This window comes from Pleurodeles waltl, chromosome 12 (assembly GCF_031143425.1).
Source record: "Pleurodeles waltl isolate 20211129_DDA chromosome 12, aPleWal1.hap1.20221129, whole genome shotgun sequence".
Classification (NCBI taxonomy): domain Eukaryota; kingdom Metazoa; phylum Chordata; class Amphibia; order Caudata; family Salamandridae; genus Pleurodeles; species Pleurodeles waltl.
The window spans coordinates 608,869,261-609,013,439 of record NC_090451.1 but is presented as its reverse complement, the minus strand read 5'-3'; the positions used below and the strand labels follow the sequence as shown (position 1 = coordinate 609,013,439).

The 144,179-nt window shown below is 45.8% G+C and overlaps 1 protein-coding gene across 9 annotated transcripts; it reads left to right on the top strand.

Annotated features, from left to right (window-relative positions):
- Positions 1–48,018: 48,018 nt before the first annotated feature.
- Positions 48,019–126,327, top strand: ETV3 (ETS variant transcription factor 3). 9 transcript variants are annotated; one of them, XM_069217884.1, is made up of 6 exons: positions 48,052–48,134; positions 54,595–54,698; positions 77,362–77,424; positions 77,924–78,146; positions 85,407–85,522; positions 119,011–126,327. In XM_069217884.1, the coding sequence occupies exons 3-6, from the start codon at positions 77,379–77,381 to the stop codon at positions 120,351–120,353; spliced, it is 1,728 nt and encodes a 575-aa protein (XP_069073985.1). In that variant the 5' UTR covers positions 48,052–48,134; positions 54,595–54,698; positions 77,362–77,378; the 3' UTR covers positions 120,354–126,327. The 9 variants fall into 9 exon arrangements, with proteins under 9 accessions (XP_069073984.1, XP_069073978.1, XP_069073985.1 ...); XM_069217878.1 differs by having other exon boundaries at positions 77,909–78,146; XM_069217881.1 differs by lacking the exon at positions 54,595–54,698 and adding an exon at positions 68,883–68,965 and having other exon boundaries at positions 48,065–48,134; positions 77,909–78,146.
- Positions 126,328–144,179: the final 17,852 nt, after the last annotated feature.

The window sequence follows — 144,179 nt, the reverse complement described above, 5'->3', positions numbered from 1 at the left end:
TCAAGTCTATACAGTGGGTGGGTTGCCCACTGCTTCATCCTGGGGAGTGCAAAGCCACAGTCTCGCAAGTCTATACAGTGGGTGGGTTGCCCACTGTTCAATCCTGGGGAGTGCAAAGCCACAGTCTCTCAAGTCTATACAATGGGTGGTTTGCCCACTGTTCAATCCTGGGGAGTGCAGAGCCACAGTCTCTCAGGTAGATGCCTTTCTCCACTGGTTCTGGAGGGGGACTGGTGCCCAGAGTGCTTCATCCTGTGAAGGACAGAGGGAGTGGATGCATGTCTCCACTGGTTCTGGAGGGGGACTGGTGCCCAGAGTGCTTCATCCTGCCAAGGACAGAGGTAGTGGATGCATGTCTCCACTGGTTCTGGAGGGGGACTGGTGCCCAGAGTGCATCACGCACCCCGTGACGGTCCCAGTTGCGTCGGTGCCCCTGCCGCTCATGGGCTAGGGGTGCATGAGTTGGCGGTGCCCTGTTCAGCGGTGTTTGAGTTGGCGGTGGCCTGTTCAGCGGTGCCTGAGTTGGCGGTGGCCTGTTCAGCGGTGCTTGAGTTGGCGGTGCCCTGTTCAGTGGTGTTTGAGTTGGCGGTGCCCTGTTCAGTGGTACTTGAGTTGGCGGTGCCCTGTTCAGCAGTGCTTGAGTTGGCGGTGCCCTGTTCAGCGGTGCTTGAGTTGGCGGTGCACTGTTCAGCGGTGCTTGAGTTGGCGGTGGCCTGTTCAGCGGTGCCTGAGTTGGCGGTCCTTCATTGCCCAGCTGGGCTGGGGCTGGCGGTCCTTCATTGGGCAGCTGGGCTGTGGCTTGATGGGCCCTCCTGGGCAGCTGGGCTGTGGCTGGCGGGGCCCTCCTGGGCAGCTGGGCTGTGGCTTGCGGGGCTCTCCTCGGCAGCTGGGCTGTGGCTGGCGGGGTCCTCCTGGGCAGCGAGGATGGGGCTGGCGGTGGCCTCCTCTGCAGCGAGGATGGGGCTGGCGGGGGCCACCTGTGCAGCGAGGATGGGGCTGGCGGTGGCCTCCTGTGCAGCGAGGATGGGGCTGGCGGTGGTCTCCTGGGCAGCTGGCCTGTGGCTGGCGGGGCCCTCCTGGGCAGCAAGGATGGGGCTGGCGGTGGCCTCCTTTGAAGCGAGGATTAGGCTGGTGGTGGCCTCCTGTGCAGGGAGGATGGGGCTGGCGGGGCCCTCCTGGGCAGCGGGGATGATGGCAGTCTTCTCCGCCGTGCTGCTCCTCCCAGACTTGCTGGGTTTCTTGGGGCCCTTCCCCACCTTGGGAGGAGTCACAGCTGAGTCCACACTCCCACCGGGACCCCTGGGAGCGGCTTGGGTGGCTGAAGTCTTCCCCCTCTCCCGCCGGGCACTGGCAAACTTCTGGTGCTTCACGGGGGGGACTGGCTGTGCTGTGGCTCCGTGCCACACTGGCTGTCCTGGTGGCCGGTGCACTCCACATACCTGTGACCACAGGCATCACTGGTCCCGGAGATGTTGTGGCTGAGGTGCAAGTTCAGGACCTATGAGTTGGACGGGGGCGGGGGTGGTGGGAAATACATTAAGGCTGGATAGGAAAAGTTGTTTGGACACACTGGGACGGGTAGCTGGAGGGAGTTTGGGAGTGGAGGAAGAGGTGGTGGTTGTAGGTGTACGTTTTGCGGCTTTGGGTGCAGGTGCATGCGCTGGAGGCTGTCGTGAGGTGGATGGCTCTTGGGTGGGTGTGTGCCTGCGTTTGTGTATCTTCGGAGGGGGCGTCACAGACACACTGGGAGAGGACACAGAGGACGTGTGTATCGTAGTGGGGGTGGTGACTGCACATGAGCGGGGTGTGCTGGGGGGTGTGCTGGTGCGAGACGTAGTGGCTGTAGAGGTAGTGCATGCAGGTGTGAGTGTAGATGAGACTGGGAGGGAGGAGGGAGACGAGGAGGAGGGGGACACAGTGGAGGCAGTGGATGTTGGTGTGTCTGTATGTGTGTGATGCTTGCGTGAGTGCCTGTGGGATGTGTGGTGCTTATATTTGCCTGAGCTTCCCTTGTGTGGTGAGGTGTGTGCAGGCTGGTCTGATGGTGTGCTTGGGATAGGCAGAGGTACAGGGGATTGGGTCTGGGTGGAGGAAGTTGGAGGGGAGGCTTGACACAGGGACAATGGCTGCCATCAGTGCTGAGGCCAGAGTTTGAAAGGCTTGGTGAAGGGCCACCTGACCAGCATGAATGCCCTCCAGGAATGCATTGGTTTGTTGCAACTGCCTTTCTACACCCTGGATGGCATTCAAAATGGTAGACTGCCCAACAGGGAAGGACCTGAGGAGGTCAATGGCCTCCTCACTGAGGGCAGATGGGGTGATTGGGGCAGGGGCTGAGGTGCCTGGGGCGAAGGTGATGCCCACCCTCATGGGTGAGCAGGCACTGTGCGAAGGCTGAGGGGCTGCTGGGAGGGCAGTGCTGGTAGGGGGGGTGGCGGCTGCACCTGTAGATGTGGGGGGCATAGATGTTGCCGCCACCACAAGGGAGCTCCCATCGGAGGACGAGTCCGTGTCGCTGGTTTCAGCTCCTGTCCCCGCCGTGGTGCTCCCCTCGCCCTCCGTCCCACTGGTGTATTCTGAGTCCGTAGTGTGGCCCTCCATGGCCATGTGGGATGTAGCTCCCTCGTGCTCTGGTGCCACTGCTCCTCCGCCTGATGATGCCAATGAACACAAGAACAGGGAGACCACAAAAAAAGGGGGGGGAACAGAAGAAAGACATATTGAGTGCATGGATTACCGCTACCGTTGGCGGACAAGACAGACACCGAAGCCCCTGCACTACGTTGCGCTGTTGGGCTCTACAGTGCAATTCATGGGAAATGGCCTAGAATGCTACCCTGTTTTTTTACCGCGGCATTACCGCCGCGGTCAGAATGGGCACTGAAGCACCGCCAGCCTGTTGGCGGTGCTTCCGTTATTCGCGGTAATGACCCCCCCTAGTCTCAGAGAGAAGTACCAACGTAATTACAAGTTGCTTTTTGATGCCAAGCATGGTGTTGCTGGAGTGAGGTGGAAGGTAGGTGACCTGGTGCTGGTAAAGAACCCGTGTTTTAAAACCAAAGGTAGATCATCCTTCAAGGGCCCTTTCCACATCAGAGAAGTAAGGAAAAACATTGTGATCCTGGACAATGGGGATGCGTGGAGCATGTCCACAATTGTGAAATGGACAGGTGTGGAAGACTCCCCAAATTTGAAAGATCAAAGAAGAAATAATTTCACGGAAACATCCAAGGAGTTACCACGCACCAATGTTTTATCCAGGTTACGTCCCCAACCATTCTGGATGAAAGACTATTTATCTTTCATCCAGCGTCATCTTTCGTCCAGATCTTTTGGTGCTTTAGGTGTGTTTATTTAAATACAAAATATTGGAGAGGGAAGTTAAACAGTGAGGGGTGATGGCGGAGGAGTGTCTATGGCAGAGTCCAGTCTATTAGTCTCACAGGTGCATTGCCCATATGGGCACAGGAAGTGGAGCTGGGGCAGTTCCAATATGGACAGGGTGACAAAGTGGGACAGTGGGTTGACAATCAGGGTGGTCTCATTTCTTGGCGGGGGTCTTAGCATCATGCTCTATCTTGTTCCTGGATCTCAGGGACCGTTTGCGGGTGGTTCTCCGTCTGCAGGTGGTGGGGTGCTGGTGTGGTGGTTCTGTGGCGGTGCCTCCTGTCCACTAGCGCCGGCGGAGGTGGTGGGCAGTCCATGCTAGTGTCAGGGGCCCCTTGTAGTGCCACAGTGTCCCTGCTGGTGTTGAGTACTTCCTTCAGCACCCCTACGATGGTGCCCAGGGCGGAGCTAATGGTTCTGAGTTCCTCCCTGAACCCCAAATACTGTTCCTCCTGCATCCGCTGGGTCTCCTGAAACTTGGCCAGTACAGTTGCCATCATCTCCTGGGAGTGGTGGTAGGCTCCCATGATGGAGGAGAGGGCCTCGTGGAGAGTGGGTTCCCTTGGCTGTCTGGCCCCTGTCGCACAGCAGCCCTCCCAGTTCCCCTGTGTTTCTGGGTCTCCGTCCCCTGGACCGTGTGCCCACTGCCACTGCCCCCAGGTCCCTGTTGTTGTTGGGGTGGTGGGTTATCCTGGGTTCCCTGTAGTGGTGGACACACAGCTGATTGACGTGTCCTGGGGACGGAGGTATGGGCCCGCTGGGTGGGTGCTGTGCTGGTGTTACCAGAGGGTGGAAGCTCTGTGGTGGCCTGTGACTGGGTGTGGGGAACTGACTGTCCCGAGGCCCACGATGGTCCGGGCTGGTCATCTGGATCCAGTTGGACAGAGCTGCTGTCATCACTGTGGGCCACTTTTGTTGGTGGGGTGGAGATGTCTGGACCCTCCTGTCTGTTGATGTTGGGTAGGGGTCCTGCAGGGGGGTAAAAGCATGATTATTGCATCTGTGTGTGTCATGGGTTGCAATGGGTGGGTGACCGTGTACCGCAGTGCTAGCATTCCTGTGTGGGGGCTTGTGTGATGATGGTTGAGGGGGGTGTTATGGGTATGTGCAGTGGGCATGCTTTAGTGATGGGTGTCCATGCTTTGTTGTGTTATGCAGGGCTTGGTGTTGGGATGTGTGGTTTGTGTTATTAGTACATTTGTGAGGAGTTGGAGTGATAAGGTAGGGAGCGAGGGTGGGGGTCTGTGATAGCATGCAGGTAGGGTGGGGGATATGATAGTTAAGATTTGACTTACCAGAGTCCATTCCTTCACCTACTCCTGCGATGCCCTCAGGATGCAGAATCGCCAAGACCTGCTCCTCCCATGTTGTTAGTTGTGGGGGAGGAGGTGGGGGCCCGCCGCCAGTCCGCTGTACCACGATGTGGTGTCTTGAGACCACGAAACACACCTTCCCCCGTAGGTCGTTCCACCTCTTCCTGATGTCGTCCCGATTTCTTGGGTGCTGTCCCACTGCATTGACCCTGTCGACTATTCTTAGCCATAGCTCAATCTTCCTTGCAATTGAGGTGTGCTGCACCTGTGCTCCAAATAGCTGTGGCTCTACCCGGACAATTTCCTCCACTGTGCCCCTGAGCTCCTCCTCCGAGAACCTGGGGTGTCTTTGCCGTGCCATGGGGTGGTGTAGGTGATGGGAGGGTGGTGTATGTGGTGATTAAGTGTGGTGATATGTAGTGGTGTGTGGTGTTTTGTACGTGGAAGTAGTGTGGGTGATGGTCTGGTGTGCCTGTGGATGCTTGGTAGTATTGTAGTGTCTCTCTCTGGCCTTCTTTCTGTGTTTTTGTCGTAGGGGTTTGTGGGTGATGTGGGTGTGTGTTTTATATTGTATTGGGTGTGTGGGAGTGGTGTGTGTATGTGTACCAGGTGTGTGTATTTGAAATTGTCCAATGTGGTTGTGTTTTGTAAATGTGTGTGTATTTTGAGCGCGGCAGTGTGTACCGCCAATGGAATACCGCGGTTGAAAGACCGCTGCGTGGATTCGTGTGTCATGATAGTGTGGGCATATTTCTGTTGGCGTGATGGTGGAGGTTTTTTTTCGCCAGTTTATCACTGACCTTTGGTGTGGCGGACTTGTGTGGGTGTCTGGATTTTGTCGGATTTCGAGATGTGGGTCGCAATAGCTGTGGCGGAATTCCGCGGCGGTGTGTTGGCGGTCTTCTGCACACCGGTAAGCGGCTTTTACCGCCAATGTTGTAATGACCCCCTTAGAGCCATTTATTGGTGGCCAGGGTTGGATAGTGAAGCTGAGGCGGTTGTGAAGGACTGTTTGAGTTGTGCACGTAGTGACAAAAGCAAGGGGCCACTCTCTCTTGTTGAGATTCCGGAAAAACCCTGGGTGAAACTAGGTCTAGATTTTATGGGTCCTTTCCATCTTTACCTGGAAGTAGTGAGGGACACGCATTACTCATGTACAGTACCACAGAGTACAACTTCAGGTGGCATATAGTAATATACATTGGGTGAAACCTCAAGCTCACCTATGAGCCACTCTCTCTCTCTCTGTAGTCATGCCATCACCTGTGGGACACTGCTATTCCTCAATACATAGGCATCATGCACAGATCAAGGAAACTTGGCAGTAACATGGGAGATGTATTGATCTGCAAAGCACACCATCTGGACATTTATTGAATGGTAACTCTTCCTATTTCTAATGACCTGCTATTTTGTCCTGGGAGGCACCAAGGCAATATGGGTCCAGTCAATGGCCCCAGTCACATGTGGTATGTGTCCCATGGTGTAGAATGCAGCCTTCACAGTGTGCAAATCATCACTGTGGGGGAATGAGATATAGCTGCTCATGTGTTTCAGCAAGACAGCCAAAACTCTCCTCAGCACATGTGAAAACATTGGCTGTGACATTCCTGCAGCCAAACCCACAGTCACCTGGAAGGAACCACTGGCTTGGAAGTGGATCACTGACAGTACCTGTACTGCAGGGGATATTGTTGTAGCGCTACAAATAGCAGAAATCAAATCTGGCCCCAATTGATGACACAGTTCAGTAATTGTGGCCCTGTCCAGATGATAGGTCATTTTAATGTGCCATTCCTCCAGTGTAGCTAAGTCGACTAGGGGGTCTGTACATGGGTGCTTGCCTCGTCCTCTGCAGTGGTTGGTATCTAAGTAAACCAAACATCAGAATTGTGTGTCTGCAGGAAGGATGGACACACAATATCACAGTACCCAGGGCAGTCACATCCAATGTACGCAATGATTGGAATTTGCACTGGTATCCTCTACATGCAAACAGACTTCCTCAAAAATACCTATAGTTTTTATTAGCGATTGTGTCTCACAGATATAGTCGGAGTCGTGTGTCGTGATTAGTAGCATCCCAGTTTATCTGTAAGCAGTGCACTAGTGTGTGATTTAATTTGAGTGCCAGAGTCTACAACTGAACCAAAGTATGTGGCGGACTGGAAGTGCCTTGGTGTCTACCATCGGTACCGATGACACAGTTAAAATAGACTGCCATGAGTACAAGTACCAGGAAATGACAACTGCCTGTCCTTTATGCAGGGACAGGTCGAAGTGACCTCACTCCACCAGCATTTGGCATCATGGCGGTAGGCGGTCTTCACCAATGTGCAACTCCTCATTGGTTAACATGGAAGTCTATGGAGCACAGTGGCCAATAATGATCACCGCCTGTGGTGACGGTGTTGTCCGCCGCAGACGTGACCACCATTTCCTCTATCCCACTTCACTTGATTCCTGATTTTCAACACATCCACACCTCCACTGCGTTTGCTGCTGTGTCCTGTGTCTGGAACCCGCGATGGCCCATGCTACAGGGGATAGGGCCCCAGCCTTCACATCTGAGGAGCTCACTGCAGCCACAAGGGGGGGTGAGTACACACTGTGTGGAATTCTTTCCTGATGCCTGCCATGTTGTATGGGTGCAGGTTCTAGTCAGTGTATGGCCCAATATGCCAGTTTAGCTAATCTTGTAGAGTCCTGCTTTACAATGTAGGTTGGTATGTACATTTGGTATTGACAAGAAGCTGGCATACCATGGCAGACTTGGCTTAGTGAGTCCCAGTAGGTGTGCAGAGGGTAGTGTTTGAGTTCATTTATGCTGTTGTTCCCAGGCAACGGTTTTGTATTGTGGTTCATACTGCACAGTGTTAGTCCCAGTGAGTCATTGTGATGTGTATGCCATATGTGCTGTTGTTGCTGTAATTGACCCTGTGCTCTCTTTCTTTCTCCCCACCCTCTCTCCTTTTCTCATCCTGTCCTTGTGTGCATCAGCATCATCTGGCGAAGGAGCCAGGGGCACTGGCAAGCGGGGGAGCTGCAGCCCATGGGACCCAGGAGGAAGAGTCCACCAATGCCGAGGGGACAAGTGGGTTGGAGGGCGAGGGGAGCACCATGGGTGAGACAGGAGCTGATACTACTGACTCTGGTTCCTCCTCCAATGGAAGCTCTCTGGTGGTGGCGGACCCCTCTGGGACCACCCCAGCTACATCATCGTCTGCCACCCCGGTACCAGCCCCGCCATCCCAGTAGCCCCTCACCCAATTGTCCGTGCCCGCTCACCCAGGAGAGTGGGCGTCTCCTTCGCCCCAGGCACCTCAGGCCCTGCCCCAGTCAGCCCCGCTGCCCTCACTGAGGAGGCTATTGATCTCCTGAGGTCCATCTCTGTGGGGCAGACAACTATCGTGAATGCCATCCAGGGACTGGCATCCCAGATGCAACAGAGCAACGCGTTCCTGGAAGGCATTCACTGTACCTTGTCTGGCCTACAGAGATCGTTTCAGGCTCTGACCTCCTCTTTGACGGTAGCCAGTGTCCCTTCTTCTTCCGTTCCCCCTCCAGCTACCTGTTCCCAAACCCACATCCCTCTGCTGCACATCCACCCTACCTGCAGATACCACCCCTACGTACATACACATCCCCCCTGCCATCTCCCTGCATCTCCTCACCACCTCCTCCCAGTACATCTAAACGTCCGCACTCACCCACCCAACAGTCCCCTAGCACACACATTTCATCCGCCCACGCACCTGCAACCAAGGCACCTCCACGTACACACCTCACAACCCTACTCACTACCTCCACTCCCAAAAGTCCTTACCCTGATCTCCCTTGTGTTCCCAAAAATATTTCCTCAGAGAGTTTTCCCTCTTCCCCACCACTGCCCCAGTTCCCGTTCCTCCCAGTGCCCTGCTACCCTACCGAGGCCTCTGCTTCCACCTTTCAGTCCACCACTGCCCCTCGACATGCCACTCCACCACCTGCCACTTCCACCCCTGTCAGGTCCACTGACCCTCCTGCCAAACCCAAGCCCATGCCCGCTCCCTCCACTTCCTAGGCCAAGCCTACTCCCTCCACTTCCAAGGCCAAGCCCCCACTTCCAGGGCCAAGCCCATCCCCCGACTAAACTCACCCTGACACCTCAGATCCAATCATCCTGTTGCCATGAGCTGGCAAGCACATCCAGCTAGTAGGTGGCCACACAGTTTCAACATTGGAGGAAGCTGCCCTGCTACTATTGACTGCATGGCATTACCCACACCTGTGATGCCAATCCTGCCCAGATGGACACTACCCATAGTGGACATTGTTGTACCAAGCACCCACGCCACAGCTACCCAATGGTACCTGTAAGGAAATGCCTCCTTGGCATGGTTACCCCCTAACTTTTTTGCCTTTGCTGATGCTAAGTTTTGATTGAAAGTGTGTGGGACCCTGCTAACCAGGCCCCAACACCAGTGTTCTTTCCCTAAACTGTACCTTTGCTTCCACAATTGGCATAGCCCTGGCACTCAGATAAGTACCTTGTAACTGGTACCCATGGTACCAAGGGCCCTGATGCCAGGGAAGGTCTCTATGGGCTGCAGCATGTCTTATGCCACCATGGGGACCCCTCACTCAGCACATGCACACTGCCTCACGGCTTGTGTGTGCTGGTGGGGAGAAAATGACTAAGTCGACATGGCACTCCCCTCAGAGTGCCATGCCAACCTCACACTGCCTGTGGCATAGGTAAGTCACCCCTCTAGCAGGCCTTACAGCCCTAAGGCGGGGTGCACTATAACACAGGTGAGGGCATATGTGCATAAGCACTGTGCCCCTACAGTGTCTAAGCAAAACCTTAGATATTGTAAGTGCAGGGTAGCCATAAGAGTATATGGTCTGGGAGTTTTTCAAACACAAACTCCACAGTTCCATAATGGCTACAATGAAAACTGGGACGTTTGGTATCAAACTTCTCAGCACAATAATTGCACACTGATGCCAGTGTGCAATTTACTGTAACATACACCCAGGGGGCATCTTAGAGATGCCTGCTGAATACCAACCCGACTTCTAGTGTGGACTGACCAGTTTCTGCCAGCCTCTCTCACACCAGACATGTTGCTGGCCACATGGGAAGAGTGCCTTTGTCACTCTGTGCCAGGAACAAAGCCTGTACTGGGTGGAGGTGCTTCTCACCTCCCCCTGCAGGAACTGTAACACCTGGCGGTGAGCCTCAAAGGATGACCCCTTTTGTTACAACGCCCCAGGGCATCCCAGCTAGTGGAGATGCCACGCCTCCGGCCACTGCCCCTACTTTTGGTGGCAAGGCTGGAGAAGATAAGGAGAAAAACAAGGAGGAGTCACCCACCAGTCAGGACAGCCCCTAAAGTGTCCTGAGCTGAGGTTACCCCTGCCTTTAGAAATCTTGAGTTTCGAGGATTCCCCCAATAGGATTAGGGATGTGCCCCCCTCCCCACAGGGAGGAGGCACAAAGAGGGTGTAGCCACCCTCAAGGACAGAAGCCATTGGCTACTGCCCTCCCAGACCTAAACACACCCCTAAATTCAGTATTTAGGGGCACCCCAGAACCTAGGAAACTAGATTCCTGCAACCTGAAGAAACAAGAAGGGCTGCTGACCTACAAGCCTGCAGAGAAGATGGAAGACAACAACTGCTTTGGCCCCAGCCCTACCGGCAAGGCTCCTGACTCAAAAACCTGCAACCAGTGACGCATCCGACAGGGACCAGCGACCTCTGAGGCCTCAGAGGACTGCCCTGGCCTAAAGGACCAAGAAACTCCCATGAGCAGCGGCTCTGCTCAACAACAGCAATTTCTGTGCAACAAAGAAGCTACTTTAAAAGACTTCATGTTTCCCGCCGGAAGCGTGAGACTTCCCACTCTGCACCCGATGCCCCCGGCTCGAGATCCATAGATCAAACACTACAGGGAGGACTCCCCGGCGACTGCGAGCCCGTGAGTAGCCTGAGACGACTCCCCTGAGCCCCCACAGCAACACCTGCAGAGAGAATCCAGGGGCTCCCCCGACCGCGACTACCTGTAACAAGGGACCTGACGCCTGGAACCAGCACTGCAGCCGCAGCCCCCAGGACCTGAAGGACCCGAACCTCAGCGCAGGAGTGACCCCCAGGTGACTGCTTTGCACACTGCACCCGGTCACCCCTGTGTCGCTGAGGGTGTGTTTTGTGTGCCTACTTGTGTCCCCCCCAGTGCTCTACAAAACCCCCCTGGTCTGCCCCAGAGGACGCGGGTACTTACCTGCTGGCAGACTGGAATCGGAGCACCCCTGTTCTCCATAGGCTCCTATGTGTTTTGGGCACCTCTTTGACCTCTACACCTGACCGGCCCTGAGCTGCTGGTGTGGTAACTTTGGGGTTGCCTTGAACCCCCAACGGTGGGCTGCCTATGCCCAGGAACTGAGACTTGTAAGTGTCTTACTTACCTCACAATCTAACCAATACTTACCTCCCCCAGGAACTGTTGATTTTAGCAGTGACCACTTTTAGAATAGCTTATTACCATTTTAATCACAACTGTATATGATAGTGCGTTTATTCAAAGTTCCTAACTTACCTGTGTGGAGTACCTTGCATTTTATATATTTACTTCAAATCTTGAACCTGTGGTTCTTAAAATAAACTAAGAAAATATATTTTTCTATATAAAAACCTATTGGCCTGGAGTAAGTCTTTGAGTGTATGTTCCCCATTTATTGCCTGTGTGTGTACAACACATGCTTAACACTACCCTCTGATAAGCCAACTGCTCTACCACACTACCACACTACCACAAAATAGAGCATTAGAACTATCTACTTTTGCCACTATCTTATCTCTAAAGGGAACCCTTGGACTCTGTGCACATTAATTCTTACTTTGAAATAGCATATACAGAGCCAACTTCCTACAGTACCCACCCAGAGCCACTATGGCAACACATGTAGCAAGTGAAAGTGGGTAATTACCCCCATGTGGCTGCTGTGCTGCCCTCAAGCGCCCATCCACCTCAGGGTAGGCCACTGCCAATATGCAGGCCATTGGGGGGGGTCAGGTTCCGATGGGCAACCCTCCCTCTTTGGGAGGACGTCCCCAGCTGTGCCTACGAAGTCTTCCGAGCCCAGCGTCACAGATCCTCTCACCGCTCTCTGCAGTGGGTGCTCTGTCCCCAGGGTCCGCACTTGCTTGGCGATGCACACCAAATCCCCTTCTTCTGATAGGCGCTGACCTGCATGGGAGACACGGACAGAAGGACACAGTCAAGTAGAGTGGCATCCCTGGGACAACAGTGGACAGCACACATCACACTTCCACACCCACACGGCGTCACCCAAGGTAGCCTTAGGCCCCTCACCCATGTCCATGCTCCAGACACACTGCCACCCTCCAAGGCCCCCATCCCCATGCACACAACTCACATATAGGACAATGACATTGGGCTCACCTGATGCTCTGGTGCCCCATACAATTGTCCATACAGGAGCAGGACCCCCTCCACGAGCCGCTCCAACTTTTTCTGGGTGAAGGCTGGGGCCCTGTCTCCTGCAGGACGTGGAATATTGGCTACCAGAGTAAGAACAGCAGCACATGCAGGGGGGTCTTCAGTGCACGAGGTTCAGGAGTCAAGTGAGCATGAGCACATGAAATGGCAGTCATGGCCGCCGTGGACATCACCCTCACCACCGGCGGAGATCACCATTGGCTCCTGCCTCCCCTAGGCAACAGTGTTAACCAATAGTGAGTTGCGCGGCGGTCGTGACCGCCTACTGTCATGGCGTGTTACGCCGGTGTGATGAGCTCACTTCCACCTGTCCCATGCATGCAGGACAGGCGGCTGCCATTTTACATGTCCAGTGTGTGTTGTGGGTGAATTGTTAGTGCCTCATGGGTGTCTTTTGGTGGCCTGTCGCCACATCAACACAGTCTACACAGTCTATGGTGCACGACTTAAAACCCACTCTCTCCTGTTCCCAGGTACGATGTAAGGTTGAGGACGAGGAATGCACTGGTGTACAGGCCCCTAGTCGACCTTGCCACCCTGAAGTATCGTCACGTCATCCAGAACTATCGCCTGAACGTGCGACCATTGTGGAACTGGTGGCCCAGTTGGAGCCAGGATCTGTTACCTGCCATGCGCCATCCCTCCCACAGTGCAGATGTTGTCAGTCCTCTACTACCTTGCCTCAGGCTCCTTCCAGGTCACAGTGGGCCTTGCATCAGGGATGTCGTAGCCCATGTTTAGCGACGTCCTGATGGATTTACTATGTGCCCTGCTCAAACATCTGGGCAGCTACATCCGGTTGCCCCAACGTACAGAATTTCCCACTGATTAAGGCTGCATTCTATGGAGTGGCACACGTCCCTCATATCATTGGGGCCATTGATGGTACCCACATTGGCCTGGTGCCACCCAGGGGGAGTGAACAGGTCTATAGGAACCGAAAAAACTTTCATTCAGTTAACCTGTAGGTGGTGTGTCTTGCGGACCAATACATCTCCCAGGTGACAGCCAGGTTCCCAGGCTCTGTGCGTGATTCCTTCTTCCTGCGGAACAGCAGTGTTTCAGACAGGATGGCACCACTTACCTCTGGCTCATCGGTATGTACCCCTCTATATGTGAGCCCCTCTGCTCTCTGTACTCTTGTGTCCCTGCCATATCGCTCTCCCGGTTTTGACATGCCTCTTACCTCTGTGCACACATGTGACTCTGGCTACCAAAACCTGCCCTGGCTCCTGACACCCATGAGGCATCCAACTACAGATGCAGAGAACCGTGACAATGAGGTTCACAGTCGTACCAGACAGGTCATTGAGAGGTGCTTCGGCCCGCTGAAGGCCAGATTGCGGTGTCTGCACATCTCCGGGGGTGCCCTGCTCTACAACCCTCAGAAGGTGTGCCAGATCATTGGCCTGCTGCATGCTGCACAATCTGGCCCTGAGGCGTCACATCCCATTGCTGGATGCAGAGGAGGGGTTAGCTGTACCAGTGGCTGATGAAGGGGACATGGGGAGGGATGAAGAGGAAGATAATGAGGATGCAGGTGAGATGCAGGTATGTGTCAACTGTCTGGTATGTTGCCTCTTCAACTGTCTGCCTTGTCCCTGTTACCACCTGTTGTCTGTGACCACTGACGGTATTGGTTTAAGCTCTGCCCTGTCTGGGTTGGGGGGGTTTCACATGTGCCTCTGACCTAGGTAATTACAGTGTACAGGTCAGACCTATAATGAGGCACCTGTTGTGCTGGTGCACTAGTGCCATCAACGTGTATGCACAATGTTCCCTGAGCTGTCAGTTCAAGTGCTATGTGGGTGGCAGTGCTACATTGTTGTTGGTGGCAGTGGGTATGGGGTCAGGTCTGGTGCTGGGTGATGTGAGGGTGGTACCATAGGGTTGGTATGTGTTGATTTTTGTGTGTTGGTACTGGCCATATTGTTGTGGATTTGACTGCCATATCTGCCTTGGATACCTGTTCCTACAGTGCATTTGTGTTGAGTTGGCATCTTTGACTCTTACAGTGATTGATGTCCCTGTCTTGTTCTACTTTCAGGACTATGTAGTGGTGTACTCTGGTCCCTGCCTGTTGCCTTCATTGACACATATCTCCAGCCACTGGCTGCTCCACGATTGACCTCCCTGCATTTTTCTACCCCTCTGTCACTCTCCTATGCATGTGCTGGGCGATGGGTTGCCTGTTGCACATGTATAGGCAGTTCCATTCGTACTCATTACAGATAAAGACGTAGGCAGTAACTGTGCTCAATGGTGTTTATTTGGGAGGGACAAGTGCAAGGGGTTATGAGTTGGGTTATGGCAGCTGAGATCATCAGAGTGGTGAGGCCAGCTGTGGGTAGTCCAGGTCCAGTGTGCTGGCCATGGGAAAACGGAGACATGAGAGTTCACAGTGTGCAGGGTGTCTTTGTTACACACAAGGGAGAATGTTCAGGAGAGGGTCACTTCCTGGCGGTGGTCATGGTCTTGGCATCATGTCCGGCTGGATGTCTGGTTGGACGTCCTCGCTTGCGTGGGGGTTCCTCAGCTACAGGGGTAGAGGTGCTAGAGTCCTGCGGGTCCTGTGGCGGTCCTCCATACCACTGGCTGCCGCTGACGTGGAGGGCACGGATGGGATGTGGCCAGTGGAAGGGGCCTGCTGGTGGGTGGTGGACTCACAAATGATGGTGGTCAGGTCCTTGAACACCCCTGCTATGGTGACCATGGTGGCATTGTGGGCCTGCCACTGTTGAATGGCCTCCTTCTGGTATTTCCCCTGCAGCCTCTGGGTCTCCTGCACGGGACAGAGGATCTGGACGACTGTGTCCTGGGTCTGCTGGTATACACCCTGGACTTGGTTGAGGGCCTCCTGGGCAGTCAGTTGGTGTGGATGCCCCGAACCTTGAACCACTGTTCCCCTGCCACTACCCCTGGCTCCCTGTGCCTGGGCCCCTGGCACAGTGTGCCTACTCCCACTAACAGTCATGCCTTCATTGTCTGGGGTGTGTGCCCTTGACTCTGGCCCCTGTACTATGGGGCACACCTCTAATTGTAAGGTCCCTAGGGCACAGGTTTGGGGTTCAGAGGCTGGCTGTGGTATTGTTGCCACATGGGTGGGGGCGTCCGGTGTGTCCAGGGTGGGTCTGCTGTTGGTGGACTGCCCAGTGGCCCAAGATTGCCCCGGCAAGTCATCCCCATGCAGACATCCAGTGGGGCCTTCATCCTGGGGAGGGCTGACGGAGCCTGGAATCCTCTGCAGGTGGCAGTGGCAGGGCTACCTGTGGATGGAAATGGTAGATATTAGTTGTGTAACTGTAGTTATGTCCCTGTTGTGATGCATGCAGTGGCTCGACTTACTTCCCAGTGATGGCAATGACAGCTGCTGCACTGCAGACATTGGTTTGGTGTAGGGGTTTGTAGGATTGTTTCCATGTGGCATGGGGGGTTGTAGATGGTGGTTGTCATTGCTGTCATTGCCATGTGTTGGGACAAAGTCATGGCAGCCAATTGGTGTGGACTGTGGTATGGTTGTCCATGCAGATGTTCCACTGTGCAGTGGGAATGTTGCAGTGTGGGTTGTGCTGGATTGTGGGAGCTGTGGTTCTCCACATTGTGGTTGTCATCTGTACATTAGGAGTGAGTGAGTGGGGGTGGTTTGGTGTGGCATGCAGAGGAGGGGCGTGGGGTGATTGGGACAGGTGCAGTGGGGTGGGATGAAGTAGGTTGGAGGGTGGTGGGTGGTGAGGAGGCATGCAGGGCAGGAGTGGTTGATGCTTGGGGGTATTGTTGACTTACCAGAGTCAAGCCCTCCGCTGATGCCAGTCAGGCCCTTGGGTTGCATGATGTCCAGGACCTTCTCCTCCCTGGATGTCAAGTCAAGGGGAGGAGGAGGGGGCACACCGCCAGTCTTGTTGCTGGCTATCTGATGCCTGGACACAATAGAACGGGCCTTCCCCCTGAGGTCGTTCCACCTCTTTCTAATGTCTTCCCTTGTGCGTGGGTAGGTGTCAACTGCGTTGACCCTGTCAACATTCCTCTGCCATGACTCTGTTTTCCTGCATAACGATGTTTGCTGTGGACTCCCATGAGCTGTGGCTCTACTCTGATGATCTCGTCCTCCATGAACGGCGACTCATTGTCGGTGAACCGTGGATGCTTCTGGCATGACATGTTGTGGTGTGAGTGTTGGGTGCAGTGTGGGTGTATGGCGATGTGGGTGTGTTTGGCTGTGGGTGCTGGTGGGCTGTGTTGATAATTTCTGCAATGTGTGCAGTGTGACTGTCTTTGTTGTGTTTGGGGTGTGCTTCGTGTTGAGTATGTCTGCTCGTATTTGTCGCTATGGATTGTGGGTGTGCGTGGGGGTGTTATATGGTGGTGTGTGCAGGTGTGCCTAGTGTGTGTGAGTTTCAGGTGTGGGACATTCAAACTGGCCAATGTGGTGTTGGCTACTTTCAGCGGTGCCTTTTCGTACCGCTACAATGCGAACCGCCAATGGTTTACTGCCATGCATGTACCGCTGTGCTGGAGTTTGCCTCTAAATAAGGGGGTCAAAATGGTGTCAGCGTGGCGGCGCCGGCGGTTGTTCAGTCAGTCTTTCACCGTGGGTCAGCCTGGGGTGTTGGTTTTGTGTCTGTTTTTGGGTGGTTTATGTTTTGTGACTCGTGATCCGGTGGTCGCTATACCACCACCACTGGCGGTATTGTGGTGTCATTCCACATGGCGGTCTTGCCCGAAAACCGCCAAACTCGTAATAAGGGCCTAAGTGTGTTTCTTTATGACGATTTGAATGCATTGTATTTTTTGTGTTAGCATAACTAGGCCTGAAGTCTTCATATTTGCAGCAACATAAATGTGAAGCATTTCTTCCTCTCTAACATTAATTTTTCTGTTAGGTTGTTTCAATTGATTAATAAAGAGTTCTATTGATTTGTGTGTAAGTTGTACACTGCAGTGTCCTTGAGTATTTCAACACTGGAACATGATTACTGAGAGGGGAGTAATACTATTGTTTAAAGGAACTGTTCTTATGAGAAAAGAGAAAATTATCTTGTGCCATGGGTAGGAACGTGGGTTGCAACAAGTGATATACAAATTGTTAAATTTACTGGAGTCACACTGAAACAGGAGATGACACCAGACTTAGGCCCTCATTCTGACCTTGGCGGGCGGCGGAGGCCGCCCGCCAAAGTCCCGCCGTCAGATTACCGTTCCGCGGTCGAAAGACCGCGGCGGTAATTCTGACTTTCCCGCTGGGCTGGCGGGCGGTCGCCTTCAGACCGCCCGCCAGCCCAGCGGGAAAGAGGCTTCCACGATGAAGCCGGCTCGGAATCGAGCCGGCGGAGTGGAAGCTGTGCGACGGGTGCAGTTGCACCCGTCGCGTATTTCACTGTCTGCGCAGCAGACAGTGAAATACATGTAGGGGCCCTCTTACGGGGGCCCCTGCAATGCCCATGCCAGTGGCATGGGCACTGCAGGGGCTCCCAGGGGCCCCGCGACCCCCCCTACCGCCATCCGGATCCCGGCGGTCCGACCGCCGGGATCTGGATGGCGGTAGGGGGGGTCGGAATCCCCGCGGCGGTGCAGCAAGCTGCGCCGCCGCGGAGGATTCAATGGGGCGGCGGTACACTGGCGGGACCCCGCCAGTGGTGCCGGTCCGACCGCGGCTTTACCGCCGCGGTCGGAATCCCCATTGGAGCACCGCCGGCCTGTCGGCGGTGCTCCCGCGGTCCTCCGCCCTGGCGGTCAAAGACCGCCAGGGTCAGAATGACCACCTAAATGTGTAAAACTGCTTTGATGTTGCTAACTTGATTTTTGTCAAGGGACTGGTTGGATAATTCCCTTTTTGTGTAATGTGGACTCATCAAGTGGACCACTCAAACTATTCTGAGTATTTCTAATTAGGGAAGGACTTGTAAGTTTCAGTGGCAGTCCCCTCTTGAATCCTGTTCTGTTAACTTGTCCTCTTGGATGTTCCTGATTCCCATGTGCAGCCTGTGTTCTGTATTTTGCCCCTGATGGTGCCTGTTCCAGACTTTGCTGAAGATCTACATGCATTGCTGACAAAACAGAATTAAATGCTGAACCGAGGAAATGTATTTTTTAATACAAATGTTATTTTCCCTTAACCTGCTTTTTTGAGTAGAGTTAGCATGCTAACACCTGTCTTTTATTTTATTTTTTTCATTCGTTTAATTACCCGAGATAGATGTTTTCAAATTGTTTTTGTCTTTTCTTTTTTACTTTTACCCACATGTGTAGCCTGCTCCCACACATGCTTGTACTGATTTGGTTAGTTGTAGGGAGAATCTATGCCCAAGTCTCTGAATTCTAAATCTCTGTGTTGGAAAATGGGTTAAAGGTAAGGGCAGGTAGGTACCTACAATTAGCAATAGGCCACTAACCTTCACTTATGTCCAGTTAGGTCTCAGTAAATTAAACCCAGCTCAACCCGTGGTAGATTGGCAACGAGCGTCAAGGCTTAACATAGGAGACAGAGTGTAAAGCATTCAAATATCACAAAACAGTAATCAAATAAAACACAGGAAACAGTTTAAAAATCCAAAACCAATTTTTAAAAATAGATTATATTTTTATCTCAAAAATGACATAAAAACGAATAACATTGGATAAGGGGAACCGGAGATAAGAATTTTTAAAGAATTATTGTTTTTTTAGCGCCTAGAAACAAAAAGTGCCAATTGGATCATCTGGTTGCACCTCGACCGAGGCAAAGTCAAAGTTTAAGGCTGACCTGCTCGGCTCCAGTTCACGGGAGGCCTCGGTCAAAAGTTTACCTGCGGACTTAGGGGGTCATTACCACCCTGGCGGACGGTGTAAAAGCGGCGGAAAGACCGCCAACAGTCCGGCGGTAAAAAAATTGAAATTACGACTGTGGCGGAAACCGCCAACAAAGACAGCCACTTTAACACTCCGACTGCCAGGGCGGTACAAACAAACAGCTTGGCGGTCACCGCCAACAGACAGACGGGAGACAATGTACCGCCCACACTGTTATGACAGGCCAATCCGCCACCTTTTTCAGGGCGGATTCCCCGCGGATAAAAACACGGCGGAAACAGGAATTCCGAAGGGAGAACGCTCACCTCTACACACCCCACGAGGACACTATGGAACCGGAACTCCAAATTCTACCTGCAATAGTCTTCCTGCTCCTCTACCAGGAGCACGAACGGCGGCGGCGAAGACCACGGTGAGTACTGCACCTACGACACAGGGGAGGAGGGAGGCAAAAAACAGGGACACACACACGCAACACCCCCACCCCCACCCTCACCCACTACAACACACACACTAATACATGTTGATACATTACAGTTACCCCCCACCCAAGCCCCCCAGAAGAATGCAAAGACAAAACGAAATGATTGTAACAATTGTAATCCATTAAAATCCAGTACTCCAAAATATATATACACTATAAACAAATATATACACCAATAATACAAGTCCAGGTATTGCACCATTTATAGTCCGTGGACCTCTGGGCCCAAAATGCATGGGCGAAGCCCACACTCAATACCCGATCAAAACTGAGAGAACACTGCAGGGGCATCAGATAGAAATACAACAGGCACCTCAGGGGGAAGGGAAGGGGGGGCACCTCAGCCGTATGAGTGCACGACGCCAGATCCACGATGGGGCTCAATGCCCACTGTTCAATCCTGGGGAGTGCAAAGCCACAGTCTCTCAAGTCTCTACAGTGTGTGGTTTGCCCACTGCCATATCCTGGGGAGTGCAAAGCCACAGTCTCTCAAGTCTCTCCAGTGGGTGGGTTGCCCACGGCTTATCCTGGGGAGTGCAAAGCCACAGTCTCTCAAGTCTCTACAGTGGGTGGGTTGCCCACTGTTCCATCCTGGGGAGTGCAAAGCCACAGTCTCACAAGTCTCTACAGTGGGTGATTTGTCCACTGTTCCATCCTGGGGAGTGCAAAGCCACAGGGCCTGATTACAACTTTGGAGGAGGTGTTAATCCGTCCCAAATGTGACGGATATACCACCAGCCGTATTACGAGTTCCATAGGATATAATTAACTCGTAATACGGCTGGTGGTATATCCGTCACTTTACTGTCACTTTTGGGATGGATTAACACCTCCTCCAAAGTTGTAATCAGGCCCACAGTCTCACAAGTCTCTACAGTGGGTGATTTGCCCACCGTTGCATCCTGGGGAGTGCAAAGCCACAGTCTCACAAGTCTCTACAGTGGGTGATTTGCCCACTGTTCCATACTGGGGAGTGCAAAGCCACAGTCTCACAAGTCTCTACAGTGGGTGATTTGCCCGCTGTTCCATCCTGGGGAGTGCAAAGCCACAGTCTCTCGAGTCTCTACAGTGGGTGGTTTGTCCACTGCCATATCCTGGGGAGTGCAAAGCCACAGTCTCTCAAGTGGATAACAGTCTCCACTGGTTCTGTAGGGGGACTGGTGCCTAGAGTGCTTCATCCTGTGAAGGACAGAGGTAGTGGATGGATCTCTCCACTGGTTCTGGAGGGGGAACTGGTGCCCAGAGTGCTTCATCCTGTGAAGGACAGAGGTAGTGGATGACAGTCTCTACTGGTTCTGGAGGGGAACTGGTGCCCAGAGTTCTTCATCCTGTGAAGGACAGAGGTAGTGGATGACAGTCTCCACTGGTCCTGGAGGGGGACTGGTGCCCAGAGTGCATCACTCACCCCGTGACGGACCCAGTTGCGTCAGTGCCCCTGCCGCTCATGGGCTAGCGGTGCTTCAGATGGCGGTGCCCTGTTCATCGGTGCTTGTGATGGCGGTGCCCTGTTCAGCGGTGCTTCACATGGCGGTGTCCTGTTCAGCGGTGCTTGTGATGGCGGTGCCCTGTTCAGCGGTGCTTGAGTTGGCGGTGCCCTGTTCAGCGGTGCTTGAGTTGGCGGTGCCTGGCCCGGCGGTGCTTGAGTTGGCGGTGCCCTGTTCAGCGGTGCTTGATTTGGCGGTGCCCTGTTCAGCGGTGCTTGATTTGGCGGTGCCCTGTTCAGCGGTGCTTGATTTGGCAGTGCCCGGCCCAGCGGTGCCTGTGCTGGCGGTCCTTCATGGCCCAGCGGGGCTTGTGCTGGCAGTCCTTCATGGCCCAGCGGGGCTTGTGCTGGCGGTCCTTCATGGCCCAGCGGTGCTTGTGCTGGCGGTCCTTCATGGCCCAGCGGGGCTTGTGCTGGCGGTGGCCTCCTGGGCAGCTGGGCTGGGGCTGGCGGGCCCTCCTGCGCAGCTGGGATGGGGCTGGCGGGACCCTCCTGGGCAGCTGGGATGGGGCTGGCGGGGACCTCCTGGGTGGCTGGGGCTGGCAGTGGCCTCCTGGGCAGCTGGGCTGGGGCTGGCGGGGCCCTCCTGGGCAGCTGGGCTGGGGCTGGCGGTGGCCTCCTGGACAGCTGGGCTGGGGCTGGCGGTGGCCTCCTGGACAGCTGGGCTGGGGCTGGCGGTGGCCTCCTGGGCAGCTGGGCTGGGGCTGGCGGGCCCTCCTGGGCAGCTGGGACGATGGCGGTCTTCTCCGCTGTGCAGCTCTTCCCCGACTTGCTGGGTTTCTTGTGGCCCTTCCCCACCTTGGGAGGTGTAACAGCTGACTCCACACTCCCACCGGGACCCCAGGGAGCGGCTTTGGTGGCTGGAGTCTTCCCCCTCTCCCGCCGGGCACTGGCCAACTTCTGATGCTTCACAGGGTGGGGACTGGCTGTGCTGTGGCTCCGTGCCACACTGGATATCCTGGTGGCCGGTGCACTCCACATACCTGTGACAACAGGCACCACTGGTCCCGTAGATGTTGTGGCTGAGGTGCTACTTCGGGACCTATGAGATGGACGGGGTAGGGAAGGTGTGGGAAAAAGGTCAAGGCTGGACAGGAAAATTCTTTTGAACACACTGGGATGGGTAGCTGGAAGGGGTTTTGGAGTGGAGGAAGAGGTGGTGGTAGTAGGAGGTGTACGTTTGGTGACTTTGGGTGCAGGTACATGCGCTGGAGGCTGTCGTGAGGTGGATGGCCGTTGGGTGGGTGTGTGCCTGCGTTTGTGTATCTTCAGAGGGGGGGTGGGAGAGGACACAGGGGACGTGTGAATGGTAGTGGGGGTGGTGACTGCACGTGAGCGGGGTGTGCTGGTGTGTGTGCTGGTGAGGGACGTAGTGGCTGTAGAGGTAGTGCATGCAGGTGTGAGTGTAGACGAGACTGGGAGGGAGGAGGGAGATGAGGAGGAGGGGGACACAGTGGAGGCAGTGGATGTTGGTGTGTCTGCATGTGTGTGATGCTTGCGTGAGTGCCTGTGGGATGTGTGGTGCTTATCTTTCCCTGAGCTTCCCTTGAGTGGTGAGGTGTGTGCAGGCTGGTCCAATGGTGTTGTTGGGATAGGCAGAGGTACAGGGAATCGGGTCTGGGTGGAGGAAGTTGGAGGGGGGAGGCTAGAGACGGGGACAATGGCTGCCATCAGTGCTGAGGCCAAAGTTTGAAAAGCTTGGTGAAGGGCCACCTGACCAGAATGAATGCCCTCCAGGAATGCATTAGTTTGTTCCAACTGCCTTTCTACACCCTGGATGGCATTCAAACTGGTAGACTGCCCAACAGTGAGTGACCTGAGGAGGTCAATGGCCTCCTCACTGAGGGCAGCAGGGGTGACTGGGGCAGGGCCTGAGGTGCCTGGGGCGAAGGTGATGCCCACCCTCCTGGGAGAGCGGGCACGGGGCGAAGGCTGAGGGGCTTCTGGGAGGGCGGTGCTGGTAGGGGGGTGGCAGTTGTACCTGTAGATGAGGGGGACACAGATGTTGCAGCCACCACAAGGGAGCTCCCATCAGAGGACGAGTCCGTGTCGCTGGTGTCAGCTCCTGTCCCCGCCGTGGAGCTCCCCTCGCCCTCTGTCCCACTGGTGAATTCCGAGTCCATAGTCTCGCCCTCCACGGCCATGTGGGATGCAGCTCCCTCGTGCTCCGGTGCCACTGCTCCTCCGCCTGATGATTCTAATGCACACAAGAACAGGAAGACCACAAAAATGGGGGGAGTCAGAAGAAAGACATGTTCAGTGCATGGATTACCGCTACGGTTGGCAGACAAGACAGACACAGAGGCCCCCTGCACTACGCCACGCTCTTGGGCTCCACAGTGCAATTCCTGGGAAATGGTCTACAAGGCTATGGATGACATCTGCACACATAGATGACACAGGGGCATGAATAGCTGTACTTGGCACTCTACAGAGGTTGGGTGGGGGTCCACAGGGCCATGCCTTACGGAGGGGCCTAGCCTACGAAACTCGCCCTGGCCTAGGGAAACCCACAGCCCTCCTCCCCCACCCAGACAACTCCACTGCGCGCAAAGTCAGCAGAATGAGAGTGTACTCACCCCCTTGTATCTGCTGTGATGCCCTCAAGCTCCCATCCAACTCCGGGTAGGCCACCGCCAGGATCCTAAACATCAGGGGGGTCATGGTTCGACGGGCACCCCTCCCACGTTGGGAGGCCACCCCCAGCTGAGCCTCCGCTGTCTTCTTGCTCCAGCAGCGAATGTCCTCCCATCTCTTCCGGCAGTGGGTGCTCCGTCTGTGGTGGACCCCCAGGGTCCGGACGTCCTTGGCGATGGCATGCCAAATATCTTTCTTCTGGTGGGCTCTGACCTACATGAAATGTACAGGGGAAGAAGAGAAGTCATTACCAACTGCACCGTCAAAGTGAGTGGCCCCCATCCCTACCCTTGCCATGTGGCACATGCACTCACCGTCCTACATGCACGCAGCACTCTGCCCTCTTTCTTCTTACATCCAGCCCTCTCCACACAGGCATAGCCCATACAACATGCTCCCTGTGTACTTACCTGTTTGTCTGGAGTACCGTAGAGTAGCGTGTACTGGGGAAGGACCCCATCAACGAGCTTCTCCAACTCCTCCGATGTGAAGGCAGGGGCCCTTTCCCCAGACACTCGAGCCATTGTCTCTTCCAGACTGAGGTCACAGCAGCACTTGCAGTGTAGGTCCTCTCCTGTCGAAGATCAGGTATCGAATGATTGAAGTGATAGAAAATGGCAGTCACGTCCGCAGCGGTGCGTACCATCACCGCCGGCGTACATCGTCATTGGCTCCTGGGACCCATAGGGTCCAATGTTAACCAATGCAACATTGCGCTGCGGTCTCCGACCGCCTACCGCGATGGTGTACAACGCCAGCGCAGTTACCTCACATCCCATTGTCCCACTTTAGAGGTCAGACAGCCGCCATTTCAGGGGCCCACATGGCCTCATTTTCAACTGCGTCACACATACCTAGGCCTAGTCTCAACACACATACAGGCCACCTTTTGTGTATGATTGGTGTTCTGTGTAAACTGTGGGTACGTACCTCTCAGTTGTTTGACTCTGTGGTCGCTGTTGTCCTTCATAGGCACCGTCCGCTGGGACATGTGAGGAGATGGCGGCATCCTCCGGTGTACCGACCGTTGGTGGACCTGTCGACAATGGAGGAGTGACATTTGATAATCACCTACAGGTTTGACTGTGCCACAATCCAGGAACTGTGTACCCAGTTGGAGCCAGACCTGATGTCAGCAATCACCATCCCACAGGAATCCCCCCTCAAGTGCAGGTGCTGTCAGTGCTCCATTTCCTTGCAAGTGGGTCTTTTCAAACAACTGTGGCCATGGCATCAGGGATGTCCCAGCCTATGTTTTCCAACGTATTGTCCAGAGTGTTGTCTGCCCTTCTGAAACACATGCGGAGCTACATCGTTTTCCCTCAGGTGGAGGATTTGCATACAGTGAAAGGTGATTTCTATGCCCTGGGACATCTCCCCAACATCATAGGTTCCATTGATGGGACCCATGTGGCTTTGGTCCCCCCCCCCCACAGGAGTGAACAGGTGTACAGAAACCGGAAGAGTTATCATTCTATGAATGCACAGATGGTATGTTTGGCCGACCAGTACATCTTCCATGTGAATGCAATGTTGCCTGGCTCAGTGCATGACGCCTACATCCTGTGTAATAGCAGCATCCTTTATGTGATGGGTCGACTCCAGAGGCACCGTATGTGGCTATTAGGTGAGCCCCTGGAAGCAAGACAGTGGGAATGGTTGTCTGGGGTTATCCCTACAGGTTAGTGTGTATCTAACAGTTGTCCCTCGCCATTTGCAGGTGATTCTGGTTACCCCAACCTGTCATGGCTACTGACCCCAGTGAGGAATCCCAGGACAAGGGCATAGGAACGCTACAATGAGGCCCTTGGGCGTACTAGGAGGGTGATCGAGCAGACCTTCGGCCTCCTGAAGGCCAGGTTCAGGTGCTTCCACATGACAGGTGGATCCCTATTCTACTCACCAAAGAAGGTGTGCCAGATCATCGTGGCCTGCTGTATGCTTCACAACTTGGCTTTGCGACGGCAGGTGCCTTTTCTGCAGGAGGATGGTCCAGATGGCGGTATTGTGGCAGTTGTGGAGCCTGTGGACAGTGATGAGGAAGAAGCAGAGGAAGAAGACTTGCAGAACAGGGACTCAGTGATCCAGCAATATTTCCAGTGAAACACAGGTGAGAATACAATCCTGCCTACTACATTTACTTTTACACTACTACCTCTATCCGGTCTGTCGTTTTTACCCAGTGTATGGTCACTGAGTTGTCACTTTCCCTTACGGTTTCACAGATGTGGGTCCCACTGTGTGTCATCTGCTTAGATTCCTCATGGACTAGAGCTGTGTGACATAGGTATGTTGACATTACTATTTCAAAAACATTTTGTCACTGTAATTGCAAATACACTATTTCGAAATCACAGACAGACTCCAGATCATTTTGTGCTTTAGGTGTGTTTATTTAAATGCAAAATATTGGAGGGGGAAGTTAAATGGTGAGGGGTGATGGCGGAGGAGTGTCCATGGAAGAGTCCAGTCTATTAGTCTCACAGGTGCATTGCCCATATGGGCATAGGAAGTGGAGCTGGGGCAGTTTAATTATGGACAGGGTGACAAAGTGGGACAGTAGGATGACAATCAGGGTGGTCTCATTTCTTGGCTGGGGTCTTGGCATCGTTCTCTGTCTTGTTCCTGGATCTCAGGGACTGTTTGCGGGGTGGTTCTCCGTCTGCAGGGGATGGGGTGCTGGTGTGGTGGTCCTGTGGCGGGGCGTCCTGTCCACTAGCGCCGGCGGAGGTGGTGGGCAGTTCATCGTCGATGCTAGTGTCAGGGGCCCCTTGTAGTGCCACAGTGTCCCTCCTGGTGTTGAGTACTTCCTTCAGCACCCCTACGATGGTGCCCAGGGTGGAGCTGATGGTTCTGAGTTCCTCCCTGAAGCCCAAATACTGTTCCTCCTGCATGCGCTGGGTCTCCTGAAACTTGGCCAGTACCGTTGCCTTCGTCTCCTGGGAGCGGTGGTATGCTCCCATGATGGAGGAGAGGGCCTCGTGGAGAGTGGGTTCCCTTGGCCTGTCCGCCCCCTGTTGCACGGCCGCCCTCCCAGTTCCCCTGTGTTCCTGGGCCTCCGTCCCCTGGACCGTGTGCCCACTGCCACTGCCCCCAGGTCCCTGTTGTTGTTGGGGTGGTGGGTTATCCTGGGTTCCCTCTAGTGGTGGACACAAAGCTGATTGACGTGTCCTGGGGACAGAGGTATGGGCCCACTGGGTGGGTGCTGTGCTGATGTTTCCAGAGGGGGGAAGGTCTGTGGTGGCCTGTGCCTGTGTGAGGGGAACCGACTGTCCAGAGGTCCCTGATGGTCCGGGCTGGTCATCTAGATCCAGTTGGACAGAGTTGCTGTAATCACTGTGGGCATCTTCTGTGGGTGGAGTGGACGTGTCTGGACCCTCCTGTCTGGTGACGTTGGGTAGGGGTCCTGCAGGGGTGGAAAGGCATGATTATTGCATCTGTGTGTGCCATGTTGTGCAATGGGTGGGTGACCGTGTACCCCGGTGCTGGCATTCCTGTGTGGGAGCTTGTGTGATGATGGTTTAGGGGGGTGTATGGCTATGTGCAGTGCACATGCTTTGGTGATGGGTGTCCATGCTTTGGTGTTGCATGCAGGGCTTGGTGTTATGGGTGGTTTGTGATATTGGTTCATTTGTGAGGAGTTGGTGTGATGGGGTGAGGGCGAGGGTGGGGGTATGTGAAGGCATGCCGGTAGGGTGGGGGATGTAATAGTAAAGCTTTGACTTACCAGAGTCCATTCGTCCAGCTACTCATGCGAGGCCCTCAGGATGCAGAATCGTCAAGACCTGCTCCTCCCATGTTGTTAGTTGTGGGGGAGGAGGTGGGGGTCCGCCGCCAGTCCACTGAACCACCAGGTGGTGTCTTGAGACCATGGAACGCACCTTCCCCCGTAGGTCGTTCCACCTTTTCCTGATGTCCTCCCGATTTCTTGGGTGTTGTCCCACGGCGTTGACCCTGTCCACTATTCTTCGCCATAGCTCCATCTTCCTTGCAATTGAGGTGTGCTGCACCTGTGCTCCGAATAGCTGTGGCTCTACACAGACGATTTCCTCCACCATGACCCTGAGCTCCTCCTCCGAGAACCTGGGGTGTCTTTGCCGTGCCATGGTGTGGTGTAGGTGATGTGTGGGGTGGAGTGTGTGGTGATAAGTGTGGTGATATGTAGTGGTGTGTTGTGTGAGGTGCGTGGCAGTTGTGTGGGTGATGGTGTTATGTGCCTGTGGATGCTGTTGTACTTGCTGGTGGTGTCTCTCTCTGGCCTTCTTTCTGTATTTTTTGTCGTGGGAGTTTGTGGGTGATGTGGGTGTGTGTTTTATATTGTAATGGGTGTGTGGGAGTGGTGTGTGTATGTGTGTCGGGTGTGTGTATTTTGAATTGTCCAATGTGGGGATGTTTTGTAAGAGTGTGTGTATTTTGAGCGCAGCGGTGTGTACCGCCAATGGAATACCGCGGTTGAAAGACCGCCGCGTGGATTCGTGTGTCGTGATAGTATGGGCGTATTTCTGTTGCCGTGACAGTGGAGGTTTTGTTTTCGCCAGTTTATCACTGACCTTTGGTGTGGCGGACTTGTGTGGGTGTCTGAATTTTGGCGGATTCCGAGATGTGGGTCATAATAGCTGTGGCGGAATACCGCGGCTGCGACTTTGTGTTTGCGGTCTTCTGCGCAGCGGTAAGCGGCTTTTACCGCCAATGTTGTAATGAGGGCCTTAGTCTCTTTTCTGAGGATTTTCTTCAGTGGGACAAACCTACCAGTCCAATCCGACCTCCTGGAGCCCTTCTCCAGATATGCGTCGCGGGAATCCTCTGTGGAGATTTTTACCTTTGGACTTAGTCGTTTTTTCGAGGTGAAAATCCTTCGACCGGGGTAAACCTGGATCTTGATCCGACGTCCCTGGAGCCCTCCTTGGTTACACTGGCTGGGAGGTCCCGGTCAACTTTTTACCTTCGGACTTAGTCTCTTTTTTGGAGATTTTATTTGCCGGGACGAACCTGCAAATCAGGCCGGGTCGCAGTTGAGGCAAGCCGGCTAGAGTTGCCGTGGTGGGTCGGCCCCTCTATGGAGCTTTTTTTCAACAGTTCTTCAAACTTCTCCAAACTTCTGGAGCTTCTCCCAGATGTTATTTGAAGGTTCTTTTGGGGTCCACAGCTCACCCCAAGGGTCCAGTAGCTCTGAGATTATCCTTGAGTCATTCCCCCTGTGATGACCACTTCCTGGGAAGTGTGGCAAAAACCAATCCCAGGAGGCAACATTCCTCAAAAATCCATCATGGCTGAATCTGATTTTTGGAGGTTACATCTGGCTGAGCCCACTCACGGGTGTGGCTAAAAATCATAAACACACCCCTCTCCTCCCCTCTCCTAATATAATCAAGGGGGCACCTAGTTGTCTGGGGTTGCAGGATGTGGGGGTGTTGCTGGGTTGCTCCAAATGTCCTTCTCTGCCTTTGAAGACCAGTTTGGCAGCCCTCCCCCTTCCTGCCTCACCATCTACTGACAGGAGATTCCCTCCCACAGGCACATCTCTTTGTGTGAAGCAAGGCCACTTCACACCTCATCAAGGCAGCCTGGCCAGGCTGCCAGAGGCTGGCCAATCAGAGCACAGCAGCAAAAACAATGCATGGCTGAAATTGGCAACTTTTCAGGTAAAGTTTAAAACTCTTTACCTGAACAAGTTATATTAAATCCCACAACTGGAAGTTGTGGGATTTATTATAACAATTAATTTGATACCAAACCCTTGGTATCCATTACTTAAGGGGACTTTTAAAATTAAAATAAAGTCTCCCCATTCTAGCCTATGGAGACCATTCACTACAATGAGGGAAAAACGAATTTGGGTGTTTTTACCTCACCAGGGCTTATAAAACGTAGCCAATTATAATTAGCCTAATTTGCATATTGATTTTACACAGAGCACATGCCCTGGGACTGGTTAGCAGTACCCAGGGCACCATCAGAGTCAGGACAACACCAGCAAAAAGTGGAAAATGGGGACAAAATGTTAGGGGGCCTCTGCAATCAGCCCCATTTTCTCACTCTCTGCAAATTGTCTTGGCTAATGAATTAACTGTTTGAGCTGAAATATGTCTCTGTCTCACAAGTAATTGTTTTATTGAAATCCATTATTCGTCTTGAATGTCTAATGGTGTTGATATTGAGTAGATTAAATTTGTTTTATAAATTTGGTCAGCCTATGGTGTTCATTTATTTTTATAATTTGATTCTGCGCACAATTTATGTGACTTTGGCTTTGTGGTTATAAAATAAGGCTTCAAAACTTTCATTAATTGGAGTATTTTTTCATTGCCACGTGGTTTCTGGTGTTTAAATTGTTGTTTGGGTAGAATTGATTGTAAATGGTTGCCACACTCTTCACTGAGCAAAAAGATCCATCAACCTGAGGGAATGGAAGTGTTTTTCGAACCCTGAGAAGGGTGAGGGAAAACACGCTAGCAAAGCGAAGGCAATTTCAGGCGGAGATAGCTAAAATTAAGCCATTTTTGCCTTTAAAAATCAGGAGTCTCCTGTCTGAATCGGGTGTGTTGGCATGTTTAGAAGAGCAAGAAAGGAGGGCAGGGAAATAGGATTGCCACCTGGATGGTTTTATACTGGCATGAGCAATATTTTAGTGTCCCTGCTGATTGCAAAGTCAAGAAAATCACTTAAGGCCAGTATTTTTCCTGTCTTATTAGTATATATGTTAAACAGTAAATGTAAAAAGAAAAAACTTGCAAATTATTAATTTTACAGCTACCTTAATGACCCATGACTAATGACTGAATTAAACAAAGTTAGAAAGATACAAATTAATACAAATGATTTCATATAAAGTTCTACTTAAGAATCATTTATAGACCTTTGCAGAATCATAAAATGAGAACCAATGGCTGGTATTTTTCCCTGAGAAGGGAGGTAACTCTAGGGAGGAATGAAGAGAAGTATAAAAATTGCACACTGAAAGGAGTGCAAGAAAGGCGAAAAGAGGGAACTGCAAAAAAAAAAGAGATTGCCCGTGAGAGAATGAAAATTAGAAAAAGCAGAGAGAAAGGTAGGGAGAACTACCCTGATTGCAGTGCAACATATATTTTATTAACCACAATGGTTCATGTCTCTGGTATTTCCATACAAAATTTGAAATAGGTGCTGAACAATGAAAAATGTCCTAGCTAACGAGAAGGAAAGTTTCAATTCTATTAAAGACACGAAGATGAGGATTATGTATTATCTTCTTCAATTTTATTGTGACAGCAGTTTAAAAGAACACAATGTAAAACACAGAAATACATTAACACTACATGTCCCAAGAACCAAGTGATGGGAGTCCCCATAGCAAGCATTGTCCAATTAGAGTATATATATTGTCCGTTGTATATATGAGTCACGTCCCTTCCTCTTCCACTGTAATCCCACTACTGGTCATTGTGTGAAACATACAAGAGAACTTCTAAATTCATACATTTGCAACAGCAATCATCCTCCTCACGCAATACCATGTACAACAGGAATCTGGTCATAGTAAACTAACAATCAAAAGACAACAATATAAAGCAATAACAATTATGCATTGTATCAATGCATCGTTGTATGAAATTGCACCTTCATCTTCATTTCATAATCATGAAAACATTTGTAAATTCTTTAGAGAAAAAAACGTGAATGAAGTTGCATACTTACTATAGCGTAGTTGTAGGGGGTAAAGAGATATTCCCCAGCATCTTGGGAGGGATATTTCTAACCTACATGTCCTTAATAGAACTGAACATTTCCTTCTTGTTAGCTAGGAAATTTTTCATGCTATGTCAGGACTGGAGGCAAGGATTATGCATGTTCAAAATTTACTAACCCCAAAGGTTGTAGCGTCATAAATAGGTTTGAAATAGATTTTCTTGAAAGTCAATTTCAATGACCAATCTGCCACATTCATTATGTATTCAAACCTTCCACCTACCTGAATGGCTTTAGATGCCATAGCGCCCCTAGCCAAATGAGCACCAAACCTCTCCATATCAATTCCTGCCTCTGCCATCACCCACCATACCCACTTTGGGATGGAGGGTGAATAAACTGCTTTATTAGGCTTTTTAATCACTATTAGCAATTATCTCTTATCTGCAGGTCTGTACTCACTGGTCAATTCCTCATACACCTTAATGCAATGCACCACACACAACTTAGGAGTATCTGTAAACGCAGGATAGTATACTGACCTGGTATTGGTATTTTTTCCCCAGGAGATTGTAACTGTTACCCCCTCCAGGTTGAAGATCCTGGTGGATATATCCAATTCCCACACATCCAAAACCCTCTTGCACTAGATGAGAGAAAAGAGTGCAGCTAACTTTGCAGCTAATTATTTTCTCAACAGGTACTTATTATCATGCCAACTCATCAAAAGCTGTAATACCAAGTTAACATGCCACTAGTCTGAGTACCAAGAATCTTGTGGTCTGCTGAGCCTAATCCTCTTCATAGGTCTGCAAGCTCATGGATGTTCCCCATCTGGTGTATTGTCAATGGTACTGTGACCTGCTGAGATGGCGGACCTAAAGGTGTTGACTGTACTGAACGCCAAACCTGTTTAGGCCATCTCTGCTAAATAAAATAGTTATGTGTGTAATTTCTCTCCCCATGGGATCCAGTTGTCTCTCCAAGCACCAACAATGCCATCGTCTCCAGGCTGAATGGTATCTCTTGGATGTGCCCACGGCCCATGCCTGATGGATGAATTTTGAAGCCTCCTATGAAAGGCGCCCATCTTTCCATTGTCACCTGAAATCCTCCATTCCGTGAGGGTTAGATGCCCCTGATAGACTAATGGATGAAGTTGTCCCATGAGATCCCTGAGTATAGACAGGAATGAGGGCAGAGTGATCAGGAGATCCCAAGAGAGTTCTATCAACAACAGAAACCATGCCTGAGACCGCCAGATCAGAGTAATCAGGATCAATTACGCTTTCTGTCTCCGAGCCTGGGCTGAAATTCGGGGAATCATCACGAACGGCAGAAAGGCATATGGATTTTCCTTGGACCAGTCCTGCAGGAAAGCATCCACTGCCTCAGCTTCTGGGTCTGGTTGCCAGCTCACAAACCTTGGGAGTTGTTGGTTCAATCTGGACACAAAGAGATCCAAGTCCCATGGGCCCCAACTGTCCATGAGGGCCAGGAAGATGCTGCAGTCCAATTGCCAGTCGCTGCTGTGCACAAAGTTCCTGGAGTTCCAGTCCATGATCATGTTGCTGATGCCCGGGAGATACTCTGCCGTCACCTAAATCTGTCTCTTGAGGCAGTAGTGCCAGAAGTCCTTTGCGAAATCGGACAGGGCTTTTGACCGAGTCCCTCTCAAATGGTTGAAATATTGTTCCTCTTTAGAAGAATACAACATGACACCTTTTCCTTGGTGAGGGATTTGATCGTGAAGGACCCCACCAGTAGTTCTAGGCAATTGATTTGGAGAGTCAGTTTCTCCTCCAACCATTTGCCTCCCATGGAGATCTCTCCACATCTGGCTCTCTGCCCTTGCAGCTGACAGCTCGCATCCGTTTCTATAATCAGGTCCGTAGCTGTTCCAAATATCACTTGCCCATTCCAGGTCTCCATGTTGTTGAACCACCATTGAAGCTCCAATCTGGCTTCAGTAGATAGGGACAGCAGTTCTGAGTAGGCTAGGCCACTCCTAAGGTGACCCACTTTCAGTCTCTGCAAAGCTCTGTAATGTAGAGGTCCCGGGAATATGGACTGGTGATTGGAGGCCTTGTCGAGGGCTGAGAAAGTGGAGACTAACTTCCCCAGTTCCTTACCAAAGGGCTCGCCAAAAAGGTGTCCTTCTGCCACTGCACCGGCCTCAGATGTCATGAGTTCTCCCAGCTTGGGGGCACTATTTATGAGCAGTGACCTCCTCTCCGGTGCCAGGGTACAGTTAGCGTTACCCAAATAACAGACTGCCCTCTGGGCCCAGCCAGCCACTATCTTGGTAGACAAAGGCATTCCCGATTGTTTGGCTTACTCTGCCATCTCTATGATTTTTGTGAGGGGCCCCAGCATATCCAGGAGTTTGTCCTGGCAAGCCCTCCAGGAATGATCTATGACCTTCTTCGGGTCACTCATATATTTGCTGAAGCAGGTGCATGTATTTGGATCTCTATCTGGCGTGGCCACCACTTTCCTAGCCAACGTGGGCCCGGCGTATTCTGCTCATAGGCGCACCTGGACCTCCTTCTCTAGGGATTGGTGAATCTTGCTCCCCACGTACACTGCCACCTTCATGTCCGGAGTCCTTTCAAAGGATCTGCGGTGGTAGATCCCCTCCTGTTAGAAATGTGGTTTCTTTTTGGCTAGATTAGGCACCTCAGCCAAGCAGGACCCACCACTCTATCAGGACGAGTAAGTTAAACACCAAAGATAGCCTGTGCTCACCCCCGGTAGCTTGTAACAGAGCAGCCAGGCTTATCCTCAGAGAACATGTGTAAAGCGTTTGCGCAAAACACTCACACCAGTGACACAATAAATACACCACAAAAGAGACTCCTTACAAAATTATATGTATGGCCAGTTGAAGGCTTTCGCCAAAACACGTCTGTTGTAGGCTGACCCTCTATGCAGTGTACAACATCAAATACACTATGTAGAGGGTTCAGGCAACCACACGTTGGTTTCCAGAGGTACAAATCAGACCACCTAATGCTCTCATTTGTAAGGTAGCTGGTGGAGCATTTAGGCTAATCCAGGAGAAGTGCTAAGTATTTCCTGTACTTACAAATCCAATCATGCACCACACACACTCAATGAATAACTTCAGACCAGAATTTATAAAAATACTTCAGACTTTTATACAAATTTTAAGACCAAGATCTTTAGAATACGTTAAGTACTTTTCAAGTTATGACTTTTTAAAGTTTTAGCAAAGTTAGTCTTACTGTGCGTAATTACGCACCATTGGAATCAATAGGCAGTCACTTTTAAAAATGCATTAAAAATCACACGGTTGAGTTACAAGTCTCTTCTTTTGCAGGGTAGTCTCTAAAGTCGGTGGGAACCCTGTGCCAGCTGGAGAGTCTCAGACAGCTCCCAGTTCCAACGGGAGCAATGTTGGAGAGGTTCTTGGCAAAGGCACAGGGCCACGTGGAGGGGCCACTTGGAGAAAGACATGGTTTGCAGATTTGAAGATGATGCCTTGGGGTCCTCTTGGGCTTCAGAGGTCACAAGGGGTTGGAGACCCAGGGCACACAGCAGATCCCGTGATGCGAGGCCCAGGGCAGCCGGTGTAGGGTGTTTTGGAGGTCTTGGATGCTGCACGCAACGGAGTCTACTGGAGCTGGAGGTGAGTCTCTTTGTGGGCGACTTACAGGACAACTGGGGCACTCTGGTTGAAGGTCTGGGGTGTTCCTGGAGTCCCTTGACTGGGGCTTCCTCTTGATCCTTTTTCAGCTCTGGGGGATCTGGTTCTCCACTGGTCTGATGTCAGCTGACTAGTACCAAGGGTATTGCTGTATCTCAGCCACTTGGGGGCGCAGTGCCACCAAATATGGCACAGTTGTGGGCCACTTCCGGGTGGCCGTTGGTGTGTTGTCGGGCCCATCTGTGACTTCCGGTCACGGAGATAACAGTGATTCAGTGAAGTGACCCTCACTGGTTTGTTGGTCCTTTGCAGGCTTCTTGCTTTTCTTGAGTGGTGCCTCCATTCAGGCATGAGATCTGGGGTGATACTTGAAGCCTGGAGGTCCCCTGGGTTTCTTGGGGTCGGTCCAGTGTTCAGCTCCTCCGCAGTCACGATTGTCGGGACTCTGGTGCAGCAAGCAGGGGTCTTGGTGCCTCTTCTGGTGCAGCAGGTCCTCTGTTCTCGTCCTGGCGGGTTCTTTGGTGCTGGACTTCCTTTCTTCTTTGGATCCTTTTCAAAACTAATCTCTTGGTCTAGGGGAGCGCACTAAATACTGAATTTAGTGGCGTTTTAGGGGGAACCTGGTAGTGTCCAATGGGACGCTTACTCTTGGGTGGCTACACCCACTACGGTGACCACTTTCTGTGGGAAGAGTCATTTTCCTATAGCTCACTGGCTGTTTTCCCCCATTCCAAGATGGAGAAAACTGAATCAGAGGGTCTACTTTGCATGCAAGCCCTGAGGGGTGGTGCATGCTCAGTGAGGCCACACCTCGTACGCTTTTCTGGTTTCCCGCCCCAAATGAGGGTTTATAAGGGGGGAAACCCTCTGCTGCTAGCAGCAGGCCTGTGGACTCGAGTTTTAGGGGCTGTAGCTCTTTGAAGCTCACCGCCAGGGTGTTTCACATTTCTGAGGGAGGGGGTGTTAGCTTCTCCACCCGGAAAGGGCATTGTCTTACAAACCAGAGAGCCATGGCTCTCCCCTAGGTTTGTAGATTGGCTGTCTGGAGTGGCAGACTGGATGGAACCAGTCAGCAACAATGCCAGTGGGGTTATATTTTGCAGGGGCACCTCTAAGGTGACCACTGGGTACATTTAGAGATAAATCCAATACTGGCACCAGTTTGGGTTTATCATTCTGAGGTATTTGATACCAAACTACCCAGGGTGCAGAGTAGCCATCATGTAGCTGGGAAACTCGTGTTTTGACCAGTGTCCAGTACATGCATTTAAAATGGCTGCTCTGTTCACTCACTATGTCATAGGTTTGGCAAGGACACTATGGGGGCATATTGCTCTTGCAGCTATGACCGCACATACAGTATAGTGCATCCTGCCTTAGGGCTGGAAGGCCTACCAGAGAGGTGTCTTACCCATAATATATGCAGTGTAGGGTGAACAGGGCACACAGAGAGGGGGCCATGTTGAGTTTGTCCCAGTACACTCCGCCTGCAATGGCAATGCTGGGTGCATCTGGGTCTAGGGCCTTTGGGGGTGGCATAATCAGTGCTGCTGCACCCAGGGGCCTACTCTCAATATCTCTTGCCCTGGGTACTGGGGTACCCATTTATTAGGGACGTATAGGGGTATTTAAGAGTGTATCTAATTGTGCCAAGCATCACAACAGATTTAGGGATAGAGCTCCGGCCCAGGGAACCTGTTTAGCAGGGGCCCTGGGCACCACCAACTTCTAGAACACATCAACATGAGGCAAAAAGTGGGGGTTAACCATGCAAAAAGAGGCCTCCTCTCACAGCGTCACCATTATTTATGTTAGCACCAAGCACTTTGTTAACAATTCAATAAATTAAGGATTTTTTGGGAATCCAGATCTGTTGGTGCCACCTTATTTCTCTTTTTTTCTTGGGCCCTGCAATTAAGCTTGGAAGGAGAAAGGCCCCTGGAGGGAGAAAACATGCTTTTATATATATATATATATATATATATATATATATATATATATATATATATATATACACATACATATATATATATTTATTTATATATATTTATATATATATTTATATATATATATCTCTCTCTCTCTATATATATATATATATATATATATATATATATATATATATAGAGAGAGAGAGAGAGAGAGAGAGATATAGATATATAGATATAGATATATGACATTGGCAGTAAATCCTGCTTACTCCCACGGTGACGGCTGCCAACATACCGCTGCGGTGGTGGATATCCGTCAGGTACATAAACTAATTTTACAACACCTAAGGGCTATAGTTAATAGAGATGAGACTTATCCGGTTGCCAGACATATGCATGAGTTTCATGGAGGTCGTGTAGAAGATGTCAAGTATAGTGTAATAGATGGCATCAGAAAGGACATCCGTGGAGGAGATAGGGAAAAACATCTGAGGAAATTAGAGTCCAGATATATATTGGCATTAGATACTAGAGAGCCAGGAGGATTGAACTCCAGTGAAGAGTTATATATTCATTTAGGCTGATGTGGTTGATTAATGTATAGTAATACAGCAACTAAAACATACACATTACATAGATACAGTCATTGTACGATTTTGCTAGTATATATGAGATTTAACTTATTCATGATTGTTCATAGCAATAATGTCTAATGTAACATCTATGCTTTTTGATTGGACCTGGTTGGCCTCTCCAAGGAGATTTATTTTAAGATTTATACGTAATTAGTTTCCTTGTCATCAATTCTAATTTACTCAGATTTATAAAGATTTAGTTAGATTGGTAAATAACATTTTGTGTTTTAGCACTATACACTGGCTTATTTCGTTACATTAATTTATTTTGCTATATGTATCATATATATTTTTTCACATGTATGACATTACAGAAGTCAGTATGTTTGAAAAGGCAGTGTATTACTTTAAATGCATGGTAACACAAGGGATATATAAAGGGTGCCAAAATGGCGGCCCGCAGGTTGAAGAAGGCGGTTACGCCGAAACGCGTTCCTGTTTTGTTTATAATAAATCCTTGAAACCTTCGTGGAGTGCTGGAGCCTTAATGATTGGTTAAGGAATTCTGTATATTAGAAAGACGAGGTGGCGTGCGTCCCACTCCAGCACCATTGACGATTAGGTGCAGAGAGTAACGCTGACCGGAGTGTTAATATATATATATATATATATATATATATACACATACATATATATATATTTATTTATATATATTTATATATATATTTATATATATATATATATCTCTATATATATATATATATATATATATATATATATATAGAGAGAGAGAGAGAGATATATAGATATATAGATATATGACATTGGCAGTAAATCCTGCTTACTCCCACGGTGACGGCTGCCAACATACCGCTGCGGTGGTGGATATCCGTTCACCATATTATGACACACACCAAACCGAGAGAGTACAGCCACATACATAAATCCGCCAGCCCAAAGGTCAGTGGTAAACTGTCGATTCCAACACCCATACCGTTATGTCAACAAAACAACGTCCCACACATTATGACCCACGTGTCACCACTGCAGGCATTCAACGGCGGTAAATCATTGACGGTACACACCGCCACGCTCAGAATGGACACCCAAATACTAAACTACACAACATTGAACAATTAAAAAAACACACACCCGACACCCATACACACACCACACCGACCACCCACACCACTATAAAACATACACCCACATTAACCACAACACCCGCCGAATACAAATCATTGCCACCAGACAGACATCAAGACCACTGCAACAATAACACACACACCCATACATCCCTCATGCACTCCACTACGTACACTCAACCACAGTACCCAACACCCACACATTTACACACACCACACAACACCCATGACCCCACAAATTCACCTGTTTCACAGATGAGGAGTTGTGGGTCATGGTGGGGGAAATAGTCAGGGTAGAGTCCAGCAGATATCCATTGCAAGGAAGATGGAGCTATGCCTGAGAATTGTAGAGAGGGTGAACGCCGTGGGACAGCATCCAAGAAAAAGGGATGACATCCGAAAGTAGTGGAACGACCTACAGGGGAAGGTACGTTCCGTGGCAGCAAGGCACCAGCTCGCCATACAGAGGACTGGCAGTGGACCCCCACCTCCTTCCCCCAGCTCACAGCATGGGAGGAGCAAGTCTTGGCATTACTGCATCCTGGGGGACTTGCTGGAGTAGCAAGAGGACTCTGCACTGGTAAATCTACATTTACCACTTATCACCCCCCATACCTGCATGCCACCTCACACCCTCATCCTCACTCCCATCACTCCACTCCTTCCCACACACTGCACCAACACAGATGACTAACCCCAGTGCCAAGCTATGCACGCCATACAAATGCATGGACAGCATAGGGGAACTAACAATCCCACAGTACAACACCATACACATTCAAAGGTGGAAGGGCAACAGCAACGATAGAGGGGAAGCTAGGGATGTACAATAGGTCACATGCATGAAGCATGATACATCACTTACATCCCCACAGGTGCCCCAGCCAATCTCAGGGGAGAGGAGGTCCCACGACTATCTAGATCCCCAACAGAAGATGCCCCCCAGTGATGACATTAACCCTGGACTTCTGGATCTGGATAAACTACCTGGCCCGTCAGGGGCCACTGGACAGTCGGTCACCCCAGCCCACTCACAGTCCACCACAGAGCCTCCCCATCAGTATCCAACACCACAGAACCCACCCAGCGTCTCCACACCTCTGTCCCCAGGACACATCAATCAGCAGTGTGCCCACCTGTACAGGGACCCCAGTCCACACCTCGCCCCCATGACAATCAGGGACCTGGGGTCAGTGGCAGTGGGCACACCATTGAGGGGACAGGGGCACAGGGCAACAGGGACACTGAGAGGATCGCTGTGTGCCAAGGGAAGGATAGGCCCAAGGAACCGACTCTCCAGGAGGCACTGACTAATGTCCTGGGGGCTGACCAACAATCCCAGGACACGATGGGACAGATCCTGAACAACATGCAGGAGAACAAGTGGCTGCAGGAGGAACACCATCAGGGGATCAGGGAGGACTTGCAGGCCTCAACACCACCATGATCTCCATAGCAGGGATGCTGGCAGACATGGCCAACATCATGAGGGAATGGACAGCACAGCAGCGGGCCCCTACCACTAGGAAGTCTATTGACCAGCCCACCACTTCCGCTGCAGCAAGTGGACAGGATGCCTCGCCACAGGACCCACAGGCCACCAGCACCCCTCCCCCTGCCGAAGGTAAACTACCCCGCTATCGTTCCCTGCGACCCAGATAGAAGCCAGAGACACTTGCCAAGACCAAGGCCACCACCAGTAAATGATTGTCCCCCTTATGTCCCACCCTGTCACCTTGTCCACTTTGAACTGCCTTTGCTTCCCTTCCTATGGCCCCTTGTACACTGGACCTGTGCTACAAATAGACTGGAGCAATACCCTGGACTTTCCTCCACCATTACCCCATTCCATTGCACTTTTCAGTCAATTATTTACATTACAATAGACACCCTTGAACACAATTTGAGTGACACTTTTTTATATGCTGAAAGTGTGCATTTTTTGGGAACAGACACATCTAGTGCAAATGATCTGAACACGGTGATAGCATTCAATTAATTACCTGTAACGTTCTGTAGTGATCACATCAGGACATTGTTGTCATATCACCAACATCTGGAAAATGAGAAGCCATAGGTGACAGTAAATTGAAATGCAAAGGAAGTGAATGCCATCATGCTACAGTCACACAGATGAAATCAATATTCAAAGCAATGATCAGTTCCACTGTCTCACCTGTGTATCATTGGATGTATTGACGTATAACTGATGTTCTGTTGTCCACATCCTCATCCTCTGCCTCCTCCTCCTCACTGTCCTCATTGTCCACTGCTGCCACAGGGGCCTCTCGAGGCTCCTCCTCCTGCAGAAAAGGCACATGTTGTCTGAGGGCCAGGTTGTGCAACATGCAGCGTGCCACTACTATCTGGCAGACCTTTCCGGATGAGTAGCACACGGATCCACCTGTCCGATGGAGGTACCTGAACCTGGCCTTCTGAAGCCGAAGGTCCTCTCGATTATTCTTCTGGTTCGCCCATGTGCCTCATTATAGCGGTCCTTTGACCCTGTCCTGGCATTCCTCACAGGGGGTCAGGAGCCACAATAGGTTTGGGTAGCCAGAGATACCTGCAAGTATTGAGGGACAACATTTAGCCTTACACAATGCTTGTGGGGATAACACCTGAAGGCATACACTGACATACAGTGGGTGGGGACTCTGGCTCACCTATTAGCCACACCCTGTGCCTCTGTAATTGGGCCATCACATTTGGGATGCTGCTATTCCTCAGGACAAAGGCGTCATCCACTGACCCAGGATACTTGGCAGTGATGTGGGAGATGTACTGGTCCGCCAGGCACACCATTTGCACATTAAGTGAGGGGAAACTCTTACGATTCCTGAACACCTGTTCATTCTGGCAGGGGGAAAAAAACACAATATGTGTACCGTCAATCACCCCAATTATATTGGGGATATGCCCCATTGCATAGAATTCTGCCTTCACAGTGGCCAAATCTTTAACCTGGGGAAAGCAATGTAGCTGCACATGTGTTTCACCAAGCCAGACAAAACCCTTGCCAGCATGATTGAGAACATTGGCTGTGACATTCCTGCTTCCAAGCCCACTGTCATTTGGAAAGAACCAGTTGCCAGGAAAAGGAGCACTGATAGCACTTGCACAAGAGGGGGGATCCCAGTGGGATGGCATATAGCTGATATACGGTCAGGCTCCAATGGGGCACACAGCTCTGTGATTGTGCTCCTGTCCAGTCTTTAAATCGGTATAATGTGCCTGTACTCAAAAGTAGCCAAGTCCACAAGAGGTCTGTGTCAGGGAGACCAGATCCTCGGGGTCTGCGCACGTTCCCAACACGTCCACCACTAGACAGCTCCAAGACTCTGATAGATAAAATCACAGAGACTGAGAGAGTCGAAGAGGGGGAAAAGGGGATTAGGAAGGGAGCAGCTGGGAAGGAGACCTGTAGGAAGCAAAGGATTAAACAACACAATATCAAGATATAGGCCCTCATTACAACATTGGTGGTAAATCCCTGTTACCGCCATGCAGAAGACCGCCAACACACCGCTGTAGCGGCGGAATTCCGCTACAGCTATTACAACCCAAAGCTCAGAATCCACCATAATCCAGACACCCACACAAGTCTGCCACACCAAAGGTCAGTGATAAACTGGCGATAACAAAACCGACACCGTCACGCCAACAGGAATACGCCCACACTATCACAACCCACTAATCCACGCAGCGGTCTTTAAACTGCGGTATTCAATTGGCGGTACATACCGCCGCACTCAAAATACACACACATTTACAAAACGCAACCACATTGGACAATTGGAATTACACACACCTGATACACATACACACACCACTCCCACACACCCAATCGAATATGAAACACACACCCACATCACCCACAAGCCCTTACTATAAAAATTTCGAAAGAAGGCCAGAGAGAGACACCACCAGAAACAACACTAGCATCCACAGACACACAACATCATCACTCACACAACATCCACGCACCTCAAGCAACACACAACACATCCCCTCACACATCACAACACACACCACCTCACACATTACCCACACCACATCATGGCAGCTAAACGACATCCCAGTTTCTCTAAGGAGGAGCTCAGGGTCATGGTGGAGGAAATCCGTCCAGGTAGAGCCACAGTTATTCGGATCACAGGTGCAGCACACCTCCATTGCTAGGAAGATGGAGCTATGGCGCAGAATCGTCGACAGGTTCAACGCAGTGGGACAGCATCCAAGAACACGGGATGACATCAGGAAGAGGTAGAACGACCTACGGGGGAAGGTGCGTTCCGTGGTCTCCAGACACCAGATTGAAGTACAGAGGACTGGCGGTGGACTTCCACCTCCTCCCCCACAACTAACAACATGGGAGGAGCAAGTCTTGGCAATACTGCATCCTGAGGGCCTCGCAGGAGTAACAGGAGGAATGGACTCTGGTATGTCAACTCTTAACTATTATATCCCCCACCCTACCTGCATGCCATCACATACCCCCACCCTCACCCCCATCGCTCCAATACCTCACATATGTCCCACTATCACAACCCACCCATCCCAACACCAAGCCCTGCATGCAACACCAAAGCATGGACACCCATCACCAAAGCATGTCCACTACAGATACCCACACAGACCACAAACCAAATATCACACAAGGATCTAGACAAGAATAGAAGCACTGGTGTACAGGGTCACTCACCCATTGCACACAATGGCACACACAGATGCAATAATCATGCCTTTACACCCCTGTAGGACCCCTACCCAACGTCACCGGACAGGAGGTTCCAGACATATCCAGTCCCCCCACAGAAGAGGCCCAGAGTGATGACAGCAGCTCTGTACAACTGGATCAAGATGACAAGCCCGGCCCATCTGGGAACTCGGGACAGTCGGTTCCCCTGACACTGGCACAAGCCACCACAGAGCCTCCCCCCCTCAGGAAACACCACCACAGCACCCACCTAGCGGGCCCATCCCTCCGTCCCCAGGAAACATCAAGCAGCAGTGTGTCCACCACGACAGGGAACCCAGGCAAACCCACCACCCCAAGAAAATCAGGGACCTGGGGGCAGTGGCAGTGGGCACACGGTTCAGGGGACAGAGGAACAGGAAAACAGGGGAACTGGGAGGACTGCTGTGCGACAGGGGGAGGACAGGCCCAGGGAACCCCCTCTCCATGAGGCACTCTCCAACACCATGGGAGCGTACCATCATTCCCAGGAGACGATGGCAACAGTACTGGCCAACTTTCAGGAGACCCAGCGGCTGCAGGAGGAACACTATCTGGGGATCAGGGAGGAACTGAAGTCCATTAACACCATCCTGGTCACCATTGTAGGGGTGCTGCAGGACCTTGTCAACACCAGAAGGGACATTGTGGCACAACAAGGGGCCCCTGACACTAGCCTGGATGATGAACAGCCCTCCACCTCCGCCGGCGCTAGTAGACAAGAGGCACCGCCACAGGACCACGACACTAGCACTCCACCCCATGCAGATGGAGAGCCACCCCGCAAACGGTGCCTGAGATCCAGGAACAGACAGAGAAAATTGTCAAGACCACCGCCAGGAAATGAGACCCCCCTGAATGTCACCATTCTGTCCCACTTTGTCACCCTGTCCATCCTTCAACTGCCATTGCTCCACTTCCTATGCCCCCTTTGGACAATGCACCTGTGAAACAAATAGACTGGACTCTGCCATGGACATTCCTCCACCATCACCCCTGCCCATTTTACAACCCCCTCCACTTATTTGCACAGAAATAAACACACATCAATCACAAAACAATCTAGAGTCAGTCTGTGCTTTCACAAATGTGTAATTGCAATAACTATGGAATATAGCAATGTCAATTTAATTGTCCACATACCGATGAAACACAGCTGTAGGGCTGGAGGAAATATAGCAGAGGTCACAAAGTGGGACCCACATCTGATAAATGTAAAGGCAAAGTGACAAGTCAGGGTCCATACACTGAGTGAAAATGACAGACTTATGATAGCTCAAACAATAGTATGAGATGTGTGAGGGAGTGACATCTTCTTACCTGTGTTTCACTCGAAGTATTGCTGAACAACGTTGTTTCTGTTGTCGATATCCTCTTCTTCTGCCTCCTCTTCTTCACTGTCCACAGGCACCAGAGCTGCCACAAGACCTACAGCTGGACCATCCTCCTGCAGAAAAGGCACCTGTCGTCGCAAAGCCAGGTTGGCGAAGGGGATATGAGGTAACTGCGCTGGTGTTCTACACTGTCGTGGTAGACGGTCGAAGACTGCGGCGCAATCCAGCATTGGTTAACATTGGACCCTATGGGTCCCAGGAGCCAATGATGATGAACGCCAGCGGTGACGGTACGCACCGCCATGGACGTGACCGCCATTTTCTGTCTGTTCACTCAATTGATACCTGACCTTCAACAGGAGAGGACCTACACTGCAAGTGCTGCTGTGACCTGTCTGGAAGCGACGATGGTTCATGTGTCTGGGGAAAGGGCCCCTGCCTTCACTTCGGAGGAGTTGGAAAAGCTAGTGGATGGGGTCCTCCCCCGGTACACACAACTGTACGGTCCTCCAGACAAACAGGTGAGTACACTGTGAGCATGCTGCATGGGAAATGCCTGTTTGGAGTGGTGTGGATAGAAGATACATGGGGGGGGGCTGAGACCTGCATGAGCGGACAGTGAGTGTATGTGCGTCAGGGCAAGGGTGGGAACGTGGAACAAAGAGTATGACGGTCCGAACGGGTAAAGATTTTCCTTTTCCCCTGTACTATTCCTCTAGGTCAGCGCCCACCAGAAGAAGGATATTTGGCGTGCCATCGCCAAGGACATCCGGACCCTGGGGGTCCACAACAGACGGAGCACCCACTACCAGAAAAGATGGGAGGACCTTCGCCGCTGGAGCAAGAAGATGTTGGAGGCCCAGCTGGGGATGGCCTCCCAACGTGGGAGGGGTGCCCGTCGCACCATGACCCCTCTGATGTTCCAGATCCTGGTGGTGGCATATCCGGAGTTGGATGGGCGCTTGAGGGCATCACAGCAGCCACAAGGGGGTGAGTACAGTCACATTCATCTGACTCTGCGCGTATTAAGAGGTGTCTGGGTGGGGGAGGTGGGCAGTGGGTTCCCCTAGGCCAGGGCAAGCTTGGTAGGCAAGGTCCCTTGTGAGGCAGGTTCAGTGGAACCCCACCCCAATAGTGGTTAGTGCCATCTACACCTAGTCAGCCTCCTGTGACTTCCATGTGTGCAGCAATCGGGCTTAGGCCTTGTATCCCATGGGCATGTGAATAACCTAGGAACTATAAGTACATGGCGTAGTGCAGAGGACTGCTGTGTCTGTAGTGTCCGCCAACGGTAGTGGTGTTGCATGCACTAAACATGTCTTTCTTCTGTCTTCCCCCCACCCCCATTTTGTGGTCTCCCTGTTCTTGTGTGCAATATCATCATCAGACGGAGGAGCAGTGGCACCGGAGCAGGAGGAAGCTGCATCCCACTTGGCCCTGGAGGGCGAAACAAAGGAGTCTGAAGCCACCAGTGGGACGGAGGGCGCGGGGAGCTCCACGGCGGGGACAGGAGCAGACAACAGTGACAGTGACTCTGCCTCTGATGGGAGCTCCCTTGCAGTGGCGGGCCCCTCTGTGCCCCCGCAGCAACAGGTACAGCCGCCACCCCACCTACCAGCACCGCCCTCCCAGCAGCCCCTCAGCGTGTGTCCCGTGCCCGCTCACCCAGGAGGGTGAGCATCTCCTTCGCCCCAGGCACCTCAGGCCCTGCCTCAGTCAGCCCTGCTGCCCTCAGTGAGGAGGCTATTGGCCTCCTGGGATCCCTCACTGTTGGGCAGTCCACCATTCTGAATGCCATCCAGGGTGTTGAGAGGCATTTGCAATGGACAAATACATACCTGGAGGGCATTCATTCTGGGCAGGCAGCCCAACAGAGAGCATTTAAGGCTCTGGCCTCAGCACTGATTGCAGCCATTGTCCCTGTGTCCAGGCTCCCCCGCCAACTTCCTCTACCCCGACCCAATCCCCTGTACCTCAGCCTATCCCAAGCACACCATCAGACCAGCATGCACACACCTCAACACACAAAAGTGGCTCAGGCAAACATAAGCACCACACAGCCCACAGGCACTCACACAAGCATCATACCCATGCAGACATACCAACATCCACTGTGTCCCCCTCCTCCACTTCTCCCTCCTCCCTCCCAGTCTCGGCTCCACACACACCTGCATGCACTACATCTTCAGCCACTACCTCCATAACCAGCACGCCCATCACCACACACCGCTCACGTGCACTCACCACCCCCACTACCATTCACACATCCCCTGTGTCCTCTCCCAGTGCGTCGGTGAGCCCTCCTCCCAAAAAACACAAATGAAGGCACACACCATCCACCAAACACCAAACAGCCATCCACCTCACAACAGCCTCCGGCCCATGCACCTTCACCCAAAATCAGCGACTGTGCCAACGGACTCGAATCATGCGAGAGACTCCAGCTTTTTTTAACCGGATATGGATTTATTTTAGCAGTCTCCCATCTAAAATTGCCTGCCTTCAGTGTTCTTCAAAGGGTAAAATAAAGTCCCTGATTTATTTTTCAAAAACTCCCTCTTTGTAGTGTTGAAATGTTAGCATGTATGAAATATAAGGGGGCTAGAGAACATCACAAAGGGTGGCACTCATAATGGCACAGATAAGACAATTAAATGCTGCATGTCAAGCCTGATTCAGGTAGGAGACCCAGATTTTTTAAGCTAAAATGGCTTTATTTTGGCTCTCTCCAGCCTGAAATTACCACTGCATCGATAGAAGTCAAAGGGAGGAAAACAGAATCCTGTTTTTTTTTTGTTTTAATCTCCGACTTACCTCTTTTAAAATGTTGGCATGTACGGAAATGTAACACATTACCTTTCTGAAAACATATGTCACATGTGCAAACAGAAATCTTTGCACCTTTGTTATATACTGTTATGCACACTGTCATTGATCGAAGGGTCATGTTTTACAGTGACATACTTATTGAAATTATAGCATACATGCAAACACATCAGATTCAAGAGGGAGACTCAGGTTTAAAGCCAGAAATTGCTTCAATATGCCTTCTCCCACCCGCAGTTACCTCAATTTCAACGCAAGTGAACGGATAAAAGTAAAAAAGTCCTATGTTTGAAAAGCTCCGTTTCCCACATACAAACGTTCCCATGTATATTATAGATGTGTAGCTTTTTCTTAGCTGCTGTGAAGTTAGTTTATGTATAGCCAGAGCATCCGCTTTTGACAAAGACTTGAGTATAAAATCCCTCCAAGATGGCCGCTGACCGGGACTGATTCAATTCGGTTCTGCAGAACGGTGGTGTTTCTGTGTGGGGTCGTGCGCACCCAGTCTCCTTTCTATTCTATATGTGGGGAGGAAACCGGAATATGTGGATAAGGGAGGGGGTGTGGCCGGAAGTGCGATAGAAAGTATGCCGTGCACTTCCTGCTCGGTTGGATGAGGAGGAGAAAAGGCAAAGCACTGGGCGAAGGATAGGGAGGTAAGTTACGCAGAGCTTTATTAATTACCTACATCCGTTTGAGTCCATGTTTCCTAAGGCGTTGTGGCCTCAATACCCTCGAGGAAGGAGGTTTCACGATGCTGGGACGGGACCTTTGGTAGTCCGTGGTGAAGCGATATCCAAGGCGAAAACAGTCCAGTCTCGATAGGGGTTTTTATCTCTGCGGAGTGGTGTTGCTTTTCTATTGTGGTAAGGAAAGGCGGTAATATCTGTGCCGCACTCAATACATTTCATCTGACCGGCAGGTCTGTATTCAGTTTTTATCCGTATCTCGTGGTAAGGAATGGGTGTGCTCAATCTTAACAACTCAGTGTTGGCCACCATCCCTTTTTCCATGAAACAGCAGCAAGAGCCTCGGTGTTTGGGCACGTAGTCCACATATTCTTCCTCCACCTACTAAACCCACATCGCGCCCCCTAGTACTACTAGCACTTAGACTCCACTGCAATTCGATGAATTGAGAGGTGTTCCTAATGACCCCCCACCCTTTGCGAATTTAGATCTTGAACTATTGACATTGAACTTTGGGTGAGAGTGTTTGTATCCGAATCACTTTAAACAAATGTTCTGTTTTGCCCCTACCCACCCCCCGAATCCCATCTTAAATTATTAAGATCTGTACCATGTCTAGACTGTTACTTGATTTTCTACAGGTTGCATGTCATTTTCATTTGTTTACCAACTGGAATCCCATCCTAAATCTGGAAGATCTGTAACATGGCTAGACTGTTATGCGATCTGCCAGTTGTTGCTGTTCGAGTGTATATATATTTTATTTCCCAAATTGGAGTATATTCGTTTTGTATTTTTTTTTTATCATCCTAATATTTATTTACAAGTATATATTAACTTTTCCCTGTTTCCTCAATATAATATCTTGACAAAAACGTACAACTTTGCTGTTGTTACACTTTGTCTTGCTATGGGGCCAACCTTTTAAAGACGGGAGGTTTACAATTCACATCTTGTTCGTAAACCAATTGAAATGTCGTGCAACATGTTGTTATGCACAATAAGGACACAGTTTGACCGCAAAGCTGCCGCTTTCGGGTGCAGTCCGTGCATACTAGCTTTATCAATCTCATTTTCTTAAACACTAGTTTTGAAATGATAGTGTACCAAATTTATTACAAAGGAAACTGTTCTCGCTTATCTGACATAGATAATTAATTAATCTGAGAATGGTCAGGGTAACCCCCCCTCCGAACATCACAACCCAATAGACCCAGCATGTATTGCTGTCATTCACGTCAGTGCTTCAGGCAACACTAGGAAACTGAACGGTCATGTGGGAGACAGTGATAATTTTCTTTTCAATTTCTGATTAACTTTATAGACTCGTACAGCGCTTGATTATTGAATATTGCATCTCATTTATAGGAAACAGATTGCAGAGAGATTATCACTCTGTATTTCTTGAGTAGTTTGCTGATAGTACCATAGATCGAGCAGTGCTAACCACAGTGCAGTCTGTCTTTTCTTTATTAAAATTATGCTTTGGCAGCCTACCGGATTCTTTGGACTTGCCTCTTTATGCAGAGGTTGACAGATAGATTTTTCATGGTGCATGAGCTAACCTTTACATACGTTTTTGAAACTTTGCTGGGTTGTGTCGAACATGGTGACTTCTTTACTCCTGGTAGAGCGAATTTTTAATGTTAATATTCAGGTAAACCACATTTAATTGCACGAACGAGTGATACAAATGTCTTGATTTCTATTTGTTTGCCTATCGGTGCAAATCAAGACTTAGTGTTTGTTTTTTATATCAGTGTAACGTGGATGCATACTCTTGTACCATCTTTCGTAACTCTTTTGGCGCGGCTTTTCTGTCTCACGACTTGTACTCTATATACATAAAACACAGTTTTGTTAGGGATGTCTCTTATCATTTCAATTGTGATGGTTGTTTGAAGCTTGTTTGAGTAATGTAGCTAGACGGAAATCGCCGTTTCTGATTATGGTGTTTATTATTTGATCTGACGTAAAATGATTGTTTATCCAGGAAATAATCACATGTTTTGTATAATCATATTTATTTATTAGATGTATGATCTTTTTGCACAAATAGCATGACTTTATTCATTCAACTTATCACATTTGTTTGAGAAAGTTTCCTTGCCATTTCCACCACCTATGTAGGCGAGGAACTAGGCAAAACCTTGTCCCTACTACTACCTTTTTTTCGCTTCTCTGTATTTCTTACGGGGAAATTGATCTGTTGAATTGTGTTCTGAACTTTAATATTCCAGTTTGTTCTTGGCTTGGGGGCTTTTCCTATAAAAATACATTGACCCACATGTTTAGACCGACTAAAGTAGACCCTCAGTCTGAAATCCATAATGTGACATTTTAGTCACCAAATGATGTTTCTTTAATGCTTAAAGCAGGCCAGCAGGTTTTAGAGATGGTTGTAATAGTCAGTGGCCACATGTGTGTTACCTGATGGTCCCCTCCTAATAATTGCCAGAGGGGAAGGTATCCTCCACCGAAGATGAAAAGCTATGAACTACAGATTTGGCAACTCAACAGCAGAATTCTGGTGGTAATTGACACCTCAAAAGTTGTTGGATACCTTCACCACTTTAATGTACTTTTTATCAAGAAATGTGACAGATTTGATTAAGTAGGTAACATGGCTTTATGGTCCTTTACTGGTTTGTTTGACAATTCTAACAGATCTAAAGGGGAGGCGCTACTACTGCTGTGCACACCTTCATGTCCGCCGGAGGCAGAGGAGCTTGAGTTGAAGTGTAAGATTATCGTGGTGGTGAGATTTGCTTCAGAGGAACCTGTTGATAGAAGTTTGAACTTCGATATATCCGGTATACATCTGTCTCAATCTAGCGATAGACAGGGTTTTACAGTGGCTTTGTAGATGAACATAAAAAGTGTTTATAACCGAAATCTTTAGCGGTTGTCTATTTGACCATTCACCAGGTGACTTCATGGTGGTCAGTGCATGATGATGTGTTTGCATTTCCACAGACCCCATCAAAGGCTCAAAATATAAAAAAGTTGGGGACATAAAAGGATAACGGGTAATCCTGTATCTAGTATATGAGACTTTTGAGTTTAGCGAACCATTGTTTAGCTGCCAGAATGTAGAAAAATAGTGTGGAATGTGAGGCGATTGATGTATATTTAGGATGGGATGCTTTGTTAATATTGCTCTCATCTCATTAAGTAGCTTTCAGGATTAATGAAGCAGTTTGTAAAAAGGTGACCAATTCATTTTCAATTTCTTATCCATGGTACAGTGAGAAACAATGGTCTAAGATAAATGGCTCTTGGCCTTGACAAAGAATTACAAAAAAAAAGTTTAAATGTCATTATCATTTTATATGATGTGGCAATAAGAATAGGAGATGATTTGGCTTTTCTAGCTAATTGGTGTAAAAAATCAACACAGTGATACATTTCTGTTTTTTTAGAAATTGGTAGACCTAAAATAAAACTAAATTGTGTTAGCAGTCAGTCGTCTCAACTCAATGACATACTAGGCTGTAGGTGACTTTGGTGTGTACCAGAACCATTTGCCTGAATGCTGAGGCCAATTGGCTTACAGGTATATTCAACAGGCATGTCAAAACTTTATTGCTGTGTTAGCTACTTCACACTCAATAGACCAGGTCTCGCTTCAGCAGTTATGCATAAATTACTTCTTGTTAAAGACAATTGTGTCATGAGACCCTAATGCAAGAGTTTGAATTAGTGTAGGGGAAGGTGGTGCACCACCAGAGAAAATATCAACTCATAATGAATTAAACAGTTTTTTTCACTAGCCCTTGATCCAGTGTAATTCTTGAGTAACTAACATAGTTGAGGCACTTAAGGCATTTAATTAATTACCTAAACTATAAAAGGTGGCTACTACATAGCTAATGTGTGTGGATTACCAAGAGGGTTTGGGCCAAACTTTGATTAGTCTTCAGTGCTTGGTAAATGCATTTGAATAATATAGTCGTAACATTTATTCTTAAATTAACTCTAAACTGTTGGTATTTGGATTAAGGTTAATTGATTTCTGCTATGTATGGTGGATAAGGGTAATAGGGTGGACAAATAAGGCTTTATAGTGGCACACTACTCTGGAACCCAAAGGGTTAGTGGTGGATTAGTATTGGGAAATATGAGTTAATTTGAGCCCGGGGACATGTGAGTGTTTTTAGTTGGATTGCATACAATTATGGATGCATGGAAGAGGAATGAATCAAGTGTTAGTTGGGAAATTATAGTAGTAAACAGAGGTTTGCGATGATTGGAAAGAGACATGAAGGAAGAATATAGTAAGGTTGTTTGGGCTATCATAGTAGTAAACTGGGGCTTGGGTTGAGCCAGGAGGGATAGAGAAGGGGAAGGTCTAGGAAGGGTTATTTTGGAGATTTTAGTAGTAGAAAGAGGTTTGTGATGAGTCAAAGTGGAAATGGGGGGTGGATTAAGAAAGGTCTAGTGCAGGTCTGTCAGGTGAGCTGTGATGTGGCTCTGGCAAGGGAAGTCAAGGATGAGGCGTGCGGAGGCGTTCTGTATGCGTTGCAGTCTTTTCTGGAGCTTAGCCGTGGTTCCTGCGTAGAGGGTGCTGCTGTAGTCCAGTCTGCTGCTTACGAGGGCGTGGTTCAACGTCCTTCTGGTTCCAGGGGGTATCCACTTGTAAATCTTCCGGAGCATGCAGAGGATGTTGAAGCAGGAGGAGGAGACAGTGTTGATTTGCTGGGTCATTGATAGCAATGAGTCTAAGATGAATCCCAGCTTGCATGCGTGGTCAGTGCAGTTTCCAGTTTGGCAGGCCACCAGGAGTCATCCTAGGGGAAGGGGATGGAGTTGAGGATGAGGACCTCAGTTTTGTCAAAATGCAGTTTTAGGCAGCTGTTCTTCATCCATTCGACGATGGCCTTCATTCTGACTGTTCTGACTCTGTTTCCTGTCATACAGTGTTCAGCATTCTCTCTGAGCATTGTTGGGGGTGTAGTGGGAGATCTTCGGTAGGTCTTTGCTGCTGGGCTACAGGTAGCATGCTTGTGAACTTAAAACCCCAGCCTACCTTCGGTGGAGTGTGGCTGATGTAACTAGGGGGTAGGCCTGAGTGAGCCTTGCATGTCAGGCCAGGCGTGGGATAAACGAGGGAAGAGCATGTGACACTTCACGATGGCAGGTTGGTCTGAGAACATGATGTTTCTGAATAGCAGCTGGAAACTTACTTGGGGGACTCCGGAGATGGTATCCTTTATTTCCTTCTGGATCCGGTGTAATTCATGGAATGTATCCTCGGTGTTAAACTCAACCATTTCATCTTGTGTACTCGCTCTTCTTTTAGGTATATATTGTTGCATATCAATAGCCCCTTTTGACTCCCCTAAATCTGGACGGAGGTCACTAAAAGTTTAGCTTGTTCCCAATCCCTGGACTTCACTGGCTTTAGGTGGAAGAAAGGTAATATTTATATATTGTCTTGTGTCCTGCAAAGGCATTCGGTTGGCTTAGCCTTCATATTTATTTATAAAGCCGCAATTTTATTACGTGAGCACACTGATCTATCCTCACACTATCTTCCTCATTTTGAATTACTCGTGTGAGATGCCATTAAATCTCCTTTCCTGTTCATGAATTGGATACGTTAATCGCCACCGACCCCCATACCCCTTGACATTGAGGGCCCCAAAATGAAAAATAAATTTAAATTGAGAGGATATTTACTTTATCTGGAGCGCTCAACCCAAAACACTAACCGAAAGTATGAAAAACGCATATTTTTTTTCACCTGGTCTTTGAAACGTCATTTTATCCATTTTGAGGATTAAGTATATCGTCTCTTGTTTGAGAACAAATGTCTTTTTGATGTGACATGTGTGGTATTTGTGCCATTCATGGCAGGTATGTTCTGTGCTTACTTAAGGTGCTTTGGACTATTGTCCATCATCATTTTTCTGTTGAGCCTTCAGTCATTAACTTAAGATATTGTCAAAGGCTTCCCTTGTCAAATCATTGAAGTATTTGATTATCATTGTTTTTCTGGTGGCTGTTTGGGTGCGTTCTTCTGTGTCCAGTGGAATGCATGGAGGACTAATTACATCTATAATGAGTTGGCGGGCTACCAGGCAGGTCTGGGAAGTGAGCACTGTAAAATCTATGTTGTACGACGTTTTTCTGCATTGCATATATTGTTCTGATGCTTTTGTCAGCACCTTCATACAGTGGGTTGCACATGCTTGACCCGCACAAACGTTTAACCTGTTGACCTTGCCAGTGCTTGTTATAAGTTTGGCATTGTTATAAAATTGTAGTTTGCCCTTTTGCAAATTGGATTGGTTTCTGCTTTGAAATTCATTTAATTGCCCTATCAAGTACTCTGATGGGGTGGTGAAAGTGGTGTTCTATTGTAATTAGCATGGCAGATTTAAATTAAGATGCTAAATGGCGACTTTTTTCTTTTTTGCTGCAGATAGAGGGAGAAGGAAATTGAAGTGCTTTAGTTATATGCAGGGCCACTGGAATTATGTGGCAGGAAAGGACCAAATTATGAGGCATGGTTAACCAATTTATGTGGCAAGTATGATTTCTGGACTATTTTTTTCTCTTTATTTCATAGGCAACACAATCTTGATGGGCTGTAATCGAGCACTTTGCATGACATCGACCCAGTTACATGGATAATTGCACTTTTGCTGATACGTTTCACTGCGAGTGAACTTCTGTTTCTTTTTGTGTGTCTGCTTCGCGCTTATGGCAGCCATTGGCTCGCATATGTGTAACTGTTTTAACTTTTCAGTTTATGTGGTAAGAAAAGTCTGGTTACGAGTTTAAAACGCTGATGGCTCTAACTTGAGCAAATGCGAGACCCATTGTATTGCAAGTGCTTGTTGCTATTGTGGTGGCTGTTCCAGGCGTACTGGCTGCCCCAAGCCTTGTCCCATCTCCATGGAAGTGCTCCTTCCGACCTCCAGTGCACACACAGACATACACCTGCCTTACCCATAAAGTTCCACTGTGGGAAAATTGCTCCAAAGGTGTCTATGGCTATGTTACTTTCAAATGTTGTTAGAAGTTCGTTCTTATTGAAAGCTGATGTCCCCGAAGGCATATGGGAGTGCTAACCTTCTGTGAACGTATTTTGGATCTTTGTCATACCAGATGGTCTTTCAAAGCCTTGTCTCGTTGTTCAAGTTAGACACTTCATGAACTCAAATAAAAATGTTTAATTTATAGGATGAATTTACTTTATTGTGTGAGTAATATGGTCGACGAAGTTAAGCTAGCTGGATTTTAGTTACTATTTAGCATTGTCTTCTAGAAATTGATGGAAGTTCCACACCAGGCCACCAGAAACTATCAATCGTGGAGGCACTTGTCAAAGAATCTTAATCACTGTTTGCCACTTTTAAGGTTAGTCGTTCAGCCGCCTTCCATGTTCGGACATTACTTTGTTGAAGTTAAAATCATTTTTTGCGGAGGGCACGTTTGTTACTTTATTCAATAAACAGATTAACCATTTCCCAGTTAAAAAGGGCCACCCGTTAATGGTGTCATAGTCTGTTTCAAACTAGTCAGACATCAACAAACAAAGGCACATTGTCGCATTCCTGTTATTGGTAATTATTGTTGGTGCTGCAAGACTGGCTTAGTAGACTTGTTGTTTTTCCGCTTCATGGGAAGACCCTTTCAAAACTTTGTGTACGATGTCAAAAGGACCCTTTTAACATGGAAAACTGGAGTTAAAAGCGGAGATATGTGTCTGTTCAAGAATTAGAGAAGTGCGTTTCTGCCATGGCAACCCCTGTTCGCTGTAAGTGGTTGTGCTGTGATCATGTGAACTTCTGAAACGAGGCACAGGGATACGAAGGAGCTCTTGAAAAGTAAAGTATTGCTAACATTGTATGCTCACCGTGGGTCTGAAACAAGGGTCGAAATTGCATCTATGTATCCGAGAGGGGAGCAGGGTTCGGTGGCGACTGCATCTCCGTCGTGCCAATTCCTTTTCTTTCAGCAGCGGACATAGCATACTGGGTCGCTTGTCCCTGTATTTATTTATGAAAAAAGGATATGTGAATTCTGGCTAATAATGGCTCATGTTCTTATTGTGAAACTCTTTCACACATGGCACTTCCAGCAAGCCAGCGGGGTTCGTCATGAACGGTTTTCGGTAACCTCGTGATGTTTAAGGTTTTAAAACTTGCGTTCAGTGAGGATTAATTATTGAGGAGTGTCCTATTCACCACATTTCAGAAGCGGAACAACCCACACACCCAGCAGTCATCAACTTTAGTATATACAGTCCTGTAATACCACATCTGTACATTTTATTGACACTTCAAACAAAGCACGGAAGGTTATGCCTGCAGCGCTCGGAATGGACCATTGGAGTGAAAGACTTCCACAAACCAGGATCTCCTGTCTGTATCCGCCAGAGCTGCATAACTAAAAGATAGTGGTGGATTTCACTCAAGTGCTTGTCTGCTCCGAGCTCTTTGTGACCGGAATCCCCCCTTTTTTGCTAACAACTTTCACACAAACTCTAGTCAGCAGCTGGCCACCGATACAAAGCCCACCCCCCCTCGCTTTGGAAGAATATAATACAGAGCACGTAGAAATGCAAGGACTCCCAATGTCCACATTCCAGCACAATTATTTCGTTTTTTTTTTTTTTTTTTTTCTCAATCTTTTGTTTTGACCTACCAATTCTCTTTTTTTTAAAATATTTTTTATCTCGTTTAACCCCCTGTTCTTCAGCAATGGATGGTCGAATTCCTAATTTGTTCGGGTCTGCATTAAAGGAAAAATAAATACCGAATCTGCAGAGCCGATGAGGTTGAGGCGTGCTCCGGTAGAATGTGAGTAATTAGGCGCATGATGCCTTTGATGTAATGTTTACCAGGAATTTCTATTCACTTGAACAACAGCAAGTGTGAAATTTGACAGCTTGCAACGAAGGTGTTCGTGGCTTATGAGCATCCGAAGTATCTAGTAGCCTCCCAGTGTGCATTTTGGTGAGTAGCAAACCAGTTATGCCCGTGTCTGTTTTTTGAGTTCTTTTTTTTCCACCACTTTCGTACATAATTGTATATTGCCTTGACGTTTTGCCTCCAGTGGGCAGGCCATGAACGCACAGCTTGACACGTCCTTCATTAACTGTCTCATCTAGTGCTCCAAGCGTTGTAAGGTCAGTGGCCTCATTCTTGATTGGAATGAACACCAGTTTACCTGCAGTGTGTTTTCCGTAGAGGAGCCTCGATAATCAGAGGTATGTAAGTGTTGTTTTTATGGCTGCTGGTCAGCTGCTTCTAAGACCTTTTGTGGAGGGAGGGATGAATTTAAAAGGAAGCACTTTTTTTTTTTTTTTTTTTTTGCCAAACTGCACTAAGCTTAGTGGAATTATCTTTGAGTCCTGGAACTGGCCTTAAAATTTAAAGTTTGTGGTTCAACGACAGTCAATTTTTACATTCAGTTAAAAAAAAAAATTGGCTTTGTTTGACTACCTTTTTTTTAGGTGACATCTACATTCTGTTTCTTTTGGGACAGCAGGTGGTCCTTGATATCTGTAGCCTGGTTGCTGCAGCAGCACTCTCCAGGTAATTTCTGCCATATGGATTGCCAGATGGACCCCCCCCCCCCCCCCCCCCCCCCCACTGTAGAAGGTTTATGGGCCAGATGTTCTAACGTTAGTGATTCTGATTTCCCAATGGCGATTATCTCCGAATCACAATTAAGGAGTCAGTATTCCTAATGTATGAATTTTGTCTATTCCCAAATAATGATTCTGAGTAGGTCGCATATCGCCCTACCTCATGGATATCAGTGAGGTAGTGTCAGCAGACCACCATGTCCGTGATTCTGTGTGTTTTAAATATATATTTTTTTAATTTATTTTTTAAATTATTTTCATGTAGGTCGTTTTTCCTTTTAAGTTCCATTATTTAGCATTCTCAAAGGGGAAGGAATTCTAAAGGGGCTCCTTCCCATTTGCAAATTGGTTACCACCAACTTTAAATTGTTGATACAGTATTGCTGTTTTGCGACTGGAGTTGTACTTTTGAAAAAGCATTTTTGATGTCTGAACTGCCCGATTCTGTGAATCGGGCCATTTACGACTGCAGAATTGCTTTGTACATCTGGCCCTCATTTAGGTGCAGAATTTAAAAAGATGGAGAGAGGGGATCATGCCATAAGCCAGATTGATATTGCGTTTACTTTGAGTTGCCATCATCAAAGTTCAAGTTTCTTTACTTTCAATCTATGACTCAATTTTCATACTGGGGGGCTTCATCATGAAGATGTATTGAATATTGGGACATGGCTATTCCTTTTCAGTTAGTCACTGTGACTTCCTTCAACCCCATTAGATTTTCCCTTGTACTTAATTGCATTGCTAAATCACTTATGGCCTTTTAGATGATTAAACACTGGACAGATTAAATATGAAATTCAGACTGTTACAATAACTGGGTGTGGAGATTGAATCTTACTGCTGAGCAAGACTGCTTTAAATATTTGTTTTTTTTTATCCCTCCTGAGGATTAGAAGTTCTATTTAAATACGTTGTATTGTATTAGTGGTCTCCCATGTCCATCCCTTTTTACTAGTGCCAAGATTCTCAATGCCTCCTTCATAATTCTAGGACCCCCATGGTGTTCCTTTTGCCAATGTGTGCCTGTTCTGATTTGAAATGCCAGCTGAAATCAGAACCCTTGGTGCCAGAAATGCCTCAGGTTCATAAGGTGACAGTGGCTTGTGTGTTGCTCCATTAGTGAAGTGTGACTTTACTAAAGAGGAACCAAACACTTGGTTAAGGGTCTGTGTACAAGTGCTTCTCAGTCTTGTATCATGATTTGGGGCGAGCCATTGTCTCACTTTTCTTTTAATACTCTGACATTAAAGGCATTACTAGGGGCATGTGCTTGTAAAATGCAATGGTTTGTCCTGGTGATGTTTAAACTTTCTACTGTCACTTTCCCAAAAGCTGAGTATCGACCATGCTAAACTGCTCCAACGGGACCGGCCGCTCAATATCTTGCCATCAGTAATGACCCTAGTGTTGTTTTTCAGCTCAAAGCTGTAAAGTTGCTAAGCAAAAATAAACAAAAGAAGAGAGGGTTATTATTCAAGATTAGGGACAGGATTTACAGATTATCAAAAACCCAGCTGAGGCTCCTCATGGACACTCTGGGCTAAGTCTACCTCGTAATGGATTTGGCACTTATGGGCCATATTTAAGTCTCTTCAAGGCAACGCATACTCTGTTGGATTCAAGATAACTTTTTAGCTTACAGGGGGCTTAGAGCCTGACCATTACTTACCATTGACTAGCTTAATTCTCACTCATTTGTTTGCTTCTGTTGTTGGCTTCTGTGTGCTTTCTTGGCTCTACCTGCGTGCAAGTGATCTAGCCTGTTGTAATCTGTCTGTGAGCTTTTAACCACGCCCACCGCTCGCCTATCACTTGTTCAAGGGCTTGCCCTTCAAAAATCCTTTTTGTTTTTGGTAAATGTTCTCTGTTTGTCCCTCATTGGGTCAGTTTTGTTACCACCTTTGCCATCAAGCCTGCTATATAAATTATTGCACCTTCTCTGATACGTTTGACTGTGAGCGAGTGTCTTTTTCCTTTTGTGTCTCTCCTTCGCGCTCATGGCGTCCATAGCGCTTTGAATTGGTTTGCTTATGTCAATTATTTTACTTTTCATTTTCAATTTATGTGGCAAGGAAAACCCAGATAAGAATTTACAACGCTAATAGCTCTGACTGGGACGAATGTTAGACCCATTCCATTGCAAATGCTTGTTTTCTTTTTATTTAAGCACTCTTTGGAGATTGCATTTGTTTTCCATCTGTCTCCATATACTTTTCCACCTCCGCTGTGCTTGTGTGTGCTGCTCTTTGGCTGCCAGTGTACTTCCCCTTTCGCCCCCGCTAAATCTCTGATCCTCCTGTGCTTATCCACCCTTCCACTTCTGTTGCTTTTTTACCTTTCTCTTATCTCCCACGTGCCATTCCACACTCTAGTCCGCTTGATTCCCCATGCTTCTCTTAATTTTTCTTTTTCTTGCCCCTTGCCCACACCCTCTGTGTTCTTTTCCCACCTATCCTCAGTGTTGCTCCCCCACACCTGGATCCATTTTGCTTTCAACCACCATTCTGTTGCCTCACCAGCTCTCCATGATTCTGCCTCATCTCCCTCTTTGTTGCTCTACTCCCACGCCACATCCCCACAACTGTGCTGCTATTTTGTTTTCCTCTTGTTTACCAGTTCACCTCGGACCAGCAACCAAAAAGGGAAAAGGCAATGTTTGCACCATTTTGCTGGTGGATGCATGCTTCTTGCGGAGCTGTACAAAATAACCAGATGGTTATCCTGCCATGAGGCATCTCAAGGTAAGTACCCGGTCTGCCACCCCACGGTGGCCTTGCACAACTCCTTAAGCTCGTGCATTTGTCTCTTCTACCACCACGCTTCCTATGGGCTTATGTCCTCAGGCAGCCACCCTGCTCCAGGTCGAGCTCCTTCAGTGCCACCGGGATACTGCCATGGTTGCCTAAAGGTTAGACAAGAATACTTCCAGCCTGCATCGGTTAGGTGGACCCCATCCTGTGCGAAATACTGTCTCAAGTTGATCGGACCATGCCTGATGGCGTCCCAATCGTTTATCCTACTAAATTTTGCCACCGCCACATTGAGTTTCTTTCTAGATCTTTCAAGGGTGTCATTGGGGAGGGGGGTCTGCCTGGGCAAAATTTCCAGCGCTGGCCCTGCTCGAACAATGGCTACGCCTATTGCTTGCCCCCACTTTATACTGGCATTGTTTGCCCTGTGGCACCATTTTTAAAAAAAAAATGTGCGGCCTCCGATTGGCTGTCCGTTTGTGCCATTCTGATGTTTTGGTGCCTCTACCTTACTCTCCCCACCCCAGTTGCAGATGTGTGCGTGGGGGGCTCTTTCCCCATGCCATTTTTCACTTCGTCTCTCTGGGCACCGTTGCCGGGTCTTGGCGCTGTTTAATGTGCCGTCCCTGCCAAAATGAGCCAAGTGAAACCAAACATTGTTATTCTCAGAGGGGTTCACTGTATAGTGACACAGTAGTAACTATTATGCAGTACTCTGTGGTACATGCCTGAGGAGTCCACTCAAGTGTAGCAAGAAGCAACTCATGAGAAATCAATTTTCCAGCCAGGCATGGCACTTGCTTTGAGGTGTTTGTCCAGGTGGGACAGTAAGCATCCCAGGGGAATGGACATTATTCAGCTAGTCAACTTTATATCTTCTGGTTGGTCCACCATGTTTTCTTTGAGAATTAGAAAACTTTGTATACAATGACAATTTACTGTCCTTGACGTGAACAAAATGAGGATGGTACTTGCACCTACTGTGTTTTCCAGTGCAGCAAGAAGTTTAGGAGTGGAGAGAAATTGTAGACTATTACCCGAGTAATGAGTGAGGGCTATCAAGATTTTATGTAGATCTTAAAATTTGGTGTCTGGCACAAATCAACATCTGGGTCCATGTGAAGCTCCAAATGTCGATAGTATGCATTAGCATGGATACACCTTTGAATACTTGGGGAAACCCTATCATTCGGCCGCTAAACTCCTGTATCAGTTTTTTCCATGTGATCCGCTCGCTTAGGAAGTTCAAACCAGTGCTACAGTTTTTGCCCTTTCATAACCGCACGTTTTATTGGGACAGAAGAATTCACGCATACTGCTTTCCGTTTCTGAATGTAGGATTTGTTTCCGAGGTTTCTAGCTCTGACAGTTTACTGAATAACGTTTCCTGTTAAATTTTACTTGCGGTTGTGTAGAAAAAAAAAAAAAAAACTAGACTCCTGTCCCAACATGGGCCGTTTGACCTTTGATCTTGTAATTTTTGATAGTGAAGGAATTTGGCTAGTCCTAGCAGCCATATGTTTGTCACAGGCTCATATGAATGTTTTATGGCACCATGCCATGGGATAGGCCACGTTTGCACAAGTTCTTAAGCGATCTTGATTTATCCCGAGTTTGAAAGTAAGTGCTTCTCGATATAGATAAATAGTTCGATTAATACTTCAAGTTCAACTTTACGAATTAAAAACATTACAGCAGTGGCACCTAACCCATGCTGATAATTAAAGATAATACAATATCACTGTATTTGCTCGTGTGTTTGTGGTTCTTGAGACATTTTAATATGGTGTCCACATTAAGGATGGTGCAGGTGTAGCATGACTTGTTTTCACTTTTAGAAAACTGAATTCTACTTTTAAGTGTTGAAAGTGAACCTTTATTACGCCCAACCACCACTCAACGCCCCCTTTTTTTTACCCTGGCAATATCTATTCAAGCATGTTAGGCAGCTATATCGATCTATCTATATACATATACACTATACAGCATGAAGTTCATTTAAAGGAACCGTCAAATTCAGCACTGTCCGCACATAATAGTACCCACGACGGAACACTAAGTTTAGACAACCCACCTACACTCTTCCAATCACAACAAGGCACCAAGGCCATTCACATAATTATTCCTCATGGAACCTACATCACACATCGGTCAGACCAAGTGATCCATACAAACAGGCACAGAACTGTATCAGTGAGTTCCAGGAATTTATTCTGGATAGGGGCATGGTGGAACGATAAATCCCTTCCATAGCTTCGTTGTTGCTTGTACATTTCCCACTAGACTTTTCTAGCTAATTTTGCCCCAGTAAGGGCTGATTTCCTTGTTCACCACAGTCCTAAACAGAAGTTATTGAAGGAGGTCTGCACCGAAACAGCGCCAGCACATAACACGAGCACTGGAACCGCCTTTTCAAATACTATATTAAAAGTTAAACGTGTTAAATGTAATGTAACTTGCGGAAATACCGCTGCACCTATGACATTAACCAGTGCTAACCTTCTTCGACCTCTCTGCCCCGAGGATGAACAGTGTAGTGCAGTAGTTACTTAAATGGGTACCTGCGAGGCACCGCTAATGTGGTGAGAAAATGCTCCTGTCTGTATAGAGTAAAAAACACTATCACTTTATAATTTGTTCAAGGGACCCGCTAGTAGAAAAAGTTAGATGGAGTATATAGTTTAACCTGTCGCGGGTAATGGTATTTCAGTAGATTTTTCTTTAAAAAACAAAAACAAGCATGTGGGTGATACTGACATCACCACCTGCATCCAAGCCTCATCTGCACACTTTTGTTCTTTGTTCTTATGCAGTACGGCTGGGATCGGTTTGCATTAGCAGCCTTACTGACCAGCATCCTTTCCAAACAAATGTGTGCCATTCTTCAGACCAGACACAGGGGTTTTGCGAAGCAGAAGGTTTTTTTTTTTAACTTTGAGAGAGGGTGTTTCTTTCAGCCTTTCCCCCATTTAACCTTTTTCCGTATCATTTAAAAAAAAAAAACGAAAAAAGTCCTAAAAATATTGATGTGTTTTTAAATTTGATTCATTTGCATTATTTCTTATGTTGCTAGTAATGTGCACTTGATTGGCCAGGTGGTATTCATTTGTATTACTTTGACCATACCACATTACGAGAGGTGCTACTAACCCCTGTCAAGGAAGGAGATGCTGTTTGGACACAATCGTACATTAAAATGGGAGGCAGTTTGAATGGAGTGTACTTCTTGCAGCGCATTTTGAATTGCATAAACATATTTTTTTAATATTTGTGTTCCATTTTTTTTTTTTAGGTTTGAGTTTTATTTCAGAACATTAAAAGTAGTCCTAACCACCTACAATTGTTTGAGTGGTATGCACAATTCAATCCTGATTAAATTCAGTGATTTGTATTTTTTTTGGGGGGGGGGGGAGTGGAAGGTGTTTTTTTTTTTTTTTTTTTAAAGAAACGTTAAACTATTTTGTGTTAGCAGATGTCACCAGTTTAATTACTCAGTTACCATGCCTTGTTAATGCTTGCACAATAGTTACTAATCTGAATGAAACATTCGGCATTGTAGTGGAATGTCCTACACATGGGAACATACTAGCATCCAGACGAAGGTCATTAGCTACAACACCTTTGGTCCTTATTGGCTAACTTCAATTTAATGCTCCTATTGAACATGGCCCTCAACCCCTACAATTCTCAATTAGCATCTACCAAAAAAAAAAATATATATATATATATATACACACACACACACCCACCCACCGGCCGCTGCAGCTCGTGTAGTTCAGAGACCAATATCCAACCTTTCTGACGTCGCGAAATTAAAACAAGGTAGGTACCCTACTAAAGTTTCAGGACCACGTTGGGGTAGACTGTCTTACAGACTGCAGCCATTTGCGTTGTTGGCGAATATGCAGCACTAATCTGCTTGACTTCATGTCAAAACAGTTTGTAATCCCTGGCTTTAAGAGACATCTTGGTTTAATTTTTGGTGAGCATTGGTGTCGTAGATTGAGAACCCGCTCAGGTTTTTGGAAACCAGAATAGGGTATCTTAGTCGTTCGTCTTTTATAGTACTCAACAATTTAGAAGTCATTGATTTTATCCCATTGCTCATCCACCCCAGACTGGGAATAACAATTGAAGAACCTTCCTGAAGGATGTTCTTTGTCCACGTGCCCAAAAAGTAGGGCTACTGGAATTACGAGGCAAGGGGAGGACCAAATTATGCGCCCCTTTTAACTAAATAATGCCACACTTTATGCTACAAAGTATTACCAGTTTAACACTTACACTTAGATACACAGAAAACCACTGAAAGGGACGGGTCAACTTTCACTGTGCAGCATCACGTATTGCTTTGCTTTTAGTGACATTTGAGCTAAATTGATTAATTTTGGGCTAAAATCTACAGATTATCCAGCAGATAAATAATTATGTAGCAAATCCTTAAATATGCCGATGACATCACACCCGCGTCATATTATTATACATGCCCATACTGCCAGTCACCACGCATACACTACTTTCAATCACATATTGCACATCAGCGATCTGTGGTGCATGTCACCCACTCTTCAACCCCGCTTCTGCTGCACATCAGTGCTTGTATTCCCATACAGTTCTGCGCGCCAAGGATGGTTGAAAAGAGACTGAAGTCACTCTGTAATTACTTTTTTTTTTTTTTTAAATAAGAACTCCTAAGGGTGTTATTGGTCTGGTTGTGACTCGGGTTAGTTACAGACCCTCCCAAACAGTGTACCATGGGCCAGAGATGTGTACTGCATTATGTTGCAGATTTCCACATCTTTAACTGCGACTTCCAGATTAATGTGTTTTTAATATTTCTACATTTTATAATCTACTATTTTGTGATTCTCCTGAACGATGTTGTTCTATACTTCAGATTGTACACGCAGAAGGTAACCACACAGTTGTTGGTTTGTCTATCCAGGGTGTTCTAACCAGAAAAAAAACAAGGGTAATAGTGGTGGTGGGATGTAGGTTGCTGTAGACCGCAATTGTTTACCCTACAGAATATATGAGCCCACTCTGACTTTATTACTTGATGGTGGAGATTGTTCATGTTATCTCATCACAGTCTGGAAACTGAGGTTTATGGATGTATAAATGGCTACTGTAGAGCATCCAGTATTCTAGAGTGGCACATTTTTTATAGCTGCCATCAAGGTGACAAGGAGATTGAAGCCTTTTTAATTACGTTACAAATGCTTGTGACCTGGTGAGAATTTGAAGGTTTTACAAATGTCCTTGTTTGTGGCCAAATTCAAAAGCTGTAATTGCTATGGTTTTCCCAATCCTTTACAGGAATAAATCCTGTTCATGGCCAAGACTTTTCAACACTGCTTAGAAAGTTAAGGATCTTAGTAAAACAACAGCAGAAATGTCTGCAGGCAGGCCTCGGTATGTTTTAAAACCTACTATTGAACCCCACGTTAGTAGGCGGTGAAGAAGATTGGTTGGGATACTTGTTGAATGGATTGCAAGTGTTGGTCTAAATCGCAATCCGGGACCTACCTGACAGTCAGCCTTGATTCAGATTAGTCCCCACAAGCATGATCTTTTTCCTCCGTTCATGCCATTGCCCTTCTTGATATTTTTACTAGTTTAACTGAAAATATAATTAAATTGAGAGACTTTTTTTTTTTTGGTTAATTCCGATTGTCATGTGGAAAAAGAAAGGTGGTGTGCTGTGCGATGGTAGTCTGTTGCTATTCGGTGTCGTAGATGTTGGAACAGACGTTGGCTACCTCATTATTTTCAATGTCAAAACTGTGGACTACTGATCAAAGTTGCATGAGGGCATATGTGAGTGTACTTTTGTTTTTATAACATTTTATTTGTTTGGCACAGGCACAGTCAGAAAATATATTTTACGGACACTTGCAGGGACAACTAGGAGATAGGTGCTTCGTCCACGGTGCGCATTCGCATCCTTTACCCCACATCATGAGCCCCCTCCCTCCTCCATTGAGTCTACTTTTAATACCAGGTATTTAGTTCTCAAGTAGTGTCATTTAGACTGGACGCCAACGTAAATTTGTTTCAGTGTGCTGTGCCTTTGCTGTTTAGTGTGCCAGTCTTGCTTGCAGCCCAAGGTGAAAATCTTCTTTTTTTTTCTGGCCAAGAAAAAAACCCTGCATAGCATGTATCATTTTGAGGTAGGTGTGTGAAATATGATTAATCCCAATTTGGATTTAGACCTGAGAATAATACAGAGTCTGGTCTGTTAGGAGTTGTGGAGCACTTGAGACAAGAGCTAGGCATGGGGCGGTACCCCAGCCCTTATTCTTCTTGATTTAAGCGCCAAGTTCAATACTGTTTCCCATCAGAATCTTCTCGGGGAACTAGCTGCTGCTATTCAAGAAATAGTTCTTGTCTGGGTTCAATCTTTCCTGAAAGAATGCTTCTTTCCAGATTGTTGCTCAATCCTGTACATTTTCGGTGTGCAAGGTGCCTCATCGAGTCCCTGAGGGCTCCTCACAGCCTTGGGCAGTTACAAAATTATGTTCTTTCCTTGGCAGACATAGTGGTGAACCATGGACTGTCGTTCTATTCGTACACTGACAAAACACAAATTGTTATAACTTTTTCATCATCAGTTTCCTATATTACCTCTGATTTAACAAACAGTCTTAAAAATGTGGCAGGCTTAATTGCTTGAAATGTAATGGTAGCAATACAAAAGTGTTGGTTCTGGGTAATCAATCCCTACTATGTGGCCCTCACTGTTGGCATGAGGAATTAGGCAACTGTCCCACCCCTAAGCAGGTGGTTAAAGCCCTGGGTTTTTGACTGGATTGGAAGTTAATAAGGAGCAGCAAATTATGAAAGTTCCTGCCTGCTGCTTTGGCCTGCTAAGATGCCTCTGAAAGATTCTATGGCTCTTACCTTTCAGACCTCAAAAAACGATCATGCTGGCCTTTTTAATTTCCAGGCTGGTTTATGGCAGTGTGCTCTATTTGGGAGCCAGGAACGCCTGTTCAGTATTTTTTTTTTTTTTTTTTACAAACTGTTCAAAACGTAGTGGCATGACTGCTATACCGTATTCCTCATCGAGCCTCAGTTGCTCAATATCTTCATGGCTTGCACTGGCTTCCAAAAACGAAACGTAATAAGTTTAAAGGTTTATGTTAAGTTTATAAATCGCCAAGCCAGACAAGCACATGTTCGCGCTCTGATTTGCTTTTATATTACTAAGCCGACACTTTGTTCTAGTGAACTGAATTTGGCTTTCATTCCTAAAGTCAGACTTTCTAGACAGAGTGGAAGGTCCTGTAGGCTGGTAGGACCCAAGCTTTGGAACTCTTTACCTCTCCATCTTTCCCTCCTCAGCTCTTTTGAAAAATTCAGGAAGGTACTTAAGACCTGGCTTTTCTAAGCCTTTGAGTTTTGATTCTCCTTTTCTCTGCCTGCGCTGAGAAACCCCGTTGAGAGAGCCATGCAGTCTGTTCAGACTTGCTCTACTCATTCGCAGACATATTATTGCGTTTGTATTGACAGTGATAAGTGTGCCATGTCCAGTGATCTGCAGTGTGTATGTGTTGATGTTTTTTTATCCGATGATTGTCAGTTGGGTGTCAAGGCTAAATTAGGTCTCAGCTCCTTCTGTCATCCTAAAACAAGCATTTGTAATGCAATGGGTCTCCTGTTTGCTCGAGTCAGAAGTATTAGCATTGTAAATTCCTAACTTGACTTTTATTGCCACATAAGTTGAAAAGTAAAACAGTTGGCATAAGTAAGTAAATTCAACGTGATCGTAAAGAAGAGATATAACGGGGGAAAGAAGTTCACTCGCAGTCGAACTTATCAGCAAATGTGCAATTATCCATGTAACAGGGTCGATGGCCAAGGTGGTAACAAAACCTCCCCAAGGAGGGACAAACGTAAAGCATTTACCAATGTCAAAGGATTTTTGAAAGGCAAGTGCACTAACGTGTGGAAGTGATGGGTGTGAGGTGGGCGTGGTTAAAACCCCACATAGATACCAACACATCGGAAAAGCAGCGCTTGCGCTGCTATGTTCGACCTAATGAAAGGCTTGTGGCATTCATCTACTGTTCGCATCCTAATTGAACTTTATCTGGATTTAATACTTCCCTTTCAAATACAATAGGTGCGTTTGTTAACACCATTAGAAAGGTCTATAAAATATGAATACGATGTATATTAAGCTGGAAGGTTAAACGGTAATGTGCCACCTCTCACAAAACCTTTTGTAGATTTGAATGTGCCTGCTAAAATCTTCATGTGCCCCTCCTTCAATCGTTCATGTTGACCCGATGTACTCTTCTAAGCAGAGAATGTCTCACAGGTCCCCTGACAGGTGCTCTCTATAATGTTTAGGTCACATTTCAGTAGTGTTGCTGCACTGGACTCCTGTCTTCCCAATGACCAGGCAATGGAGAACTAATGATTGGCAGGAGCAGGTCAGTAGTCTTGGATACATCGTTTATTACCTACTACCCAAGTGAGGAAATTCTATAGTACAAGCTATATAGTCCTTTATGAATGGGTTGCCACAAGCTGCCCAATAACATATGGCAAGGGACTGCATGCATGCCTTTTTTTTTTTACCCCAGTTTATGGATCGCACAGCATGTGTGCAGCCCCATGGTTTGCTGGTCCTTAGTAGATTTATTGGGAGTCATGAGTTTACTGCTTTCCATTTACTGCATGTCCCACTGTGCTGCTCATTCCTCTTGACCACTTTAACCCACGTTTCCTAGAAGTAAATGTGCATCTGGTTATGATTCACTTCCAATTAAGTGAAACAAAAACGTTTCTGTGTATCTGCCTTCCATGTTTCAGTCTAGTTGCATCAATTCAGAATGTGGCTTGAAAGAAGAGACACCTGATAAAGGACTCTGTGTTCTCCTTGTCCTTGCCCTCAGCTCTCCAAACAACCCCTCCCTTGCTCCCTCTCCCCGCCACGTGACTGTCTTTTGGTGTTCAACAGTGATACCTGTAAGTTTGGATCAAACTGAAAGTACTGCAATGTGTGATCAAGCTAGGCATGGCTGGATTTGTTTATAGTCATTAGCATTCTAAGATTCTATAAGGCACAGTTATTGTGTACTAGCTAAAATATTATATTTGTGATCCACATTAGGTCATCCCTCCCCATCTTTTTCAGACATATTTCCATCAACTTAATTGTGGGATTCTCCAAGCTCCTTCTTGAGCGCCACTTTAGTAAATGCTTATGCCATACTTATGTCTGCTCCTTTTTAGGTCACAACATAACTGTACGGTTTGCTAAAGACTTCTTGGGGGCTTTCAGAAAGTTGACATAGGGATGCATTCCACTCGTTGAATACCATTGGCTTTGTTATTTACACTTTCTGGCTTTATTTTCTTTAGGCTCTCCAGGATCAGTCCTACCTGTTACATAAACCGTTATCCTTCCAGGACCTCGCCCTCAGAAAACGGGGCTCTTTAATCTTGTTCTTATCTTGTCACCTTTGCTGTGTATTCAAATACGGGTCAAATGCTAGAAACTCTTCTAGGGAGCTTGGTGTTTATTTTTCTTTCTCCGACTTCAAAATGAGAGAATTTATCTGACTATCTTGGTGAGTGCCCATAAGACAAGAAGGGGTGATGTTTTTTTTTCTAGCTCCCTGCAAAAAACAAAAACAAAACTGTGCTAATGTTTCAAGATATGCATCAGAATGAGTACAAATTTGAGCACATTTTCTTATTTTCTCTGTAATCCTGAATTGTGTGGAAGCAGACATTTGCATACGATCATAACACGTCAATACAGTTGTTGATGACTTTTGTGCACATTGTCGTTTTATATGCAGTAAAACCGTTTTTCGGTGCAAATGTAATGGACATTTCAATTAAAATGTGTTTCTGTAGTGGATGTGCGCTACCACACCATGCATACTCCACAATACACCAATCCTCTCAGTCTACGCCACTTCACCCCAGTCTACTGCACGCCACTCAAATCTACGCCACTCTGCTCCTATGTACCCCAGTGTGCTGCTATCTACCCCAGTCTACCCCACTCAAGTCCACCTCAGTCTACCACATTTCAATCTACCTCAATCCACCCCACTCCCATTTACCACAGTCAAACCCACCCCTAACCAGCCTACCTGAATCCACTCCAATCAACTTCATTCCAATTTACCCCAGCATTCCAATTTACCCCACACCTCTCCAGACCCCACTGCCGTCTATCCAACGTCTGTTCTACCCCATTCCACTCCAGTCTACCCCACCCCAATCTATCCTACTCCAAACTACCCCTCCCCTTTCCACCCACCCCAATCTACTCCAACCTACCCCACTCCAAACTACCTCACATCAATCTATTGTTACCCCAATCTAATCTGCGTCACTTCAATCCACCCACTCACTTCCAATTTACCCTACTCTAATACACCCAATCTAAATCTATCTCCTTCCACTCAACCCCAATCTATCCAGCTCCACTCTGCCCCAATCTACTCCACGCCAATCTACCCACTCCAGTCCACACAGTCTGCCCTACTCTACCCCAATTTACCACAATTCATTCTAATCTACCCCACCCCACTTCACTATAATCCACTACATACACTCAGATCTAACCCACTCCACCTGCTTCAGTCTACCCTACCGTGCTCCAGTCCATCCGCTCAATCTATTCTCCCCCCTACAAACTATCCCACTCCTATCTATCTTATTGCAATCTACCACACTTCACTCCAATCTACCCTAACATAATCCACCCGATCTGCTCTACTCCAATCTGTCCTACACCAGTTTACCACACTCCCCTCCGAACTACCCAAATCAACTGCATTCCACTCTTCCCCCATCTGCCCCACTCCACTCTGTTCTACTCAATATCACTCACTCCACTTTACCCAGATCTACCCCACTCCGATCTACCCCATTGTACTTCATTCTACCCCACTTCACACCGAACTACCCCAATCCACTGCACTCCACTCTTCGTGATTCTACCCCACTCTGCTTTAATCTACCCAATACATCCACTTTACCCCGGGCTACCCCCACTCTGATCTCCCAGGCCGATCTACCCAGTTGTACTCCACTCAACCCCAATCTACCCACCCCACTGCAGTCCAATCCTCCAATCTACCCCACCCCACTCCAACCTACCCTACCATAATCCACCCAAGCTGCCCCACTCCGTTCTGTCCCATTCCAGTTTACCCCACTGCACTCTGAACTACCACAATTCACTGCACTCCACTGCACTCTGAACTACCACAATTCACTGCACTCCACTCTTCCCCCCCCATCCCACTCCACTCTAATCTCCACAATATCTCACTCCACTTTACCCAGATCTACCCCACGTTGATCTACTTCACTGTCCCTCATTGTACTCCACTCTACCCCATTGTACTCCACTCTACTCTAGATCACTTCAGTCTACCCAACTCCACTCTGAACTACCCAGATCCACTGTTCTCCACTCTTCCTCAATCTACCCCTCTCTGCTTTATTCTACCCAATATATCTCACTCCACTTTACCACTGGTTACTCCCACTCTGATATCCCATGTCAATCTACCTGATTGTACTCCACTCCACCCCAGTCTACCCAACCCTCTCCATTCAACCCCTTCCAGTCCACTCCTCTCCAGTCTAACCCATCCACTCCAACCTTCTCCACTCCGAACTACCCAAGTCCACTGCACACTTCTTTCCCACTCTACCCCACCCAGCTCTAATCTACCTCACTCTAATTTACCCACCCCACTCCAATCTCCCCCATTCCTCTAGTCTATCCAACTCCTTTCTACCACACTCTACCGAAATCTCACCACTCCCCTTGACTCAAGTCTCTCCCCCACTCCAATCTCCTCCTACCCCATTCACTCCAATATCCCCCACTCTTTTTCACTCCAATCTCCCCCCACTCTTCTTTACCCCAATCTCCCCCACTCCACTCAAATCTAACCCAGTCCACCCAACTCCAGTCTACCACACCTCACTCAATCTACCCCACCATAAGTTACTCAGCCCTATTCTCCCCTCTATGCCCCACTCCGCTGCAGTCTATCCCACTCCAATCATCCCTGTTCAGTGTACCACATTCCATTCTACTCTACCCCACTCCACTCCACTTCACTCCATACTACCACATGCCACTCAGACCTACCACACCCGGTCCAATCTAACCCACTTCACCCAAATCCACCCCACTCCAGACTACATTACCTCCCTTCACCCCTATCTACACCACTCCAATCTGCTCCACACAAGTCTGCTTCACTAAACTCCAACCTAACCCAATCTACCCTGCTCCCATCTCACCCCAATCTACCCCACCCCACTGCAATCTACCCCACCACACACATTTTGAGCCATGCTGATCAGCAGCCACACTGGTTTCAACATAGATAAAACACAATTGCATATGCAAGACCTATTGGGTTTGCCAATGCTTGTTAGCTCTTTGGATTTTACTTATGCAGATGACACAGAGCTGCTCCACAGTTTTACCTCACTGACAGGACAGTAAAATACTAAAGGTCTGTGAATCAGCTTGGCACTTTACTCTGACATTGATCAGGTTGTCGTTATTGGAAGATCACCTGCATGATCATCTATTCCCATATGAGTAAATTTAGAGCAACTCGTTTTGCATTTCTTTAGGACCTTACACAGATCCCTTTTTTTTTTTTTTCCTCCCGAGGGAAGAAAATATCTTCGAGTGCAGGCTGATATCTAATCTTGCCCTGAATGTTACAATGCCACCTTGCTAGGGCTGCCTAGGTATCTCAACCTGCTGCTGCACATCATTCTGAAAGTTTCTTCTATAATACTTAACCTTCGTGGACATACCTCAGTTTAAGACCTACTTGCAAAACCTCCCAAAGGGGATGGGATTCCTCCCTATGCCGGTCAAGGCCTGCTACGAAGACAGTAATAAGCCACAGCCTCTGATTGGCTGATTGCTGTCTCTGTCTGAGGTCCATAATAAGATGATTGTCTTCACAGGGGAAATGAACATGAATGTGCGCTTTTTTTAATGTTTTTTTTTTTTTTTTTTTAACATGGAGCTAAATACCGAGATGACGACATTGGTACTGATTCCATCTCCATCAGAGGTTTCAGTGGCCAGTTTCATTTGACTTGAAGTATGGAGAACGGACTGGTAGATGTGTTTACTTGTTTGGCATTCTCCATTTAAGGCGAAGGAAGCTTACTCCAAAACTAAGGAAAAGACCTGCTGTTACTGAGACCTGAAGGTAGTTGATTGATGTGCATGTTTATGTGTTTAGGGCTTACAAAAGCTAAAAAACCCAAGGCTCCATTCCTTCACTTGCTGCTCCAAGGACTTTTGTTTGCAAAGCTTTGCAGCCCTGTACAAGATTGCAGACATCGAGAGCAGTGCTTTCATCACCTTTATGCATTTACTTGAGGGGTTAAATCCTTTGTGACACCCACTGCCAGGTGCGCGCTAGAGAAGAATGGAGAAGTCAGTAGAGCTAACGATAACGAAGACGTGGACTGTCTGAGTCACTCTTCTTCCCTGTGGTTAAATAAGGAGTGTGAACGTATTTCTCTGTGCCACTCGGTGTAGTTGACCCCTGACCATTTTGTCCTAGGTGGCCTCACTATCTATAACTTCCCTAATTCTGTTATGCAAACGGTTCATTCCAGTCCCTCTCCTTGATTGTAGAAGGATATTGAATCTCTGCATCTTGTGGTTCCTGCTAATTATTGTGAGGGTTGAAGGACTTTGAAACTCTCCCTCTTGCAGCCACCACACCCTGTCATGGTGGCGAATCCCATCGCCACCCTTTCTTGAGAAAGTTGTGATGGAACTCAGCTGACCGCATTCAGGCCTGACTGTACTCTTGTGCTCAGGCTGACCTCAGCAATAGTACTGAATTAATCTATAGACTTTCTTATGTGACTTTATGCCTAGGACTCTTTTAAATGCAGGGCAGTCAAGCTCCTGTGTGCATAAACTAACCTGGATAAAGTGTAGGACGGTCCTTGGCCTATTTGTGATTTAGAACATTGGATTGTTTTGCTACGTGATGACGCTTAAGAACAAGTCTGATCTCTCTTTAAAAATATATACCAAGGGTATTACACAGCTAAATATTCAATTGCTGCCTCCATACCGAACTTTAAGACTAAGGTTTTACTGTATGACCCCGCTAACCCCTGAAAGTCCAAGCACTTTTTATGAACTTGTCTATTCAGTAACGTATCACTCATGAAAGACTGGCGGGGCAACGGGCAGTACTCATAAGGATTGGCTGTTGTCCCACCATCCTTTGAGAACTGGACCACAACCTTTTCACACCCTTTCTTTGGTTTGGCTTTAATTGTGCTTTTGCATCATTCAGACAGAAGAATATTGGTACCATGTCTGTGTAGGGGCTACGTAATAGAGGTGTAGCCATATGCCTTTGAGGGCTTCCTACAGCGGTTGCTAAGGAAAACTGAAGCATTGTTGCCTTCAGTGTGCCCCTATGCCGGCTCTGTTCATATATTTATGAATGTGACATTCGCCACTGTATTTATAGTTAGGCCAGAGAATAAGTTAGCATCCCTCAGTACCAAAAAATAGGCTCTCCTGATTGTCCGAGGGAGTGATACCAGTCCACCTCTGCGCACAGAAGAGGGTTGTGTGCTGGGCAGGGGGTTGAGAGTTATGTGCTGTGGTGAATTGGGGGAAGTGGAACATGCACTGGGTGCTGAGGCTGACTTGAGATGAAGGTTGAACGGCACCTAGATTCCTGCCATAGGGGACATTTACTGCATTTCTGCCATCTGGATGACCAAAACCTGAGGCGTATGTTGGGTCATTTGTATTGTTCATTGTGATTGCCTGTCTTCCTCGCTCCTATTTCCATAAATCAGTGTGCCAACCCCCTTGAATCTCTAGTTTTACCCTCTTATTTTAAGAGATGGAGGTAACGCCAACCCTAATTTATTGTACTGCCACCTGCAACCCTTTCAATTTTTCTGATTCTGTTGGAAGCCTGCTGACCCACCTCCTGATGCCTCAGTTGGTTAAAAAAGATCCTGCTAAATTGTTTTTAGGTCGCAGCCTACCAGACAGCAGAGCTCTCTGGTTTGCTAAATGCATCTTGGGGACATTTAGAAAGCATTCTGCCTGTTGCTTGCAATTGGCTTTGTAGTTTTGTAACTCAGATTTTCTTGCTTTTAATAAGCTGGTTTTTGTTTTAGGCTGGCCAGCTTGAGTTTCTTCATTCTCTTACCAAACCTTATTCACACATTTCTTCTGAGTGATCCTTTTCTGGAAACAGGGCTGTAATCTTGTTCTTATCTTGTCACATTTGCTGTGAATTCAAAGACTAGGTCAAATGCCAGGCGCTCTATTCCTATGCCGCTTGTTTACCCTTCTTTCTGACTTATAAGTGGGAAGATTTATGTGACAATCTATCTGGATGCAGGGTACAAAAGTGTTTTCTTCTAGCACACAACAGCATTTAAATGAACTGTGTAAGTATTTCAGAATATATCAGAATTATGAACACACAACACATTTTTTTTGTTATTTCTGAAGCGTGTTGGAAACAAATACTTTATTATGATCAAAACAAATCATTAAACGAGGTGAATCAATTTCCTCACATTTTCGTCTGCACACTATAGTTTTGTAAGTAAAACTGTATGTCTGGACTAACGTAATGGCCATTTTAATTGAAATTCTGTTGTCTGTAATGGCAGTGTGCTACTACAGCATAAATACTCCACTCTGCACCACTGCCTCTCTACCCTGTAAGACTCTATTTGTCTTAATGCACTCTTCGTCACTCCAATCCACTACACTTTTTGCCACTGCCTTCCAGTCTAGGCCACACCAATCTTCTCTGCACATCTCCACTCTACCCAACTGTACTCTGCAACACTCCGCAATACTGCACTGTATGCCAATGACCTCTATGCCAGTGCTCTTTACTCTTTAACACTCAATCCTATGCACTACACGCCAGTCCCCTGTATGTCACCTTAATCTACTCTCCATTACACTCTGCACCACTGTACTCCACTCAACTTTACGCTATTGCCCTCTGCATCACTCCGCTTAACGCCACTCTACTCTGCCACTCTGCCACTGTTCCCTACGCCACCACACTCTAATCTGCGCCATGGCACTGCACTCTACACCACTCTGCGCCACTGCATTGTAAGCCGCTGAACTCAATGCCACTGCACTCTAATGCAGACCACTCTGCTCTGCTCCACTCTAGTGTTTGCCACTCTACGCGACTCAAAACAATGTGACTCCAGTGTACAACACTCTCTGCCATTCCACTCTACAATACTCTACTCCACTCTTCACCATTCCACTCTGACACTGCACACCACTAACTTTTAGCCATGTTGAACAGCAGCCACGCTGTAGTACAGCGTAGCTAAAACACATTTACAAAACCAATACCACTGGCATAGGCGAGACATATTGGCTTGGCCAATGCTTGTTTTAATTGACTATTCACTGTAGCTCTTATTGGTCTTCACCATATAAGGTGTTCAATCCGGACAATACCTTTCCTGGTTATGTACCTCATTCCCAGTGCAGCTCTTGCGGACTTCCTTTTCCCACCAGTCTAGTTTTTTGCTCATTTTCATCCTTCTGCCCCCCTTTAAAAAAAACACCACCCTCTAAAAATCTTTTCAAGCACACTCTCCATCTCAGCCCTGTAGGAATTGTAGTACATCTCTGGTCCACGATTCTCACATATTCGTTAGCGTCAGTGTGCCTGAAAACAAAATGTTACACTTCCTTAATAGCATTTTTTTTGTACAGCATCAACATTCTGCAAAAGGCTGATGGCATTGTTTGCTTTTTTTGTGTATACAGTCAGCAGGGAGGTGACAATGAAAACCGGATGCAGCGTTGGTGAAAACCCCAAGGGAGGAGGGGGTAAGTGGTTATTTTTGCGTGCAACCGCTGCAGTTTATAATATTTTTCCTGATGTTTTGAGCTGTAATTGTCTTGTTCGAACACTCCGACGTCCCCAAGTTCCCTTTGTTTTGCTGTTTTTTTATTTTTATTTTAGAAAATCAGTTCAGTAGAAGCGTCTACCTGTATGCACTACATTGTCCGAAATTAGAAATGTTGGCAGCTGTTAATTCAGAGGATGGAACATTTCAACCTCCATATGTCGGATAAAACATTGTGTTAAGTGTAATTTTAATGCTTAGAATTCCTGAATTTAAAATACTTTTTCTTATTCTCTTTCATTTATTTCATTTCTATTCTTTTCCATTCTTTCTGAAAGTTTAAAGTGGTACTGTTTCTGTGTTCGCATATGTATATTATGTTCAGTAGTCCTTTTATCCTGTTTATTTCGTTCCCTTCTGTTTTCTTGGCATTATCGTTTTTTATTTGGGTTTTTAATATACAGGTTATCATTTCCCAGACTGGGCTTACAAAGCTGAATCTAGCCCAGGCTCCCGGCAGATCCAGCTCTGGCACTTCATCCTGGAACTACTGCAGAAGGAGGAGTTCCGACACGTCATTGCCTGGCAGCAGGGGGAGTATGGCGAGTTTGTCATCAAGGACCCAGATGAAGTGGCTCGACTGTGGGGCAGGCGGAAGTGCAAGCCCCAGATGAACTATGACAAACTGAGCCGTGCCCTGAGGTAAGAATAAAGGCGTGTTGGGTGGAACGCTATTAGTGAATAGATGGCGAATTGTGTGAGTGGGTGGAAGTAAGCAAACACGATTTTAATCCATGTTGGCACGGAGATTGTAGGTCTACAAAGAAACTCTGAGAGCCTAATCACAGAAGGAAATTTAACTGCAAAGTAAATTAAATGTACTTTTGTAATGGTGTGGGACTCCTACGCAGTCTATGGACTTCGTGAAAGAAAGCTTTACTCTGTCACTATGTTGCAGTCTAACCTTTTTTTGTAGATCAGCACAATTCGCGGCATACCTTTTGCATGTGAATTAGTTCATTAGCCTATTCATAATGGCAAGTCACATGAGTAATACGTTACCTTGTTACCAGTGTTGTCCTCATGAGTTGAATGAAACAGTGGGTGAACAGGAGGAAATTCTATTTCGCATTATACTTGCCATGTGTAGCCCACTTTCTTATTGTATAATTTTAGATGCCTTTTAAGTTGTGCTAATTGGGTATAGAGAAAAAGGGGGCAGTCATGAGAACCAGACGCACATAAGACCTTTATTCCTGGGTTCAGGGCACCAAATTACTTTTCTGTCATTTGCAGTATAGATTCACTGCTTCTGCACTGATGCATAATACATTTCCAATTAAAAGGGCGGCAAAATAAGTTTCAGTACTGAGCAATATGATAAAGTTAATTTCTTCCTGTATCTGAAGCAGCATCATCATAATGAGCATAGACTAAGCCAATCTTTCTAGCTTGCGTTTTGAGCCCTGTCTAAAATAGAACAGTTATCAATGCTTATGTTGCTTCTGAGATAGAGACTTTAATATGTTTATATAGGATGGTTTTGATCTCTTTTGCAATGCAAAATAGTCTCATGTATTTTAATGCAGCTCATTCACTAAGTGATTGAATGACACACCAGATAGGCAATAGCATAAGGTGGGTGTATAATACGTCCATGAGGTGGAGTTAATCCCATTCTATGTGGATGGTAAATACTTGGTAGTAGAAGGTCTTGCAGACAGCTGTGATGCCAAGAGTGACCTAAAAATGTAAATTGAAAGGTGCTGTGAAACAGAGGGATTGAAACACTTGAAGATGTCCTATATCATGAAAGGAATAGGGTATAGCTGTCAGCCGTGTAAACGGACGCCAGAATAGTATCACAATATGTGTCTTGTAAATGGTACGGAGTCTGAAGGAGAGTCCTAATAACCTATGCTGACAATGTTTACCTGGTTGTTCTTCAGGATCAGTTAAGACAGTTTGAGTAGCATCCCTAAAACAGTTCTGAAAAATAGAGAAGGGCTATTTATTTTATTATCTATCAGATATACCCTATAGTCCGACGTCAAGCGGTACAAAAAATAAACAATATGTCTAACTTCCTCCAAGTTGAAAGGCAGTATACAAGTAATCAGCAGAGAATGCTTCAAGCTACGAAAATTGACAATAGAAAATTGATGGATTTTTCGAACGTCAAAAATTCCAGCAACAAATGTTGTAAAATAGGGGTAGCATAGCATTTACCTAGCCATGTTTTTAATAGGAATTACAAGATTGCAGGGTAACTTTACACATGCGATCACATTTTGAAGCTATTTTGAAAATGATAAACATTCTGTTACTTAGATGTAAAGATACTAGAAACCGATCACCTCATAAAAATAATTAGGAAATGCACAAAAATCCCTGTTGTGAAAACCAGTATAAATATTGGTTATTTAAAGGGTCATTACTTGACCAACACCTGTATTCAGGAAACTCTCTGTTTGGAAAAGGAGACTTAAACTTATTCACATAGGGTACAAATAATAGATTTCAAGTTAGAGGATTAGACCTTAATTTACCAAATTAAGTGTCTCTTTTCTGGCCTGTTTGTCGGATGCTAAGCCTCCGCGTGTCTTGCTCATAAAGGAAGAGATCCCTACTTATCGAAAACTGATTTGCATACCTAAATAGATTTGCATTTGTTTAACAAAAAAATGAAGACCTCAAGGTTTATTTCTTTCACATAAAAGAAGTGAAATATGCGAAATGGAAATGCTTCTGGTCAGCCTGTCAAAAAAATATGAACAAAAATTGAGGGGCTAACTCTAAATGAGAACTGCCATCTCCCCAAGGAGAGTTAATCATTCATCCATATGCCTATAAAAAGTCGTTTAAAATTTGAACTACTGCCCAGTGGGCTGCAGCTTAAGCTATATGGAACCTGTCCTCTGAATAGAAATCGAAGAAGCGTATGATTTTCTGTCTTCTGAAAACCGATTCCTCCTAACATCATAACCAACACGAGTAGCAAGAAAATTAATCCTTCCAGTCGCTGACTAATAGTCCTCTTAAAAGTGTTTTGTTGTTCAGCACATCCACAGAAGGCACTGTCAACTAAACTCTTTGCTATGAATTATGCTTCATGAAATGAGCTGGTCCCGTTTACACTCTGGATGAGCGCACACATGTCCGTATGTACTATTGCATATATAATGCATGCCTTACTGGGAAGCATTTAGGTACCGTGGAAGCAGAGGACACTCAACCGGTAGGAAGGAAAAGGCAGTGACAGAATAGTCAAGAATAGGGTCCAGGTATAGTTGGCGATTTGTCACTTATTTTTAGTCAGTGATGTGCTCCCTTCAGAGTTATGCCACAACATCGATTGCAGGATGTGGTATAAACCTGATTAGAGTGGCTTTGTTCTTGCCACATCCTTGGTAGAAAGGAGTAATGAGGCTTGGCCTCTAGTTTAATCTTTTTTCAAGTCTTGATGTCAAGCTTTCCAAAGTCAGGACAGCTTCTGTTTCATTGAGCTCGTGAGTTGTTGAGTTTTTTGGCCATGTTTTGGTTGTGTCTCCGCCTCTGTCTCTGTTGTAGTGTTGGTGATCCGGTTGATCTGGAAGTTGATTGGAGACACAACAGGTAGCTGATGCAGTACATGGGTGAAGTGATGAGATTATGATTTTTAGCATTGTGATAAGGAAAAAGTAGAACTCATACAGTGGGATAAACTACGGTTTTGAAACAACAACAAGTAGGAGTTTCTCATTCACCTGGGAGGATCAGGTCCTGGACAGTAGCGTAACGGAACTGGAAGGGGCCTACCCTGCAAAGACCATGGAGGTGCCTGCCCTCTGAACTCGCTTAGTCCAGGTGCTGTGCTGAGGGGGGTGCGGGCGGCAGCAGGGTCCTTTTTTAAAACCACTGGTCCTGTACTGGCTTTATCTTGTAAACATAACTTTCTTAAATGGTGTGTACAGGTAACGCACTTTTGATGTCTTGAAGGATAGATTCATTTTGAGGGTGAAGAAAAGTGAATGGCGGTGGACTAAGAATGAATCCATTAGGGCTCATGTTGGTCATCTTTGATCTGTTTTGCATGCTTGTTTTTGGGAAATGTTATTGTCGTAGAGCGATCTGTTTTGCATGCTTGTTCTTCAGCAAACTCCTTGATGAAGGCATGCGCTTCAGTTTTTTTCAGTAATTATTGTTGGAGACTTTCAGGTAGGTTTGTACATTGTTGGTTTGGTGACACTTTTGTTAACTGTGATTAGTTTTACCTCGGTTGAACTTATCCTCCATAAAATGATGGAACAACTCAGTGCTGAGCAGAAAATGCTTCACATACAGCCTCAGGCTGGCTGTATTTGATAAAGCCTGCCATGGCATCTTCATCAAAGAGACAGCGTTCCTTTGCAGAGGCCATCAATGTGCCTGTGCCTGCTGCTAAAAAGAAGAAAGCTGATAGAGACTCTGCGACTGTACATCTGCCTTTGCCTACTTCTTCTCCTCCACCTTTCTCACCCTCACCCTCTGAAATAACCCCTCAGGAATACCAACACTCCTTCATTGATGATCAGGGAACAACAGATAACTCCTTTCATGTGCCTCAATACACAGATCCTTGGTCAGCTTATGTTGTTGATCCTCAGCCTGACATTGACCCAGACGTTTATGTTGATAGTCCGTCTTCACCAGATGATGCCACCTCTTTTCAAAAGCTTATTGCTCGAGCAGCCACTTACCACCAGGTGCCCGTAGATAAGGACCCCGTTGAGGATGATTTCCTGTTTGAAACTCTCGCCACTTCTCACAGACCAACACAGTACCTCCCAGTGCTCAAAGGAATGATGAGGCACTCTGACACTTAGAAAGATCTGGCTAGGGCATGCATCATTTCACCACGGGCAGAGAAAAATTATAAACCCTCCCTCACTGATCCCATCAGAGGCCAAATCCTGCCTGATTCCTTAGAGGTCTCTAATGCTCAAAAGAGAGCAAACACCCAAGCCTCCAGTGACACTATGCCTCCTGACAAGAAGAGAAAGCTCAGAGGCCTTTGGTAAACGTTTGGCAACCACTGGCATATAGAAAACACTCGGGGACTGTTAGCGAGATGCAACTATTCCCACTGGGACGAGATGGAGGAACTCCTCCAATATCTCCCAGAGGAGCATAGGAAAAGAGGCCTGGAGATAGTTACTAAGGGACAACTTATCTCCAGCAATTCCATCACGTGCGCTTTAAACTACACAGCTGGCAGAGGGATCAACACTAGCATCTTATTACCCCGCTTGTGTGGTTATGCAAATCTGGTTTTAAACCAGAGGTCCAACTGACCATACTGAATGTTCCCATTGACATAGAGCACCTCTTTGGCTCGCAGGTCGATCAGGCACTAGAAAAAATGAAGAAAGATACCGATGTGGCTAAGTCTATGGGTGCCTTGCAGGCCCCTAGTACATGTGGGTCCGTTTGCTGTCTTTCATACAAACCTGTCTCTAAAACTTCATCCACCGATGCCTACTTGTCTTACCGTAGAGGGCAAGGCCAGCAGCCCTCCTCTAGAGGTTTCTACAAAGGCCCACAATGGGCAAATAAGACAAAAGGAAGGCGTAAAACAACATCATGTGGCACCTCCTCTGCCACAAAGCAGTGACTGCCTTCTTATTGTTTCACCCCCACACCCCTTCCCCCCCCCCCCCCCCACACACACACACACACACCCACCCACACACACCACCCCACCCCAGAGGCTCCAGACCATACTGAATTCCACTGCTAGACTCATCCTTGACTTCCCCAGATCAACCCTCATCTCAGGAAGCGCTACTGGCCCCCCCCCATACAGAAGAGATGGCAATTCAAGCTGATGAATATCCAGGGACCAATCTACATCAACTGACTGTTTCCTGAACTTCCCCCACCGTACCAGACAACTACGCTTGGTCTCGCTCTCACTTGCCCACCGCTTCCACCGAAATAACAGTGGAGGACACTCCTTCTAACTTGCTGCAATATCCTGGAAAAACCTCACTACAGCTATGGGCCTACACCTCTACTGGAATTCTGGAGCGCACTCAAGACCTGGCTATTTGACTGAGTCACCAGAACCATCATGGCCCTTAAGCGTCTGAATGCCCTCTTGTGTGATTAGTTGTGCTATATTTATCCACCTGATTGATAGGTTGGGATTATCCAGATATTAATCTAGTCATCCCAGAGGGCCCTTTTTCTGCTGTCCCCCACCTCATGTCCTAGCATTCCACCACAGCCAAATAATCCATAATTCGTTTTCTAGACAGTAAAATCTTCATCAATATGCTCTCATTGAGCAATGAAAGTAAATGTTTTGGTCAGGGTCACATCGTACAATATAGGGTCCAGTCAGTTTGTGGTGAAGTATATATTGTCTTTTGGTGCATTTCTTGCCAAATTGTTGATTACATGATGTGCTGTACTTCAGTTCGAACCCATGTTAATTCTGCTTTTTTGAAAACTGTAGTGTTAGTATTTCTGTGCTCCTTACTTGCATGCTAAGTTGCTTCTAGAATATCTGCTCTGTAAATAACTGGTTAAGATTAATGTAATTCCGGTCTTATAATAATTCACTAGGAATGCAGCAGTCTAGGGCATTAAGCTTTTGTATAACAAACTAAAGTGTATTTTCTTTTCTTGTTAATAATTTACCTTTTGGGGATTGATGTATCCAAAACTGTCTGCCTAGCCCAAACAAACTGTTGTCAAAGACAATAGGTCTCACTTCTCAAGAGCTATTAGATTTGTCAATGTATTTTAGCCATGTTGCATAGCAGTGTGGCTGTTGTGCGGCAAGGTTGAAAGTTAGGAAGAAATATGCAACAGCATGGAACGAGCCAAGGGAAGGGGGCCAAGCAGCAGCTCGGGAGGGGGTGGGCGGAGCAGCAGCGCGGGAGCAGGCACTAAAGAGAAAAGTCTAATTTTGTTTTAATGTGATGAATCCATGGCTTGCTGTGAAATGTAATGTAAACCCATACTGATTTGAATGCAAATACTAAAATAAATGTTAGGATTTCCTCTATGATAATATCAATTAATCTGAACTCCCTGATAGCGAGTTGAGGTGCTTGGACCAAGATGTGAGAATATACGGTTTGTGGCCACAAATACCAACACTTGTAAACTTATCCACTGTGCTTTTTTTTTTTCTCCAATTGTAAGCTAATTACAAGTTGTTCATATCCCCCTCTAGGGAGGGGATGCCTGAAATCACTATGTAAAGCACATTATATTGCTTTCTTCTTGCTAGTTTGAAAGTATACCAGTGTACTACAGGTTGTGGGGTTGTTTTTCAGGATTGTGTTAAGCCTGTGGTAAATGATATTAGAAGACCTGTGTAGCCTGATACTCCAAGCCCTTGATTCAGAAACGGTACTTAAGTATTTTCAGACAACACGTGTGAACTTGTCTATCACTTAAATTTGTAAACTGACAGTGGTCTTTTGAGGGAAACAGGTCTCCTTGAGCGACACCCTCCTGGATAGTGGGAGCTTATGTCCATGGAATGAGGGTAAAGGGTAGAATTGGGAAAGTATGCCTGCTTATGTAGCATATAAGATTTGTAATGTGTACCCTAGTAATCCAGGATGACACCAACACGACCTAGGGTTACGTTGTTTTCTCCTTGTTAAGATCATTTGTAGGAAAATTATTGATGAAGGTATGTAAGTTAAACTAAATATTTTTGTGAATTATTAATAATTTCACCAGCCTGTCCCCAACTCCAAGCGATCTTAGTCTTACGCCCAGTACACCAGTGCTTCAGCAGTGTATGCCTAGCAAGTGTAGTGTGTTTTCTTTGGTATTTTTTTTTTGTTTTTTTGTCAGTGACGATGTTTCTCTGCATGGCTGATGAATTAGTTGAGGTATTTGTTTTAAATACAAAACTGTAATATTTAACCATAAGCTGCAGGATATGATGTTTTAATATTGAATATTTTATCCCTTTAGATATTATTACAACAAGAGGATCCTTCATAAAACTAAAGGCAAAAGATTCACTTACAAGTTCAACTTCAATAAACTAGTGATGCCCAACTACCCCTTCATCAACATTCGGCACAATGGTAAGCAAACAGGCACCCAAGTCTATTGCTTGCCTTCTTGTGCATATGTTCACTTGTGGTATAAGAAACACGTTTTGTGGGGATGAGGACATGGCCACACTAAACTTTTGTGTTGCCAACTATGGAAACTATTTCCTTTTTTTTTTTTTTTCCTTCAGGGTCCATTCTGACAGTTTACGATTACGATATGTACCAGTTAACAGTATGGGTTGACCAGTATTTTATGTTAACACCATAGGTGTTTAATAATATTGACACGCAGGTCACCTCTTGTTGTTTTTTTTTAATTATCCTTTGAGAAATGTTTAACGTTTTAATCCCTGTGCCCCCAGTACAGATATGGTGGGGAAACTTTGCCTTGCATAATTGTACAGAATATTAGAGAGGCCACTGCTTACACTGTATTGCCCTCTTCTTGTTCCCTCAGGTTTGCAACAAAGATGCAATGTGTTAACTGTTGATTACGCTTTTTCCCTCTTTTTTTGGTGGTATGATATTGCCCATGTCATGCTACTCTCTCCAGGTCAGAAGCAAAAATGCTTTGTGACTAGGTGTACTAGTAGGCATGGTTCTTTGTTCCTATTGAGGCATCATCAAGTTGTGAAATTCTGAAACGAAGAAATGTGCCTGCCGATTGATGCTCATAGTGAATCTGAGATAAACCTCACTACATTTTATTATGCTAAAAGGTTTGATCCATCTGCTCTCTTAAGATCGGCAATTAAGAATGAGTTCGAAAACCTGTCAAGCAAATTAGACTAACATGACTCACAGTGGCCATTGGATCAAATGTACACTTGTCTCACTTTTTGTGATAATTGTATCAGCAATGTGGTTATGATGCAAAATTTAAAACCTACTGAAATTACACAGTTAGGGTGCCTGGAGAACCGCAATGTCTCCTGTAGTCTGTTCATGACCTGAGTTAACATCAAACTTGACATAACTGGTTACATAAACGGTTATATAACCACGCCTACGCAGTTACACAGTACATTGCATATAATGTGATCAATATTGGAATATAGAAAGTATCTAATGGCCCATTTACAAGGGTGTGACATGGATGTGAAAGACTGCAGTGCTACTGAAAGTTTAGAAATGTACTAATAGATTGCATAGATGGAAAAAGGGGCAATACCACTGATTCTGCTTTGCATATAGGCTTCAGGATTTTTTTACTGCCGTCCGTGAGGAAATTGTTTAAGCATTTAAAATGTAATTGCTTAGTGCCTGCCCCTTGTCTGGAAACCTCTGCATTTTTATCTGTTGCAGATCAATGGAAAGGTAGTCTTCCATATCCATGTTGTAAGCACAAGACCTCATGTAGTATTTAATGGTGCTGCAGCTTTTTACTGCAAAATATAGTTGTGAGGACATATGTTCATTGTCAGTTGGACGTCAGGTTATCATATCTACATAATTAAGTAGTGACTTTTATTACAAATTTTTAGGTTTTGGCTGCACAGCACTTGTGTTGTGCCGAAATCTATTGTATCAAAAAATAAAAATCTTAAAAGGGTTTTAGAGCCCGCCCATTTCTTACCTCCACCTGCCATTGGCTAGCTCTCATGTAAGTCTCCTTTCCTTCCTCCACATTGGTCAGTCAGCTTCCCCCTCCTGGGTTTGGAGTCTTCGTCATGTCGTGGCGTTTGGATTAAGTACTTCTTCCGGTGGCCCGTGTCCTTCCACTATTCTTCCTCAGGGTATTTTTTTTTTTTTTTTTTTTTTTTTTTTTAAAGAAATGCGCTCTATATGAACGCATGTGTCTCTAGTGTGTTTACCGATGCCCGCTGCCTATGCTTTTCCCAACTTTCTTCTTCCACCCCTCTGTTTGCCTCGACCTCCCAGCCCTACCCCTGTCGTATTGCTTCCCTGTCCCCCACTTCCATTGTGCAACACCCACCACGCACCCTCTCTCCCCTCTGCCAAACATGCATTTTAACCTGCCCTCCCTCTTGTTTTCACCTACCACCCCTTGGCCTGCCGCACACATGAATGCTTTCTTGTGACTCCCTCGTTTAAACATGTTGCACAGGAGCACCATATGCTGTGTAACATGGCTGAAAGTAAATAAAAACAAGGCACTATGTTGCGGTCAATGCTGGCCTTGCCGTAGCGCTTTGCTTTTATGTTTTTGTGTTTTTTCTGGTGTCAGTTGGCATTGTAGTCCATATGTCCACTACTGTATCTTCGATTTTTCTCATTGTAAATCGCTCGGATACCTTTGAGTCTTATACTCGATGTGTCTACTTTCATATAAAAATAAATTTCCCCTTTCCTGCGACCCCTTCTGTTTGGCTTGGCTTTCGAGACATGTTTTGCTTTCGCCCTGTAAGCATCACAGGCCAAGTGCCATCACGAGAGATGGGTAAGCTGGCAGTCCGTGCCGGCTAGGGTTGACCCTCTTGACAAAGGGGTCAGTAAATGTGTTTCAGTGTGGCTTTGCCATGCAAAATACTTTGGTTTGCCCTATTGAATCAGTTCTTATATGTTGTGTATACTTTCCCACCATCCAGCCCTCCTGCTCGGCGGTAATGACAAACTTGGGCCGTCACACTTTGTAGACGTGCCACTTAAGTGTTCAATAAATTGTGACACATGTTACATATTTTTAAAGGCAGCATTAGGCCCCAAACGGCGTGGATTTTGCTTGCTGGGCACACGTATTTTCAATAGATTTACCCGATTCCACTGAATTGTGGTTATTTGTCGCAGGATCAACCACATTTCTAAGTGTTTAGCTGTAGGGAGATCCTTTATTCATCCTCGCATGATTTTCTGCCCAACAGAAGATCACGACCCAGTATACCGATCACACGACCACATGTTTTGAGGCAAAACTCAAAGCTGCACGAGGCGCTTTAATAATAGTGCTCGAGGCTGCCCTTTCTAAGCGCAGGTTTTACTGGCTCCCAATTCAGTGGTGAAAGGATGTCATTTCCTCGCACAGACTCAATCTCGTGATCTTAGGATCAGTGAATGTTTTAAGGGCACTGAGCCCATTTGTGTGCTGCAGGCATCACGGCATGCGTGTTGTGTTACATGCGTGTGATTGTCCTAGGGCTGGTCATGTCACTCTGCAACTTCCCAGCTGCGCCCAGAGACCTGCGGTTGCGGCTTTCGAGGCTCTGGGCCAAGGAGGGGAGAAGACCTGTTTTGTCGGGTTTGCTGGCACGTTTGTAATACAGCCGTCGGTAACAGGGGAGTGACTATACGTCTTAAACATCTATAAATGAATCGAACCGAGACCAGCATTCCGTTGTTTTCCAATATAAATTTTTTTGTATCTCTGTCTTGATTGAAGACTTTTAACCCCGGAATCAAAGCGTGACAGAAGCCGATGGCACGCAGGATTTCACCAGGATGCTCCACATTTAGCCTTTCAAGATAAAATGATTTAATTATCTTTTTGCCAATGAAGCACAGTCTTACGTCTCAAATAGGTCATTTGACCAAAGGGGAACGGTCAGAACAAATCTTTGTTTTATCTTATAGTGTACTCCACACAGCCCTTGTCAGCTCCCAAGCCCGCTTTCCCATCTCCACATACCCTTCTTTGAGCTATAACAGCCAGACTCCAGGCAAAGATTCTAGTATTTACTTGTGTCTACTTTAAACTTAGCGTTTCCAGGGAAGCATTCTACATTCAGTCCAAATTCACAAGCAGTCTCTCAGTGTTATGTTTTGTTTCGGAGTACTTGTAGAATGCAGCGTTTAGCTTCTCGGGGCTTTGCATTGGTTTTGGTCTGTAGCGACTATGGGTGGGTGGAGCTATATTGCAGCGTTTCTACCAGTTGCGCTAGTCTGGCGGTGATAAATTAGGATCTGATTTTCTGCCCTCTTTATATTTGATTCATAGCTATTTCAAAGTATGTCACGCATTAGCAAGGCAGTAGGTTTCGCCTTTTTCTTTTGTATTCTATCTTACTATCTAATTGGAATAAATAAATCTATTTAAATATTTATATATATATATATATATGTGTGTGTGTGTGTATATATATATATTAGTAAAATGTTACAATGTTTATTTTTTTATTAATTCAGCATATATGACAAAATAAACAGTGATTAACGGTTTATCAAATTTAAAACAAATAATATAACCTTTTTCTAATATTTATAATCCAGTTAGGTGCAATCCAAAAAAAAAAGGTGAAACCAATTGGCTTTGCTAATGCCTGTTTACTAAATGTAGGGGTCAAAATAGATGTTTGACTCAACAATGGGTTTAAGAATCACATAGTGAAAGTTGTCCCTGGATGTTGTCACTTCTGCAGTTTCATTTCCATTGGAATGGATGTACCACAACTTTCAAGTGATGTCTTGTATGCCATTTATGGCCGGCAGTATCACACCAGGGATGTGGAATTTTATAAAATATCTACTTATAAAAGGATTAGAAATCCGGTTGTCCTTTTTGATGCTGTTCAGTGAGGCAACAGATTAGGGCTGGATTCTCATATAAGAGCAATGTTGATATCCTCTTTAGTTATGCCGGGGATGATAATATATTTTGAGTTGGATCCTGGTAAAGTCTCATGATTATGCCACATCTCTGATTACACAAGATGCTGACATCCCACATTTCTTATTTTGATAAATATGTGAACATTCTCGTACTCTGTTTATGGGTGTACTCCTTTTAGGGCATCTTTCTGACCACAGTAGGGATCTGAATAGACCAACTGTTTCATTATGACAGAGTACTGATTACAGCTGAGTTCAAGATGTACCATTTGTCTAACTGTACTATTGCTGTTGCTGTACCACTGCTCTCTTGCTTACTTTAGTTTGTACGGTAGAACTTGCGTATGGTCTCGACAAATCTACTTTCATGTATTCACTCAGATTCTCAATGTTACAATAAATAAATCCAGATTGTGTTTGCAGTCCAGTGTCAACATTAACAACTGAGGATCAACACGACTGCTCACAGTCTGACCTTTTCCACAGGAGCACATTTCCTGACCCTTTGGCAAATCACTTAATCTCATTGTGCCCAAGTTCTCTTGTTGCTATGATTGTGACAATAAACCACATGCTACATCAATAGTCGCTTTACGTTTTGCGACTAAAAAGGCTGCAAGGTCTTGTGAAAGACCAAATGCTAGATTCTCAGAGACATCTACGCATATAAACTTGGCCTGCACAAAAAAAAAATCGTTTTGCGCTCATAAAATATTTTTTCCGTCCCAAGTAATTTGTGGTAGCATACCTACTCGAACCTGCAATTAAGTTGGAAGTGGTAGTTCCCTATGTACCCCCACAAACGTACACAGTTAATTAAGGGTATGAACCAGCTCCACTCCAGCCCTTGAAAAGAAAAATGTTCCAGGGTGAGAAGGGACAACTCCCTATGAAAATAAGCTGGTGCTGAAGGGACACTCATTTGCCAATGAGTAAAACTATTTCCACACTAGAAAACTAAATATTTTAACAAATGAATTTGTTGTTGCTCTGCGTGTATTCTCGCATAGGCTATTTTATGTAAATACATTTGCTCCTACAACAATTGAATTAACACATTTTTTCAAAGGGTAGGAATACTATGTCCTAAATCTGAAACGTGTTTTTAAATGTCTGAAATATACACTAATACAAAATCAGAGCTGTATATGCACTGATTTTCTTTTTTTTCATAAGAACCGGGCTCTAATTTATCTTATTTACATATTGCCCAAACTGTTGAACTTAATGGTTTTGCACTGATTCTTTTTTTTTTATAGTGACATTAATTAGATGTTTGATTAAACGGTGTCCTGTAGTAGTTGTATTGGAGGCTGACTTGAAAAATTGCATAATAGTTAAGCAAATCTATGTCAATTTCGACCTTTTTTTCTTCAAATTTCAGAAATAATTTGGTTACTCTACTTTGAAAATAATCACTACTTTTGCTTTAGTTCTTCTGCATGTATTCACATATGATCAAAGTTAATTCTGGGAGCATTAAGAATTGCCATAAATAGTGAAATGTTGAAATGGTGCACATATTTTAAAATTTCAATCACAGTCCGTAATGAATATTGAGTATTCAGCTCTCTGCAGTTCGTTAGAATGCTTACATAAATTGTAAAGGCTTTGCACCATGTTTTCAATTTTGAACATGTTACTTATGGATTCATTTCCAGTTTTAGTGGCCGATCATTCTTTTCCCACAACCATACTGCATATTGTCAATTGCTAGCAGAGGGTCGGATCCTCTTCTCCGGTCACCAGAGAAAACGCCTACAAATGAATACTTGCTGCCCTCGAAACCAAGCAATGTCCGGGCTTATAGATTATAGGAATTCCTCACCACAGGGCCCAGTTCATGTGACCAGTACCCACTCGAAATGATCACACAAACGTCGTCCATGCGCAACAGACCAGCTACTGCAGGACATTTAAGCTGATCCCCATTGAAACCAGTAATGCACTTGTCTGTTTCTGCAGTTTTTGCACAGACCTATCTCATTTGACCAATCTTATCGGAAATTATTTTATTAATGAAGCAGAAGGCTGTTAATTGCCTAGTAAAAATGAACTATTGTGAAACATTTTCAAGCACTGAATTTACTTAGTAATTGAGCATCAGAAATACTTTAAGGCACAGAATTAAAAAAAACAGTCAACAGTCACAATGTTGATTAGTGTCCAGTTGTTGTAGGGCTATGTGTGAGTATAGCTTGATCTAGATGTGTCAAATGGAGCGGGATCCTGATGTCTAGCCAGCGTCATACATTAGAGACCTGTTATATACCTGTTCGTGGCAGGGGTTGTGCCTAAAGAATGCTGGTGGTGGGCTGAAAGTATTATTATGTACAAAAAGTTTATAATTTACGAAGGTTTGTGATGGTGTCACTTCAGCTTCAGTTCCCTGGTAAAGAAACGTGGTCACCGCCTTGGCGATTCTTTTCCCAGCAATGTCACCAAATTCCTGAGCAGTCTCCTTTTAAAATACCACTAACGTGGAGGAGTTTTCAGCCACTTCTGCAATAAGCCGACAGAAAAAAACATTAACCTACCTCCCTCGCTTCAAAATAAAACTCAAAAGTTTCCCAACAGTGCCACCACCAAATCGAGCCCTTTTGTGGAGGCCTGTGATCAAAACCTCTGGGCCTTTGTCCAAAAGTTAACCCAGGCCTGGCCTTTTGCAATACCACAGAGTACAGGTGTAAACGAGATAGGTCCCAAGCCCCTCAATTTGGTAATGAGGGGGAAGTGCAAGGAGTTGCTACAGGTAGCCACTTGAGAGGGCAAGAAATTGTTGAGAGCAAGTTAGCAAATAGTGCTAAGGATTAAGGTAGCACACATCTTAAAGAATCCGTAGACCTGAGGCATTACATGCACTGGTAAAGGGCTCCTGTGGGACATGTTGAAGATAAGTGGCGGATTGATTAGACAGTGGTACTGTTGTGATTCCCAGGAAGAGCTAGAGGAGAGAGATGAAGTTTTAGAGTCAGTGGTTCACTTGCAAGTAAACACTGGTGTTAAGAGCTGTCCTTCATCCTTTTAAATGTGAATTTCTTGGGAAAACATAGTGAGGACACAATGATGAACAATATTTGTTACAGCCCAAATCTAGGTTACTCGGACTGTCGGGGGTGACAATTCACCATACCATAGTGTGCAAATCACTATGGCCATTGGACAGTCACAACTTACCCTGGCCTTCATGCATCCTGTAAGTCGCAGAGCACTGCTTTGTTGTTCCTTGCAACTGTGTGGCAAACTCTGGAGAGGTGTGTCTTGCAACTAGCATACTTAGAAAACCATCCATTTCACCAGACATTACATTCCCAATGAGCCCAAACACCTTTCTATACTGACTACATAAGAAGGTGATTCAGTGAAAAAGGGGCCTTTGCATGCTGTGAAACCCCCCCCCCCCCCCCCCCCATCCACCACCAAATCCTCAGCTGATCCTCTACAAGACACCACCCTTGTCCGACCTGCAGTTTTGCACTTTGCCTGCTACCCCCCCCCCCCCCATCCCCTCCCCCACCCAAGTGATCTCCCATGTCTGCAAACACGTAGGCTTTCTACCGGGCACAGTCATCCTCTGCACACCACAGAAGCGAGGTGCTCGGCCTCGCATCTCCTTAACCCTTGCTCTAGCTCTTCAACCAGTGCTTAATTCGTGATTGTTGTTTCCGGTGCTGAGCACCGTCACTTATTTTTTGAGGACCGGGGCTTATTTTCCAGCTTCAAGCATTTGCTGCGAGCAAAAGACACACATGGGACAGACGTAGGAAGGGAAAAACGAAAGTGTCACAAAGGGAGAAAGTCGAAAGGTGGTAGAGTGAGCTGAAGGGGCGGGGAGTGGCTTTATATGGATTGAAGAGGACCGAGATGGCTTCAGGATTGCGCCGCCTCAGTATTCCGTGTTCACACATTTGCAGCAGCCGCGTGTTTAAGTGGCGGGCTTTGGCCACCGGCACCTTTTTATTTACAAATTAAGCACTTGCTTCAACAAACGTTGTGTCGGCCTCTTGACTCTTCTTTCTCCAGCGCACTGAAAATTAGCTTGATGGTGGTGGGGAGACCGAGGCAAATGTTGTTAAAGATGTAGGGCGTTGATGACGCACCTCACCAGTCACCACCATCCAACTCCCCACTCCCTCTTCTGTGTCCTTGATCAGTGTGGAGGCGAGAGCACTAACTCCGTGAATGCGCCCTCCTGCAGTGACCATGAAGGATCCTTGCTGCCCACCAGGGTGAGTCGAGGCAAACAGCTGAGGGAGACTCACACACCCCAGAATGGAGGAAGTATCTGTTGTTGAATCCTGGACTAATGGAAACTGCCTGTAATTGTGACAGCTAAGTTCCCAGGTCTGAGCACTTAAACACTCTAACGGATGGTGGCCACTGAAGAAAGAAACTTAATTAGAATAAAAACAAACAGTAAAGCATTGAAGGTTAAAATATCAAACTAAGGGCCTGGTTTAGAGTTTGGCGGACGGGTTATGCGTCACAAACGTGACGGACATCCCGTCCGCCGTATTACGGTGTTAATAGGACATAATGGAATCGTAATGAGGCGGATGGGATAACCGTCATATTTGACGGAGTAACCCCTCCGCCAAACTTTAAATCAATCCCCAAGAAACTACTTTAAAACTACTTTAAAATGTAGGCTACTAGTACAAGCCCGCTCGCAGCCCTAAATGTGACTTAGTCTGCTTTCCCATTAATTCCCACTTTGTATAACTTTTTTTTATGGAGTGGGGGGAGTTCTTTTCAATGTGGCGATTACTACTGTCTCATTTTTCACTGGCAGAGAAGTCCAACTGAGAAGGCATTTTGGTTTCTGATCCCCACATTCTAATTTGGGGTAGTACTAAACGTTTTACTGAAGCCATTAAGCCGAAGCCCCTGCAGGACTCGCAAGCTTTTAAACGTTGGGCATTTCAGTGCACAAACGAATCGACGAATTCTTAATCTCCACTGACAAGGTAGAAGTTGCTAAAGGGAGGAAAGGCAAAAATCAGATTTGAGTGAAACATGGCTTTCCACTTTCTTGCAGAAAGCGATAACATCGGCACTTCATTAATGTTTACCCCGCAGTCTAAAGATGTTTGTTTTGACTTTCCTGCTGAATTTTAATGCGTTTATGTAACGACTGTGTAAACTAGTGGGCTGTCCTTGCATTTAATGTTAAAGGCGGTGGCATTAGGTTGCATCTTGCAAAACAAGTCTCCTGTGGAATTTGAAATGCAGGAGCCCAGTGGTAGCATGCAATGTCGCCGGATTATAAACATCCTTACTGTTATGCAGGATATGTTTATTGGTGTTTAAAAAAACTGACTAGGGCGGAATGTTGGTGCGCATCTCTGTTCGGGCGGAGTACAAGAAGTGCGTGTCAATCTTTAATTACTGCAGCAGCAAGTTTGGGCGGTTCTCCTCCAACTCTGCTGGTGTAGTTCCTTCTTTTAGTGCTGTCACTCCCTTTTATCTCTGGGGCATTCGTATAGAAGTAAATACTTTAAAGAATTTAAATGTATCTCCGTCTCTGTTTCTTCCCCATCTTGCTCGAGGATGTCCTCGATGGAAATTCAACCTCTTTCGGGGTGTTGATATCTGGTTTCATGCCTGTTATCCCCGCCTCCACCTGCTGTGCTTGCTACTGAAAACGCAGACCAGTCACTGGGGCTGAGACTGTTGTTAGGTAGTTCAACTTACTGACGAGCTCAGTGGTTGTGAACTGAATGAACTAGTGGCCTGTGAAACACACGTAGACCTCAAAGGTACATTTAATTCCTTTACCCTCAGCTCCCCTACTTGGGCAGGTGCCCAGATTTAAATCAAGTCCCCTTTTAGGGTCGAGCATGCGAGACAGTATTGTGTTCAGTAAAGGGCTTGAAGCCCGCCTGTGGCTCACCATTTGTTGGTTTACGTGGCACGCTTCTTTACAGCCCCGTAATTCGTCAAGGCATGTCTGGCATCATTTCCGTTCCACTCTTTCGAGCAGGGATCAATCACTAATTAATCTCAATTTATTTAGTGACCGTCCGCTGCTCCCGACGTGATCGAGGTACTATTTTGTTCATTTTAACTTCCAGTGCCCTGCAAACAGAAGGCGTGTGACTGGCGAACAACGCGCCCAGCAGGTCAAACAGAATTTCAAAGTTGTCGTTTTGAACCTTTCTTTTATTGTCTTAATTCGTGTTTTCTCAGTTTACACATGTTTTCTTTTGTTTTTGTTCGTGGGCGATGACAACTTGTTCGAAATATGCGAGACCTGTTTCATTTGTAAGTGCTTGTCAAGAGTTGCAGTTTAATCAGCTGCAATACCATTGAGGGGCTCTGCTGTGCCTAGCATCTTCTGTTTTACCATCAAGAGCTCTAACTCTGTGTAATAACCACCCTAGCTTGTAATGTTCATTTAGCTGACTTCATATTGTGTTGGCGTACTACCCCTGAAGCATTGAAGCGCTTTCAGTAAGTTGTATGCTACCGTGCTGGGCCGAATATTGGTGGGTTAGTTGAACAAGATAAGAGGGAAAGAAGAAAGTGGGGCTTATTGTCGGTATTCCAAATCTACATAGCTCGTCATACAATTTTTCTTACTATGCACCCCCATTAAAAACATCGTAATAACAAGTGCTAGTGGTATATTACTTATTGGTTCTCTGTTTTGCCAACTTAGAGAGCTAGGAAGGCCAGGTAGTGCCATTTCCCTGGAACCCATAATCTTCATTTTACCTTACCATGTCTACAAAAGGCAGGAATCATTAAGGTTGTGCCTTCAGTTGGTACTGTACTTCCTGTTCTGCTTGGCTTGCTTCATCTTCTTTTATTATCCACAATTACGACTTAACACTAATTGGCATTCTTGCATGATTGTGGCTTTCACTATTTACCCTCTGTTAGTCACTCGGAAAAGGACACATGGCTTTTACTGAGTTTATCTGAGGTGATACTTATCCACATATCTAAGTCCTTTTTAAACATGCAACTTTGGGGTATTTAAATTTGGGCTATCCTGACCTCTTCGGCCGCACCCCTTCCCTCCCCTCCTCTCATTATTTACACCCATTTCAACACTCCTATACCAAAGCTTCTTAAAGATCCTCGATATTTTGTCACTTTGCAAAATAATTAAAACATCTTACAACGCCTTTGTTTCATAAGTCAGATGTGCTCTTTCAAAGGTCAAATGAAGTCTTCCAAATAGTGAAACAATAACCTTTCTGCGAATCCGTGTTGAGGGGACCCTGTGTTAGGTGATTTTTCAGATGGAAGATGTTTTCAGTACCTTGAAGGAAATGAAATGTTTCGTTCAAAGAGACTAGGCCCTCATAACGAAAAGAGGTGTATTCCAGTCTTACCTCAGAGGTGCTGGTATCACTTGATTGTTTCCTCCTGGTCAGCTGTCAGCGTACACCAAGACCTGCATTGTGTAAAAACGTTTTGTTACAAAATAATTCCTTGACAAGCATTGAAATTTAATGACACTTGCGTGATGTGTGATCTCTAGAATGCATAAAGTTCACTTTTTTTCAGATTTCATACACTGTGGTATGGGTAGTTTTGCAGCATCAGTAGTCCAAAACAAACACAATAACTATACATCACCAAGAAAGTCTCCGGCATTAGACCATGACAGTGTGTTATTTTTTTTTTTGCCGTTAGGTCATAGCAGAGGGCCTTGGCATAGGTTTTTCAGCATGGACCAAGAATGAAGATTAAATCTTGCAATTTGGACAGTTTGTGGGACAGTCATCATTTTGTTGATTCACAGTGGCTGGAATTGCGTGACAATTTACTAAAAAGATTAAACATGTTTAGTTGCACTCGCTGCTTTGTGTCAGGGTAAAATGAAAACACTGTGTTCGGTGGCATGTGTAGCTGCAGATACACATGCTGTGCACAGTCCACCGTCTGGTGTTGGGCTCGGAGTGTTACAAGTTGTTTTTCTAAGAAGAAGTCTTTTCGAGTCACGAGACCGAGGGACTCCTCCCACTTCGGTTCCATTGCGCATGGGCGTCGACTCCATCTTAGATTGTTTTTTTTCCGCCATCGGGTTCGGACGTGTTCCTTTTCGCTCCGTGTTTCGGGTCGGAAAGTTAGTCAGAATCTCGGAAAAATTCGTCAGTATTGTTTCGTTCGGTATCGGGATAGCTAGGGCAAATCGACACCGAACCTTAAAGAGCTCCGGTAGCCCTTCGGGGTATTTTCGATCCCCCGTCGGGGCCTGGTCGGCCCGACCGCGTGCAACATCGAGACTGATGGAAATTACCCCGTTCCGATTCTGTCCTAAATGCCACAATAAATATCCTTATACAGACCAACATTTGGTCTGTAACTTGTGCCTGTCCCCCGAGCACAAAGAGGAGACGTGTGAGGCCTGTCGCGCGTTTCGGTCGAGAAAAACGCTCAGAGACCGAAGAGCTAGGAGGTTGCAGATGGCGTCCACGCCGACAGGACAACAAAGGTTCGAGGAGGAAGAAGAAGAAACTTTCTCCATCCACGAGTCGGATTCTGAAGAATTCGATGTCGAAGAGCAACCAACCGTGAGTAAGACGTCAAAACAAAGATCACACGAAAAAACAGACAAAGCCCAGGGGACGCCACTGCCAACAGGCCATGGCTTAACCCATATATTAGGTGACCGTCCATCGGCACCGAAAAAGGGCGAGCTGGTGCCGAAGTCGTCCAACTCCGGTCGAGACACAGGCACGCAGCAATCTCTGGACCGAGAGAGTGGTGCAGAAAAGGGTCGGCACAGAGACAGCGGCACCGAAGCTGCTCGGCACAGAGACAGCGGCACCGAAACTGCTCGGCACAGAGACAGCGGCACCGAAGATGGTCGGCACCGAGAGGGCACGACACCGAAAAAAAGAAAGATCTCGTCGGAGCCGAAAAAAACTAAAGACACGGTTTGGGTGCCAAAACACCCGGCAACCGAACCGAAAACCAGTTCCTACTCAGAGGAACAATCACTGTCCTCCCAACTAAAAAGACACAGATTTGAGGAGGAATTACAAACAACAGAAGTAGATCACACGCAAAAGCGGATCTTTATCCAAAGGGGCACAGGGAAGATCAGCACTCTTCCCCCAATCAGAAGGAAAAGGAAACTTGACTTCCAGCAACAAGACAAGCCACCACAAGCAAAGGTGGTAAAGAAGGTAACTCCACCACCGTCAACTCATGTATCACCGGCACAGACTCCACCACAATCACCAGCTCATACCACCATGAGCCAAGATGATCAGGATGCATGGGACCTCTATGACGCTCCAGTATCGGACAATAGCCCAGAGTCGTACCCAACTAAACCCTCACCACCTGAGGACAGTACAGCATATGCACAGGTGGTAGCTAGGGCAGCCCAATTTCATAATGTATCGCTACATTCGGAGCCTATCGAGGATGACTTCCTCTTTAACACCCTGTCCTCCACCCATAGCCATTATCAAAGCCTTCCTATGCTCCCGGGAATGCTAAGGCACGCTAAACAGATTTTTAAGGAGCCAGTTAAAAGCAGAGCAATAACTCCAAGGGTGGAGAAAAAATACAAGGCACCGCCCACAGACCCTGCTTTTATTACATCACAACTGACACCAGATTCAGTAGTCGTAGGAGCAGCCCGTAAAAGAGCCAACTCGCATACATCAGGCGACGCACCACCTCCGGACAAGGAAAGCCACAAGTTTGATGCAGCTGGGAAAAGGGTTGCAGCACAAGCTGCAAATCCGTGGCGCATCGCCAACTCGCAAGCACTCCTAGCGCGATACGACAGGGCCCATTGGGACGAGATGCAGCATTTCATCGAGCACCTCCCCAAAGAATTCCAGAAACAAGCGCAACAAGTGGTTGAAGAGGGACAAAATATCTCCAACAACCAGATACGTTCTTCTATGGATGCAGCAGATACAGCTGCAAGAACAATAAATACTGCTGTGACGATAAGGAGGCATGCATGGCTGCGCACATCTGGCTTCAAACCTGAGATACAACAGGCAGTGCTCAATATGCCGTTTAACGAACAGCAATTGTTTGGGCCGGAAGTGGACACTGCAATTGAAAAATTAAAGAAGGACACCGACACAGCCAAAGCCATGGGCGCACTCTATTCCCCGCAGGGCAGAGGCACATTTGGCACATTTCGCAAAACAACTTTCAGAGGAGGGTTTCGAGGTCAAGCCACAGAAGCCAGCACCTCACAAACAAGACCACCTTCCTACCAGGGACAATATCAAAGGGGAGGCTTTCGGGGCCAATACAGAGGGGGCCAATTCCCAAGAAACCGTGGAAAATTTCAAGGTCCCAAAACCCCTCAAAATAAACAGTGACTCACAGGTCACACAACCCCTTCACACAACACCAGTGGGGGGAAGACTAAGCCAGTTCTACAAATCTTGGGAGGAAATAACAACAGACACTTGGGTTTTAGCAATTATCCAACATGGTTATTGCATAGAATTTCTCCAACTCCCTCCAAACGTCCCACCGAAAACACACAATATGTCAAAACAGCATATAGACCTTCTAGGACTAGAAGTTCAAGCATTACTGCAAAAAGACGCAATAGAATTAGTACCAAGTCCACAAAAGAACACAGGAGTTTACTCACTGTACTTTCTAATACCAAAAAAGGATGAAAGTCTGAGACCAATATTAGATCTCAGAACACTAAACACCTACATCAAATCAGACCACTTTCACATGGTCACGTTACAAGACGTAATACCACTGCTGAAACAGCAAGACTACATGACAACGTTAGATCTAAAAGACACGTATTTCCATATACCGATACATCCCTCGCACAGGAAATACCTAAGGTTCGTATTCAAAGGAATACATTACCAATTCAAAGTGTTGCCATTCGGAATAACAACAGCGCCAAGAGTCTTTACAAAATGTCTAGCAGTAGTAGCTGCACATATCAGGAGGCAGCAAATACACGTGTTCCCGTACCTAGACGATTGGTTAATCAAGACCAACTCGCTAACAAAGTGTTCACACCACACAGATTATGTTATACAAACCCTTTACAAGCTGGGTTTCTCCATCAACTATGCAAAGTCACACCTTTTGCCGTGTCAAACACAGCAATACTTAGGAGCGACAATCAACACAACAGAAGGGATAGCCACTCCAAGTCCACAAAGGGTTCAAACTTTTCACAAGGTGATACAAGCCATGTATCCAACACAAAAGATACATGCAAAGATGGTATTAAAACTCCTAGGCATGATGTCCTCATGCATAACCATTGTCCCAAACACAAGATTGCACATGCGGCCCTTACAACAGTGCCTAGCATCACAATGGTCACATGCACAGGGTCAACTTCTAGATCTGGTGTTGATAGACCGCCAAACATACATCTCGCTTCTATGGTGGAACAGTACAAATTTAAACAAAGGGCGGCCTTTCCAAGACCCAGTGCCACAATACGTGATAACAGATGCTTCCATGACAGGGTGGGGAGCACACCTCCATCAACACAGCATCCAAGGACAATGGGACGTACATCAAAGAAAGTTTCATATAAATCACCTAGAACTGTTAGCAGTATTTCTAGCATTGGAAGCATTCCAACCCATGATAACCCACAAATACATTCTTGTCAAAACAGACAACATTACAATGTATTATTTAAACAAACAGGCGGGGACACATTCGACACAGTTGTGTCTCCTAACACAAAAAATATGGCATTGGGCAATTCACAACCACATTCGCCTAATAGCACAGTTTATTCCAGGGATCCAAAACCAGCTAGCAGACAATCTCTCTCGGGATCACCAACAGGTCCACGAATGGGAAATTCACCCCCAAATCCTGAACACTTACTTCCAAATTTGGGGAACACCTCAAATAGATCTATTTGCAACAAAAGAAAACGCAAAATGGCAAAACTTCGCATCCAGGTACCCACACCGGCAATCCCAAGGCAATGCTCTATGGATGAATTGGTCAGGGATATTTGCGTACGCTTTTCCCCCCTCTCCCTCTCCCTCTCCATATCTAGTAAACAGATTGAGTCAAAACAAACTCAAACTCATACTAATAGCACCAACATGGGCAAGACAACCTTGGTATACGACACTACTAGACCTGTCAGTAGTACCTCATGTCAAACTACCCAACAGGCCAGATCTGTTAACACAACACAAACAACAGATCAGGCATCCAAATCCTGCATCGCTGAATCTAGCAATTTGGCTCCTGAAATCCTAGAATTTGGACACTTAGGCCTCACTCAAGAGTGTATGGAAGTCATAAAACAAGCTAGAAAACCTTCCACTAGACACTGCTATGCAAGTAAATGGAAAAGATTTGTTTGTTACTGTCATAATAATCAAATTCAACCATTGCATGCATCTCCGAAAGATGTAGTAGGATATTTACTACATTTACCAAAATCAAATCTAGCTTTCTCTTCCATAAAAATACATCTCGCAGCAATATCTGCTTACCTGCAGATTACTCATTCAACTTCCCTATTTAGAATACCGGTCATTAAAGCGTTTATGGCGGGCCTAAAGAGAATTATAACACCAAGGACACCACCTGTTCCTTCATGGAACCTCAACATTGTCTTAACAAGGCTCATGGGTCCACCTTTCGAACCCATGCATTTTTGTGAAATGCAATACTTAACGTGGAAAGTTGCATTTCTCATTGCCATTACATCTCTAAGAAGAGTAAGTGAAATACAGGCGTTTACCATACAAGAACCATTTATTCAAATACACAAAAATAAGGTCGTTCTAAGAACAAATCCAAAATCCTTACCAAAGGTTATCTCACCGTTCCACTTAAACCAAACAGTGGAATTACCAGTGTTCTTCCCACAGCCATATTCAATAGCTGAAAGAGCACTACATACATTAGACATCAAGAGAGCGCTAATGTACTACATTGACAGGACAAAAGAAATTAGGAAGGCAAAACAACTATTTATTGCCTTCCAAAAACCTCATACAGGAAATCCAATTTCAAAACAAGGTATTGCCAGATGGATAGTAAGGTGCATCCAAACCTGCTATCTTAAAGCAAAGAGAGAGCTGCCTATTACACCAAAGGCACACTCAACCAGAAAGAAAGGTGCTACTATGGCCTTCCTAGGAAATATTCCAATGAACGAAATATGTAAGGCAGCAACATGGTCTACGCCTCATACATTTACTAAGCACTACTGTGTAGACGTGTTATCTGCACAACAAGCCACAGTAGGTCAAGCTGTACTAAGAACTTTATTTCAAACTACTTCCACTCCTACAGGCTGAACCACTGCTTTTGGGGAGATAACTGCTTACTAGTCTATGCACAGCATGTGTATCTGCAGCTACACATGCCACCGAACGGAAAATGTCACTTACCCAGTGTACATCTGTTCGTGGCATTAGTCGCTGCAGATTCACATGCGCCCACCCTCCTCCCCGGGAGCCTGTAGCCGTTTAGAAGTAGATCTTGAACATTTGTAAATATATTACATTAAACCTTCATTTTGTACATACGTATTTATTCCATTGCATGGCCACTATTAGCATACACAACTCCTACCTCACCCTCTGCTGGGAAAACAATCTAAGATGGAGTCGACGCCCATGCCCAATGGAACCGAAGTGGGAGGAGTCCCTCGGTCTCGTGACTCGAAAAGACTTCTTCGAAGAAAAACAACTTGTAACACTCCGAGCCCAACACCAGACGGCGGACTGTGCACAGCATGTGAATCTGCAGCGACTAATGCCACGAACAGATGTACACTGGGTAAGTGACATTTTCCTTACCTTATGCCCCAAATGGCACACTGAGTGTTCAACCAGTGTTTGTCTAGACGCCATCATAGAAAAGAGTGCAAAGTTACAATAAATTCCAATTTGCGAAGGGCTGGTCACAGTGTCTTCTGTTCCGACTTTAGAATTGGGAACATAGGACTGGGTTCCCACGTTTGGTTCTGGGAAAAGATGTTCAACTGAATAGACGCTGAATGCTGCATCTGCTGTACCTACTGTGTTTAGAACTTTTCTCCCAGTTTGCTTGGAACATGTCTACCAACAAACCAACAGTGTTTGCACCGGGCGGAGAATGTTACCAACAGATGTCTGTCCCTGACCTACATTTGGTTTGCATGTGATGCCTGGGGTCGAGCCACTGCATAAAGGCTTGCTCCGACCGCAGGTCCATAAATCTGAAGACGATTCGCAAGCAGACTTTGAAGCTCCTGGTGGCGTAGCAAAAGGTGGCTCCACACCGATCCTGTTCCTGCTCTCATGGTAGACAGAGAGGCTGTTCAGAGCCTTTCCGCGGGCCATTGTCTTTACGGTCCAAGACTTCATCCTTCAAATTCAGTAAGTCCATTAAGCACAAGAAGTCCTTGAAGCATTCTCTATTTTCTTTGTCCCAGCACAGTGGCTTCAAATACCTGTACCTGCCACCACCTGTAGAACCTGTATTGGGGTCCCCTCCCCGCTACCTCAAGTTCCGGCGAGCCGAGCGATGCCAGCCCAGTATAAAGAACTTTACAACGCCTTACTCACCATCTTTGGGCCACAGAATAAATCTGGCACACCTTGGGCCCCATTGAACTGAGAGAAACCCCTGCTCGTTTACTGTCTGCGAATTTGTGCCCCCTCATGCCAGTTGGCCCTATGAATCTGCCCCCAGATCCAGAGAAAAGCAATCATGAGTGCCTTTTTCCAGCCCGGCTCCTTTCATTCCGACACAGTCCCTGACAGAGCTGCTTGACGTTGAACCCAGCATTATTCCAAGCAACACTGTTCATGGATGCTGGTGCAGGCCAGACCTGCCCTTGGACTTAATGCCCCTATATCAACCCTGCCTTCCTAAAGGGAAGAGAAGGAGGTTGGAGGACTGGGTCCCCTAAAGAATGACCCTGAGCCAGCAGAATACTGGTATGTGGAGCTGGATGATGCGAGTATCCTGAACACCTCATTAGACTCTGGCATGCTTTGTCTTCGAGGCCCTGTATCAGAGGAAGGCACATCCTTTGCTACAATAAAGCACATGGCTGCAGAGGTCTTTGATCTTCATCTACCTGCTGTCGAGGGAAAGACCAATAATTTGACAAGACGCTTCATCTGGAGACCCAGATTGACTGAACCACTGCTTCCCTTTAACAAAGCAGTCACCATTGTTTGCCTGGGCTAAATCTTGTGCAGGAGTTCCTGTGCAATCATGACTGCCTGATGCCTTTGCCCTGGCCCAGTAGACCCAATTTTCCTCTCCCAGCACCCCTTCTTGGAGAGCCTGGAAGGGGGGGTGTGGGGGGGGGGCAAGATGTCAACCAAAATGAATTCCCTTCCATTCATCCTGACAGAGAATCCAAGAGGCAGGACACCTTTTGAAAGTGTATTTCTCTACCACCAGCCTATCCTTGCTGTTGGTGAACTCTGCATACTCCCATGCATTGTGGGACACAGTTGCATAGCTAGTTCCTAAGCTTCATGAGGAGTGCTGGTCTATCCTCAACCAAGACTTACTGGATGGTCAGGATGCATCAAAGTTCATCATCAGATGTGGGCTGAATACCACAGACTCCTTAGGCAAAGCCATGGCTTCTGTAGTGGCACTAACTCAACACGCCTGATTGCTTCCACCGGGCTTTCGGGGAGGCTGTCCAAAGCCCTGATTGACATGTCTTTTCATGGCTCGCACATATTTGATGACAAAACTGACACACCATTCAAGGTTGAGGTGGAGGAGGAGAGGGTTGAGGCTCTTGGAAGAGCAAGAGTACTAGAGACCACTTTTGGAGGAAGGAGAGAGATTGCTGAGCCCTTGGGAGTGTTTCAGGGCCTGGACTCAGCTAGTGGGCTGGACACCTCCCCTGAGTGGTATCTTTCATCCCCCAGGGGAATTTACGGAAGAGGCGGCTTCCTATCATTCTGTCATTAAGAAGGCTGCAGATTTTTTGGAGCTTCCATTGCCAGCTGCTGAAGCTAAAACAAATATTTTGACTGAAGTTTTACATCCATCCGATACTTCAGCTGAGCCCTTGCTCCCTTTCAATGATGCTCTTATGGAGCCTATTTTAGAGGTTTGGAGAAAGCCTGTTACATCGCCATCTGTGTCCAGAACTGTAGCAAGGAGGTGCAGTGTTGCTCCTGGGGATCCAAGATTTTTGTCCCAGCGTCAGTCATGAGAGCTTAGTGGTCCAGCCTTCTTGTTCTGCTCGTTGTGCACCTGATTCCTTTCCTGTTACTCCATGGGACATGGAGTCCAAGAGGATGGAGCAAGCGCCTAAAAAGACTTTCTCATCTTGCAGTATGGCCCTAAAATCGGTCAATGCTATCTTTGTGTTGGGTAGATATGTGCATGCCCTGAGGGACACAGCTAGAGCTGTAGTGCCTGACTTGCCGCAGGATTTGCGGGGGCAGTTAGACGAGCTCCTGTTGGACACCCAAGCTGCAGCCACATAGATCATCCAGTCTGGTCTGGACACTGCAGACTCAGTGGCCAGGGCAATGGGTACTTCAGTGGCCACAAGGAGACCTGCATGGCTAAGGTCTTCAGGGTTTTCGACAGATGTCCAGACAACTTTATTGGACCTCCCTTTTGACTGAAAAGTTGTTTGGGGCCAAAGCGGACTCTACCTTAGAGTGCTTTAAAGATAGCAGGGCCACAGCAAAGTCTTTGTGACTGCAAGCTTCTATATCTACTCCCTTCAGATTCTTTCGGAGGTTTAGGGGGTTTGGCAGTGGAGCAGCTTATCGTGGAAGACCTCAATCCACAACTCAACAGCCTGCTAACCTTCCATATAGATCCTTTAGAGGGCGGGAGAGGGTTAGGACTCGAGGAGCCACCCAGCAGTTTTCCATCCATCTTAAGTCATGCTTCTCCCGTAGGGGGAAGGTTAATTTATTTTCTTCACGAGTGGGAGTTAGTCACATCGGACTCCTGGGTACTAAATATTGTGGGGAAATGGTATGCCCTTCCTTTTTGGGAGTTTCACCCTCCCATCCCTCCCCATCCTTCGTTTTGTTCAGAAGATCCTCTCCTGTTGTTGCAGCGGGATTCTCAGGTCCTTTTATCAAAAGGTGCAGTGGCGTTTGTTCCAGAGCAGGAAAGGGGTCAGGGTTGCTAATTGAGATATTTCCTGATTCCAAAGAAGGATCGTCGGCTGAAGCATATCCTGGATCTAAGGATTTTGAATTGGTTCCTCAAGCAGGAGAAATTAAAAAATGCTGACTCTAGCGCAGGTGCTGTCAGCGTTGAACAAAGAGGATTGGATGGTGTCTGTCGACTTGCAGGATGCTTATTTTCATATCCCCATTCTCAAGTCACACATGAAGTATCTCCAGTTTGTGTTGGGGTCGCAACACTTCCAGTTTGCGGTCCTTACTTTCGGTCTTACTTCCACACCTCGAGTCTTCACGAAGGTGATATTTGTGGTTGCAGCAAATCTCAGAAGGAAGGGAATTTCTGTATTCCCTTACCTGGACGATTAATTGATAAAAGACAAGTTCTCAGAGCTTGTGCTGCATCACCTCCAAATGACAACGCAGTTGTTGTTCAGCCTGGGCTTTACGGTAAACATGCCCAAGTCTCACCTGGAGCCCTCTTTGCGCCTCCTGTTCATAGGGGCAGTACTGGATACAACATTGAATCAGGCCTATCTTCCACCTCTGGATTTAGGACATTCAGGCGTTGATTCCAATGTTTCAAAATGGAGCGGTTGTTCCAGTCCTCAAAGTCCTAAGTCTGCTCTGTCTGTTCGCTTCTTGCATTCTGTTGGTCACTCATGCATGTTTGCACATGAGGGCTCTCCAGTGGTGCCTCCGCAAGCAGTGGTTTCAACACAAAGGGGATCGTGAGGAGTCGATTACGATCTCCAGAGACACTGCAGCGGATCTACAATGGTGGACTGTGAATTGCAACCTTTCCCAAGGAAGGCTGTTTTCTCTACCACCACCGGTGGCCGCGGTCATAAAGGATGCTTCCACTCTAGGGTGGGAGACCTGGAGATCAAAGGTCTTTGGTCCCCAGTGGAACAGATGTTTCACATCCATCTGTTAGAGTTGCGGGCAATACGTCTGGCTCTCAAGGCCTTCCTCCCGTTCCCTTCGTGGCCAGTCAGTTCAATTCTTGACAGACAACACTACTGCAATGTGGTACATCAACAAGCAGGGAGGAGTAGGGTGGTACCTTCTCTGCTGAGAGGCCCTACGGCTCTGGTCCTGGGCTCAGGACCATCGGATTTGCTTGGCAGCAAACCATTTGGCTGGGGTTCTCAACGTTCATGAAGAGTCTCAGTCGGCATTTCTTGGCTGATCACAAGCGGCATCTCCATCCGGCTGAAGTGGGTCCACGAAAGGTCGTCACCTGGAATACTGGGCGAGTGATGGGCACAATTACATGAGTTGTTGAGTGGGTGCTGGTTTCTTGAAGTAACTGCTTCCTTGGGAAGTAGGGGTGCTGTCTCTGTTGCAACTTCGTCTTGTATGGAGTGAAGCCATTGATCATATTGTGGAACACAACAGGGCACGTTGTGCACAGGTCTAGCCAGCTGCTGGAAAGGTATCACTATATTCCTGCATGTGCACAGAATTTCCTTCATGAGGACGTAAAACATTAAGCGCATGGAGCAGTGGGCCAGACGGCGGCCGAGAGCAACACTAATGGTGAAAGCTTTTGCTACCAAACCAACATCCATGCAATCTAACTTTGACAAATAAAGTAAAATGCTGCCAACACCAGATGTGGAAAGGCAAGTGACAGACTGTCAGGCTATGGAGTTAACATTGCAAGATGTCAGGTAGATCAACAAGACACGTGAAAATGGTTGGAGATGAACATGTGGTTATATTGGCTCCTGAGTGGGAGCCAGTGGGCTACTTGGCTTAGAGTTAGTGTTAACATTTCTGATTGTTCATTGTTTTGTGCCAGAAAGAGAAATAGAATGCAAAAGGCCAGCAAGGGGTATAAAATGTGAGTGGAACAAGAAGTATTTAGAAATGGCAAATGCTGCAAAAATGATGATCCGGAATATACAGGGATTTAATAACTATACCAGACGAGCTAGGGTAGGAGCTTGCTTGCGCAAATGTGGAGTGCAGATAGGCTTTTTGCAAGAGACTTGTCTGTTGTTATATGTGGTGGTCAAATTGAAGGCAAAATGGAGAGTGGGGTTTTGTCACCCTGGCTATAGTGCTCAGGCTAGAAGAGTGGGTGTATGGATAGCCCATAGGGGTGATATGTTTTTTTTTTTTTGGCATGAACAGCAGAGATTTGCTAGTGGGCCTCTATACCCCTAACACAGATGATCAGAATCTTTCATAGAGGCAGGACATTCATCCCCTATATGGGATCTGTTATGTCATGGATGGGGGACGTTAACTGTGTGTTGAATACTACGTTGGATAGAATATGCCTAATCCCAACATACAAACAAGGAATGAAAATTTATCTCATGCAAGTTATGACCGAAATGTCCAATATATGGCGCGATAAGCACCCACAGAGGAATTCTCCCAAAATGCCAGTGCCACTAGGACATTCACCGGAATAAATTGTCTTAGTAGACACAGTATGTACAGAAGGTCCCCGACAAGGGCAGATTATCAGACCCCTCCCTACTGATGTCAGAAGCTCAGGACGGAAGTACTACTATTGAGACTGCCAGCTGCGGCCTTGCTGGATGTAATATATGGACAAGATAGTTTACTACGTGAACTGACTTCAAACAAGCCTATCACTAGGGGTGTAGAATGGAAAGCGAAGCTTTGAAGGAGGTGGTGCATGTTATGACAGTGACAAATGCCTCTACGAGGTAGGTAAAAAAAAAAAAAAAGGCTAGGAATACACATTTCTACAGCAGCAAGGTGGTTGACTATGAAACAAACATCAGAGGGAAGGGGAGACACAAATAGTGATACCAGGCCTGAATACTGGAAGAAGAAGAAAAAAATGACCGAGAGGGAACTGTTACAAGGGTTCATTTTCGACAATTACTAAAAGGGAAGGGACTAACTTCTGCAAGACTGTTGAAATGCAATAGATTGATTGCACCAATCATGGCAATAAAAGACAAACGTGGGAGGATAATACACATGCAGGGTAGTATAACTGAAGTCTCTTCACACATTTTACAAGCACTTGAATACCCAACCCGGTCATGAGACCAGTGATGAGAAATATCCAGTATTGTCACCATTGTGTTTTCTATAATTAACACAAGCATAAGGTACAACTAGACAAACCTTCCACATTGCTGTAGATAACAAGCATTTGCAATGTAATAGGTCTCGCATATTTATAACAAGTTAGTTGTCTTCTTTTGACAACAGCACCCACGAGCAAAAACAAAAGAAAACATGCATGTAAACTGAGAAAAGACGACTTGGCAAAATAAAATAAAAAGTTAGCTTTAAAAAATAAAACTTTGCAACTTTATTTGTCCTGCTGGGCTAGTTTTTGCCATTCACAAGCCTTCTGTTTGCGGGGCTCTAGAAGTTAAAAAGAACAAATAGTACCTCAATCACGTTGGGAGCAGCAGGCAGACACTTACGTTGAATCAATTAGTGTTTGATCCCTGCTCCAGACAGAGAAACTAAACTGATGGCAGTTGTGCCATGACGAATTACGAGGCTGTAAAAAGGAGTGCCACGCAAATTACCAAATGGTGAGCAACAGGCAGCCTCCAAGCCCGTTTCTGAACACAACAGAGTGCACAAGTGAGACATATGCGCTAGCGCATGCACTCGCAGGCTTAACCCTAAAAGCCTCTATAAAGGAACTTCACACAACCAAAACACCATGAAGTGCCTGTACGGTGGTATCAGTTTTATGGCAACATTCTGGCGCAGGGGCTACTGACAGTATATCAGCAAGCACTTGAGGTAGGTGAACTGCCTAAATTAATGAGAGAGGCTTTGATAGTGGTGCTTCTAAAACGGAGAGAGGATCCTCATGACTGAAGATTATATAGACCACTATCCATGCTAAATTATTGGGTAAAATCTTTGCCAGAAGAATGAACAAAGTAATCTGGATTCGGGTCCACTTAAGAGTGTGTTTTTTACCGGCACTAAACATCCGACGTCTGGCCAGTGTTGTGGGCAGGCGCACTGTAGTGAACAGGCCATGGCTATGGTGTCATTAGACACAGAGAAAACATTCAACACTGTCACTTGGCATACCTGTTTGCAACCCTGATGCAGATGAATATTGAATCACACTACATTAAAATTGTGTCCCTATTATACACAACGACTGGGCTTCCCCATGCTCCAGCACACCCACTATGTGAAATTCGAGAGTTAAGCATATAGATGGTGAGCTCAATATGAAAAAATGGAGACTAGTGCTGGTGAGAGCCAGGAGATCTTTGAGACCAGTAAGCTCATTACCTGGGAAAGGGAGTCATACATTTTTCACCCAGTGTGGCCGGTATCTACATTATTGGGATGTATGTAGAATGGCACACAAAATATGGGAAGACCAAAAGAGAGGAGCCCTGGAACGCAACCACACCGATATTAATACCATAGACGGACAAGGGGACAGAAGTCATCACTCGTATCCCCAGACAATAACGGTAGACAAAACTACACTTCCATTAGCCATGAGACAGATAGGAGAAACAGACTTTGGTGTGCCCTTCCCAGACGAACAATGACACAAAGCACTCACTCATAAGGGAGGCATCCTGTCACAGTCACGTTAGGATGACACAGTTTAACTATGTACATGACCTACATTAGACCTGCCATGTTACAAAAACTCGGCAACACTTGAAGTCTGGAGTTCTCTAAATGTGAATGGAATGAAGCAAAGTATTACCACCTCACTTGGGCCTGCCTCAAGGTGCAGTTTCAAGAAACATGTAGCGAGTGTGTACAATGGCAGATTATACATAGCAATTCCCCTAAAACTCCAACAGTTTTATTGGGCATAATAGCTCTGTGCGCAAAACACACAAAAAAAAAAAAGTAAATTTTATGCTTGAGTTAGCCAGACGCTGTTTCGTAAAACACAGATTTTTTCCTAAAACTCTGTAAGTGACCGGTTGGTAGAAAGATTTGGGTGAATGGTTTGTGGCTGAAGAAGTTTCATCCGGATGAAACTATCATGGAGAAATGGCAAGCTACTGAATATTTGGAGTGCTGGCAAAAATGGACTAGAGCACAGATTCCCACCAGATATGTGGCTGACGTGAAACTTAACAGATGGCATGGGTAATCCAGCTAAACATGGTTTTATTATATCTCTGTTGATGTTAGTTATTCTTCACTGTATGTCACTGTAAAAAGAAAGTGGAAAATGAAAGTAGTGTTTACGCATGTCATATGTATTAATACAACCTAAATAATTATATGAAAATATACGCGTGTGTTCAATAAACGTTTTTTGGGGAAAAAAATAAAATATTAATCATGGCAAAGGGATTCTTTTCAGAGAATGGGTGGGTAAGAAAAAAGTTAAATTTAAATGAAGGCAATAGGTGGACATGGGAGACACCATATAGGAGGCTGGCCTGGCTTGTAGTGGGTACCAAGGGGTACTTACACTCTGTACCAGGTCCAGTTATCCCTTATTAGTGTAGAAGAGGTGTTTCTAGCAGCTTAGGCTGATAGAAGGTAGCTATAGCAGAGCAGCTTAGGCTGAACTAGGAGACATGCAAAGCTCCTACTATACCACTGGTGTCATATGCACAATATCATAAGAAAACACAATACACAGAAGTACTAAAAATAAAGGTACTTTATTTTTATGGCAATATGCCAAAAGTATCTCAGTGGGTACCCTCAGTATGAGGATGCCAAATATACACAGGATATATGTACACAATACCAAAAATATGCAGTAATAGCAAAAGGAAGTAATGCAAGCAATGTATAGTTACAGTGAATTGCAATAGGAGCACATAGGTATAGGGGCACCACAAACCATATACTCCAAAAGTGGAATGCGAACCACGAATGGACCCCAAACCTATGTGAGCTTGTAGAGGCTTGTAGAGGCTTTTCGTAAGAAAACAGGGAGGGTTAGAAAAATAGCCCACCCCAAGACCCTGAAAAGTAGGTGTAAAGTGCACCTATGTTCCCCAGAGAGCACAGAAGTCGTGATAGGGGAATTCTGCAAGGAAGACCAACACCAGCAAAGCAACCAAAGTGGATTTCCGGACGAGAGTACCTGTGGAACAAGGGGACCAAGTCCAAGAGTCGCGACAAAGTTGAGAGTGAGCAGATGCCCAGGAAATGCCAGCTGAGGGTGCAAAGAAGCTGCCACCGGATGGTAGAAGCTGTGGATTCTGCAAGAACGAAGAGGACTAGGAACTTCCCCTTTGGAGGATGGATGTCCCTGCTGCTGTGGCCCAGGAGGGACCAGGGTGTCGCCACTTGGATGAGGAGACAGAGGGGACACCAGCAAGTCAGGGAGCCCTCACAGAAGCAGGCAGCACCGGCACAAGTACCGGAACAGGCACTTGGAAGAGGAGTGAACCGGAGCTCACCCGAAGACACAAAAGGGAGTCCCACGACACCGGAGGACAACTCAGGAGGTTGTGCACTGCAGATTAGAGTGTCGGGGACCCACGCTTGGCTGTGCACGAAGGAAATCCTGGAAGAGTGCACAGGAGCCGGAGCAGCTGCAAATCATGCGGTACCCAGCAATGCAGTCTAGCGTGGGGAGGCAAGGACTTACCTCCACCAAACTTGGACTGAAGAGTCACTGGACTGTGGGAGTCACTTGGATAGAGTTGATGAGTTCCAGGGACCACGCTCGTCATGCTGAGAGGGGACCCAGAGGACTGGTGATGCAGTCTTTTGTTGCCTGCGGTTGCAGGGGCAGGATTCCGTCGTCCCACAGGAGATTTCTTCAGAGCTCCTGGTGCAAGAAGGAGGCAGGCTACCCCCAGAGCATGCACCACCAGGAAACAGGCGAGAAAGCAGCAGGATCAGCGATACAAGGTTGCAGTAGTCGTCTTTGCTACTTTGTTGCAGTTTTGCAGGCGTCCTGAGCAGTCAGCGGTCGATCCTTTGGCAGAAGGTGAAGAGAGAGATGCAGAGGAACTCTGATGAGCTCTTGCATTCGTTATCTAAAGAATCCCCCAAAGCAGAGACCCGAAATAGCCAGAAAAGGAGGTTTGGCTACCTAGGCAGAAGGATAGGCTAGCAACACAGGTAAGACCTATCAGAAGGAGTCTCTGACGTCACCTGCTGGCACTGGCCACTCAGAGCAGTCCAGTGTGCCAGCAGCACCTCTGTTTCCAAGATGGCAGAGGTCTGGAGCACACTGGAGGAGCTCTGGGCACCTCCCCTGGGAGGTGCATGTCAGGGGAGTGGTCACTCTCCTTTCCTTTGTCCAGTTTCGCTCCAGAGCAGGGCTGGGGATCCCTGAACCGGTGTAGACTGGCTTATGCAGAGATGGGCACCATTTGTGCCCATCAAAGCATTTCCAGAGGCTGGGGGAGGCTCCTCCTCCCCAGCCCTGACACCTTTTTTCCAAAGGGAGAGGGTGTACCACCCTCTCTCTGTGGAAGTCCATGGGTTCTGCCTTCCTGGGCCAAGCCTGGCTGGACCCCAGGAGGGCAGAAACCTGTCTGAGGGGTTGGCCGCAGCAGCAGCTGCAGTGAAACCCCTGAAAAGGCAGTTTGGCAGTACCCGGGTCTGAGCTACAGACCCGTGGGATCATGGGATTGTACCAACAATGCCAGAATGGCTTAGAGGGGGCAATTCCATGATCATAGACATGTTACATGGCCATATTCGGAGTTACCATTGTGAAGCTACATATAGGTAGTGACCTATGTATAGTGCACGTGTGTAATGGTGTCCCCGCACTCACAAAGTCCGGGGAATTTGCCCTGAACAATGTGGGAGCACCTTGGCTAGTGCCAGGGTGCCCACACACTAAGTAACTTAGCACCCAACCTTTACCAGGTAAAGGTTAGACATATAGGTGACTTATAAGTTACTTAAGTGCAGTGGTAAATGGCTGTGAAATAACATGGACGTTATTTCACTCAGGCTGCAGTAGCAGGCCTGTGTAAGAATTGTCAGAGCTCCCTATGGGTGGCAAAAGAAATGCTGCAGCCTATAGGGATCTCCTGGAACCACAATACCCTGGGTACCTCAGTACCATATTCTAGGGAATTATAAGGGTGTTCCAGTAAGCCAATGTGAATTGGTGAAATTGGTCACTAGCCTGTTAGTGACAATTTGGAAAGCAGAGAGAGCATAACCACTGAGGTTCTGGTTAGCAGAGCCTCAGTGAGACAGTTAGTCATCACACAGGGAACACATACAGGGCACACTTATGAGCACTGGGGCCCTGGCTGGCAGGGTCCCAGTGACATACACTAAAATAACATCTATACAGTGAAATATGGGGGTAACATGCCAGGCAAGATGGTACTTTCCTAAGCACCAGGGATGGGAAGTTGAGGAATCTGGTAGAGGTATAGAAGATGAGAAGAGACGCTAATCATCTGTGGTCATTCGTGAAGGCGATTTAATTCAACAGCTACCACTGTAAATGAGTAAGCAGACTTGTGTTCTGAATCTAAATGAGCTGCAGCCTTCCTCATTTTATGCTCCCAGATTTTTAATGGATCGTTCGAAGATACAGTGTGTTGTTAGTGGATTACTTTAAAAGTGTTGCAGACCAGTTTGGATTTTAGTCTGGGGGAAACCTTTAATTTTTTTTTAAGTGATTACATTTTCTTGTACAAAGCTCAATGAAGGCTGTTTGCAAGTCTGCTTTAGGTGACTCTAAAGAGGACTTTAAAAGGCTCACTAAGATGCCAGTAGTCCATCTGGAATAAGACCAGGTATCTGGATTACACGATGTTTGTGTAAAACTAAATACATAAAAAATAAATAAAATGAATGGTGAGTAGATCTTGAGATTGTATTTTTGCTCTCAACTTGAATTTCGTAGGCCTAAATAATATACACACTTAAGGCCATGTGACTTGGTTTATTTCAGTTTATTCATTGCAAATGAGATTGTTTTGGTGAGTCGTCAGTCTGATGCAAGTATGTACTTTAATAATTTTGACTTCTTTTATTTTGTTTATAACATTTATATTTCATTTGTAACAGCAGTTTGTTTTGAGGGGAGTGTGGCTAGATAACAATATATGTTAAACGCTACTTTGAAATTTGAGTCTAAATTCTACACCTTCTAAATAAAGTACCTGTACCATCCTAATAGGCTTAGAGTTGATCTAAGTATAAAATGTAGAATTATTTGTAATCTTGTTATACTTGTTGGGGTTTTATTGAGGATGTGCTAAATTAAAAAAAAAACTATTTTGATTTATATCAATTGTAATACAGCAGATTGAATATCCTCTTCATTTAGTTAATATAACAGATTGGTTACACATAATCAATGGCACGAGGCAAAGATTATTCTACCGGGTAACTTGAAAACAACACTCTGAACAGAATTGTGTATGCATTTCTGAAATTCAGACATATATTTCTGCAGTTTAGAGTGGCAGCTTTAGCAATGTGTAGGTTGTGAAATGAGAATTGTTTTTAATGAAGATGCATATTATCTGCATATAAGGATAACCCAGCCTCCCCCAAGTTACTTTGTAGTTCCACATATAAATTACATGTTTTAAATGCAAAATCTGAGGTGCCTTGCAAGTAAGTGCGATAGATCCAGCTAACATCTTGTGATTGGATGGGAGGAAGATGATCAACCTCAGAATGAAGCTTTGAAGTACAGAGAGTCAATAACGAACTGTATGGTGTTCATTTGTATTAGCTGCAGCTGATTGTCCAAAGAGGAGGAGACAGTCATTGTCCAAAATGCAGTGAAATTCATCTAATGTGTGTCCATTTTATTAGGGTCCCTGTCATTTAAACCTTTGTGGAAGGCCTCGAGGGCCATACCTCCCTGGATGGTTCCGTCACTAACGTGGATTTAAATGTTACTCTTACTGTGCTTTTTGATCCAAACCATTGTTATACTCTACATGAATCTTTGAGGAGACTTCACAGTCGATGAGCTGTAGGCTGTCATTTGAGGATCCGTTGTAGGTGCTAAATAGAAGATAAAACTATGTTTAGTTGTTCTTCCCAAAAACATTTGAACTGTCTACATCTATGACTACCTCATTTACCATTTACATCTCTCTTCTTGCTCCCCTTATCCACTCTTCCGTTATCTGTTTTTACTGTTATGCAGGTGACAGCTGATCCTTTCATCTTGACAGTAATCAATCTGTTTCTATTCAAGGACTTTTGATTATGGTCCCAACTTGGACGAGCTCAGTTAGACTTCTTCCGATAATATTCAGTCTCTCATGTGCTTATTTTTCTTGAAACCTCACCCTGGACAAGTGCTAGTTCAGCTCAGCTACAATCCCTTTCAACTCACCCCAAAACATCAGCATCACGTTTGGTACCAAACTCTCCTCCTCCTACCTACATTTGTAAACTTTCTACTACCAATTTGCCTCTCATTAGGATCTTAAGGAAAATTCTCTTTTTTGCTTCCTGAATACTTTTGCAAATCCTTAGTTGGACCATTTATCTATCTAATCTGAGCTAGTATAATTGCAGAATGCGGCAACACACCTCGTCCTTTTTTTTACCACCCTAAATTCCTTCATTGGATTTCTGTCTCTGATGCATCTTCAAAGTTCTTTGCCTCTGCCATAAAGCCATCTTTTTACCTTCACATATGCACTTGACCAATGTTTTTTCCCACTGTCTATCATATAGAACACTCGGATCTAGTTTAGCTAACTCTGTGCATAACTTAAAATTGTAAATCCTGCCGGGCAAGCGATCTTGCAGTTTGCGTAGCTACACAAGCCCTACCTGTTTACCAGTTCGGCGCATCCTCTGAGTACTTCTTCAGTCTGTGTCACAAAAGCACTCTGTCTGGGTATTTGCAAGCTCAAAAAATTATCATATCAAGTTATTTCGATGTTTCATAAAACACATAGACAAATGTTATGCAGGATTATTTAACAGGGTGCTTTCTAGAAAAAAAAATGTACATTGCACCTTTTTTAAACGCTAATACATCAAAAACTACGAAAAGGATTGACACAAAACAAAAAATATGCTTTGTGACTTGAGTTCTATATATTCGTGGCAGATTACTTACAAATGTAATCAGGCCCAGCACTTGACCTGCAGAAGTGGTGAAGCACCCTACCTACCATCCAAGCTAAGCCACATACTTATTACCTTTTTACCTCTGGACTGATCTTCATGAAACTTGTCATGCCGAACCGTTGCTGAGTCAGAGAAATTTCCATAAAAACGGGCAATTTACTAACGTCTTATTGGCAAATCAAAAAATATCTTTTTGTTTGAAAATGTGGTGGAGTCATGCATACACACAGTGGTGGATGCCACTGTGTTGTATATATGTGTGTGTATATATATATTTTTTATCTGCATTTCCCTTTTTTGTTTACGGTACTTCTGTGCCCTAATTAAATAAAAAAAAAAAAATCACACACCACTAATAAACCATGCACACCTATTCCAGCCTCCTACCGACCCGTACTTAACCTGCGCCTAAGTATCTGCATTGTAATGCAGATGCACCTTGTCAGTGCCTAAATGAATGTAGGAGGAAACTCCATTCTTTTTTGAGTCATCTAAATTATAACTTAGATGTGAACAACTCCAAGAACAAACCAGTTTAACAGCGTCAAGAAAAATGAAATTGACCAATGTTAGTCCACTAAGAATGCGAATCTCTGTTAAACTGAAATGTTTGTCTTACACATTGATAACCTTTGGTTTAAAGTACTTTACAAACAATTGAAGCATATTTATGAAATAAATCTGAGGCCCTACATTGACACCCTCTTCGTAATAAACGGTAAATGCATTTGTTATAGTTCCTGAACACCTTAGCATCAATGTTTCAATTAAACATACTTGGAAGCGATTGATCTTTTGAATTTATGAAAGCATTAATTTTATGTTTGGAGTAATGGCCTAGTATATTAAAGTCCATAATTGTCAAAATTTTAGCTTGCTTTAGGTTTTCTTTTTGTAATCTTAATTGAAATTTGTTTACTATTCCCATAGGTAATGTTCCCCAGAGTGCTCCTCCTATTCCTACTGCATCATCACGCTTCCATTTCCCACCATTGGATGTCGACTCTCCCAATGAAGATGCGCATGCACACCGATACTCAGGTGGTTCAATTGGCCAATCAAGCCATGAATCTTTGAATGACGCAAGTGATGGAAAACCTATCCCATCTGAGTTAGAAGACCTTCGTACAGAATGGCGCAACAATGCTGACCTGATTGGTCCTCGTAACACCTTGGGCGGTGCTGGCATTGCAAACCAAAAGCACAAACCAGAACTCATGTTTCCCCTCTACTCGAGACCTGGCATGTATCCTGAGCCACACAGTCCATTTTCTCTGTCCCCTCTTCCAGGACGTGGTGTTCTAAACATCCCACTATCCCCAGCTCTGTCTCTGACTCCTTCAGTCTTTTCTTACAGTCCCTCACCAGGGTTAAGTCCTGCTTTCCCAGGTGGCAGTTACTTCAGTTTCAACCCAGATGAAATGAAACACTACCTACAAGCTCAAGCCTGCTCAGTATTAAACTATCACCTGAGTCCAAGGACATTCCCCAGGTACCCAGGGTTAATGATCCCACCTCCACATAGGCATATACATCCTGAAGAGCCACCTTCATTTCCTATTAAGCTCCAGGCACCCCCTCTAGGACGCAGACACAGAGAACGACTTGAAAGTGTGGAAGAACCTCAAGCGGTTCCCCAAATTCAACCTGTTGCACCAAGAATGAAAATGGAGCCTGTGTCTGACGAGGATCCTGAGAGCCCAAACTCTGCAATAAGCGGGGATAGCAGCGGGCATGAAGAGGAGGAGCTTGAAAACCTGTCACCAGATCCAACACCTCTAGAAAAAGAAGACCCTATTTTCTTATCAGGCCAGAGGAAAGATGTGGTGTTTTCCTATCAAGAGAAAAAAGAACCATTTTTTGCAAGGCCAGATGTCCCATCCTGGCCAACTACAGTTCTGACTCCCACCCCAAGGACCTCCCAAACCATGACCACTCAAAGCCAGACCGTCATAACTAAAACCCAGACCGTCATAACTCAGGGCCAGAATGTGGTTGCTCAAGATCAGAATCCAGTAACGCAGACCTTGATTGTCCAAGGTGAGACCGAAAGAGGGGAACGTCCTCCGATAGATGCACCAGCAGAAAACACAATCCCAGAAAAGAAAGATGACTCTGCAATCCCACCAAAATTGCGCCATAAACGACGCTGGATTGAGGACTGGCAAGCAGAGAACTTGGAGCAGAGAGAGAATGGCAAATTCAGCTACTTTGACCTTCAATCACCACCAATTATGGTAGAGACTAAGGCAGCTGTCACTTCTGATACCTAGAACAAGTTTACATAGAACCATGTGTTTACAGTATAATCTGATGATTTCCCATGTAATAGTATTTCTGAGCAAAAGAGGCTGGGATCAGTTGGTGTTATTGCAGGTTAATTTGTAATTTCTGGCGAGATGCAGTCAGCAGATTCCGCCTCTTCTGAATTGTAAGATTAGGCTTCAAAACGAATGTTAATGCTAATGTTTGGATGTTGGAGTTAGTGACATTATTGGCACTAGGTGTCCTCAATAATTTGCTTATAGTATTTGGTGATTTTACTATCATGGGTAGGATAGTTGTAGGCTTGTTACTTTATCCTTCGATGATGGATTTCCATGAGAAAAAAATTCAAACTGTTAAACAATACTTTCCAGTGAGAATGTATTGTACTTCATGTAATGAACACTTGTTAATGAGCTTAACTTACATTAGATCACAGCAAATTTGATACTGCTAGTACATTTTCCAATTTAGCATTTTAAGGATCCTTTTAGAAAAGTAATCCTTCATCAAGGCCGTCAAACCAGTAAAATGCACATTTAATCCTAATTCAGTCGGTTTGATTATTTTTCAGAGCCATTATTGGCGAAACTAGTATTGGCGTGGTGGTCCAGCTAAATTAACTGAGCAATAACGCTATTCCCGCACTAATTTAGATCGAAGTAGGTGCTGTGCAGTTGAGGCCACCCCCGAGGTTGATGTCTCAATTACTGGAATAAACAAAGCAAGCTTACTCCCGCATTACCCCTTGGTATCTGCTTATGTTCATGTAAGAGGATTCCTTTTTGTTTAGCAAGTGATGACTCACTAAATAGTGTACGAGTGCATAGTAGCTATGTTGATACCCTGAGCTGTTGTGTGGCACAAGGTGTAGCTTTGTGCCTTTACCCCTACCCCTCGCCCTTCTTTGAGAAATCCAGCTAAAGGTTTAACCTGATTTCTTGAAACTTGATATGCACTTATCAAACCAGTTGCTATTTGTATTTAAAGATAAAAGGCACACTGAAAAAAGCATTATTCCAGGTTGCAACTTAGCTCTGCTTTTGTTACATACCTCGTAGATTTATTGTGCGAATGGAACCAGTCTTTCCTTTTCAACTTGTGGGAGCGCAATCCATGATCTTGCCTGCAGGGAGCATGGCACTACAAGAATGCAGGTTCGGAAACTTGAGCTATGCTATCTATTTACAGCTAGGAATGGCAAATCGTCATTTAAGATGTTCTTGTTTCTTTACAAGACTTTTAGCTTTAAACCATGTTTCTCTTTAACGCCATCAGAAAAAAAATGTGCCTTTGTAATGCCTTCACTAGAGGTAAAGTCTCAGTCCAGTTGATGCACTACATTCCACTTGAGCCCAGCAAGGTAGGGTGCCACGAAAGCATTAAATACTCAATCTCCCTTTCTCTACTAACCAAAAATAATGCATTCTTTATAAATACCCTATAGACAAATCACCTTGGTTTGAGATGTGTTTTACGAACAAATGAGCACTCCCTTAGCTGCGGGCGCATTAGTATGGCCTGCAGTCTGCCTGTACTGCTTGTGCATGTATGCATCTATGATGAAAATGCCTTATGTTAGCTTTTGTAGAATAGTTTGGTTTCTTCTTGTTACCTTGCTTAACACGTATCCTATTCTGAGCAGGGAAATCTTTTTCTGCATAGTGGATTTAACCAAATGCCTTTAATGTGTTTAAAATCTATATTTTTGAAATGGAACTCTTTCAGCTTTGAATATATTTGTTGGGTGTAAAATGGCCATATGAATTGTAATTTGATTTTACGATTGAAGCTTTTGTAATACATATTTTACCAAGATAAGTGCAAACATTCGAGGCTTGCTCCAGAATGTGGCATCCTCATGGACAAGGAATTCACATGGGATTTGTATTTTCTGACCAGCAACAGGCATGTTTATGCTTGACGTTTGTGTATATATTTTGTACAGTTATTGAGTTTCTACTTTCTTTTTAGAAACTGTGTAGTACATGCTTGTAATCCCGTTAAGCCTTACTTGTGAGTATTAGTACTGCATTGTGTCTGGATTGTCATTGGGAGGAAACCGTTTTTGAAGCTTATGAGCCTGGATTTCAGGCTTGTGTGCACTTACCAGATAGTATGTTGAACTTCTCACTTCTTCATTGTTACCTTTCAGTTAATTTTAAACATTAGCCAAGATGTCCGATGAAAAGAAACAAAGCAAGTTCTAAAGACTGAGAAGCAACGCTGTTGTGATTGTGCGCAGATTAAAATCTTCCTCTATGAAGAGGCTAGAATTGAAGATGGCGCGGTGCCAAAGAGCTGGGTTTGAATTAATTGAGAAAGCAATTGGGATTTTATCAATAAAAATTACAGTATTACAGAAAGTGGGATTAAACTAAGTAAATTAGTTTGTCCCTCAGTTCCCATCGCGTTGCAAACCATTTCAGGTTAGATTGCAGGGAGCCTGTTTTATACTCCTTTTGGGTTAGAGCTGAAGGGTTTTAATTATTATTACTGTCCTGCATGAGGCTTGCACCGAAGCCTGATGTACCTGGAAGTAAATTCAGAGCTTGGGCATCATTTATTAAAAAAACAAAAGTGTGTGTAACACAAAGTTGTCATATGAAAATATCAGCACTTCTTGGCTTTCATTTCAACTCGGGAAAGAGTGGCTTGTCATTGGCAGTTTTTCTTATGAAGTTATTGGGATCTTCTTCTGCAAGGCTTCACAGTGGTTGGGTGTCTTCAAGTTGAGATATTTGAACTGGCAAAGCTCTGTAGTAGATATTCTAGCTGTCTGTTGAATGCCATGGCTTTACCAAGGTCAACCCCATTCGACGTCTACCTAGGGTGCTTAATCGTAAGACAAATAGCCACATTTTTGGTACACCACCCCATTCCTTGTTGTTCAGTGTACATCGCTCTTCATTTCCAAATATTACCCATCAGTTATCTGCATCCTGGGAAGCGTTGCAAGTTGTCATACTTTATTCACAGAGTATGCAGCACACTTACTTGCTGACCATCATCCGGAAAACATGGCCATTCTACTTCACCGAGTACTGAAGTGCATTATTCACTTGAATTTCCTGAAAATACTTTTCGACACTTCGAGCTGCTTTTTTGATACAGAAATAAGTAACAATCACCAAAAAACATGGTAAAAGCTCCAGGAATGCTTGTATGCGTGGCCTCATATTAACACTTTAATAGATTTTACAGCATATGGAATCCAGTTTCTCTACACGCAAAATCCCTCCCACCCAATCCTTTGTCCTGGGACAAAGAAGGTGACATGCCACTAGTCTCTTGCTGTGCGATTTCGTTCGTTTCCTTCTTCGATCATTTTGCTTCTACATGTTAGTTTACAAGTAACCGTCGGAAACTGGAACTCTGAGAAAACGGGTCAACTTTTGCTAGTGGTCTCTTACCTGTATTAGTCCACACTTTAACAAAGCAGCTGTTGACTGTCCGTTTAGCTCAGTCGCGTTTGTGGTGATCCCAGAGGATCCCTCGCAGATATAAATGATTTAATACTGGCTGCATACATTATTATTATTATTATTATTATTATTATTAGGTAAACCCAATCTGTATACATCTGGTTGTTTTTTGTCACTCTTGGACATATTCGACATTTTTGATCTGGAAGGTCAGTATTGTAAAGTAAGAAAGAATAAGACTGCCTTGCAACAGCTACTTTTTTTTTTTTTTAATGTTTCCTGGAGCGTCTGCGTTCTTGTCAACATGATACGTTATAAACAAAAAAAAAAATGGTTGCGAACTTTCCTTGCTATGCATGTATCGTGCGTGCTTTTAATTCGTGTAGACCTAATGTATTTCGTGGTTGTGAAAACAACCTCCAAGGGCCATCTAACAGGCTGACTCTTTGTCTATAGTCTACTACTTTCTCGTTCGTTCCCAAAGAAGGGGCACTTGTACCAAAGTATTGGGTTCAGTTAATTTGTTCGGATTGTAAAAAATGTGCACAAATTGCTTGGCAGACTACTTCAGTTTTGTACTGATCGCTTGCGAGTTGGTATTTTTGCCTCCATTGTCCTTTGTGGTGCTTCTATTTGGCAAGATTTGTTTTTATCCATTTTATATCTATTTTTTAGGGTGTCGTACTAAAAATGTCCTTCACTTCTTTTGTCTATTTTCTTCAATTCCTGTTTTGTGTAATGGGTGACCGATCTTGGAGAGACTAAGCTTACCCATCTGATGCATTTGGGAACGCTACTTTTTACCGTCCCTAAAGTTTTGGGAGGCCTGAAGAAATGTAATTGGCCACCAGGTGTCAGGATTACTCAGGAATAGATTCCAGAGGCCTTTAGCAACGCTGCTTATTTTCTAACCAGACAATACTCAAGTGCCACATTGTGTACCTGCTGTTCCAGTTGAAAAAAATACTTAGATTATCTATAGCGCAACTAATGCAATCTGCTTAGGCAGAGGAGTCCATGGTGAAAGATGTTCTTCTGTTTTTTAATGGTGAACTGTGATCATTGGACCACGTTCAGGGAAATGCTTTGGTTTTATCTAAGAAGCTAGGCAAGGAACTGGTAGTTCCTTAAAGAAAAAAAAGTTTATGTAGTGTAGCGTCCTATTCTTTTTTACGATTACCCCCGTGAGACATTCAAAGCACTATTGATACCACTGGGATTTGAAGCTAGGCTCTTCCTGATCAAATGTCACCCCATGACTTTAGAAAGCGTAGTGGTGGGAATGCATGTGGATGTCCATGTATTTACCCGTCTCATCTAACCAGATGCACACGGAAGCAAACAGCATAATTTTTCTTTGCTGCTTTTTTATTATCCAGTTGATGAGGAGCACATAAAAAGGTAGTCAACAAGTGTGCTCCATGGCGGAGAAATTAATTTAATGAGTATTTTAAAACCGAAGTGTGTCTAAATTATTACGAAACACCCAACTATGGTAATATTTGAATTTCTTCAAAGGATATCACAGTATGTTGTTACCTTACTGTTAGCAACTATATTGACTTTAAAAAACATCAGCACCTCAGTCTACTGGTTGGAGAAAGGGATTTTTTATAAAATTCATCCAAAGAGCTTGGAGTCCCCATTGCCAGGTGGTTTTTACGTGGGAAACACTGGAAACGCCATCTCTTCAGATTTTAGTTGATTGGAGCCCTCAACGTCATGTGATCATGAGCCACATGTGCTTCCTCCTCTCTGCGTTTGTTAGCAACTTTATTTCTAAAATATTTTAATTGTATAAAACCAATTACCAAATACTAATTCAGAGGGACTGAGTGGAAAACACGGGCAGACTTGTTAGTGTCGAAGAACATCCATGTTTGTGATTTGGTTTGGCGAGTAGGGTGGAGCCCAGGTCCTACAATGCTGCTTACTGCACCTTCAACAGCAAATCTGACTTTGCAAATGGCTCACAGGTATGGGTTGATTCCCTTTGATCTTATTTATTCCATTATTATGTATTAATTTGTAGTGATTTCTGATATTTTAAATAAATCAAACGAGGCAAGTGTTTTGGGTTTAATTACATTTAAATCAGATTTTTGTTTAACTGTTTAGTTGGTGTTTAAAACCTTGACTAGAAATTATTTTTAAATATTTTGTTTGTGCATGTTCTTGAAATAATTGTGTTTAGAGTTATGACTCAACAAGGATTACAGGCGCATACTTATGAATAATGGCTGGGTAATCGAGTTATCAGAGTCCATTGTAGCTGAATAATGTGTTTATATGTACATAAAAATGTAAAGTAGTTTCTTAACTCCCGTTTGTGCAGTGCCTTTAGACGTTCCACTTTCTATCAACTGTTAAAGAAAAAAAAACATTTTTGGCATATATATTATATATATATGATGTAATGTTATAGAGAATTATATGTATAATATACATATTTTCCCCAGGGGTATCTGATAGCTCTGTATTTTGTATGAAATTTGAAAGTAAAGTATTTTACCTCATTAATTAAAAGCTAAAAATAAAAAAAATATTCTCAAGAAAAGACTTCATTTTTATTTTGTTTGCTTGGCAGTTGATTGACATAACGATGGGTATGATTGCAGTTTTGTTTGCAAACTGCTTCTAAAGGAGCCATTTCAATAGCATGCTTTACGAACCACATTGTCTCTAGTTGTTGTAAGAAAATGTCAATTTTGCCTAAATATAACAGTAGTAATTTTATCAACCTGGAAATATTAAAGGTGAAATCACACAGACAGTTTGCTGCTGGTGTATTAGTTTGAGAGAGATGAAAATACATCCGCCAATTCAGACTTCAAGCACACATACACAGCCCTACACAACACAGAACCAGAATACCTGAACAGCTGCATACACTTTCACCAATCCATCAGACACCTATGCTCTGCCTCACTCTCACACATTCCCTGCACGGCAGAATTAAAACTGGTGATCAATCATTCTAAATGACACCCAAGATATGGAATAACCTCTCTACACATCAGTCGCCTCCTCACTTCTGGAGTTCCGCAAGAAGCTGAGGACTTGGTTCTTCATATAAGCACCTTGAGGACCACCAAACTGCACACCTGCCCAAGGGCCTGGAGACCCTCTTAGGTGATTAGTACGCTATACAAGTCAATATAACATAACATAGTTCTTAAACTACCACAAGTAAAGTGTGCATCAAGGCTGTAAGTTGAACAATGAGTTGGAGACATTACTTCTTTGGGGTACTCGCATGTCCTCCATGTCAACTCAGTCAGTCAAGATGAAAGCAGAAAAGGGCACGAGAATCGCCTATTCTACAAGTTGCTATGCATTGCACAACAGGTAGTTAAGCTGTTTGGGTTTCTAGGTTACCTTGATGGTGCTGCATCTTTTATAGCATCTTGGGAGTTGCAGGCTTTGAAAAAAAGTTAATTCATTCCCACCTCATACCTTCTGCTAGAAGCAGGTCAAAATAAGTAAGGCAGAACCTTGTGCCCTAAGCAAACACTACGCACCCAAAACAATCCTGCACCATATCCAATAGTGTATACAGAGTAGTGGCAGCAGGGCATGAAATTCCTTTTGAGTCTTTCACCAAGCAAGTCGCACTACTGAAGGACTGATTGAAACTCGCCCTCGTTTGACTTCCGCTTTATAACAGGAAAATGCACAACTCGTATGGATACCTTGATAAATGTTTATCCTTCAGCACATACCGAGGTAATATACACTTTGGAAATAATACATTTGAAATCAAAAGAGCCGGTTTGACTGAAAAGTGCAGGTGATTTTAAATGAAAAGATAATTTATGCTCTAATGCGCCCAAAGCAACACTATTATGTAGGGCAGTAAGGCCAGTGATCTATTGGCATGCAAGCTCCAGGCAAAGACACACTGGGACCAGATTGCATTGAGTACCACACCATCAGCCTGTCCCGCACAAACACACGAGGATATAGCCCAAGCATTTCAGTACTTCATCGCGATCTATACATAGCAGAATTAGCAGAAGAAAAGCATAGAAGCGTACCTGTCCAATGCATGTTATTGAGCTTCCAGTGCCCTAAGCTGCCCAGTTTGAATTTTACATCCGAAAAGAAGATTTGTGGGGATAGCTAAGCTCCAGACAGGCAGGGCCCCAGACGTTTTTCTGAAGCTTTCAGCCTTGTACTTGCCCCAGTGTTGTACATCTTTATAACACCTTCAGAGCTTCCAGTGAGACCGACTCAATGAGGGGAGGCTTTGGGAAAGACACTACCCAGAGCGCCTCTCACACGTCTGTATGTTTACTAACAGTAGATGCAAAACTATTTATGGTTATTCTAGTATTCTGCCTTAATATGCAGGGTCTGATAGATCCGTATCTGACTGGATTTATACCGGAGAGGAATTGTTGTAATAGCAGTAAACATATCTTATAAATTTTAGATCAGGAGCCTTGCGCTAAAACAGACATTGCTCCTATCAATTGATGCCGAAAAGGCGTGTGTTTATGTGCATTGGCCACCCTAAAACGATTAGAATAGGCCAGAGATTTTAAAAATAGGTGGAATACAGCTACTTGGGTCATACGGCCAGGGTACGGGTCAATGGGATCACCTCAGAAGCGTTCCACATAGCTTGGGCCATTAGAACCACATAGCTTGGGGCCTTTCACAGGAGGGACACTCTCCGCTTCTTTTTGCCCTGTAAATGGAACTATCCGTGAGAAAAATTGGAGCCAATCCCTCAATCAAAGTAGTCACTAGTGAGGATTATGAACATAAAATAGCCCTCTAGGCGTATGGCTCATTAGTCACACTGTCATGTCTGCAACAACTGTCCCTGCACTGATGTTAGAAATGAACTCCTATGGGTGAGTCTTGGGGGTTTAAATGCATATACATAAATCACAAATATTTAACCTCACCACTTCACCTCATGATTGCAGTTACCTCAAAAGCCTATTCTCCTTGGCCTGGGTGACCTCAGGTTCCTTACCTCGGCATTAAAATATGCTCCTTCTTGGCAGCGGGGGTGGGTTGTCCAGGGTGTGCAGGCTGGTGGCAATTAAAATGACCTTACTCCCCAAGATATCTAGGATATTGTATATAATGCAGAGGTTACCCATCCTGTCTCCTCCTTGACTCGTAGAGAAACTTAAGCTCCCTATGGGGTGGTAAGAAGCCTCGCATGGCCAGAAAGTTCACATATTTCTTGCAAAATGAAGTGACGCTTGGTATACCCAATCTATCCAATTGCTTCTTAGCAGCCCAATTAAAATATCTTAAAAAATGAACTAGGACTGCCTCCGAAAATCACTGGTGCTTCATAGATCAATATATTGCGGGGAAACCCATTTGGAAAGTCTTGTTGCTACCCAGGTAACACATTCAATTTGAATGTTCTCTTCTCCTATCATGAGAGCTACAATGCTAGCATGGGATAGGGTTATGATTTCCAGAGTTCTGACAGTGGTACTGACACCTATAATAGGCAGTCCCGACTTCACTCCAGTGGTGGTCAGAGACGACTACTTAGCTTGGGAGGGAACTAATTGCTAGAGAAGATTGGATTGCTATAATATGAAAGCAATATTGTCCTTTGAACAAATAGTGACTCATTTTGGTATTCCAGAGGGTAAATGCTTGTGTTAGCTTAGTGTAAGACACTTGTGTTACACATGTGTATTAAACCAGGTACCAGTAGGCCCTTTACCCCATTAGAAAAGTGGATAATTACCAAAGTTGACAAAGGAATATTGTTGTATCTCTTCATATTCCTTGGTCAAACAGAAACAGACGTACCCAGCCGAGAAATTTTGGGAAACCAAACTGGAACTCGTCCTCAGATTAAAAAAAAAATATATATATATATATAGCCAGGTAACTTCCACCTCCATGTTTAAAATTACTGCCATACAAATTCATGCAACTTTCACGTCCTGTGTACCCACGTGTTCTAAGACTTATTTAATTAGCACATGGAACCTCCAAGTAGCCAGGGCTGGTCTATTTGTTCCGCCTCTCTGTACGCAAGCAGGAGGACAGTGTTGCTGCACCGAGTGACTTGAGCGTATCATCCTCCTCACTATTCCTAAAGGTATTCTGGGAGAGAATCTCCCCTGACCCCTACATCTATGTCCCTTACCCTAACATTTTTCTTCTGTTTATTTCACCACCCTCTCCCTCCTCCTACACTGCTCTTTGCTAGTAGGTTGTCATATTTTTTAAAATATCTACGTTGATAAACAGATTTGAACAATAAAATAAGTTTATAATTGCAGCAGAAGTAGCCCCAGATCGGTTTCCTTATCAACACAATAGGCTGCCTCTGGCAAGCATTCATCCGCTTCTCCCTAAGGCCTATTCAAACCATCCCTACACTGCGTTTTGTCTGGCATTCTTCCCAGCTTATGGAGTGTGAGTGAGAATACACAGTAAGTAACTGCTGGTTAGTGAACTGGGCAAAGACTGTATTATGTCTTCCTGTTCTCTTGCCAGGCCAATTTACAGTGATATAAGGGAGTTGGAGACCAGCTCTAATGCCCACCTTGGAGGGTGGGGGGGAGGGATTGTTAAAGATTGATTGGACAGAGGCTGCACCGTGGAGTTCCTCTTGGATTGTCTTAGAGGTAGAGGAGGCTTTAGTAAACCCAGAGCAAGTTTCATTTTGGGGCTTGCAGTCTTGTCTAAGCATGTGGTAAAAATTCCAGCTATTTACATTTCAAAATCTTTGGATTTACACCTGACATTTCTCTCAGAACAGGGTGAATGGTACAATAAATGGATCTTTCCACTAAGAGGCAAAGCTTTTAATGAGGGAACAGAGATTGCCTTTGAGGAATAAGATCGAGCAGTAGCCGTGCTGTGGATCAGCCCCATTGGTGCCCCATAAGAAGGTGTACAATCCACAGCACTATCCGCCATTTTATTTTTTTTATCAGTCACAACACCAGGGGCTGTTTTAAACAGAAAGTGACCCGGCAGTGGAACTGGCACGTGCACCTGCTTTGTGCACTCATGTGGCATTTTAGTATTCCAGAAGGGGCCGCAGACACTTGTGCGTCGCTTTCGGTAATACAGGTTGCCCTGGCACATGTGGTGTCTATTCTATTGTAAGAGGGCATTCCCGCATGTACATTGGGTGTGACTCCATGCAAATGAGGAAATCAGTTAGTGCACCTCCTAAGGGCTTGTATCAGACAGTGCCCAAGACGAATATGGTGCACTGGCTGTGCGACCCCTGAGAGCAGCCCCCTCGAGAGATTAAAGTGGGTCCTGTGGACCTCCCCCAGACATTCCCATGCAGTTAGGTACAGTCACTCACTGCACCCGCCTGCAAGGTGATCTCTAATCCGTATTGAAAGTGCAGGCGGGTGGCCTACTGCACAGTGAAACACAGAGCAGCTTTTAAACAGCAGTTCTGTATTTCACTAGATTGCACTGCCCCAGGGACACAATGAGTATGCAGCTGCCCTGAGGGCAGCACGCTCATCACAATAGGGTGAAGTTTCCCTGTTTGTGGCTAGCCACCTGTTTAAGGAAGCACCGTGAGGCACAAGGGGGAAGATGCACTCTCTAAAGTAATTTGTGTTTTTAGTTGAGACTACAATTTTGCCCCATAATAATCTGAGCCATCTACATGGTTTATGTGGCAACTGTCTTGTCTCTTAGTTCACAAATGGTTCAAGTTTACCACTTTTAATAAGAACTTCTCATTGCAGCGCTGTCTTGAAGTGAAAACAACCATCCTGAGGTGCTCCAGCCTGGGCAAACCAATTCAGAGCCAGTACTTACATTTAATGAGGCCCTTCCAAACACTCATCTTGGGGCCAGGGTGAAACCATGTTATAGATGTCCAGAGAACAGGCAAAATCCACAGAACTATTGAATGCATTTCCTATAACTCCATCAGATGGGGAGTCAATTCGCTTGGAAACATTTGGGATGTGCATGTTTTTCTAAACTAGTTTGTCCCTACACTTGTTGTATGCAAGTTGCCTCCTGGGGGTTACACCCACATACTTTGGGACTCTGTCTAGATCTTGCCTGGTGTTTCAGAAGAACTCAGTCCTGCTGCCATTCAAGCCATTCAGAATGGCAAAATGTACTATTCAATGTGGCATTGACACCACTGATTGCTTCAGTAGGGCAATTGGGACCTCAGTGTGTCTAGTAAATGCCATGCCTGGATGCAGTCTACTGGCTTTTCTGGTTTCCACCTTGATGGACATGCACTTTGTCTTTCTTCTCTAGGGGGCGGCGGGGTGGAAAGACTTATCCGTCACGCAGTATAAATGCAGTGGGGGTCACGGCTTGCTTATTGCATCTGTCCACTCCTCCACACCAGCCTTGCCACCACTTTTGTCTCCTCCATGACTAAGGTAAGGGTTTTCAGTTCCGCCAGCAGATGTTGCCAGTCCAGCAAACCGTTTAGCTCTTTCATGTCTGTGGTCAGGGTACCCACAGATCATGTGGACAAAGAGGGGTTATGGACAGCCCACTGTTTTGTCCCTGCAGCTTTTAGTGTGTCCTTTACAGCACACAGCCACCCAGTCAGAGGCATTATCTGGCACTTTCTACTGGGGTGGCAGGCAATACCTTTGAGTAAGTGGGTCCTACAACTTATACAGCAAGGTTCTGCCCTACCAATCATATCTGCCTGCTGTAACTACCATCCTCAGAACGGCTGACGGAGGGTCATTTGTTCTTTTTGAAGCAGGAAGTGCAGACCCTTCTGGCCAAAGGGGCCACAGAAAGGGTGCCAGTGTCAGAAGTAGGATGTGGTTGTTATTCCCACTGCTGTCTGGTGCTGAAGGTCTGAGGCATCTGTGTTTCACGGTGGGCAGGAGCCTTTTCAGTATGCTGTGTTCCCCTTTGTCCTCACCAGTGCGGCATGTGTGTGTTTTGCTTCACTAATGACCAAGCTGAAACACTCATGCACTGACAAAAATCTCTGGAATGCACTTCTTAGTCCAAAGAAGACATTTATTATTTCAATATGCAAGGTTCCTAAAAGTAGATAAGCATGTTGAAAGCACACGTTTTAAAATGGTCACAACAACGAAATGAAAACATACACAAATGATTCTCCACTGCAATATACACAGCAAATATGTCTACATGTAATAATGCAAAGCAAATAATGAATTAAAAAGTATGCATCACCATGAGGCAAGGGCAATACTCCTTCATCTCTCTCCTATCAGCATCAAATCGCCAGATCCCAGAATCGATCGAGGGGAGAGAGAGATCAGTTATCCTCACGGGAAGGATGACTCACTCCAGTGTCCTGGATGCGCCAGAGATCTGTTCTGTCCCGTCCATCTGGTCTCGGCCTCTTATACTTTTAACAAACAAGAGAGGTAAATTCCAGACTTCCTCTCCCTGCAGAAGTTCAGTTATTCAAAAAATGTTGATTGTTTTTGGCTAGTTTTGAAAATAACACGTCGGGATGTGGCCCCAATCCCAAGGTGATAATCCAAACCAAGGCCGTTCCCTGCCTTCTGAGTACATTCTTATCAGCCAAAGCCCTTTGCGGGGAAAAAGTACAAAAACAAGACAGAATGCACATTGCACAACGTGGAAAGTCACTTGCAGCTTTTAACGTGGCAGTGAAGCTAAGGCTAAGCTGAATACAAAATGTAGTCTGTAATTGTGAACACTTATATGACGGCAGACAGCTGAGCTAGGTGCAAAGTGGTGCAACACAGTCAGTGGTCAAAACACACATCACTACAGTGTGTTCACAAAAGTGATTGTGATGATTACAATGAATCTTTAGAGTTTCTTAGGTCAAGAACCCTAGTCTTTCCCTACCTTAGCAACTGGCTGTTGAAAGCAGGCTCGTCCCACATAGCCATCATAGTCTTTCAGACTCATGTGAACCTCCTGACAATGGAGATTGAAGAGTCCAGGACATTTAGGCTATCATCCCGATGTTTCACCCTCTGCTGGATCTCAATATAAATGACTCTGAAACTGCTGGAAGTGATGGCTTCTTGTATCCTGTTGGTCAAGCATACCCATGGCATACGCGAGCTCTGCACAGGCATCTAATGGGGTGCAGCATCAACGGAGCTCTCTGATCACTTCCAGATTTTGAGGAGACTGCAAATGATCTGCAGTGGGGATTACTTTACCACTGTTGGGTCAGCAGCAGACCGTGCTCGCTACTACACCCAGAGTTCACAGTGATGACTCACTCATCACATCTGGGATGAAGTGACCATCTGGGAGAGGTGGGCAACAGAGGCATTCAGCAGAGGCCTGGCTCTACATGAACCTTCTGAGCTCCAGACCATCCTCTTGGGGTTAACACCTTCCTACTATCAATCTGAGAAAGCTGGTACAAGTGTTCATGGTAAATACCACTGCCATGTGAAACAATACTGCAACAAGCAGGGTGGGGTTGTACACCCTGTGCCAAGAGGTATTACACCTCTTGAAATGGCTCTAACATGAGATTTTTCTGGTGTACACCAGGATGGACAAACTCGGCCTCTGCTGCCGAGTGGATCACAAACTTCAGTTACACCTGGAGGTGGCACAAGGTCTTTTGTGGGAATAGGGAGAATCTTGGCTCAATCTTTTTGCCATCACCATGAATATGTATTCTCAGCACTTTTAAGTTTTAGAGTTTCCAACTCGTCTTTGCCAGAGATAAGTTATATCTAGTGTGTTCCTTTCCATCTGTACCTATCCTATCCCAATTACTGACGAAGATCAGGAAGAACCGGGCCAAAATCATCATAGTAGCACCGGGTTGGACAATTGGAGTGTGGTATCTAGAGCTCCTTGGTATGAGCTCCTTTCTTAGCACTTCCGAAGGACCCTCTCGTAGCAGCTGTACAGTGACCCGTATCTTAGTCTGTGTAGTCTCCACCTCCAAGCTTGGAGACTGAGTGGTGGCAATTGGCTGTATTTGACCTATATCCTGATGGTTGACAGTCATCTTGGCAGCCAGGCATCCCTCAACAAAATCAGTATATGCCTGCTGTTTGGAAAGTTGGCATTCTGATCATCAGTGCTTGACCCACTTCAAGCTACCCTGTCAGAAGTAGTATTGTTTGGCTTACCCTTAGCCCAGCAAAACCTTGCTTTTGGGACCTTTACAGGGTACTTGAATTAAAAGGGTACTTTTTTACAGTTTCAGCTTTTTTACAGTTGCCGAATAAGCCTTCTTTGAGACACCTCTTGTGATGCGTTTCTTAAAAGGCCATCAACATACTGTTGGAGTTGGCCCTTTTTGCAGAGTCACACCCAAACATTTTGCCTTCACCCCTCCTTTATTCTCAATTTGTTTTTGTTGGCATTGGGACTCTGTACATTTTACTACTAACAAGTAGTCCTATGGTGCTTGTGCTCTCTCTCTAAAACATGGTAAAAATGGCTAATACCAGATTGGCACATTTAATTTACTTATAAGTCCCTAGTATATGATACTATATGATACTCCGGACCTGTAGAATAAATGCTACTAATTATGATGGGCCTGCAGCACTCATTCTGCCACTGCTAAGGTAGCACTTTAAAACTTTCTCGGGCCTGACACTGCAGCCTGCAGTACAGATTTAAACTGCCATTTTAACCAGACTAAATAAACCTTTTGGGAGGCATAAAACCCTTCCTTTTTAATACGTATGTCACCCCTAAAGTAGGCCTTGAAGGCCAATAGGGTTGGGTGCATTGATCTAAAAAGTGGGTCATGCAGGTTTGTTTTCCACTACTAGGACATGTAAAACTCATAAATGTGTTTTTCACTAGGGTAAGGCCTATGCCTCCCATTGGTTAACACTGGTTACCTTATTACATTTAGTAAGTCCTAACGTTTGATTGGGAGCAGGTAGAGGAGTCGTGGTTAAGTGTGAATATGTTTTAACCTTTTGTTGCTGAATTCATACATACATCTATTGTAAATTATGTTTAAAAAAAACATGCTCTACAAAGAATAGGCAGTTTCCAAACAAAGCTCCCCTCCCTCACTTCCTCCAGCCGTCCCAGACCTCCGTTCACCCCTTCATTCTTCCTGCAACTTTGAGTAGCAGTAATGCCAAAGTTATGGTACTCCTAAATTTCAGTGGTTGCCTTGTCTGTGCCCAGTATGTCTCCCTGGTGGCAACGGATTGTGGTATAGTAATCGTCATGTTTGGAGGGGTTCAGTACTTCAGTGCTAAGAGGTGCTTTGGACAAGACAACGCCTTAAAATTACTGCTAAAGTAGTCCAAGAGATGACCCGATTGTTTGTGGAAAAATGTCACCTTTCCTTGAGCCAATTTCAACAGTTTCTCCATACAAAGACCCCACCTCAGTTTTTTAATCATTTGATGTTCGCAAGGCAATGCTTGTTGGTGCCAAAGGCTTAAAATAGTTTGCTTAGCTGCCAGCAGGAGATGGGATATCAGTTTTTTCATGGAGTGGGTAAATATCTGATATAGGATGCCTGAGCAGATTCACTTCCGCACATGAGGTCAAGTCCAGGTCTTTCAGGATTTAATCCTGGAGCCTGCAGGTGATAGTAGTTCTGGGGACCCCAGTGCCTGTGTTGGCGGCTCGCATGAGACCGGGCCATGGTCAGAGTCTCACTTCTTTATTGGGAAAATGTTGGAAAACTGTGTCAACAAACAGCTCATGTCATCTTTGGAGGACCATAGGATTCTGTCTCCCTCTGTCGGGATTCAGAGCCACTCATAGTACAAAATCTGCATTGGTTGCAGTTATAGACCCACATCCACCTTGCTTTGGATGCAACTCCCCTGCCATGCTTGTGCTGTTATCTTTCAGCAGCCTTCAACACTGTTTCTCATACAGTACTGATCAGCAGTTTGCACGCGATCAGTGTTGTGCTGAAAGCAAGGCTCTTCCGTGGCTAGGTGAGTTCTTAGACAGCTGCACCCGAACAATCCTGCTTGGTTCATTTAAATTCACGAACGGTCTCCATCAATAATGGCGTGCCTTAGGGCTCGTCTCTGAGATCGACATTGTTTAACATCTACATGCCCCCGAGCCCAGATTAAATCTTGTGATTTTTATGTAATCTCATATGCAGATGAAGACCCTGCTTGTCATCTCACTGGGACAGGACATTGATGGTGCAAAACCTAGTTTTCTGGATGGCAAAAAAAAAGAAATCTTGCTGTTCGGTAAAGCTCAGCACCTTTGGACCCCCGAGTGGTGGCCTTCAGAATTGGCAGTAGCTCCTATGTCATGCCACAAAAAATCTGGGTGTCAGACTAGACCAGGAGCTATCCATGAAGAGTCACATAGTTACAAACTGTGGATACTGCTTTTTGACTATGAGGCTACTGAGGAGGGTCTTTTCTTGACTACCATCATCTGCAAGGAAAATGCTGATCTGGGCCCTGCTCATAGGTCTCCTTGATTACAGTAATGCTTTGTTTATGGCAGTCATCCACAAATTACTGTCCAAGGTCCAAGTGGTGATAAATAGAGCTGCCAGGTATGTAATCTTCCAGCAGGCTCTCCTTCAGTGCCTATTCTCAGTTATTCATTGGCTTCCTATAAGAAAGCACACCTTTTTAAGGATACGTTGCCTTAACCACAAGCCATTGATGGTTAGAGCTCCTCTCTACCTAAAGTACAAACTGCATCACTACTGTTCTCCCCCTGCTTTAAGATCTGGCAATAAAGAGCTACTGAATGTTCCCTGCAGCCGTACCGCCAGAGCCTTTTCTTCAAGGCCCCCACTGCTTGGGATTAACTTCCTCTCCATCTCCATTGTTGCTCAGATTTCACCATATTTAAGAAAAAGTTGAATACCTGGCTGTTCTAGGTCCTGGATGCTGGGTATGTGCTAGCCGAGCACCAAGATATACCTTCAGGTTTGATTTGTTGTGCTTTATCAAGTTAAAAATAATAAATCATTATAGCGTATTGGGCCCCCCACGCCCCTCTGCCTCCAGTATCAACTTTGTCTTCATAGTGGTTGAAGCATGGTGGAAGCAGACCAGGATGATGTAAGGTTGTTTTGAGTTCAGGATTCTGGTGTTTTCTCTGGTACCTGCCAGTGCATCAAGAATAGTCTCTGCCAGTTTCTGGATGAAGCTTCTCAAGTCCTTGCCTTCTTTGTTTGAGTAACACCTCTGATGCAGAGGTTGTCCCTACGGGACAAGTTTTTGAAGACTTCCTGTTTTCCTTGGACCACTATCAATTGATCGTTCATGGTCCCCAAGCAGGAATGATAGTCCCCTAAGTCTAGTATGTGTACATCTTGAGTTGTTTGTAAATAGTCAACTCTGGTCCCCAGGTTTTGGAGATACCTTTAAAGTTCTAGTAGGTTATGTTTGAAGTCTGTCCACGCAGCACTCAGCTCGGTCTTTGGTTCTGTAAAAAGGCAGACAAGGAAGCCTTTGGTGGGAGGCCTCTAAATGGTGCTCTATTGCCACAGACTCTTGCTCGGAGGTCGTCTCCTGTGCGCATAGGGCTTATTGGCAGTGTCTCCCTTGTTAGAAGCTGGAGCTTGAAATAGGTCTATAATGAATGATTCATTTTTGTGTCCCGTAGAGGCCATGTTTTTGGTTTTATACTACTGTGCGGCCTGAAGCAATTCCCCCAGTTAAAGGCAGGTCCAGGCCCTGTCCTCCTTCCTTAAATCCTTCCTTTCCTATAACGAAAGGCCTTCTCTTGAGCCAGTCCCCTGTTCAGCAGCAGTTATGAAGGATCAGTTGCACCAGAACAGAAGGGTCAGCACTGGGTGCAGGGGGACAGCAATTTGTTGTGGATTTCTCCACCTTACCAGCCCTCGTGTCTGCTCCTGTGGCAACCGATGGGGGGGGGGGGGGGGAGTTGGGGGGCAGGCAGGGGGGGGGGAGTTGGGGGGCAGGCAGGGGGGGGGGGGCAGGCACAGCTACCTCACAGCCTCTCACTGCATTCTTCAAGGCAAGTGAATGACAAAGATGCTTGGGGCACTAATCCCAGTTGGATGCAGTGACGCCCCCCAGGATGTCTCTCACCACTTACTGCTGGGCCTCTTCTGGTGGGTCGTCACCCCATTGAGGGCCTCAGCTGAGTCCAGCCCTGCTCCACCTCCTTGAAAGGGTACCTTCAATACCGGCCCATGTATCTCCAAACTGCCTCCTGCTGCCCCCCCCCTCGTGATGGGGTCAGTGGGGCTCTTCACTGTGCACAGTTGTGCCCCAGCATAAGGCTGGATTCCCCGTGGTCAGCCGCTAATAGCTGAGGCCCTCTTCAAGTCCCTGTTGTCTGGCCCTTCACCTGATCAGGTCCTGACCCAGGGGGTGGGCCACTATGGCTCCTAACGCTCCACCATCTTGCCTGCCGTGTTGCTCAGCCGCTCACTCTACAGCACCTCCAATTATCCATTATCCCTGGGCTCTCTGTGTATTTGGGGGTCTTTCCTGGCTCAGCACCTGTCAAAGCCTGCACTTGGGCCCCCAGGGGAGCCTCGTAAACCGGCGAGCACCCCGATCCCAGGTGATTGCTCCCAGCTCAAGCATCTGCCGCCATGTTGGGCTTTGCCATGCCTCTAGAAATGTCATGTTTAGACTCAAATAAATTGTAATTGTAAAATCATTTTTGATGGTAAAGTTTGATTTTAATTCACAATTCTGATAATACCACTTTTACAGTGCCCTGGGTGACAGGACTGTGAATGGTTCTGTGTTTCGGCTTTTTGTATTCCTGCCATACAGTGAGACAAAGGTGTCTGGCTGTAGGCAGGATGGCCCATCGTGCCCGATGGCCGGGAGCAGAGCTGTTCCCTGCCCCACTTAAACTTCTAAATGCTTGCCTCCAGCAAACACAAATAACATGACACCAGCCGTTTGTCACCCCAGATTCTTGGAGTCTTAGCAGGGGAAGGTGTAAAAGTTTCAGAACCAGTTGTGGGGACTGCTCAGGATGTCCCACTACTACATCAGAGACTGACAGCAGGTATACTTGTGGAATACTTCAGAAGGACTGCAAGGGCACCCAGAGTACTTCCCTGCTATTGTACTGGACTATCTCCTTGAACCTAGGACCACCAAAAGTGCCTGCTAGGGCTAGTTGGCTGTCCTCCTATGTGAGCTACAGGGACATAATGTCAGGGTCTGCAAGAAGAACAGTAAACAAAAGGCCCATGTTTTATGCACAATCAAATATGAGGGTATTGGGAAACAATCTTGACTCTCTCAGAAGCATGCAACCCTGATGGAACGTACTCCATTTCGGTTCTGCCCTCTATGCCATTCCAAATTTCCTCACACCGCCCAACACCAGATGTGTAATTTGTGTCTCACCAGACCACAACTACCAGACTTGCAAAGCGTGCCGTTCTTTTCGATCAAAGAAAACGCTTCGAGATCGAAGGGCCCATCGGATGGAAATGGCATCTCGACAGACAGAAGACACACTGGACACCTTCGGAGAAGAGCATGCGCAGGAAGATGTAGAGCAAGAGGGGGTCTTCTCTGTCCAGGATTTGGACTCTGATGTGCAGTCGGACATCGAGAGTCAAACTTTACAGCCAGCCCAAACTGTAAGTAAAAAGCCCCCTTTCCCTTTGGATAAAACAAAAGAGCTCACCGGTCTGCCACTGCATCCAAACTTTGGTCAGAGCCGAGAAAGTTATTTGGATGCTCTGCATACAAGCTCGGCACCGAAAAAAAGCCAAGTACAAGTCTTTGGCATTGACCTCCAATAGCTCCACTTCAGCATCGACAAAACAAAAACTGTATGCTGTTTCGGTACCAACCACTTCGACACCGAAAAAGAAACAACAAACTGCTTCAATTTCGGCACCAAAAATGTTCCATCTGAAAAAAAACGTTGGAACCGAAAAAACTCTAAAAGACTCAAACTGACTCTGGACAGTCTGTAACACCACACGTGGAACCAATTTTGGAAGTCATGGACGCTAGACAACGCTAATTTAAGATTAAGCAAGGAACAGGGTGGATTATAGCATCACATCCGCTGCCTCTAAAGAGGAAATTAACTTTTGAAGAAATTATTTATTCCTCTGCGCCGCCAAAGAAGACTGCTAAAGAAAAGACTTCTCATACTTCCACCTTCACCTACCTCTCCACAACATACTCCACCAAACATCTCCTACTCATTTAGGATTCATACCACCTAGTTCACCACCTTGGTGGGGGAGGTGTTACAAGATATAGGGGATACATTAGACGAGCAAGACCCATGGGATGAGTATGATCCAGATCCCATTACACCCAAAGATCCGGATCTTTACCCGACCCTCACCTCCTGAGGATTCTTCATCATATCAACAAGTGATAGCAAGGGCAGCAGCATATCGCAATATAAATATATACACTGACCCCATAGAGGAAGACTTTTTATTTGACACCCTTGGTGCAACACACAAAGCAAGCCAATTTATTCCAGTGTTACCAGGAATGATTAGACACGCAGATGGAATATATAAAGAGACAGTTAGAGCAAGGTTTGCAACTCCTAGAGTTGATAAAAAGCATAATGCTGCACCCACTGATCCTCTATATATAAAGACACACATTCCTCCAGACACTATTGTGGCATCTACTGCAAGGAAAAGAGCTAATAGCCAATCAACAGGAGCCCCACCGCCTCCTGACAAAGAAAGTAGAAATGTAGATGCTGCAGGGAAGAGAGTAGCAGCTCAGGCGGCTAATCATTGGCGATTTGCCAATGCTCAAGCTTTACTCTCTAGATATGACAGAGCTCACTGGGATGCTATGGAGGAACTTTTACAATACCTACCAGAAGAACATCGGAAAAGAGGGTTAGAAATTGTAAATGAGGGGCAAACAATATATAAAACTCCATTAGGTGTCCACTTGATGCTGGTGATACAGCAGCATGTAGTATTAATACGTGCCATCATAAGGCATCACGCATGGCTTAGATGTTCAGGTTTCAAACAAGAAGTACACAGGCAGTTCTAAATGTACTCTTCAATAAGGAGCATTTATTTGGTTCACAATTGGATACCTCACTTAAAAAAATTAAACAAGGACAATCAAACTGCCAGACCAATATTAGATCTCAGACCCTTAAATCACTAAATTTTATCAGAACATTTTCACATGGTGACTCTTCAGGATGTTATTCCTCGATTACAAATAGGAGACTTCATGACAGCCCTGGATCTAAAGGATGCTTACTTTCACATTCCCTGCACACAGAAAATAACTAAGGTTTGTTGTAGCAGGAAAACATTACCACTTCAAAGTGTTACCCTTCTGAGTCACAACTGCTCCCAGAGTATTCACAAAATGCCTTACAGTGGTGGCAGTACATTTCAGAAGAAAACAAATACATGTTTTCCCTTATCTGGACGATTGGCTCGTCAAAGCCAATTCATTCCAACAGTGTCAAAATATGCCTCCTACATTCTCTAGGATTCACCATAAACTACCGCAAGTCACACCTTCAACCTCTGCAAACACAACCATACCTATGCGCTATTCTAAATACATAATTAGGAATAGCATTTCCCAACCAAAACAGGATCCAAACTTTTCAAACGTTAATTGAAACATTAAAACATAACCAGACATAAACCGTAAGAACTGCAATGAAATTGTTAGGTGACATGGCATCTTGTATCGCCATAGTGCATCATGCCAGACTTCATATGCGTCCTCTTCAACAGTGTCTCTCTAGTCAGTGGTCTCAGGCACAGGGTCAAATGGAAAATCTAGTGTTGTTGGACCACTAGACTTATCTCTCTACATTGGTGGAATACCACAAAACTCTTATAAGGGCGGCCCATTGTCGATCCTGTGCCTCAGATTACTCTCACAACAGATGCCTAAAACAACGGGTGGGGAGCTCATCTCCTCAACCTAACAGTTCGGGGGAATATGGGAGGACACTCACCGGTCTCTTCATATCAATTATCTCAAACTTCAAGCAATATTCATGGCAATGAAAGCATTCAGACTGCCATGTACTATCTTCAAAAACAGGTGGGGACACAATCTCAGCAACTGTCCCGGTTAGCAAAATCACCGTGGAAATGGGCGATTTGTCATCACATTCACATAGTTGCACAATATCTCCAGGGCATAGACAACCACTTAGCAGACCTGCTAAGTAGGATGCATGAACAAACACACAAGTGGGAACTCCACCCACAAGTCCTTCAACAGTACTTCGCAAAGTGGGGAACACCTCAAATAGATCTGTTTGCAACAAAACAAAAAATGCCAACACTTCGCCTCCAGGTACCCACACCCTCAGTCCAACGACAATACTCTGTGGATGATTTGGTCAGGGATATTTGCTTATGCATTTCCCCCTCTCAAACTCTTACCATTCCCAGTATGGAAGATAAAACAATCTTCCCTCAACATGATCTTAGTGGCCCCCTACATGGGCACGTCAATCATGGTACACAACACTTCTGGAACTCTCAGTTGTTCCTCACCAAAAACTTCCAAACAGGCCAGATCTTCTAACACAGAAACAGGGACAGATAAGGCACCCCAATCATTCAAACTAGCAATGTGGCTCCTTAAGTCATAGAATTTAGATATTTACATTTATCACAAGAATGTATGAATATCCTAAAACAAGCATGCAAACCTACCAATAGACTGTGCTATGTAGCACAATGGAAACATTTTGTTTGTTATTCTCAAACAAAAAACATTGACCCTCTTCAACCAACTGTACAGGACATTGTACAATATTTATTACGTGTACAAAAGGCTAATGTAGCCTACACATCTATTTTTTAACATTTAGCCGATATAGCTACATATCTGCAAAATAGACAACATATTTCATTGTTTAGAATTCAGGACTAAAAAGAATAATTCCATCAAGGATTCCTCCAGCTCCATCTTGGAACTTAAACATTGTACTCACAAGACTCATGGCTCCACCATTCTAGCCGTTACACTCATGCTCATTACAATACATTTCATGGAAAATAGCATTCTTAATTGCTATCACATCTCTCAGGCGTGCTAGTGAACCCTAGACACCAACTTAAGAAGAACCCTTTTTTCAGGTTCATTAAAAAAAAAACTAATTGTATTAAGAACAAATCCAAAATTTGTTCCAAAAGACATTTCGGCCATTTCATATTGATCAAACAATAGAACTGCCAGTTTTCTTTCCAAAACCAGCATCAGTAGCAGAAAGAGCTCTACATACTCTAGTTGTCAAAAGAGCTCTTATGTACTACGTAGACAGAACATTTTAGGAAAACAAAAAACTTTTTGTGGCTTTCTCATTACCACATAAAGGAGACCCAGTATCGAAAATAACTATAGCAAGACGGATAGTCAAATGCAGTCAAACTTGCTATATTAAAGCTAAAAGACAATTACCTGTACCACCTAGAGCACATTTCACTATGAAAAAAGATGCATCTATGGCTTTTCTAGGTAACATACAAATGGCAGACATTTGTAAAGCAGCAACATGGTCTATACCACACACCTTTAC

What these genes read in the sequence shown, in the direction of transcription:
- ETV3 (XM_069217875.1), top strand. Translation starts at nt 56,953, where the DNA reads ATGAGGTTGAGGCGTGCTCCGGTAGAAT. An exon ending in GAGGCGTGCTCCGGTAGAAT is followed by an intron (nt 56,981 to 77,361) that starts GTGAGTAATTAG and finishes TTGTGTATACAG; the next exon opens with TCAGCAGGGAGGTGACAATG. An exon ending in AAACCCCAAGGGAGGAGGGG is followed by an intron (nt 77,425 to 77,908) that starts GTAAGTGGTTAT and finishes TTTAATATACAG; the next exon opens with GTTATCATTTCCCAGACTGG.